This window comes from Diadema setosum, chromosome 17 (genome assembly GCF_964275005.1).
Source record: "Diadema setosum chromosome 17, eeDiaSeto1, whole genome shotgun sequence".
Taxonomy (NCBI): domain Eukaryota; kingdom Metazoa; phylum Echinodermata; class Echinoidea; order Diadematoida; family Diadematidae; genus Diadema; species Diadema setosum.
In genome coordinates, this window is record NC_092701.1 from 26,350,190 (window position 1) to 26,494,368 (window position 144,179).

At 39.0% G+C, this 144,179-nt stretch overlaps 6 protein-coding genes and 1 pseudogene across 8 annotated transcripts; 4 read left to right on the forward strand and 3 right to left on the reverse strand.

Annotated features, from left to right (window-relative positions):
* The first annotated feature begins 2,507 nt into the window (after nt 1–2,507).
* Nucleotides 2,508–35,439, forward strand: LOC140241038 (PR domain zinc finger protein 12-like). The gene is made up of 6 exons (XM_072320807.1): nt 2,508–2,652; nt 24,479–24,651; nt 24,948–25,103; nt 25,731–25,842; nt 27,869–28,084; nt 35,234–35,439. The coding sequence occupies exons 1-6, from the start codon at nt 2,508–2,510 to the stop codon at nt 35,437–35,439; spliced, it is 1,008 nt and encodes a 335-aa protein (XP_072176908.1).
* A 9,954-nt stretch (nt 35,440–45,393) lies between these two features.
* LOC140240880 (2-aminoadipate transaminase-like) lies at nt 45,394–62,978 on the reverse strand. Of its 3 annotated transcripts, none has more exons than XM_072320658.1 (9): nt 62,716–62,978; nt 56,266–56,384; nt 55,602–55,756; nt 54,644–54,799; nt 52,995–53,268; nt 51,703–51,817; nt 49,036–49,107; nt 47,153–47,256; nt 45,394–45,766 (listed from the first exon to the last, which is right to left on the reverse strand). In XM_072320658.1, the coding sequence occupies exons 1-9, from the start codon at nt 62,914–62,916 to the stop codon at nt 45,631–45,633; spliced, it is 1,332 nt and encodes a 443-aa protein (XP_072176759.1). In that variant the 5' UTR covers nt 62,917–62,978; the 3' UTR covers nt 45,394–45,630. The 3 variants fall into 3 exon arrangements, with proteins under 3 accessions (XP_072176759.1, XP_072176760.1, XP_072176758.1); XM_072320659.1 differs by lacking the exon at nt 62,716–62,978 and adding an exon at nt 61,614–61,720; XM_072320657.1 differs by lacking the exon at nt 62,716–62,978 and adding an exon at nt 58,910–59,187.
* Nucleotides 62,979–72,820: 9,842 nt separating this feature from the next.
* LOC140240795 (uncharacterized) lies at nt 72,821–76,599 on the forward strand. The gene has a single exon (XM_072320569.1). It carries the CDS (start codon nt 72,839–72,841, stop codon nt 74,399–74,401), a length of 1,563 nt encoding a protein of 520 aa, XP_072176670.1. The 5' UTR covers nt 72,821–72,838; the 3' UTR covers nt 74,402–76,599.
* An 8,224-nt stretch (nt 76,600–84,823) lies between these two features.
* LOC140240748 (WD repeat-containing protein 31-like) lies at nt 84,824–91,036 on the reverse strand. Its single transcript, XM_072320513.1, has 9 exons — nt 90,904–91,036; nt 90,245–90,365; nt 89,548–89,622; nt 88,760–88,913; nt 88,232–88,406; nt 87,316–87,457; nt 86,579–86,732; nt 85,908–85,977; nt 84,824–85,162 (listed from the first exon to the last, which is right to left on the reverse strand). The coding sequence occupies exons 1-9, from the start codon at nt 90,987–90,989 to the stop codon at nt 85,066–85,068; spliced, it is 1,074 nt and encodes a 357-aa protein (XP_072176614.1). The 5' UTR covers nt 90,990–91,036; the 3' UTR covers nt 84,824–85,065.
* Nucleotides 91,037–96,157: 5,121 nt separating this feature from the next.
* On the forward strand, nt 96,158–105,979 carry LOC140240749 (deoxyhypusine synthase-like). Its single transcript, XM_072320515.1, has 10 exons — nt 96,158–96,194; nt 98,043–98,250; nt 98,957–99,124; nt 100,478–100,696; nt 101,622–101,708; nt 102,770–102,875; nt 103,857–103,960; nt 104,448–104,573; nt 105,556–105,701; nt 105,892–105,979. The coding sequence occupies exons 2-9, from the start codon at nt 98,059–98,061 to the stop codon at nt 105,679–105,681; spliced, it is 1,128 nt and encodes a 375-aa protein (XP_072176616.1). The 5' UTR covers nt 96,158–96,194; nt 98,043–98,058; the 3' UTR covers nt 105,682–105,701; nt 105,892–105,979.
* Nucleotides 105,980–123,963: 17,984 nt separating this feature from the next.
* LOC140240568 (uncharacterized) lies at nt 123,964–124,891 on the forward strand (annotated as a pseudogene).
* A 2,501-nt stretch (nt 124,892–127,392) lies between these two features.
* On the reverse strand, nt 127,393–138,994 carry LOC140241044 (MFS-type efflux pump MSMEG_3705-like). The gene is made up of 9 exons (XM_072320813.1): nt 138,759–138,994; nt 136,098–136,216; nt 135,386–135,533; nt 133,584–133,746; nt 132,068–132,293; nt 131,660–131,853; nt 130,523–130,607; nt 129,286–129,484; nt 127,393–127,902 (listed from the first exon to the last, which is right to left on the reverse strand). The coding sequence occupies exons 1-9, from the start codon at nt 138,992–138,994 to the stop codon at nt 127,788–127,790; spliced, it is 1,485 nt and encodes a 494-aa protein (XP_072176914.1). The 3' UTR covers nt 127,393–127,787.
* Between the last annotated feature and the right edge of the window lie 5,185 nt (nt 138,995–144,179).

The window sequence follows — 144,179 nt, forward strand, 5'->3', positions numbered from 1 at the left end:
GTCGGTTTGAATGCATCAAAAGGGAGATATTCCAAACTTGCTTGCTTCGCGACAGATGTTATCTTCGTTTTCAAATGCTAATTCATATCTCTGTTGGAAACCTTTGTGGCTTATGAAAGTCGGTGATTTGTCATACTTTTGCTGACCGACTGTCAGTGGCTGGCCACTATGAATCCTCTTATTGATGAACCCAAGACAAACAAACAAACAAACAATGATGACATTTAGCTTAAGAGCTCTGAAACGTCCGTGGCAAAGTTCATTATTTGGGACTGCGCCATTTTCAATGATGTGCGAAGAAAAGGGCCCTTTGGGGCAGAGCGAATAGAACAGTTATAATACAAACAAATTGTATCCATTGCATTATTTTGATGTTCATTCCTTACGTATGATAAAATGATGACAACGTCGTCGAACAAAGAATTTATGTATATTAAACAGATTGACTCTTGAGCACAGACAGGCTAATTGATCGAATCTGATGGGATATATACATATATATAGCGGTGCTCAAGAAATGCAATGCACAGTGTTAAGCTTGTTGAAAGTGTTCTACAAGGTATTATCTCTTCACAATCTTACGCTGTACGTAACGATGTGCTTTTTATTTCTGTTTTGTTGTTGTTGTTATTTTGTCCTTTTTTATTAATAAATTGCAAACGTGATACACATAATCTTATCAAAACATGTTAGTCCATTGGACATTAGGAGTGTCTGAATCAGAACATCGTAATCAAGAATAATTTTCTTTTTAATTTACGACAGGAAAGATCACTGTTCCCCCGAAAAGTTATAAAGTATTGTTTGAAAAGTAACACGTGTTTTGAAATACACCAATCTGAATAATCCCTTTTTGAGATGAATAGAACTTTGTTCCACAAGGATAGGACCTGTAACAAAGATTGCGTGATATAACAATTCCACCTGTTGAGCGCAGTTCGCTTATCACGCAAGGTGCAGAGGACGCGTTGCCCCGACCAGGCCTGGTGCGGATCGATCGCAGAGATCTTTATTACGCCTCGCGTCTGGGTTTGCCGTCCGACGCCGCGCGATCTTTGCAACCACAATCTCTTTGTTCCCGAAAAACATTCCAAGTCTTAATTGAAATATAGAAGTGGCCCAAGTCTCCCTGTTACCCTTCTATCACCCGCTATAAGCTCTAAACAGCGTCCGAGTCATAATGTTTGCCCTAAAAGCCTGTAATTTTGCCTTGCAATTGTGTATTCTAAGGAGAAAGTTGTGCCGATTTTGTCGGCCATTGTGTGCGAAAGCAGCGTCATGGGTGTGCCGACGGGAGTCCTGTCATTTCGACACCCCACCGTCCGTGCAAGACCCACGGGATGGGTCCCCCCACCTTTGATTGAACACTGTTTTTTGATCATCTCGCCAGGTGGGAGCGATGCTAGATTTGCCTAATTTTATTTGGTTTTCCTCTGAACCGGGCACGGTTTTGGGCCTCGTAGCGAGGTTTTCAAGCCACGCCCGGTTGTTGTGATTCGAGGCGAGGGGGGAAAAGGGAGTGCCCGGCTGCTGGTTAGTTAAAACTCATCGCTGAAATCTTGGTGTTTCAATTTATGCTTGATGAAGAATGAATTGGTAACGAACAAAAGAGGCGTCAGAGTCGTCCTCGTCGATCTGCTCGCCTGGCTGACTGGATGGTCTCGGTTGGTCGCCAAATCTGCGCCGACAATAAGCCAAATGGCAGGCCTTGCCGTCTCCCATGAGCCGTACACAACCCGGGCCCTGTCGTGACGCTCCGACGCTACCAGAGCGCGAGGAAAACCCAAAAGGCAGAAAGTCTCTTGGGTCCACATGTGCGATTTTCGGGTGTTTTGTGGCATTGTTTGGGCCACCAGCCGGGCGGCCGCTTCCTAGCGGCATTAGAGTGTAGAGCAACCAAACCAGGCTTCGGCCGTGATGCCGTTTTCTGCAAACAGCGTCTGGATGGACCAACCACTCATACAGTCACTAACTGGTGGCTAATGCCACAGCCGCGCAAGCGACACACGCCCCCAAAAACATTTATCGTTTTGTTATTTATTTATATTAATTGAGCTATTAGAACAAGCAGTGGCAGGCAGCCGACGATCCATCATGTTCCCCGCTTCACCATTGAAATCAGAACACACGATCGACTTTTGTCCAGGGCGGGCGTCCGGCTAGAAGCGCACGGTTGGCCGCGAGCAGCAGCTGCGGTTCGCCCGTCAAGAGTACGGCGAGCAGCCAGAGAGCTCGCTAAAAAGGTCTGCCAGTTGATATGCCACATAATAATCATCGGAGACACTTATTATATTCAATTGGGGGGAAACAGAGTTCTTTGTTCGACGCTGCACCGTAGTTTTGGGCTTATTACGAGCATATTTGCCGCTCATTACGCCGTGGTGTGACTGAACGGCGAAAAGGCACAGGTTTTATTGAAAGCCAGATATATAAACAAGTGCTCGACGCAGACTGACTCACAACTGAGCTGCCTTCACCTGGCTTTTGCAGGTCCCACTACAGCTGCAATGGACAGACGTCTAGCCTCCCCCGATTACATCAGCCAAGAGATGCTTCGAAACGCTCTCTACGGCAAGTGGTGCGACTTGAACGGCCGAAGTTTACCGGCCGACAGCAACACCCTGGCTCGCCAGCTACTAGAAAAGAAGAAAGGTAAGTCCTAAACTTTTTTTCTCGTCACACATTTTAGTACCTTTACCCCGTTATCAGAGGAAACCGTCTTTTAAGCAAAAATGACTGACACATGATAGCCTAAATTTCTCAAAACCACTACTTTTTATTCCAAAAAGAAAATATTCTTTGATAAAGTCTAATGAAATTTGTCAAGCGCGATTTCCTACGATTTTGGGCAAATTTTTATAGCTTTTGACGAGTCAATGGCATATCGACACCCCATAGTTACAGAAAAAAAGAAGCATATAATCAGTCCAAAATGGCACTTACCTCACTGTTTTTTAACCTACGGGAAAGTAAAAACAGCCGTAAATACGAATCTAACTATTTTCCCCACCTGTTGCCGCAAATTAAAAAAAGTTTCCTTGTGCCGAAATTTCGCCACCCAAGGTTGTCGAAAATCGTCAACCAGCAGACAATGGTGATAATAGTCGTCGTTTTGTCTAAGTAACTTTTTAAAAGTCCATAAGTATATCCATTTCATGTATTACCGTGTTTTCTGGACAGCCTGAGTGTGAGTTTCTTCTTTAGTATCCACAGCATGCATGGTAGCAGCGTTCCTTAAATGAAATAAATGATCTACAAAAAGTCATTATAAATTGTTAATATTGTACTTTGGTACACCATTCGCAACGAAAACAAGACCATGCCTCTAACAGGGGGCAAAGAGGCTGACATTAGTAAAATATGTCCTGTTTGCAGACTGGGGATCTACCTATACTCCGAAATGAAAATTAAGGTAGCGCATGAATAAACCAGGCAGAAAGAGCATACATTTTTATGTTTGGTAGAGTTTTGCAGGCAAAAAAAAAAAGAAAAAGAAAAAGAAAAGAAAAGGAGAGATAGTTTCTATCCGAGATCGTTTGTGTTTCTCTTCTCTTGGACGCGCATGCAGTCGCGCACACTTTCGATGTGACCCCTCCCACCCGGTACGTGCATTGAATAAAAGCTTTGAGATCAAGTGATGCGAACAGCGAACAAATCAACGCGTCCAAATCGGCTTCAAAGTATATTTGAGAAAGCTCCCTGCTTTTTTGTTCCTGGTCGTCGGGACGAATAATTGTTTCTGAAAATGAAGTCAATGTAGCGGCTCCAAAGCAGATATATTATTCATGTCAAGGAATAACACGCCTCAGGCGTCCAAAGCGACGTAGTCATATCTTATGGTCGTTTAAGCAAACTTATTGTAACTGATATGGTCTGGTCTTTTTCACCTGTAATAATGTCCGCCTCGATCCACCTGCTGCCCAGGCGCAACGTGCCATTCCCTATTTTTGCGGGCATGACCAAAAACCTGTATTTATATTGTAATGCCGGCATTGCAGCGATCAGATGTGAGTGGGGAAAGGGGAGCGTCTTAAGAGATGTAATCTACGATTACGCTCGTTCTTCTCGCAATGTGAATTAAATTAGCGGGAGTAGCGTATCCTGGAGCAAGTTTGCAGGGTGTTTGTCGTACAACCGTTATCTCCCGACCAGTTCAGTTCCATAAGTCTTTGTCTGACAAATCCGAACATCAAACTCAGCATATTCCGGAGACGAGGGTGGAAAGGGCAGCCAGCCTTACTAAGCCTCTTGTGGTGGCGGTCCGAGTTACATGCCTGCACCTCCGCCCTACCCAACTCCGTTGAACAAGTTGTGGGCAGACACAGCGCTACTGTGATAACAATTTCCAGCCATATAAAGTTTTACGACGGCAATGTGATTCATCGCCCGTCCTTCTTGGCTAAGATTTTCGCAGGCAGAAATTCGGGGCGTGGGAGTACAACGACAATGCCGCGCCAAAGCAGAGGGGCGGGGAAGCCGGCATTGGATTCGGTGGTAAAACAATATCGTTTTCATTGCCATTACTTCAAAACAAAGGAAAAATGTTCATGGACACTGGGAGCATATGGTATCTAACTTTAAGCTGTTGAATGCAAATTGACTCCGCAGCCATGAGTAAAGCCAAATGTACCCCAGCGATCACTGGAGGCCATGTGACTCTGACCCACACCACTTGTTACATTACAACACGTTTGTTCGCTATAGATGCGCAACAGTGGTGGTCGCCACAGATGCTGAACTGAAATAATTTAAATCGTGATTCGTATCATGCTGGTGATACGTTCCTCGCTGTTAAATCCTGAGCAATTCTTGATTACTGACAACTACTAAATATCTAGTAGTATATATTTTGCTCTCATAAATACGAATATTTTAACCTACAAAATGATGTGCGTTTTGTTGTTATTGTTGTAGTTGCTATTGTTGTAGATTAAATTCAGATTGGTGTTTATATGGACTTGATGATATTTCACAAATTATTGCACTGTTTGTTCAGGGATTTGTTTCTTTTTTTAACGGTAAATACGAAAAACAATTTCTTCAGAGAAGACGTATCGGAGATATCTCTTTCTTTTTCTTTAGATATGTACTTTATTGGGATGATGGCTAGCACCATCCGGGTGTTTCGGAAGCTCGTCGATAGTTTCACTAACTTTCTGTTCTGTTGTTTTAAAAGCTGTAACGAAATTAAAAAAAAAAGATAATGAAGAATATATGAATAAATGATATATATGATATATATCAAGAATATATATATATATAACGATTTTATGAATTAATCCGTTAATGACTACTGCTCATGAATTCATCCGTGTTGGCCCATTCTTAATGATTCATATGCCATCTTATCATTTGTCATGCCCCTTTCCACGGGAATGGTTATTTCAGTGTTTCAAAAGAAAAAACAGTCTTTTCAACATTTTTAAATCAGCTAGCATTACATACTTTGAAGTTTGGGTTTTTTCGCGAAGCGCAGTCTCAAAGCATGTCTATCCAAAGCCTATCGTTTTCATATAATTAGCTGAAGCGCTGACGCCCACTGAACATGACGTCATCAATCTCTGCGATCAGACCCCATAGCACTTAGGAGGCAGTCATCACTGTAGAATAGTATTTCAATATCTTTCCAGTGTAGGTCCTTTTAGGAATGAGGACCGACGGAGCGAGTTTGCAGAAAATAAGGATGCTGAGCGAGGCGGCAATAGATATAGAAGCATCTTAACAGATGAAGGCTACCAAGACTTATTTTTTTATATTAGTTACCTATGTTACGTAATTACAATGACGTCACGCGTGTTCTTACCACTTCAAAGCAATTTGTGTCGTGTGGTTTCGGAATCATCCTTTCAAATTTCGAAATCATATTGGAGGTGAGGTTTTTCGTGAGTGATGGTCTTCAAAATCTTTTGGTGCGAACTTTTGTTAATTGGCTGCAGCACATTTCTTCATATGACAGAACAAGATGACGTCACCCTACATGTTACGTAATAAGATTTATAGGTATGACCATAATTGTTTTTTATTTTTGTACATGAAGGTTGACCACAGGTGAAGAAAAGAAGACATCTTGATCGAGCGGTTCTTTTCTACTTTTTCGGAATTAAATAATTAAATACATGACGAACGCATTTTCTCATGGTCTGACACTTGCTTGTTTCCACACGAGATTAGAGTTGGCAAGAGGAATGACGTCACCACTATGGTTACGTAATACTGTATGGTCGAATTGACAGGTATTACTCAAAGAAATGTTAGAAAGATCAATTTACAGATGTGATCAAGGAAATTGAGCAGCAAAGTTGACCAAAACATTAGTCTCTGGCGCTTTTAGAATTAACAATTTTCCCGATAGCATGGTTCGCTGTGAAGTTCTCGAATAGTCCAACTAACTGTTATTACGTCACCATAGTTGTTACGTAACACCGTGTCATTTGTCACACTCAATATAAGCCTGAATCTACAACGCAATACCCTTTCTACGTGTAAAAGCGATTTTAAGACCCAACACAACTCTGAAATATATTTTTACGGTTTCTTTTTCCACAAATATCATGGAAAAAAGCGAGCTTCGACCAGTAATTGATTCTGAAGTAAGTGAAGGCACATGTCATGACGTCACCCCAGTTGTTACGTAATCTCCTACCCGCATAACCCCTCCAAAAGTATATGAATGCGTGAATTTGAGTTTTTACGACATGTTTATTGTACGAATGGTTATGTATCATCGTTTTCTTGTCAATTTCTTTCCATTTCTAAAATCTCTTCTTATTCCTTGGTTTTGTCACCATTTTCCATAGTTTGCATATTAGAGGCACGGTACCTGTGACGTCACCGTCATTGTTACGTAATAAAGCATCACAGAAACCACATCAAAGGAACGTGGTTGAAATTATAGATTATTGTCGTAAGTGTAGACCACTGGACGTGATCTGAATCTTTCTCCATCTTTTTTTTTTTAGATTACATTTCTTATATGTTGAAATTCCCCGCTCTACCCCATTTCTGCAATATTGCAATATCAGTGCCATGATACTTGTGACGTCACCATCATTATTACGTAACATAAGGTCAAGTAGCCTATGTCAAGTTGGTACAGATTTAAACCTGACGTATTGACGTAGGCGTAATGGACCTTCAATCACTTGTTTTATTTCTCATTTGTTTTTTAAGTCGCAAGATTTTTTTTTTTTACCTTACGCTGCTGCTCTATCCACTCTACAGTGAGTAGGATTTCAGAGCTATGCGAATAATGACGTCACCACTATGGTTACGTAATTCTAGGTGAAACAAAGTCAATCAAAACCCTATGGGATTAAATGTATTACAGTGACGTACGCGTAGGATACTCACATTCCTGACTATCAATCACTGCTCATTCTTAAATCAAAGTTTATCATTGGCAACATTGACTCGTGTACATATGCTCTATAAGCAAAAAGAAGATTTAAGCTTTTGACGAGGTAACAGTGACGTCACAAAAGGTAGTTTGCTGTTTTTGAATACGTAATATGTGTTAATACAAAGCTATGCGCAATGAATTTCAAGTGATATCTATATCACATGAAATCAATCTATTTATCAGTGATTTTTCCTGGTATCATCTAAAGGATTTCTTTGAGTTTTTGAATGTTTGAAAGAGATAAAAAGTCAAATCTAAGTCTTCATAGAGATGAGCCTTGACTAATTCAAAATTAATTATTCAAATTAGACATGCTATGATGTGGTGTAACCAGTATTTGCCTTTGCATAATAAACAAGGCTGTGTTTTCCGTTTTTTTGAAAGGAACTGAATGTGATGTTTCAATACTATGCTCAAGAATAAAAAATGCAACATTTAGAATGAAAAGATTTCTAAAAGTGGTCAGTTCGACAACCATTTTTCATCACATTTTCATGCCATTTTACAAACTATGTCTTATGTAATTTACTTGATTACGTAATACGTGTGAGCCACTAAGGAACAAGTCAGTGTGATCCAACTTGCAAACTGTATTTTCATCATCCCATCGAAAGTATTTCAACTTTATCCCAATTCTACTTGATGTGAGCCGCTCATCTGTTAAGCTGTCTTTACAATGAAGACATGATTTCGTCACCCTCACAAGCAAAGGTCAGAAATGAAACAAGCATCTGAGTTATTCACCCTCATTGATTACGTAACACATAATAGATAGAAGCAGAAATATTTTAAGAAGTTGATTGGTTTGTAAGTGTCACGATACTCTTCTAATATTTTCCACTTCAGGCGATTTGTGTTGTAACTCTCGTAGTAACGAGCTGATTAAAATTGCATTTTAGAATAGAGGAACTGCAGTGTATAGTGACGTCGTTGAGAAGTCGTGATCACCTGTTTGTTTTACACATCAACACAACAGCTTGTGTTGTGAGTGTTACATCACATCAACCTCCCACCTCAACTCACGCTGTTTGAAGTCTAATAGAACGAAGATTATATCTATCCTTTATAATTCTTCTTCCCTTTCGACATACCAAATTCTTGAGTTTGGATCTATTCAACATTCGTGGAATTTGTAAGTAATATTGTATAGGAGTAAAATTCTTCAACCCTGCTAATTTGAAAAGTTACGAGTTGAGCGTCATCTCATATGATCATTCAATTCTCTTAAAATCTATATTTAAATTTATATTTATATTTTTTATATTTATTATAATAGCACATGATTGGAGTTTTGATCTTCGTAATGAATGATTTTACACCTCCGACCAACTTACTTTGAACGTTGCATTTCTTGAAATTCATTCTTCTTTTGTTTTTGTTTTTAACATTTAGCTCTCTTGCGGCTTAGAACCAACAAAACAAAGACAGTACAATTTCGATATTTTTCCTTACAATACAGCGTCGTAACAAGCAGCTTGAATGGAACATTAACAAGCTATGCTAACGGGGAGTTTGCTGCGGGCAGAAGAGGCGCGAACACGCCTTGGGTCACATTATCATAATTAATTCCATAAAAAAGTGCGATATCGTCCGGATCATTACATTTGTAACGTCCATGAAATAATAGCTCATGAATCGCGACGATAAACAGATGAAGACTGTATAAAATAAATCGCGCAAAGTGAAAATCGCATTTGATGACATGTGGACGAGAATCTCTCTGATTATCCTAAAAAGTTTTTTTTTTTTTTTTTAGCACATTAATATTTTTTCCTTCTTCTTCTCTGGATGAGTAGATGGTACGTGACTTGTCGGGGGAGTAAACAGATACGAAGTCCCAACCCCCATCTGGACTGTAAAAAGAGCGCCAAACAAAAAAAGGCAAAAAAAAAAAAATCCCCAGTCTCCATATGCCGTCTGCTGGTGCCGGAGTTTCCCGAAACAGATGGTTGAAGCAGTCGCTACAGTGACACTGCCGATTCTCTCTTCTGCTCTCTCTTCCTCTCTCTCCTCCTCTTTTTCTCTCACTCTCCCACTCTCTCCCTTTCTATCTATAAGTCTCTCTCTCTTTATCTATCTCTCCCTTTTCTCCTTTTTCTTTTTTCTTCCTCCCTCTCTCACTTTCTATTCTCCCTCTGTATCTCTTTACTCCCCTCCCACTTCGTCTCTCTCTCATTTTATCAAACTCCCTTGCCCCATGTGCCCTTCCTCTCTATGACGATCCATTTTGTCCCCCTGCTTTTGCTTCTTTCCTAATTACTTTGGGGTTGTGTGGGTTTTTTTTTTCAGTCTTACACATTTGCTGCCCCAAATTCCCTCCCAATCTCCGTCTTGCACTTTTTGAGATTTCCAAGATTCCTTTCCTCTTTCCTATGAGAGTGATTGCAAGTGTCTATCACTTTAATCCCGTGTATCGAGAGAGAATAAGAGAAAAAAGAGGGAGAGAGGAAGAGACCTTTGGCTCTTTCCGAAGCATCAGTGACCACAGATAACGACCATGTACTGATTTCATCACTCAGAATACACCGGTGGTGAATTTGTTCCGTGCACAGAGGCTTTATATCCGACGTTCGTTTTCGATCGAACAGATTTTGCATAAAGGATGTACAGTCCTTTGCTGTTTAGGTTGATTCCTTCTTTAATTTCATTACCATCTCAAAAGAGTGCGTATTGCGCGCTAACGACCAATAAGATGAGAGATGTAATCAGAGGCGCGCGGCAGTAGCAGCAAACAATCGCAAATCACCGCACCGGCGCGGATGAGACGTGTGGGGAAGAGCCGTTACAAGTGCACCGTACTCCCTTCGTCAATTTGATGTAATAAATGCTTATTACTTGCAAATATTCTGTGCTATGGAGAGAGTAGCAGACAGGGAAAATAGAGAAGAGAGGGTGACACGGTAAAAGTGATAGAAAGGGAGAGGGAAAAGGGGAGAGACAGAGGAATAGGGAGGAAGACAAGCGAAAAGAAAAAGGAAAAGGAAACGTATGCGATCGCATGGGGTGCTTGACAATAACGCATCATATTAGTGAAGCGGGCTGAAACACGAAGATGATTTCTTTTGTTGCTCCAAACGGTCGAGTTAATGATGCGAGACTTATCACAAAACAAGGCGTTGCTGCCGTTCAGTGCTTACAAGTCTTGCCAAAGAGACACACTACACAGATCGCCTCAAAACCAACGACTTTTTTGTTTTACGTTTAAATTACCGGGTCCTTTTACATTTTTTTTTCTTCTGCTTTTGTCGCTGATCGAAGTGATTTTTCACTTCGCCAGTGTGTGTGTGTGTGTGCGTGTGTGTGTGAGAGCAACTTGACCGCGCGTGTTCATGTGCGTGCGAGGCATTGAGCGCACGCGCGCTCTATTACTAAAGCAAATCGACTTGTACCCTTCCTCCTTTCGTTTGGTGATAGGAACTGTGAGGAAAAGACATTCTGTTATCTTGTTCTTATCATTATTTTTTTTTTCTCTCTCTGTGTGTACGTGAGTGTGGGTGACCGCCGCGCCGGGCCTTCGGTTCTGCATCGGCCACACGCAAAACTGCTCCTCTACCAATCGCTTTCTAACTTACTCCACCCACCTGCTAAACAACACCACACATCAACTCGCTGCGGTCAGCATCGGATATCCATAAACTCATAATTTCTCCCTCATGCCACTCCCTGAGCCCCCCCCCCCCCCATCTCCTCCTCCTCCTCCTCCTTCCCGGTCCAGCATGACCCATCAACATCGATTGTTTGCTCCCACACACCTCTATCGACAAACCCCCATCACTGACAGAGCGGCTATCTATCAGAGAGTGTTACCCTTATTCATTGTTTCGACGGACGCGTTTTGCCAACGTCACGTACGAACATTAGCACTACATGTTTGCTCTATCAGTGGCAATTGGAAAGGGGTGTGCCTTGGTTGAATAAATACGACAAACCTAATTCAGTTCTGAGCTCCTGCTGAAGCCAGAATTCGGATAGTAATGGTGAGAAGACAGATATACGAGAGAGTGTGTCAGTAAGAAAAAAAAAATGAAACTAGGTCTCTCTGGTCAGTATAGGTGGTATTGCCATAAAAAGTTACTCGTGGACGAAAATGAGGTTGATGAGAAATAAAGAGGGACGCAATCTCGAGCAACCGGCCAGTGCATGTATCTAAAAGGAGAAGAAAAAAAACCAAACACGAACCTCTCGTGAATGCCCTCTATGTGCACACATGTGCGTTTACGTTTAGCTCCCTCAACGACAATTACTCAGCAACAGAAACTTGTGATGTTTCCTGATAAATGCGTTGTGAATAACAGTTTATGAGTGTGACGATGCTAGAAATTACGACGTTGCCCTAATTCCGAGCCTAGACAATGCGTATTCGTGTTCCGTGTAAAAAGCATTGGTTAGTTCTACCAGAATTTTTTTATTGCTGCTCTTCGCTCGAATACTACTGTGTGTTCTGTATCTTTTTTCATGAATGTCTTGGTATCTTTTGGTGGGAAATTAGCATTGTTATTGATGTTCGACATCATAGTCACTAAACCTAACTACTACTACAACAGAGTTGGTGGAAGACACGAAAATGCTCGTATTTGTAGTTAATCCATCTTATAAACACACTGAGACAGGATCGTATTGTACTGTGTCCGATGATGTGAATTGTTCTGCTAAGCATTTTCTAATTTTTCGTTTCACAGGCTACATTACAATATCACTAAACCCCACGTTCGACTTACGTCGCTAGTTATGCCTAGCGTTGGAAATTGGGTACATGGACATTATTTCCCCCTACGTCACCTATGACTTGTACTCTTTGCTCTATATAGCTACGTGCACGCAATCAAGACGAAAAATGGGAACAAAAGAGTCGTCGACTCTCACCGCTTGGTGTGCAAATTTGCGTTTATGTGTAAAAGGGTGTTTTGATTTTATACCAAAGATGCCATTATTGTCAGGGAATGTGTTGCGGGCAGCGTTTAAATGACTGATTCGTAAACACTTTGCTCTTTCCAGATGATCGTTGTTGTGTTTTTTTTTTTCTTCATGCGAATATATAAGCAATAACCCTTTGACAGGACTTCGGGAGTTACGAGATTTTGTTTTGATTTTGATCGACAATTGCGGAGGAAATTTATGAGCTGACACAAGTCTTATCATAACGCAGGTCGTTTTGGCCGAAGATGGCGCTCTCGTCATTGGCCAATTAGTTCAATTAAAATCTTATCGTCTCGAAATATCACTTATCCTACGGTGCGACAACAATTCTTAACAGATGGCGAGTCCTTTCCTAATCAGTTTTCACCCTGCAAGGAAGATGGAGATCAATAAAGTGCCCGTGTGAAGGAATCAAGGGTTGCACAAGTCACCACTTCTAAAAACAATACGAGGTATTGTCCACGTGGCCGGGCCGCCAGCGAATCCATCGGGGAGAGCCTATCCGCACGGCAAAGTTTCGGGACGTTCTACCGTCTCGACACCGTAAACAATCACACGTGCTCGTCCACTTGCAAAAAGAAAAGTCTTGGACCGTGGTGTTATGACAAGTACCCGCCTGATTGTGATTTCATGACGCTTAGCTGACCAAGTATACGTAATGGTGCTCGTCTGATGGACAAAACAAACTCCCTTCACGCTCAGCGGACCGTGGTATGGACACAGGAGAAAATCGCTGACAGCATATCCATCTACAAAGCAGCGTTCTCAAAGAGGGGTTTGAGAAAGGGAGGAAAATGCATGATCTTTTAAGAAACGGAAAAGACAAACAAGACTCTACAAGAGGCAATAGATGGTATCTCAGTAGGTAGTCGTGACATACTGTGAATAATCCAGTACAAACTTGCCCGAAAAATATAATCATGCATATAAAGGAAGAGAAAATCATAAGAAGCCAAAGAAACACAAGCAAAAGGCGAAAATGTGCGTTTCATGACCCTCCCCCGTGCATAACTCAACAAAGAGGGCGGGCTAGCACAGCTGAGTCCCAAACAAAAGACTCGTCGAATCACAACGTGATACGTGGGAAGAGATTTTGGCGAGGTGAGACACATGAGATGTCACAGGACTTCATGATGCGCTGTCATGGTAACCAAACCCCACACCTTCTGTTTGGAGTCATACACTCTTGGGTGCGTGTATTTTTTTTTTTAATCACCATTCCAGGTAAAACCTATCGTGTCGTCCGGACAATATTCAATTTAGCACTGATTGTGATCGCGGAATATAACTGGTTCAGACGCAGGACTTCACGTACTCACGTGTCCACTGGAAATGTTGTTAAGATGTCGGCTGATCATGTGCGAAATGTCTGAAGTTTGAGAATAATAAAAACATGTTTATAAAGGTCATCTAAAGAAGATAATAATCACAGTCGTCTTTTATGGGGATGGGGTGTTTGAAATATGCCCATTAACATTTGAAAAACTCTGAGAGGAAATCTAATGAGGGATGGTTATACTGATCAGTTTGTCCCGATGGTCAGGTGGTTGCTGTGGGAGGTTTTCCTGCATCTTTATATAATTCAAATTGTTGTTCTCGTGGAAGTGATTTCTCATGATTACCACAAAGTTTAGCTCAGCTTCTCTTTCTAGTGTTACTTTTCGCGCTTCTGTCTTAAAATTTTCATTGCAAATTCATCTTGTTAAACTGACAATCTAAAGACCCCTACAAAATGTCGCGCTACCTGCTCAGTGCGAAGGTCGGTACGGACGCTGACGTGCAAGTTTATTGAACTTCGTTGCGCTGCCTTCTCCACGGGGAGTCCACTTGACCGTGGAAATACTCGTGGCATAACGCAACAACTTGTAGTGAGGTGTGCGTAGGGTAGAGCCGCACGCAACGTGTGCATTCTTATTAAAAGCTGCTTTTGTTAAAAAAAAATGCTCCACGGTATCGTGTCGGAATATTTACATTTTGATCTTAAGGCGTGTTTTTGGTCATTGCCGAGTGTAAATCGTCATCAAAAAAAGAAAATCATGATCATGTACATAGCTTACTGTAGGAGATTAATAATATGCACGTGAGCCTCCAGCAAACAAACAAACAAAAAAAAAGCTTTTTCTTTGCCTGGACAAGGAGACTAACAATTCTTATGAATGTAAAAACAGGAAATGTGTACATAGACGGCTCGCAAACAATTACAACGTTTGAACCATTAGCGACAGCAGCTGCATATTTGTGTGTGTCAGTGTGACCAACGCCAATTATTCTACTTGTTTCGCTTGCAGAAGAAAAAGATATTAAGTTATTGCCATCATTAACAACGAGAGCAGCAAAAACATGAATATGCAAATTCCATCGCCTTTATTATTTTCCTCCAGTCGTTCGTTTAAATTTCCTTCCTGAGTCACGTTCGCGATCGTTATCGTATCCAATCTCGCTCAGCAATCTCTCACGTCTTTGTGTTGCGTCAATTGTACGAATTGGCAATAAGGGTATAGGACACAGAAAGTAACATGGTACATACAGTATAACCAAACTAGACCAGTTAACAAGTAGTCTTTGTTACCAGACTCTATTTTGTACCAACTCGTCGTAAAAACCACTGCATCATTGTCTCTGAAGACCGGTTAGACGCGAACTACGAAATTCATCATTCGAGAACAGGATATTGAACCGGATAATTGGAAAGTCGAGTGGTAGTCATTGTCAAATTACACTTTGTAGAGATTTCATCCTTGCTTTATAAATGTAAGTGACATGAACAATGCCAGACTACAAGCTTGCATACATCTGGAATAGATGCGTTTCCCCCCACGCTTGCCGCCATTGGCGATGTTGTGGGCACTTCCTGTCGAGTTGTTACACTCCTACTTGTACACTCACTTTTGAGCGTACCACCGACGCGTCTCATTGAGAATTGCGTAATTAATATCAATCATATCACAATGATAATCATATATAACAAAGGCTTATTATGGCCTATGTGTACATGTAAAATGATTAATTCACATAGTTCATTCCTTCCACTTTCTCTTTAAAGGGGATGGCTAGTAACTGATCAGTGGGAATCATGGGAATGCTGGGGGATGATTGTTCCAATCCTTGTGGGATTCATTTTAAGAGTACATTATATATCTTTTGTTGTGTGAAAATTATTTGCTTCAGAATGGTCTAATATTCAAGTAATGTGCAGTTGAATGTTTCCAGGTTAGCATGCCTGTACAGTGACGGGGCATTAAACTGCACATTACTTGAATATGAGACCATTCTGAAGCAAATAATTTTCACACAACAATAGATATATATTGTACTCTTAAATAAATCCAACAAGAATTGGAGCAACCATCCCCCAGCATCCCCACTTATTCCCACTGTTCAGTTACTAGCCATCCCCTTTAATGGCCGATGACCTCACAGAAATTCAAACAAACAAGGAGAAGTAGTATTATGGTGGATTTGAGTCTCAGTAATGTTGTTTCATCATCCTCAAAGTTCAATCTATTTGTATTTTTCAAGTCAAAATTAAGATTCATATCGATCTTGGTTATATCACAAAAATGGGAGCCGCAGTCATGTGCATTTTGTACTGACAGGTAATTTCGGATTTTTTTTTTTCTACAGCTACCTGTTTTACGCAATATGTCGTATGTCCAGAATAACATTCGCCACATAAATTCACCTGTTTTTGTTTTTTGTTTTTTAAATCGAAGGTGATATCACAGGTATGTTGAGCCAGTACAGGAAAAGGGCTTCTGTCTTTGGTGTCCAACAATTTTCAGACATATCAGTTTTATAAGAATGAAGGGGTTGTTTTTCCCCAACAGCCTAAAAAAACAACAACACAACAACAAACAAACAAACAAACATAGTTGTCATGTCTAAGTTGCACCGAATACCAAGACGGCGGAGAGGTGCTCGAGCAAGAAAGTTGATAATAATCTCATATTCTGGTTTCGCACTTTTTTTCCCTAGAATACGTTGAATACATTTGGCTTCCTTGAGTTTACTTGCCACAGACGTAAAATTATGCTAGCAGCGATTACCATAGCAACAGCGATTCGGCGTTCATAAATCCTCTTTACGCTGAAGGTTGCTGTCATTGTTGTGCGCTACTATAAGGGGATTCGATCGGACATAAGGCGGGGATCTATTGTCGTTTGTTCAATTCGAAATGAAGAGTACCTTCCAGCGGACATAACAAATACACGAGTAAGACGATTGATTTGATTAGCTCACATTCGAAAATTCATAACCGTCATTCATTTTACATGCTTTCTCTGTATTTCACTCCTATTGTTCTCCCTCCCTCCCTCCCCCACCCCCTCGTCTAATTGTGGCAGCGGACCTGTAGCGTAACTACATTGCTTAAACCGGGAAATTAAGTTCTACATATTTTATGCAGCATTTACTTTCACTTTCGACGCGTTAGCCGTGCGGGAGAAGGACGCCTGGCGGAGCGGTAATTATGGACCACTGGGGGTCAAGTGTACTTCGCCAAGGTCATGGAAGAAACGACACGTAGTCTTTACGCCACATTCATTCAGACCTCGCGTTGCTCCTATAGAGATGGGCCGAGTGGGGCCCGCGATCTGTTGTGCGCGTGTCATGTCCATTTAGTGTCGTTCGCACGTATTACAGATGACATACTAGTAGGTTATGTGTTCTTCGCTACCCAATCACGTTTGACTTCAACGAGCCTTCTCTGCTTCACACTTTTCACTCCCCTCACCCCCCCCCCCAAAAAAAAGGGGAGATATAAGTTCATACCCATCCCACCCTTACTGTACTTCGCATATCTTGGCAAATGCCTCGTGTATAGAGCAGCCTTGCTTTCAGCAACTTCTGCATGTTGTGAGAGATAAGTAATCCTTTAATTTATGTTTTAGTTTACTTTACTCTAAAGTAAAAGCTCAACGTTTTTGCATACATTCGTAAGTAAAAAGTTGTTCATGACAACTAGAAAAAATAGAAATAGTACGCAACTATATGATCATAGATCCAAGATGAATCTTAAGAACTTGCATATAGGCATATTAATAGGCAAAGTATTAAAGGGATCGTACAGTTATGGTTGAGACCTAATTTCAGGTTTCTAACATTTTTGGTGAGATAATGAGAAACCTCTTATGACATATGAAAGAGCATGTGATTCTATGAGGAATTCAACGTTACTTTATTTGATGAAAATTGGTTTTGAAATGGCTGAGATATCAAAAAAAAAAGAGCGATTCTAATAAAGTGTGGGACCCACACTTTATTACGATCGCTTTGTTTTACTTTGTTTTTGGATGTTTCAGTCATTCCAAACCCGATTTTCATCAAATAAACTTTGAATTCCTCTTAAAATGGTATGCTCTGTACTATATCATAAGTGTTTTCTTGGTATCTCGCAAAAAGTTAAAAGCCCAATTCTCATCTCCACCAATACTGTATCATCCCATTAAATTCGTGATGGTGGCGATACCAATGGCAAGCAACTCCCTTTATGCCCTATTGCTGTCGAAATTCGACAGCACCGTCGAAGTTGCGCAACCATGTATGTAATGCGTGTGTGTGCGTTTTTATGTACGTCTGTGTTTGTGCGCACGAGTGCAACCGGAAAGAGTGTAAAATGAAACAAGTCAAAACAGACAAACATACTCATCTGAAAGACATACTGAAAACAGTCATGTCATCGATATGATCGATCGTTATTTGAATATCTGCCATAACTATAATGCTTACCATGACCTGATGGTGGTTTTTTTTTTTTTTCTGTGAACTGTTGAGCTTTTCTGGATGTTGCCGGAGGGTGTTCATCAACAACGCACATCTCAATGACGTATGCACTACGTCATGAATCTGCTCGGAAGAAGGTTTGGTTCATAGTGTGCTGTATTCACAATTATGATAGCCTTTTGCAAAGGCGGCTCGCAATGAAGTCGCATATTTCGGGCGGTGGACTCGCGCGCACACAACGTTCGCTACCATACCCTCGCAGCTCGCCGGTCGCGAGCTGTGTGTGCGTGTGCTGAAATTATAGCGAGCTGCCTTTGCAAAAGGCTACAATTATGACTGCTTCATTGGCAAATATAGTGAACATAAATAATGGCTCAGTCACAGAGAGCATCAGATTCGATTCTTTCGTATTTTCTTTCTTTGTCTGAACAGCTTTAAGGCAGCCCGTCCCTTATTCTTTATTTAGTGAGGTCCTCCCCTTTCTCTTCCTATCAAAAATACCAAAACAGACAAATATAATAATCATCTATCGATGTTGCTGTTAAGAGCGAAACCCTGCGTGGGATTCCAGTGGATTAAATGTGTGAAGTCGATCGATCTTTCCCTCTACCGCCTTCCCTCTGTCTGTCTGTCTGTCTGTCTCTCCCTCTCTCTCTCTCTCTTTCTCTTGCAAAACAAAATACACAAAACAAAATAAAACATATACAAAATAATACGAATAAGGAATACACTATTCAATGTTTGAGCACTACCCTCAACGCCAACAATTACTGCGATCGCTCCTTGCGCCTTTGAATTTTTCGGCAGTCGCGAAACGGAACGCAGCCGCCTTGTTCATCGGACTACGTATTTCCATGTCGTCGCAGTCGATTGAACTTTTCCACTCCACTTAACTATTTTCATATCGGGAACGAATCATTCATAATTTTCTCTCTCGAACAGTCCCTTGCTTTCAAAAAGAAAGAAAGAAAGAAAGAAAGAAAGAAAGAAAGAAAGAAATCATGTAATATGGTAGACCCGGCTGGCAGACGCGTCGCCCAGATGCTCTCGCTGTCTTTCGTTCGCCACGAGCTTCAACGAATGACGTCATGATTAGACATTGTACTATTATAGTGCAGTGCATCCCTCTCTCAGTGTGAACTCAGCCCTATATTATGACAAACTTAGAATTTGTGTGCCCTGCTCCTACCTCCTATCTCAAGAAATGATATAAAGGAGAGAGGAAGACCAACTTTAAGATAGTATTGGAAGCATCTTCCCCACGTTTATCCGTTAGACGAATAACCAGGTCTGTTAAAGACGTGATGCTTCAAATTCTGTTTACAGTCAGAAGGACTCACCCACGTGTCACCAATAGGAATTCTGAAGGTAGACAAGCTGTAGAACGTGTTCCCTTCAAAGTCAGCTGTGACACAAATGATAATAACGCGCCAGAAATAAAATGCTCAAAATCTTATCGTCATAATAAGAGCAGCAGAAGCAGCAGCAGCAACAACAACAACAACAAAGAGGACAACACATTGCATTTTAACAAGCCCCTGAACAAAAGCGTGAAATTATGATAGACCTGAAAAATGGAGGATCGGCACTAAATGTATGACGGAGCAAGAAAACCGACAAAAGAAGAAGACTAGAGCGCAATGATATCGAATATCATAACTCGCCCCCACGTAACATGAGTAAGGAGTCCGACCGAATTATCGTTCCGAGATTCAATAAATATTTACCATCCTCCTGCGGCGAGTTAACCGATACCGCGAAATTTTGTCGTGGTACAGACAGCGACCCGGGAAAAAAAAAAATGATAGCAGGGTTGTTTAAATGGCCGAAGCAAATTGACAATGACACCTTATTGGTTTGTGTCACACAGGAGAAGACAATTCGGACAAAGACAACAAATGAGCTTAAGAAGAAGAAGAACAACAACAACAGCAAAAAAGAATAGGAAGAAGAACAAGTATAAGAACAAGAAGATCAAGATAAGGAAAAAAGAAAAAATAAGGAAAACGGGAACATGATTAAAAAAAAAACAATAATACATACGGATTGACAGAAAGGAGAGAAAAAAATGTAGAAGGGAAGAAGTAATGATATTATTTTCATTCGTGTAAGTCTGTTCGTGAGAAGGGAAACTACAAAGTACTACCAAAAAAAAATAATTGCTTCAATATCAAAAATTAATAACAAAATCCACACGATAACATTCTCATATACAACACATTCATGTAACTTCAATGATGTACAATTATGCCTTATTCGTCACAATATGAGCAACATGGACTGTACACTCTTGAGCAATTTCATCTTAACCTTAAGACCTTAAAAAGAAAAAAGGAAAAAGGAAAACCGAAGAGACTGGAAACTAAAACTTCCTTTAATTTCTTTCGAAATGCGCCCAACCAGCATGTCTGTCCCTTGTTATTGTGCCGCGGCATTATCCCCGTACGTGAAGTTTACAGCACGAGATATCCCCTTATGTGATCGGACCAATCATGTTCTTTTGTTAGAATGTCATTATCACCTCGAATATCGCTGACGCTGTACGAAGCCTTTGTTCGAAATGACGTATTTAAATGTTCCTCTCCTCGTAAATGTTGCATTTTTTCTTTCTCTCTCGCTTGTTTCAATGATTAGTATATAGACCTAAGGAGCAGCGCTTCACACAGAGGAAAAACAGTAGTTTCTGTGCAAAGATGATGTCTATGATATTCATATGCCATCATAGGTAGCAACGTGTACTAGTTCATCGGTTTCTGTTCATAATAATGACACCCAAACTGTTCTTCAAAATACGTTCTTGTAAACGGCCTCTGATATGATCGAGAGAATATTGATGACTTTTGAGAGAGTGGTTGAATCATAATCATTAGTGTTCATCACGGGGTAAGTGAGATTATAATTCATTGCGCTCTGGTAGTTAAGGCTGGAATAACCGCGATAACTACACCCTCTTTCACTCTCTACTGTAGTCGCACAATGTGTAGAAAATCTAATACCCTACAAGTTCTCCTTAAATGTGATAAAAAAAAACCCTGAATGATATTTTCAACGATTAAATTCAGATGATTTAAGAAGCCAAGTTAATAGAGGAAATAATTGGCACCCTTTCAACACATATTTGGCATGTAAAACTGTTTACTTGCTCCCTTAAAGGTCGTATATCCCTTTTGGGAAAAGTCACGAACTTTTTCTCTTTTTTTTTTCCTTTGAAGAATGATGTCTCCCAAGATCGTGTATGAAATCTTACAGTAAAATTGTTTACTTGCTCTCTTAAAGGTCGCATATTCCTTTTGGGAAAAGTCACGAACTTTTTCTCTTTTTTTTTTTCCTTTGAAGAATGATGTCTCCCAAGATCGTGTATGAAATCTTACAGTAATACGCCCACAGTTTAAAAAAAAAAGAAGGAAAAACTAGCTCAATGTCATCCGAAAATACTCTCCATTTTTATACCGGTAATAACTGTTGGAGTTTTCTTCGGGGTCCGAATAAATTCACCGGAATTCTGTGATATTGCTTTCCCAGCCATTATAGAAGTTTTGATAGTTTTATTACTCTAAGGAAAGATCTTAATTTGCTTACCTCTAGTGTATACCAGCTTATGAAAGGAACCAAAATGTTATAGGATTGCAAAAGGGACGAACTTGAAGGATGACAAACTCATAAACAATGTTAACTCTTCCATGCTTCGTAATCATACTGCTGCGATGCCTCAACAACGTAGATTTCAAGTCATGTGCAGTAGGATCTTGAACAGCGTCTTTAACAGATATTTCATGATATGAATTCACTATTTCTTCACTTAGAATACAACAATCAATAAGTGTAATGGTTACTATCATTTATAGCTTAAAACAACACAGTGGAATGGTTACTTAAAAATAATTGGCATTGCTTGTTTGTTTGTTTGTTTTTATTGTCATGATGATTACAATTGATCCACAAAGTTGAAAAGTGGAAATTCCATTAAGTGGAAGAGAGTATTTATACGTACTAAGTTTTACGTGCACTCATAACTACACACACAAACACACAAATGAATACAGCAATATTCATGAAGTTCAATCTATCTTTCTATCTATCTTTCTTTCTATCTGTCTGTCTGTCTCTCTCTCTCTCTCTCTCCATATAGATAGATAGAAAGGTAGATAGATAGATAGATAGATAGATAGATAGATAGATAGATAGATAGATAGATAGATAGAAAAATAGATAGATAGACAGCCAGATAGATGAATAGATAGAGATGGATACGTATCGTATTACACAAAAGACAGAAATATTTGACTCTCTGACCTCACGAAAAGTAGGTCATATGCTAGCATGTGGTGGGTTCCCACCAGACTTCCCAATCTCCCTGTAGGTAGAGACCCTATCAGCTTGAAGTGTTCACACTATTCATCAATCTAATTGGACTGCCGGGATTTACTCCGTGAAAAGTTATCTCCATATAAAATATTTGAGAGTGACGAGTTTACACGAGGCCGTAAAATACATGTATAACAGCGGTTACTCTGACTCTATTGTGCACAAAGTGAGCTCTGTCTTCTCTTTTTTTTTTTATTCCTCTTGTTAGATGGAAGGGTAATTCGTCTTAAGCTGTTTGATGCCTTTTTAGTGTCCTTTCTTTCTTCTGCTTTCATAGGACATTTTCCGCACTAAACTATATTTTATTTTTTCGTGACTTAAAGGGAACGCAAACCCAAAGAGCAATGTGGATTGAGTGAAAGCAGCAACATTAGTAGAGCACATCAGTGAAAGTTTGAAGAAAATCGGACAATCGATGCAAAAGTTATGAATTTTTATAAGTTTTGGTGTTAGAACCGCTGGATGAGGAGACTACTAGAGGTTATGACGTATTCTGAGTGGACAACAAAACAAAGAAAATGTAAAGAAAATTCCACAAAAAAATTCATTTTTCATGAAAATTACAAATTCCATCAACTTGATACTGACATATGTTGAGGTTGGCAATTATTCCCCCTGCTTTCTGAAAGCGGCAAGTCAAGTGCTCTTTCATAATGCTAGAAAAGTGAATTTTTGTTGATTTTCCTTTATATTTTCTTTGTATTGTTGTCCACTCATACATCATAACCTCTAATAGTCTCCTCATCCAGCGGTTCCAACACCAAAACTTTAAAAATTCATAAGTTTTGCATCGATTGTCCGATTTTCCCCAAACCTTCACTGATGTGTTCTACTAATGTTGCTGCTTTCACTCAATCCACATTGCTCTTTGGGTTTGCGTTCCCTTTAAAGAGTCTTTCCTAGATTTGACTTATTCACTTCCAGTTAGTGTTGGTCACTAGTTGGAGCTCATAAATTGCCTAATTTTGGTATTACATGTAGTATCATTTATGGGTTTTGTCAAGAATTGAAGAATCTCGCTAATGTTCAGTGTACTCCATGTTTTTATACTTTGACCAAAACCGCACAAATAACCGCAGTGGTTCTTTGCTTCGTATTATTCATTGCTCGTACTCCATTGGATTCATCTTTGTTTCTGATCTGATAATTCGCGACAGGCTGACCATACATGGCGCCATATCCAGAGTTATAATTTTCAGGCCTTATTTAATAGACACCCCCTCTCCCCTCGTCTTGTCCCCTATCCCTCCATCCCTCGCCGGGCTGCCAACCTGCTATGTTTGCATTGAACGACGGCGTTACGGGAATATTGTGGCCGTCGCTGTGCGCCCTTCGCGGGACAACCGAACGTCGATGTTTACACCCCTCGGGAATCGCGGGAGCAAACAAACTCCCCCGGACGTGCCACCGACGTGCCGCACCGGTGGCCGAAGCTCCAGCGTCAAGCCGATGTTCGCGGCTGTCCCTTCCCACACGCGAACCTTAATCCCCCTCTTAATGTGACTGATGGCCTCCCGGATTCGTGACTTTTCCTTCGGAATAATGCATCAAAAGTATCTTTATTGGCCCCGGTAGAAATTGAGATCATTCCGAAGCGCATGCCACCTTCCTATTAACTTGAAGGGAATTGTCCTTATATTAAACACACAATGTAGGGAGGAGCTATATCATGTGTACATTTTTTTTTTCAATACAAGGGGTGTATATCTTCCTTTATCAAAACAAAAGCTAATTGTCCTTCGCTCCTTTTCTTTATCATATGCGTCTCATGTACGTTACATCTAAACAAGCATCAATATTAAATTTTGTCTATCCAAATATCCACTGTCCACTTCTTGATCCGTCTATTCGGATGTGCGGAAACAAGCACGGCTCTATCATTTACTCTGATGTATGAATGATGCATTCATCAATCCCTACAACCACACTGAACTCCCCTCCTCCCTCTCTCTATACCTGTTCTCTGGTATTGTTCTTTCTTCCACTTAGTGTTCCAATATATCTATCTATCCATCATCCAATGATTCTATCAATCAAATTCCATCATCGTGATTCATTCTTTATTATCCCATCCAGGTCTCCCAATGCCGCCGCAAGTCACGCTCTGTCCCTCTTCCCTGCCGGGTGTCATCCTAGGTGTCTTCTCCACAGACTGGATCAAGGAAGGGACCGAAATGGGTCCCTACTCGGGCCGCATCGTCAGACCGCAGGACATCCCGACAGACCGCGACAACAGGTTCATGTGGGAGGTAATGTGATGTGATGGCAGAGAAGATCAGAGAAATACGCTTCGCTTTGAACATGTTTCGTGCATGTGATATTTTTTGTTCGCTTGTATTGCTTTATTGATTTTCTTTTCTTGCCCTGCGGTAACATCGCTGTCACTTAACAAACAAGTAGCGGTCATTTTTCGATACACCTTATAGTTGCAGGACCGATTAATATGATTATGCATCAACATGTTTATTACTGGATCACGTCTATTTTTTTTTTCTCTTCCTCCCTCTCTCATTCTCCCCTTCGCTAATGACTGCGTCGTTGACAGGTCTTCGACGATGAGGGAAGACTGGTCCATTTCGTGGATGCATCGGACGAGGCTACACAGACGTGGATGTCGCACGTGAACTGCGCGCGGAACGAGCAGGAGCAGAACTTAGAGGTCTTTCAGATGGGATCGGAAATCTACTACCGAGCCACAAAGGTGATGCACCTGCCCTCTTCCTGCCCCTCTCTCCCCCCCCCCCCCCACACACACACACACACCCAAGCTTTCCCTTCCTGGTTCGAATTTCGAGACGCACTCCAAAGTTAAAATTGAGATTAAATTTTGATTTATTAAAGTAATGATGACTCTGGTAAGATCATAATAATGATGATAATAATCATTAATATCAATAATAATGATGATGATGATGATGATGATAATAATAATAATAATAATAATAATAATAATAATAATAGTAATAGTAATAATAATAATAATAATAATAATAATAATAATAATAATAATAATAATGATAATAATAACAATAATAATAATAATAATAATAATAATAATAATAATAATAATAATAATAATAATAATAATAATAATAATAATAATAATAAATTATGGTGATGCGAGAACAGATGAGATGTCTTTGGGAGAAAAGTAGCGCCCAAGTGTGTGGAAGCGAAATTTGTCCTCATTTCATTTTTGAATACCATGAGGTTTATGGAGATCTTATAATATCATAATAGTTTTCTACTTCTGAGCTTCAGCGTTGCGCAACTTCCCTTCAACTTCAACTTCAACGTGTTCTTTTCCCTTTGATTCTTGTCCATGCAGACTATTCCACCAGACCAAGAGCTGCTGGTGTACTACGGGTCATCGTTCGACCTGTTTCTGGGTATCCCCTGCGGGCCGCTGGTTCAGGAGCAGCGCACAAAGCCAGCAACAGGTATACGGTGCCGATTGTCACTTGCCGGGTAGGAAAGGGGGGGAAAGAGGACACGAGAGACTCGGTTGATGGATGACTTCACTACGGGGAGGTGAAGGGGTGGGGCTAGGCGAGGCTGAGAGGGTGCGGTGGACGGACCATTGAAATCGAGAGTGGCAGCGCCTTGCTGCCACCAGAGGATTTGAGGGCGCGACGTATCATTTTAACATTGATTTGATTTTAATCATGATGAATAGAAGGACTCTATTAAAGGGCTACTGTGAAGGGATTTTAGACGTGGATATGATATAAATTGGATCGCATGATTGCCGATTTCTATGTCTATTGATATTCCAAATATACTGTAAGTTGCTTGTATTTCTTCACAAATTTTTTTCATTCAAATTCATTCTGCTAATTATCTTGCAGTGTCCTATATAGCTCTGTGGACTGTTTGTTAATGTTTTTTTTTTTCAATTCTACATTTTTCATCAACATTCGAGATGAGCAAAATCAAATCGCCAAAACAAACAAATCCACAATAATGGATGAAAACAAAAGCTGGAGGCAAACAGAAAATCTACGATGCAATACTAGGTTGCTTGATGCCTGATTAATTATCATGATCAACTTTCTTATCTTGCTAGACGACAGATTGCGTTTACGATATCTGCGAGTGGTAGGAATTCTCTCACTCTAGACGTAAAAAGACAAGATGGATGGAGGAAACAAAAACATATATATTAAGGAAATTCTACGAAACCAAGTAAAGAAAAGATACACAAACAGATGCAGTGGTATACAAATTAATATATGTTTAGATAGATAAATAGATAGATAGATAGATAGATAGATAGATAGATAGATAGATGGATAGATAGATAGATAGATAGATGGATAGATAGATAGATAGATAGATAGATAGATAGGCAGATATATGTATATATATATATATATATATATAGACAGAGACAGATATAAATAGATATAAATAAATAGATAGATAGATAGATAGGTAGACATAAATAGATATGAATAAATAGATACACAGATAGATAGACAGATAGATAGATATATAGATAGATAGATAGATAGATAGATAGATAGATAGATAAAAAAGAGAGATAAGGTGAGATGAATACGAAGACAGAGAGAGAGAGAGAGAGCGAGGAAACGGGAAAGACATTAAGTGGGAAATATAATAGATTTTCATGATACTGAACAGAATCCCATAATTTATTGACCTTCCATCTGTATTATATACAGTTTTAGCTCATATATCTTTTTTTCCCTTTCCTTTTCTCCATCTCTCTGTTGCTGGCAGAAGATATTCTATTTGTTCTCCATTGATAACCGGCGACCCTTTGTACCCCGCCAGACAATGCCCCTTGCATTCATAAAATATTGACTTTTGATGACATATCCCCATTCTGGCGGCTCGGCGTTTGTTTGTTTTGGGTTTTTCATTTCTCACCATAACCAATGACATACAGTGATATGATATGAGAGCATATTTGCTTTTGCTGCTATAACAAAGCTTGATACTTTCCCCCATCTTGCGGATGTAGTGTGGGTAAATCATGCATACAGCGAAGGGAAGACTGATAGATTTCGCCATTTGTCAATTCTTCGCAATAAATGTAATTCATCTCAGCTAGCCCGCAGTCGACGGGTTTATTCAGTTACACTGTATATGCCATGCACGCGGTCAAACCCATTACCAGGTGCCAAGAGTTTCGTTTGTTTTCACACCTACTTCAAAAGCACACACATGTGATATAGATAGATAGATAGATAGATAGATAGATAGATAGATAGATAGATAGATAGATAGAGATGCATACACTTCAAACATTCATAAATACACAGGTGTCCTACATACACGCTTATACACAATCTTTGCTGTTTTTCTTGTCTATCTCGCGTTACTACATACTACTTGTCATCTCCTCTCTGTAGTTATTCTTTCCCTCTCCCTCCTTCGCCCCCCCCCCCTTTCTCATCACGTGACTAAAAGTATTTCAATCTTTTTATTTGCGTCCAGCAGAAGAGACGATGAGCGAGCACCCTCCTCCCCCGGCCACGACCGGCAGTAACCCGAACCGGCTGCACTGCGTGGTGTGTAGGCGCGGCTTCAACTCGCGTAGCAACCTCCGCTCGCACATGCGCATTCACACGCTGGAGAAGCCGTTCATGTGCAAGTTCTGCCACCGTCGCTTCAGCCAGTCATCCACGCTAAGAAACCACACGAGACTACACACAGGTCAGTTTCAAGCTTAGCCCGGCTAATTCCACCCTTCACAAATATTACTTTATCCGTAGCAGCAGTGGTAGTAGTAGTAGTAGTAGTAGTAGTAGTAGTAGTAGTAGTAGTAGTAGTAGTAGTAGTAGTAGTAGTAGTAGTAGTAGTAGTAGTAGTAGTAGTGGTAGTAGTAGTAGAAGTAGCAGTAGCAGAATTACTAGTAATAGTAATAGTAATAGCAATAGTTATAGTAATAGTAATAGTATAGTATAGTAATAGAAATAGTAATAGTGATAGTGATACTTATACTCATACTCATATTCATACTAATACTAATACCAATAATACTATACTAATGCTAATACTAATACTTATACTAATACTAAATGCCAACAGATAGTAGTAGTAATACACTGTAGTAGTAATAGCAATAGTGATAGTAGTAGTAGTAGAAGCTACAGCAGTAATACAACACTAGCAACAGAAGCAGTGATATAGTTATCATCATGATGATTATCAGTTCGTTTTTCTTGTCATGTACCAACAGTAGCAGTCGTAGGATGAAAAAAAAAAGTTTCCGTATCCACTGAGATGGAGATTGTTGTGTAATGTTGATGTAAATCACAATCGTCAGTATCATCATCATCATCATCATCATCATCATCATCATCATCATCATCATCATCATCATCATTATCATCATCGTCGTCGTCGTCGTCGTATATACTTATATATCATAATCTTGGCTTTAAATAATTTCTTAACCATGACCTACTTATCTCGAACCTCGGGTGACATCTATACAGATAACGAAACAAAACAAAACAAAAACGATTAGAATCCATTGATGGTCATCCAATGAGATTGCAAGTGTAACAAGTGGATGTATTGCGGGGGGGGGGGGGGGGGGAGTCCCGTGAAGATTTCAGTAATGTAGTGTTCCTCTTTGCGACTTCATAACTAAGTCTGGACATAGGGTGGAAAGGGTACCACCCTGCTCCGTATGTCTTCCCTTTCTCCAATCATTCCTCATGAACCTTTGGTAACTTACAATTTGCGTACATGTTAATAGCTTTGGAATTACTCTTTTAGTGCAGATTACCTCTAAATTGAATCCTGAGTATGTGTGTATGTAAGTGTGCGTGTGTATCGGTGTATGGGTGTGTGGGTGTCGTTGCTGGAGATCGCATCATCGTCCGCCCGACGGCAGTAGATTTCAATCGGGATTACGAAGCGCACACAGCTGCGGCAAAAAGAAGCCTTTCCATCGGAGGAGCGAACCGATGGCTCCCCGGTGATGGAGTCCGGTAAATCCCTTCCAGCTACCCCTCTCGGAGCTTTCATTCCTATCGTTTATCTTGGACAGGTGTCATATTATTAACACGTTTCAATCCATTTAAAGCCCAATTTCTTACCCCTCTTGATAAATTGATTAATCCGCAATGCTCCCGGGGCTGTTAGCATGACCTCTCGCACTGGCGAGTGCTTCTGATCTTTCCCTCCACCCCACTAATTATCAGTGGTCAAGTGGTGCACAGTTGGGATTTTGCAGCTCTGAGTGATCGGCGAAAGACATCACGTTTTTTTCGGCGTGAAAACCGCATGTCTTAAGCGGGTCACCGCCAAATCTTTACCAGCATCTGTGGCTTTTATCTTAGTTCTCATTGTGTGGCGTGGGGCTGGGGTAGGGCCACTGACTGAGTCACGCTATTTTTACTCAATTAACAGATCTTAACATAGTAGCACTTAATGTTATAGCTCATAAATCAGGACAGTTTAATAAACGTACCATAGAATTTTCCAGCTCGAAAATATCAAAATGATGCTCACTGTGCCACATTACTTGAAATTGAGGTACAGTCTAAATATATCAATACTTAATGAACTTTTTTTTTCTTTTTAAAGTTATCTAATATGACCGTTTACTTGCGTCTTTACGCGGCCGTATATAGCATTTGTTCTGTACGTGTCCTCTCGGCCAAGCTGTTGTGTAATCCTTCCTTTACGAAACTCTTAGATTAACTTTTTTTTTAGACTTAAAAACAAGGAAATGTTTTGTAAATGACGTCACAATTCGGAGTCAAAGTGGCTGTGGTGATTGACCAATAGAGGACGTCACTTTGGACTGTCTGCTAGCATTTAAACGGTCACAAACTTGTTTGGGATGTGTCATCCATTTGCTTCGGTACAAACCAATATCTTGCTTTTATATACTCAGTGCATTTGCCATGGGAAATTGTACGAAATTTGGGTAAAATCATCAACAGGTTGGACGCATTTTGGGAAGCCGGGGGGGGGGGGGGGGGGGTGAGGGCTGTTTGGACTCTTGTGACGTTCCTATCGGCAACTCGTTGGTCCAAAATCAATGCTGTTTTGAGATGGTGGTTCCAAGACTGTTAAGCTCTCTTGTTTCTGCTCTGACGGGAGTTTAATACGACGGTGATTTTCTGACCACTTCGTCACCCTCTTTTGAAAGGAGGTCAAAGGGCTGAACGTAGAGGGACGAGCGTTCGCCGCTGTCGGCCAAGAGACCATAATAACATAGTAACAAAGGCCGAAACAAAACAGGCGCAAACTCGAGCTGGACAGAAGCTAGGACACGCATTGATGAAGGGGAGGGGTTGAAAATAGTTAGCGCTAACAGAAAAACAAAGCACGACAAAACAAAACAAGAGAGGGAGAAGGAGAGGAAGAAGAAGAAAATTGAAGGAAAGACAAGTTAGTATTAACCCTCTGTGGGATTAAAAAACAGGCTGCCACCAGCTCTAAAACCACTCTAATCCGAAAGGACACGGGTTTTCTTACGGCACGCGACGACCTAGCCCCGCGGCTCTGCTGGCGAGTCGCTCGTGACTGTTCGCTGGTCGAATGTACACCAAAGCTAATGAGCCGTGCTCTTGGAATAGTATTTATCCAAAAATTGTGCGTACCCTCAACCCACCACAGAAAAAAAAGTACTGTAAGAATATATAGACAGGTTTCCATCCCCTTAATAAATGTACATTTCTGGTGAGCAATTTGAGCGCAGGGAGTTTGACTGTTTCAATTTTTGTGGTCAGTAACCATGTCCAAGTAGTCGCCCAAAACTATCCGTGCCTGTTTCGGTCATTGTGGCAAATATTCTTGACAGGTGCCACGTACAGATATGAAAGACACAAAAAAAAAATCCACCGTCCCACGCTTTTTGCTTTTTCGTCGTCTTATCCGTAGACTCAATGCATTTTTTACTCTTTCTTCTTCTTCTTCTTCTTGTTATTATTATTATCATTATTATTATTATTATTATTATTATTATTATTATTATTATTATTATTATTACTATTATTATTATTATTATTATTATTATTATTATTGTTATTATTATCATCATTATTAATAGTACTACTACTACTACTACTACTACTACTACTACTACTACTACTACTACTATTACCATCATCATCATCACCATCATCATTTTACCTTCCTGTTTCTTTCTTTCTTTTTCTTCATTTTTTTCATGCCCTGCATAGATACGAAACGTATCAGTACAAGTAACAAACTCGTTAGTGTTTTGTTGGTACTCACACAATTGCCTTTGTTGTAACTTAGTACGAATTTGATTACGCAAAAATTGCAGTATGTTATGTCCTGGGTTATAATTTAGCTTGCTCTTTTTTTCTTTTTTTTTTCAACCCTTATAACATGGTAAAATGAATGAAGCTTTCAGCGACTCGCTGAGCTCTTGGCTGCCACAATCATGGCATGAAATCCCGATTTAAAGTCAAAATAGTGGGCCAAACATTTCAAAATATAGATATATCACTCGCTTTGGTGCTTTTGAACGGATATAATCATATATATATATATATATATATATATATATATATATATATATATATATATATATATATATATATAAATCTTGACACAGGTTGAATAGGATGCTGGGAGAGACCGCTTTTAGCCGTTTCCGGTCAACTCGGAAGGCATTTCGCTGGACCACAACTTCTCTATACAAACCAGGAATGACAATTAATAACCATGCACTGATGATGAGTGATGATAATGCCCCTGCCTACACCTCAAGTAAAGTCAACTTCTTGTTCAAGTTGAGCTAAAAAGGTATTAGAGTCTCCAAATATACATAACCATGATAAAAGTATATGCTTCAGTACAGCTGGACTACGGGAATCATAAAAGTTCTGCAAGTCTTCTAATATATTTCTCTCCTATTTTCTCTCATGTCATCACGGAACAGTCATAATAATGATAATTTATGCAAATCAGATGAGAAGACGACGTCATCCCCTCATAACTATCGAATATTTGTTTATATCTTTATATGTTTATCTAACTTAATTTGGAGGGGAGTTCGAGTTGAAGTCTTTCATCTTCGTTAATGTCATCTCCATGGCTGCTGTTCCTGAAGACGACTTCAGCCCCCGTCCCTCTCCCACATATAGGCCTTTTTTTTTTTTGATACTCTGCTAAAACCCTGTCGTGAAAGTTTATTCTCTTGCTCTATATACTCTTCATTGATAGTTCATCTCTCCTCTCCCTTCCCTCCTCCTGTATCTCCCCCCCCCCCCTTCATCTGCTTTGTTGTCGTCCCGTCATCAATAACTGACCACTGATGCGACCTGACAGGCGCCCACTCTTTCCCGCCCTGAATCTGGTGCATCCCACTTGACCTCCTGACCCCATCCTTCCATCGTTTCTCCACCTCCCTCTCCTCTTCTATCTCTCTGTTTCCCTTTCTATCTGTCAATCCATGCAGATAGTGATATATGAATACATACATAATATATTCATATCTTTATTTGACTTTATCTTTTTCACAAATTCATCTTCTTCATTTTCATTATCCTTCCACTTCTTCCGTGTATCTGGAAAATGTTTCACTTGATTATCTAGCAGCGGAAGACTTCAGTTTTGTTCTGATCAACTTTGCATCAACATATAAAGCAATGATCTATTGTGGTCTATAGGCATAAGAATATAATGTTTGAGCCATTCATGAAATGACCCATAACCCTTCGAACTGGAACAGAATCGATATCATAGCAAAAGAATTTGGCGGTCAGCTGAAATGTCGTCCACGCGCCTTTCTTTTGTCTGGTGCTGACCTGAGGTCGATAGAAGTGACCGAACAGACAGTCCCGATTGAAGACGGGGAAACAATAGCATGGTCAACGCCCACGTGTCGGTCGGAACACTAACCTACTCCAGTGTACTCCCTGCGTGGAGAACGCTTTCAAGTTGTGCCCCGATGCCGACCGACAAATGCCCGACCGCCGAGCCTGGACAATAGTAGCCACCGCCCCTCTGGCCAGTAGATCACCCACCGGCTTCATTTGGCGGCAGCGGACAAATGATGATACGTTATCGCGAGAGAGGAAATATCAATTCAACTCGCAGAAATCCAGTTTGGATTTCAGGTCTTTCATATAAGAGTACACGTTCCTTCAACAACAACAACAACAAAACAAAGTGACAGCGAGAAGAAATTAAAAGCGGAAAGAGACATAAGAGAATAATGTTTGGGAGGGGAAAACACGATCTTGTCAGGCGTTTTGGAGGAGACCAAACCGAGAGTCTCCTGCCGGAGGACACGGCCAGACAAACGAAATTAGAACAAGTAGGACAGCATGCTCGGGGGAAATAGTATACAATTATGTTTCCATACGTGCGATGCACTGGTTTTTGGAGGAAGAGGAGGAGGAAGAGGAAGAGGAGGGGATGGGGAGGTGGTGGGAAGGGGGAGAGGGAGGGAGATATAGAATACTGCCATTTGTTGAACGTCAAGATCGCGCACGGAGCTGGTGGCAGATTGATGGCTGTCCCGGCGAGAAATCGATCCGGCGAACTTGGAAGAAGAGAGAAAGAGAGCGGAGAAAGAGATAGGGAGGGAGTGAGACGAGAGAAGAGAAGAGAAGAGACGAAAAGAGACAAGTAGGGAAGAGAAGAGAAAAGAATAGAAAAGGGGTGAAAAATACACGGATATCATTTCCTCGGGAAAATAAAGTCACAAAACATGCCGGCAGCTCTTCCGTCACTCCGGTACCTGTGTGTGCGTGTGTGTTTTTGGATTTGTTTGTTGACGCGGACAGTTGTCCATTATGAGAGGCGGGGGGAAAGCCATGCGAAGGTCTGGTGTCTTTTTGTATCAGGTCAGATTTTCCTTCCAGCCATCCTCCTTTTTCTTACTGGAATCAGAAATCACTGATTAACCTGCTTTCTTGAGGGATAGCGCAAACGACTGCTCAAATTAATTACAGTTCCCGAGTTATTATTATCAAATCAACCAATCGTGGCAGATCGAAACATTATCGCACTTCAAAAGTTACCCTCCATTTAATCCAAGTCTTTTGTAACATTAACGGTTTGACAGCGATCTTCAGGTCCGCCCCTCCCAAATAAAAATAGAATATTAAACAGTGTTAAAGAGAAACGCAGCGAAGAAAGAGCCCCGGAAAACAAAGTAATTATCTGATTACCGCAAATTCGTTTAAACCAGTTCTCAGATGCAGTAATGGGAGCAGACAACTCTGAAGAATAACAAGAATTCTTTTAATGTCTAAATGTGATTCGGAGAACACCAGAAGGTAGAGACGTTGCGTAGGCTCGTACTCCTTAATTTATTGTGTCATACTAAGAACACTGCGCAAATTGAAAAGGCACAAAACCATGTTTTCTTTGCTTTTAACTGACAGTCATGAAATTACATGAAGTGAATCCAATGAAAGTTTTCTCCTCGGTGGAAAGTTATCAAGTATATTTGTAACTGCTCGATGACGTGTTCACTATCCCTGCACCGTAACTATAATAGCTGATTGTCGAAAGAAAAGATGATATAACTATCTTCTTTTACTTGACAATAATAGCTGTTGGGAAAAAAAAAATCCATTTGTGTTTTGCATTATTTCAGAATGAAAGACTTCTCGCCTAACAAAGACAGAGAGCGGGAAAATCGAATCCGTCAAAGCATTAATGTCAATGAAACCTGAAAGGACCTTTCAAACAGAATTAATGAAATATGAAGTGTCTCAGTGATTTGCGGTTCGCCACCCACCGCAAACCTCCCACCACGATACGTTCAGAAAACATGAAATGAAGAGACTTTGTAATCACTCTAATCGTCACTGTTATCATGTCGGGGTTTTCTTTCTGATTTTATTTCTTCCACAGGCGAAAAACCGTATCGATGCAATGTCTGTCACAGTGCGTATTCGCAGCTTGCCGGTCTTCGCGCCCACCAGAAGAGCGCTCGTCATCGACCACCGGTCTCGAGCTCGACGATCACCTCGATTCCGGTTTCCATCCAGCGGCCGCCCCTCCAACCCGTGCCCCACACCGTCCCCGCTTACAAACCGACCGAGGCGGGCAAGCTATGAGCAGTCGGTTCTCTAACAAACCTGCGGTGGAACGTACGCGCCACTCGGCTCAACTCCCGAGGAACTCAACGTTTCGACGGTTCAACCAGGGAGGTGAGACAACCTCCCTGGTTCAACGGAAGATGCATGAACTATCTATCTAGGCGGTCGCAATACATGTACGTGCGAAATGTCAAAACTTACGACGAACTGTTGGACCAGCGGGGAAATTTTTGTATAATAAAAGCTACAAAGCCGATAGTGACAACATACAGCGAGCGTGTCTGATGAGAGAAGTCAAGGATTCCATTCAGGTCTTTTCCCCCTTCCTTCCGTTAAATGCACGTGTGAATTGCCCGTGTCGTCACTCAAGCGTCCGCCGTGGTTACCACTTCGCGCTCGGTTGGGTGGGCGAACATTGTGGTGGAAAGAAAGAAAAAAGGTGGACAGTTTTCCGCTCTGATTGAAGGCATGAAAAGAAAGCAAGAACGGATTTGGTGTCGCGCCAGTTGGGCAGATATGCTTTTTCTCACACCTATGATATTTTCATTTTTGGCGAAGAGAAACCTTCGGTGCGTGCCTGATGTATAGATTTTCGCAGTGAACATTGCGTCAAAGTTTGCATCCCCAGTAAGAAAGAGAGAGCAGGTGTGTATAGTTTATTGAATGACTCCTTGCAGCCACCTTTCTACGCTCATATTAGTGTTCTATGTTGCTACATGCACTGAACTGTAACAAAGGGGACTTTGATATTGTTTTTCTTTCTTTTTTTTTCCTGCGAAGACGGAACACAACTGTCAATTGCCGGTATTATATTTGACCGTTGTGTATTACCATGTATATAGTCATGTTGGATGTAATTTATTTTCATACTGTATACTGAGAGAACTTAAAGTGCAAGATTCCAAGATGAAATGGTAAAGTTGGAGATCATTTTTTTTTTCATTTCCATGATGTATGTGTAATGTATTTATTTGCCCCGATATGAGACATTCCAGCGACTCTATTTATTTCTTTCGTTTAGTTTCGTTTTGAGCTCTGCACCGAGCTTCGACTCATGCGTTATGACTGCAATCAAGTATAGAATAAGCAAGCATTATATTATATATGAGAAAGTGAAGCATTCTTTTTCTTTTATCTTGTTATCTCGGTATATTTTTATATCATTTGTCTGTATTTTGTTGGCAACGGGTCGACATGTAGATACACAGGATTTCATATCTTTCTACATAAACTCCCCAATCATGTTGTCTGGTGAACACATTTTTGTGCCAAGAGGCATGCTACTTAAAAATAGCACTCCTCTATAATCAAACACCTGTAGATCCAGATGACGGTTTCGTGGAGTTTTGTTATCATTTAATCATTAATATTATCATTATTATCATCATCATCACCACCTTCATAACCCATACCACCACCATCATCATCACCACCACCATCATCATCTTTTTCATCATCATCATCATCATCATCATCATCACCACCACTATCATCATTATTTTTATCATCATTATCACCACCACCACCACCACCACCACCATCATCATCATCATCATCATCATCATCATCAGCATCATCAGCATCATCATCATCATCATCATCATCATCATCATCATCATCATCATCATCATCATCATTTACGCCTATGGAACAATCCCTGGCCAAAATCGTCACTTGGTACACTTTGTATACGGCATGCGAATTATGTTTGTAATGTAGCATGGTAAAAATGTATTTTTTTATTTTGTGTTTATTCGATGAATGAGTTGACTAATGATAATTTATTAACCGACACCAATTTTGCCAAGGGTATTCTGCATGTCAACGATTAGTGACGCTGATATTTAGTGAGCATCGCTGATATTTAGTGAGCATCTTCATAGTCGAGTTACTGTGTGATTTATCACAATGATACAGATGTATGTCATTTATTGTAATTTATTACAGCCACTAAACTGAAATTTTGTATAGAATACTCTTTTGAACACGTACTGAAATGCATATTTAGATAAACATTCCAGGTTTCTAGTAATTTATTACGTCAGGTATAATCAACGACATAATTATTATTAACATATTGCTTCGTTTAATCACGTGCTCAAAATAATGTGAAGTTTTTATACAAATTATGTCGATACTGTGTGAAGTTTATGATGTGCTTGGCGATTGACGATAAATTGACGATAATACGAACTCCAGTCTTTTCTAAAGAAACTCGCTTATGGCTAATTTTAGGCTGAATTGGAACATTCCTTGTGATAGAAGCACGCACTTCAGGGTCCTCACGCAAATGCATCATGTGTAATAGTCAGCTGCAACGACTTCGCTAAGCTATGCATTGTTGTAAGCAAAAAAAAAAACCAAATAAACAAAGAAACAAAAACAAGTTTTGCTATTAAAGCAAGAGAACATTAATCACATGGGTGAGGGTTGAGGTGTGAATTTTCTTCAATTTGTCTACCTCTACACATGAAATTTGTAAGATCGCTACCCGGAAAGCAGTAGATGACATGGTTCGAGTCCCGTGGTTCCTCCCCCCCCCCCCCCCACGTGTTTGTTAAATATTATAGATCCGCAGTTACTATCTTAAAAATGTCATTTGTAGATGGGGACAAATTGAAAGAAATCCACACCTCAAGTTTTGCTATCTTTACAGAGACTCCAACCCAAAGTACCTTCTGATCTGGAGATTCTCCCGCCTGAAACCCCGAGCAAACGGGAGACTCAAAGTTGATGTGTGCGAAGCGCAAAATTCCCAGGGTTCTAGATGCTCTCTGGTGCTATCTAAGGCTTATTATTTCAACATACGATAGAAATATGTAAGAAATCCTCTCCAACGGGAGACAAAGAGCCAGGGCGGGAGAAATTAAATCCCAAACGGGAGAACGGGAGATTTTGCAAAAATGGGTTTTCGGCGGGAGATCTCCCGTCGAAAACGGGAGAGTTGGAGTCTCTGTCTTTATAGCAGCAGTCAACTTCGCGTCAATGTAACCATGGAGCTCAATGGTATATTGAAACGCAGGGTTTGTTCGTCAGCTGTTGTTTGCAGATAATACACATCATGATCATACCGATACGATACGGTAAAAATGTGCATTGTCACGTGACTATTTTTACTGGTCTATCTTACATGTGGTATGACAGATCATGTCTGATACGTCATAATCTACTTCCTCAGACATAAGTTTATATCCTCCAAGTAAGTCCGAATCCTGTAAAGCTCGTGTGTCCCTATTGCAACCCTGATAATTAGATACCTTTCATGTAAGCTGGTATATGTAGGGGTAGGTAAATAAGACCTTTCCTCAGAATAATAATAATAATAATAATAATAATAATAATAATAATAATAATAATAACAATAATGATAATAATAATAATAATAATAATAATAATAATAATAATAATAATAATAATAATAATAATGATAATAATAATAATAATAATAATAATAATAATAATAATAATAATAATAATAATAATAACAATAATAATAACTATGTAGAAACCTTTTTTATGACGGAAAGGGAATGGATACTACAGAATTCAAGTGAATTTCTTCGGAAGCCCAAACATTTCCAAAAAAAAAAAAAAGGGGGAGCATATTTCGAGTGACGCGTGCCTAGTTTTTCACTCCTGTTTTGTTTTTGTGGGTTGTTTTTTTTTACTCTGAGGTGTATTACCGTAAGATTTCAAACACAATGTTGAGAGACATTATTTCTTAAGCATTTAAAATTTAGATTTTAAATTTCGTGACGTTTGGAAAAGGGGTGTACGACCTTTAAAGCTGATGAAGAACTTTATCATTTACCCTAGAGCTGTGAATTCTTTTTAGCTCGACCGGACAGACAGGATAGACAGTGGCGAAATAGGACTACATAATACAGTTGTACGTGTATTTGCTGTTAACTGACCCTGTGTGCTCTTCCATACAGCTATAGCTTTCGTTTAGTATTCAAGAATTTCTAATGTTGAAGGCGTGTTGTATTCTTAGAGGTAGGTCACGTAAGAAGATAACAGTTAAATATATTGACAAGGCGACCGAACTGTTAACCCTTTCTCTGCAAAGGACTTTGAAAAGTGTGTACAAAGAGTTAAAGAAAGTGTGTGGGTTTTTTTTTTTTCCTGCGAGTCTAGGGCGCATACACCTTTTTTTTCTTTTGAATTATCACTACCATTTTCCCTTGTGGAATTGGGTTGGGATATCAGCTTCAGAATTCTAGTAATTAACCATCACGAAAGAAAATGGGAGGGGGGCTCCATACATATTGTAGGCCTACATCTCTTAGGAAAATAGCTTTGCATCGGAGCTTTATCAGGGTTTGTTAAAAGAGTTTTACACTTTATCCAACTAAAATATGTGTATTCAAGAAAATTACTCTATGAGAGAAAGAAAAATACTGGTTGTTTGAACCATGGATCAAATACACAGGTTCATTAATACATGTACATCTTTTCCGTATCCTTTATTTGAATTCCGTTCAATGATACACAAACTATATACTCGCACTAAATCAGTATGTAAGTTAACGCACAAAGCAATGGGAGGTTTAGAATGTACACATACACACACGCTTTGATCTCATCTTTGGACTGACCTCAAAGTATAACAATGACCCCACCGCCACGGTGCCACCACCACCACCATTCTTGCACTCACACACACAGACAGACACACACACAATCAGATGCGTACTCCATGAAATGAACAAAACCGAAACTACGAGTAGTCGCTTGGCATTAATTGCAATACCGCCATCTCTTGTCAGATACTTTATAATTTTTGTTCAGTTTTCATACCAATTCATTTCGTACACATTCCCGGATTGGGAATATCCTGCAATAAATGATTTGTATTCTTGCTTCAGAAACATCTTGCCTTGGCTCTTTTACTTCGTTTTATTTCGTTTTCCATTCTTATGAATACCAATGTGAAGAATACTTTCCTCATTACATGTACAACAAAAACAGTAAGAAAAAAATTGTCTTTTACGTGGGTCCCTCTTAGAACAATTAGTTCTATAATACATGTATGACATTATGCATATTCTTTCATTGTAATGCATTGAACATTTTCTTTTCTTCAAATCTGTAGCGATGACAAACATGTGTTATTGGAAGTAGAATTCAATTTGAATTGAACTGAATTGAACAAGGCACACCACTACAAGACAAAATATGCTGAATTTTATTTATCTGCATTTTCGATTACTATCTTTCAAATCAAAACATAGCAATATTAGTATAAAGGATTCTTGGGACAAGAATGTGAGTTGTTACATTCGTAGCAAAAACAAAAAGAAAAGAAAAGAAAAAATATGTGTATATAAATATCTACATATTTTCTTTTTTTTTCAAAATCGGAAGTACAGCAAAAAAAAGTAAATAATTTCACAAATTGTGTTAAAGGGATGATATAGTATTAGTGGAGATGAGAATTCGGCTTTTAACTTTTTGAGAGATATCAAGAAACCACTAATGAAATAGTACAGCATTCTATGAGGAATTCAAAGTTTATTTGATGAAAATTGGTTTGGGAATGGCTGAAACATCCAAAACAAAGTAAAACAAAGTGATTGTAAGAAAAGGTGGGTCCCACCTTTTATTTGGATCGCTCTGTTTTGGATATCTCAGCCATTTCAAAATGAATTTTCATCAAATAATCATTGAATTCCTCTTGGAATTACATGTTCTTTCATATTTCATAAAAGGTTTCTCATTATCACCCAAAAAATGTTAGAAACCTGAAATTAGGTCTCGGCCAAAACTATAGGGCCTTACGGTCACTTTAACCCTATTCTAACTGGGCTATTTGAGACCAAGTTTTTACTGGGGGGGGGGGGTCAATTTGACCCCCCCCCCCCCCTTCAGATCTCGGCCGCCGATCGCGCGATCGCCGCAAAATTTTGCCTGAATATAGAGCCGGATGTCAACTACAAGATTACATGGTCACACAATAGAAAAATGTTGATTTCATATTTTTCAATAAATCAATTATGCAATTAACGCATGAAATCATATTTTCACCTATAACTCCATCAAAAAGACTGAAGGATTGCTAAATTTTTGTGTCAGAGTTCCTCAAGACACATCAAACAAATTTCTTGTAAAAAAATAGCGCAATCAAAATCAGATTCTTTTGTTTTTTATTGTTTTGTTAATTTTTTATGTATTTTATTGTTTTTTCGATCTTTTGTTTTCTATTGTTTTTTTGCCAAAATTTGTTGGAGGCACTTTTTCAAGCTTATCTTTATTAGAATTGATTTATTTCAATGGTTAAAATGAAATAATCTAATTTGTATCAATTAAACAAAAAAATACAGTTTGCATTGGATTTGCACACAAAATGAATTTGAGCAGTTTTCGGGTCGACATGCATATGCAAAACATTCCGTAATGTCAGAACGGTGTATCCGGACGTCGCAAATTTGGTGTCAAAATATGTGGGAGACTTCAATGAAAAAAGTCATGAAACGACGCGGCAAAATTTTAGCGCGTTGCGGAATCGTGGTGCGAAACGTCGAGGGGGGGGGGTCAATTTGACCCCCCGAGTTAGAATAGGGTTAAACACATAATCAGACCTCTCCGTTTCCATTGTATTAATGTTAACAAGCTTGGTGAGCAGCATATGCTTCTGCTGCAAAGGTTAGGACAAATATTTCATGACAAAACTATTTTTGTCTCGTAAGCTCCCCCCCCCCCCTCCCCCATCATTCCAATAACACATTTCATCCTCTACAGATAAATGTTATTTGATTTGATCTCATTTGATTCCAACATTTCTTTTTCATACAAGGATCTAACATGATGTCAATTGAACAAAGTTGTTGGGTAATATCTGATTTATACAATGAACATACTTGCAAACTGGTAGGCCTACTGTAAAAGTGAAAATTTTCGAGGTGTGGAAATTTTTGTGCATTTTGCGAAAACCAGCCTGAAAATAAAAACATGTGAATATTTTTGCATGTCATATGTTCCACTAATGAATGTCTTGATTCCAAAGAATTAAAAACATGCGAAATTCATCTTATCTGACCGAGTGCAAAAAAATTACTCATGTAAAAATATCCACTTTTACAGTGAATGATTGACTCATACACAAGAAACCCTGTACAAAATTTACTGGAACTAGAATATTGTATTTGTTACAAAAGATGCTGAAGGAAAAAAAAAAGACACTTCAAAAAATGGGATTAAAAGAATATGCTAATTTGGAGTGACTTTCATCAAGGTAATGACACCACTGCTTTCCAGGAGGTATTAGAATCTCTAGGAAAAGTTGAGATTTAGTCAAATATGTCTGTAGCAGATCTGTGCACAATCCAGAACATAGTCTAAACCTGTTTATAGCGGCCACCCAAGAGAGACAAAGAAAGTGGGCTCCCCAGACAGGTGGCCACTATAGACAAGGTCTCTAATATTTCGTGTGCATCACACAAATGTACTACATGTATTATCGTTGTATACTTGCACAAGTATTTACACTAACACCCCACCTCTGACAATAACAGCATTGGCAGCATGGTATTAAGTTGGCACTTCTAACGAACATATTTCTATCAATCTTTCTCCTTCCATTGATTACTTCTCACATTATAATAATACTAATAAGGTCTTATTAATACCCAGGGTAGCCTCTTCAGTGTTGCCACTGCTCTACCAGAGGGCCGTGCTATAGTCAAAAGGGACACAGTGAGTAAAAACATCTTGTCAAAGGAGGCAAGCACTGGGCGGGATTCAAACTCGGGTCCTCCGATCGGGAGTCACGAGTCTTATCCACTATGCCACAGTGCCCCCACAGTTTCTGATCATCATCACAATCTCATCAGCAACAGCAAGACGGGCATTTCTCCAATTGCTGGCTGGATACATTTGCACTGTTTACATGATATACATACAACACTTAACGCTAAAATATTATGTACTTCTCAGAAGGGCTCAAATTTCATCTTCCATCATTTGGAATTTGCTTGCAAAATATTGAAAGGTTCTACACTTCTAAGAAACTTATCTGGTCAGGAGACCGATTTGTTTTGGAGCATTTTGAGATCAAAAGAGTTCAATAGTTTCAATAGTGGTGCTCGAATATTATTCTTGAAATCCCCCCCCCCCCCCATTAATTAGTGGGTAGGTATAGAATGTTACTGGTATGTGATGATGGAATATTGTGCCCTAGCAATAGTACTGAATTGTATGCAGCTAACTACTTACGTTTACTTACTTAGTGCTTAATACTGATGTTTCTAAGTTATGTTTTTCCCTTCATGCTACCAGACTAGATTCGAAGTAATGAAATGCATTCACTAGTCCATCCAAACTGAAGAATAGTAAAGTTACTCGAGTGTTTTAAAATACTGATCAATAATGACCAACTCTCACAGAATTACAAATCATGCTGTTTAGAGACTCAGCATAGGGTCTTTGAAAGGCATGCATGCATTGCACAAAATTACAACAAAACTTCAGTAAAGAGTTTTAAAGCAAGTCACATTTCAAACAAATCTTATCCTAATCAACACCTAACATCTTTTATCTTGATCAACACCTAATTCTTGTATGGAAGCCATATTGCATTCATGAAGGAAACAAGATATCCACTATCTAGAAGAGACATTGTTCTAACATCGTACTACTGTCAAATACTGGTAATATTATTATGTAGATTTGTTTGTCATACTGGTAAGCTCTTGTCCTGATTAATGCACACTTTTTCATTAACGTCACAATAACAAATATAACTATGACAATGGCACTGGCCAGATAGCTAAATGACCAAGTGGCCAACAGATTACCAGCAATCTGACAGATCACCAGCAATCTGACAGGTCACCATATGAAAACATTCTGGGTTGTTTTCTGTAATGACCAGTGCAAAGTCGCAGTCACAATAACTACTTTGATTGGACTCTCAGGTATGGCCAATCAATAAAGTCTAGATATACATACATATGAACTGAATAATATATAAACATATTTTTGGCAACATATTATGGGACACGAATACACACACACACACACACACACACACACACACACACACACCAACTCTTGGCCTATTTGAGCAAGCCCAACAGATGAGGCTGAAGTCAATAATATATAGTGAGATACCACGTGTCTGGTTTTACAGAGTAGTCAGATAAGTCTGCTGCAGCTAAAATTGAGCAAGAAACCAAATGTACACAAACTGATGAAGGCCAAGTTGAAAATAAAACAAAAGTGAAGGTACTCTCAGAAACTGTCGAATACAACATGCATCTTCTAGTACCCTGGCTGTCTCTTATATGTCTCAATCTAACGGAAGAATAAAGTGTCTTCTTTTATATGCCATGCGTGTGGTCAAAAACAAAACAAACCAAAACAAAACAAAACACCATGGCAGAGGTGTCTTTTACATTTCCTCGTTCTGCAGGATGCTCAATGATTGAATAACATTTCTAACAAGACAAGAGAATAACAAAAGAATATGACAGCCTTGCTAAATTGGAAGTCACTGTTGCCTACTGAAATGCACGTGACACGCTGGTATCTCTGTGATCGGCTTGGAACCGCCACGACTCTGTTGTGTGACTGTTTTTGGCAGCCATGCTGCGGACCCTGTTTTCAATGCCTCATCAAAGAGGGAATGATATATACAAATACTGTAAAACGATAAATGTTCGCGTGCATTCTAATTTCGTGAATTTCCGCGAGCGCCAAGATTCGTGAAATTAAAATGTACATGAAAGTTGTTGTCTACACTATATGTATTGAATGCCAGTGGCAGTTCGCGAAAATTTCATGCCGCCAAAAAGGCCGTAGGCTCCAATTCGCGAAAATGTAATGGGCAAATATATAATGTTTTACGGTGTTGAGTACAGTGCACACCTGTTATAATGAACTTGGTTATAACAAAATTCCGATTACAACGAAGTAAACATTTGGGCCACAACATCAGCTCAATGTTTTTTTATTGTTTATTTGTTTGGTTATACTGAAATTTTGATATAACAAAAGAGAACTAACAGTCCCGAGGACTTCGTTATAATGGGAGTCCACTGTATTAACAGTCATGACCTGAGAACGTACAAGAATACACTCACATGGAGTTCTACCATGCAGCCAAAAGGGGGCTGAGCATCTTGCCAAGAACCACAGAAAATGGGGGCTGGTTCTGCAACCCTACCACTCTGAAACGGAACAAAGGCATGAGCTATCGACAGATGTTTCTCAGGCAGAGGATGTGGTCGACATCATCTCCTTGACGGCTTGGCAGAGCTTCCTGGTGCCGTCGGCCAGCTGGTCCGGCGCGTAGTGGGAGAAGGCGATGCGGATGCAGTGGTTGAAGAAAGGGTTGACGGAGAAGCTGTGAGGGGGTGGATCCAGGTGGAAAAGCAGAAACTGATTATTAACCCATCGAGGATGGACTGATTTTGCTTCAACACACATTTCCCACAGACACCTGCCTGAGTATACTCAGGACTCATCCTCAACGGGTTAAAGGAGACCTCTGGATGATTTTCAAACTTTTACATTTGAACAACTATGAATTTGTTATACAAGTACAGAGTTTCAGAATTTATAGTGATTGGGATGACAAATAAGAAATGTTTTCAAAATGAATAACAAATTGCAATGGACAAGGATGATGACATGGCAGCCTCATCATAAGAATGCATGAGTTGGGGCTCAAGGGAGCAGAACAAAAGAAGATGACATGCATAGATTCTACACAGGGGAACTTGTTTAGCAAGTGGTATTGTAATGGAATGACACTGCTACATTTTTGTACAATATGTGAGCCTCCTATGTCATCAACACTGTTCAGTGTAATTTGTTGAAGAGTATTCATAGTATTTGTTTCTCTACTCAAGGACCTCAATAAATTCCACAAATCCATATTTGGAGCTGTCGATTTGTGTACTACATGATGTGAAATTATGAAAGTCGTCTGGAATGCCCCTTTAATGTGCCAGCTCTGTATGGTAGTCACCTGAAATGCACACCCAAATCCATTTTGCAATGGGTATTGAGTATCAAAGCTACAACTTCACAACAGAAGGGTAGTGCCAAGTTAATGATATCAAGATATGGATACAGATGTATCAATACAAGGAAATTGATATCTGAAATGGATACTTGGGGATAACTATCAAGTTATGGTTATAAAATCAAGATGTGAAAACTTTAAGATGGGTTTATGGAGACCCTGACTGTCTAACGATGGATATCTAAAATGGACATTGGAAGGCTATCATTATTGGGCAACTGGAGATAACTATCTGGAGAAGGCCATCTGAAGATGGATATCCAGTAATGGATATCTAAAGATAGATATCTAGGATAACTATCTAGGGACAAACATTTTTGGATGGATATCTAGATATGGATAGCTGGGTATGGATATCTAAAGATAGATATCTAGGATAACTATCTAGGGACAAACATTTTTGGATGGATATCTAGATATGGATAGCTGGGTATGGATATCCTGAAATGGATACTCAGAGGCAATATCTGGAAATGGACACCTTTGGATAGATATCAAGAAGTGGATATCTCGAGGCTGATATTTAGAAATTTATATCTAGTGATGATATCTGGAAATGGATACCTTCACACAGATATCAAGTGATGGATATTTAGAGATAATATCTGGGCATGGATACCTTAAAATGGATATCCAGAGATGTATCTGGATATAGATACTCTCAAATTGGTATCTACTGGTGGAAATGGATGAGGAGCTTACTTCTTTCCTTGGGCAAAGTTGATTTTGTATTTCTCCTGACACAGCTGATACAGCTTTGGGACATCAACAGATTTGGGGAGCTCCATCCAGAAGAAATAGCCACCCTGATGAAGACAGTGCAGAAGAAATACAACTGCAGTAAGTCTAAATCTACTGTAATATAACAGATTGGACACCAGCTGCTTTAAAGGGATAACATAGTATTGGTCGAGGTCAGAATTTAGCTTTTAACTTTTTGCGAGATACTTAGAATCCACATTATGAATTGTTAAAGAGCATACAATTCTAAAAGGAATTCAAAGTTTATTTGATGAAAATCAGTTTTGAATGGCTGACACATCCAAAAACAAAGTAAAACAAAGCAATCCTAACAAAAGGTGGGTTCCACCTTTTATTTGGATCACTTTGTTTTGGATATATCAGCCATTTTAGAATCAATTTTCATTAAACAAAACTTGAATTCCTCCTAGAATTATATACTCTTCCATATTTAATAAGAGGTATCTCATTATGTCAAAAAGTCACCATCAAAACACATTTGGAAACCTGAAGCCTCATTTTGACCAAAACTGTCCTATCCCTTTAAGGAGGGTGAATGAAATGTGGTGGCTCCCATTAAAAAAAAAAAAATGAAAAAAAACAGCAGAAAAAAAATAAAGCAAAACCAAAAAAGAACAACAATAGCAAACACATCTGATGGAAACAAAAAAAAAAAAAAATTTTGACTGGTTTAAAACAGATCCTTATTCAAGGTTCCAATGGCAGGCCATGCGATAAATTATCACAGTGAAACTCATTGGCCCAAATTCACAAAGGTGGTACAATTGAAACCATGGTTTAAACCATGGACAAAGACCGTAGTTTTTTTATGGGGTGCCAAGTGTCGCATGGCCTATTTCGTTACGATATCAGTCATTTTGTCGATTTCGTCGACGAAATGTTAACATTACAAATGACTAATTTCGTAATAATAAAATAGGCCACGCGACACTTGGCGCCTCATACAAAACTACGGTCTTTGTCCATGGTTTAAACCATGGTTTCAATTGTACCACCTACGTGAATTCGGGCCATTATCTTTGGCAATTTATTAAGTATTACTGCACTTGTTGTGTAAGGATAACAGGATGCCTCATGCATTCACCAAATTGAAACGAAAATTTTCAAATATTTTCATTTTCTAACTGCTATAACCTTTGATTATTTTGAGCTGAAATGTTACACACAGTATCCCGAGTTTAAAAATAGCTGTAAGATCTATAAAATCTGTAAGAAACAATGATCCTACTGTTATTTTATACAAATTTTGAAAACTTTGCAGGTGTTTGTCACAACATGGAAAGGTTGGTATTCCATATTTGTGAAACACCAAAGCGCATCTCAAATAAATAGGTGTGAATTCATAAAGGTACTTCGAATAAAATCCATGGTTTAGGAATTAGCCTGTGGACTATAACAAACTTGGAATGGGCATTCCCAGCCAAGTATCATACATGCTTATGCAATCAAAATTAACATAATTCATGTATATAAATGGCGTAAACTATGTATCAGAAGAGTCTGGCAAAGAGGCACAGAGCAGCTAATATTGATTACCAATCGGGCCATGAATTAAATGTTGAATTCATGGTCGCATCTTGACGATTGCACAATAAATCCTACACATGCATATCAAAACTAAGTGAAAGATATGTCAAGCAGTCAATAACGAAAAGATATCTGAGAAAGAAAAGTCCAAATTTGGCACTCACCACTACAAGGCTAATTTAAAAACCACTGACAAAGAAAAAAATGAAAAAACCCCCTTGGAGGATTGAGTGAAAATATTGCAGACAAACACTTTCATCTCAATGAATGATAATTTCTATTTTGTAGTCTCTCACCTGAGGCACTCTGTATTTCACTTCTGTTGGCATCTCGTCTTTCAACACTGCAGCAATGGCATTTACAGATGTCTGCCAGCGAGAGAGAAATATAAACTCTGGGATGAACATATGATAATATAACAAGAGACCCACGGGTCACGCGCTCACCTGAGTATCGCAAGTTCACCTTCCATGCATTCTTGCAGACTCTCAACTAAGAACATTGGAAACTTATGGTGGGAGTAACTTTGAGAGTGGGGGCATGGTGTCATTTACATATTCCATCACACTGGTAAAAATACCTACCAAGTACACTGTACTTTATAGAATGTTGGATTATGCAGCTTGGGGAAAAAAGACTAGAGAAAATATTACTGAATATTCATTAATTTAGGAGGTTTGGACCCCCTGGGGCCCCCAAGGAAAGCATGGTCCCCATTCAAACACTTTGAAATCTTATCCCCATGGGAATGCTACCGTTAGTACTTGCCAAGTTTGGTGAAAATCCATTATGTTGTTTTCAGCAAGAAGATCAAAATTTAGGCCCGCACTTGGACCCCCCCCCCCCCCCATCCCATCGCTTCCTTGGGTCCCAAGGGGGTGGGGGGGAGGGCACCCCTGATTTTCCCATGAACAAACTTGAAACAACAGTCATCAATATACTGACTCACTGTATCAACTTAGCTCAATCACTTCTGGTTCCAGAGAAATTCTGTCAAGATTCCGTTCTATCCCCCTAGGGATGCTACCTGCCAAGTTTGATGAAAATTCGTGATAGGGTTTTCAAGAAAAAGACAAAAATTTACAATTTTGGTCCAAATTTAGGCCCCCTGGGGCCCCTCAGAAGGGACATGGTGCCCATTTGATGGGAATGAGATTCTTTCCTCCTAGAGATGCTACCTGCCAACTTTGGTGAAAATTCATAATGGCATTTTCAAGAAAAAGATGAAAATGTACAATTCGGGCCCCATTAGGACCCCTCCCAACCCCCCTCCCCTGGGTCCAAAGGGGGGCACCCCTGATTCCGCCATGAACAAACTTAAAACTACAGTCATCAATGTACTAATTCATAGTATTGACTTAGCTCTATCACTTCTGGTTCTAGAGAAGAAGATTTTTTAAGATTCCTTAATTTTGAGGGGTTTGGGGGGCCCCCAGGTGGGGTAAGGTGCCCACTTGAACAAATTGAGATCCTATCCCCCTAGGGATGCTACCTGCCAAGTTTGGTGAAAATCGGTCAAGGGGTTCTCAAGAAGAAGATGAAAATGTAAAAAGTTTACGCACAACGGACAACAGACGACAGACGACGGACGACGCACGACGGAAGCCGGACGAAGAGCGATCGCAATAGCTCACTTGAGCCTTCAGCTCAGGTGAGCTAAAAATGTAGGTTTTTTCTTTTTCTTTTTAAATCTGATAAAATTTTAATTGCTGCGCTTGTAAATTTTTTGTCTCTTTCCCTTTTAGACTCAAGTCATTTCTGTTCCAGAATTGTCTGTTAAAGCTAATGCCACATTCCTGTCATAGTGTCATACTGCAAAACCAGAACTTTTCGTGTGCAAGAAACTTTCGTGAATTCTGTGAGAAGCCAAGATTTGCAAAAGTAAAATGCATGCACAAGTTTTTGTCTACATAATGCAGTGAAGGCTATTACATGTTGTATACTTGTAATATCTTCATGAACATGAATTTGCAAAAGTTTCATGCCACGAAAATGGCTGTCAGCTCTACTTCACCAAAGTTTCATACCGCAAATGATTCTGATTTTGCAGTATGTTATAGCTTCTGTCTAGTGGCTCAAAGGTACCAACCACAAGAAATTTGCAATCCTTCTTCTCATTCTTAACAGCTTACCTTCAACTTTAACTGCTTTTTATGACAAAACACATCTCAACTGGAAGGATTTTTCTACTGCTGATATGACTTACACATACAAGTATCAAACAAACATCTTATCAGGATGTCACACTAACTGATATGTTATTCTTGTGTTACAAGGGATTTTGCACTATCTTTCTTTTCCTTTCATGAATTATTCTTCATATTCTAAAACGCCTCCAAGGAGCACTTTATGAGAGCATGTTCTCATTGTGATCATTTTACTTCTTCATTTGCCTATTCACATACCTACAAAAATCTGCCAGCAGCGAAGAAAACCTAAATCTTATATTTACCCCCATCATTTCAAGTACTTTTAAAACTTAATGTATCTCTCCCCCCCCCCCCAAAAAAAAAAAAAAAAATTCAGAAGCTATGAATAAAGCAAGCACAGAATGGCTCCCATGCATATCGATTCATATGTGTTTGTTCTCTTCTATTAATTGTAAAGTGCTTAGAAACATTTTCCTCTTAAGTATCGTATAGATTTTGCATATTATTGTTGTTGTTGTTGTTATTATTATAATTTTCTTTATCATTATGATTATGATTATGATTATGATGATGATGATGATGATGATGATGATGATTATTATCATTATTATTATCATTATTATTATTATTATTATTATTATTATTATCATTATTATTATTATCATTATTATTATTATTATTATTATTATTATCATTATTATTATTATCATTATTATTATTATTATTATTATTATTATTATTATCATTATTATTATCATCATATCAGTGAAATAGAAAATTAAAGTTCTAAACTAACAGGTAAACATGACCAACCTTAAACATGTCGATGACGTCGTCCAAATGGTTATCGAGAAGACCACTCTTCAGCAAGGTACCCACAATGCCACTGGTGAAATGGTTGAACGAGCCCCCACTGTCAAGTAGCTGGCTGCAGAGGTTGAGAAGCATCCAATGAGATATTTTAAGGTGAGTCACATTTGATAGGAAAAAATCTCCACATTTTTTAATACTGTTGACACAGCGAAACACAGAGTGTCACAAAATTTTGAAGACATGTACACATGTGTACATTGCTGTCTATTCAAAATTTTGATCATCATGTAGTACAAAAATGTTTTCTTCATCCTGGTAGTAATCTCTCTTGGTATTAAGCGCTGTTCTTCTATCGACTTTGCCAATGATGTCACGCCGGTATATTACTAGGCCCCGATTTTGTACATTCCCGGACCATGAGGGACTCACTGAGGAAAGAATCTTGTCCAGGGATGCACCCACTGCATGGGATTTGAACCTAGGATCTGTATCTTTAGGATGCAGCACCTTGTCCACTGTGGAACTGTGACAGTTCTTCTTTATGATATTGCTGTACATTTGATCATTAGTTTGTGGGTTCTTTTGTTTTGTTTTTGCATTCTAGTTAAAAGACGCTAGATATTGCAGCGGTACATTCAATAATGAATGTTGTCACTAAGTACTACACTGACAAGGGTAAAGGGACTATCTATCTCACTTGAGGAGACATTGCCACAACTTGTGCATCTTGAAAAAACAAAAAACAAAAATGGCTTGTGCTGTCACCAAGAAGGCAACTCCAGGGCAATATCCGAGACATCCTTAAATAAGGTGACAACTGATTTGCCCAGAAGTCGCCACGACATCTCCGACATGTCTTCTCTGCCACTATAGGATGGTACGGGGCTCACTGCATGGTCACAGAGATGTTTCAGAGACGTTGCGGACAAAATTAGTTTCTGCAACTTGGATACAACTACGGAGACGCCGCAGAGATGTTTCCAAAACCAGCTGGAGACTGGATAAAGTCTTTAAAAAAAACTGAACATGTTCGATTCTCTTGCGACTCCCTGGAGACCTGGCTAGTCTCCAGGAGATACTGTGGAGGTATCATCGCAACCAGTGAGACTCAAGTCGCCATCAGGTTGCCATCTAGTCTCCAAGCCAATGAGATACCCGCTTTAGAACAGAAATTTATTGATGGCAATAAGTATGACAGGTCATTCAATCTACAATTTAAACAAATAATTTGACATTTCAACACCAAATTTCAGAGTGATTTTCTATCCATTATATTTTAAGCATCTTCTTACTTCTTTAAGAGCATTTTCACAATCCTGTCTGAAGCTTCAATCCAGCCTAGTCTCATTCCAGGCCCCATGAACTTTGACACACTGCCGTTGGACACCACATGACCCTTGAAGTCTGCATCCTCGGGATTGTCGTAAGTGAGGAGTCTCGGCGGGGACTGGTACTGCTGCCCGCTGCCTTCGTCAGCGGGTTGCCACGACAAAAGGTTGTAGACATCATCACAGATGACCAGTACGTTGTATCTCCTTGCAATCTCAATGATTTTGCGGGCTCTCTCTGCAAAGGTGAATGGCATTGGAAGATACGCTTCCATGTTACCAAAGTAAAATCAGCTAAGAGAAAGCATGCAAGCAAACTTAAGGCACACTTTATCTTAGCGCTCATGATGGACAAAAGAAATAACTAGATATATCGCTACGGCGACTGATATGCCTCCGCCATAATGCATGGTTCTCCTAATAGGTCTATAGTACAATGTCTTGACAATGTGTGATGACAGTTTCACACAATTGGCAAAATATTAAAATGACAGGTTTGCCACAAATGTGCTGAATGTTCACTTTCCTAGAACTAGGTTCAATTGGATGAATGATTAAAATGTCAGAGTGCAGGTATTTGGGGAACTGATGATTTTTACTTGACTTTTGACCCTTTTATAAGTTTATGCATTGAGTAATTTTCAAGGTATTGAGAAAAAGTATAATTTCAGTATCAAATGGGAAAATAGCATTATCTAAACCTGGCCTTTGACCTTTGACCTCACAGTTCCAAAGAGAATCACTGTTAGGTAGAACATGCATAAATATGTAAGTTTCACGATGATACCTTGAGTTACTTTTGAGATATGGAGGAAAAAGTGCAATTCAGCACTTTCACTTGACCTTTGACCTTTTGACCTTTGATCTTTTGGCAAGAAACTTCCCACAAAATATATATTGGGTAATACATGCATACATCAAGTTAAAACAAAAACCTTCAGGCATATTGCATTTTAAGGAAAGTAGTGATATTTTGAGGAGTTGACCTTGACCTTTGACCCCCTGACCTTTGACCCATGACCCCAACTTCCCTAGATATTCACTGCCCATCGGTACAAGCATATATACTAAGTTCCATGAAGATATCTTGAACCATTTGCGAGATATGGAGAAAAACATGAAATTTCAATTTTTTTTTTCACAAAATAACCTGTGACCTTTGACCATTGACCCTGTGACCCTAAAATCCACACAAAGTATTATCCCCCAAGAATATACCCTCATACCAAGTTTGATGTAAAACCACCACACGGTTCTTGAGATATCGACAAAAACAAAACGGGACGGACGGACGTACGGACGGACAACCCGAAAACATAATGCCTCCGGCCACTTCGTTGCGGAGGCATAAAAACACTGATTTTGTTCCCTGTTTTCTGAAACTGTACTTTCTTCTCTCATTGCTCCATAAAAGAAACTCCTAACATCACACCCAGGAAATATGGTGACACCATACAATTTGTTATTACAATTCCAATGAGCGGCTAAGTCAAAGTAAACAGAGCAAAAGTGAACTGCAAATTGGGGATGCCTACACGGTTTGAAATAGCATACAAAATCGAAGTGAAATTTGAGGTTGTATGGTGTACAGTCAGGCTGGCTGATTACCTCACCTGGTGATGTGCACGTCGAGGTAGGATTGTGGAAGGTAGAGACTAGATAGAGCATACAGCTGAATGGCCTGCCCTCTTGTGGTGACCCATCACCAATGACCTCCCTCAGCTTCTTCTCCAGCTCCGCTGTATCGATGCCATCTTCATCCTTGGGGACTGTGGGCAGGGGAAAGGAGGATGAAATGATAATATAATCCTACTAATTCCAAATGAATGCCCGCCTAATAGCCTATGTATTCCATGAACATCAAGACATTTGGCTCAGTTTTGTAATTGTGACATCATCAAAATAATACTCAGATTATTTGTATGCACAAAGTGTTGTCTTTAAAATCACATTTCCAACAACAACAACAAAAAATACACACACACATCATCATCATCTGCTTTCTACTTCAGACATCTTTATAGCATGGATATGAAAACATCATGCAATATGAGAAAGGGAGTTTATTTCTACGTATGAAATACAGACATTATCAGTCCGAATGCACAGAGATAGTTTTTATCACACCCAAAAAGTCCACGCACTATGCAACAAGCAAGAAATATGCGTACCTTTCACAAGTGCATGTTAGTGCACCTTCATAATAGGATGTCCGTTGGCATATACTATCTGTCATGCACATTTACATAGGTGAAATGTGCACAATCTACAGACTAAATTTAAAACTACCTTGGTGAGTTAAATTCTTTGTTTCTTCTGTATATTGCATATTACACAGCCTTTCTGTATGTGACGCATGTAAAGATGTCCATGCTGTGACATCAAGGTCATGTGACCAAAACTGCCATTTAAAGTAAGGGTCCCAAAAAAGGGCAACATACTAGTACATAGTAGATGAGATTATCTACCAAAATCTAAACCACTGCACCATTTGGAGTCCCATCACCAAATTCCTTCCGCCCAACTTTCTCCTTTGGAAAAATTTTCTCTCGAGTTTGGGTGAACACTCACCTGGAACCACTTTCAACTGCTGATCCATGCGGAATGAGGCGAGAGCTAGGAAGTACGTGGGGTCTTCTACAAAGACCACGTCCCCCTTATTGAAGAAGTGTGAGGAGACAAAACCCAGACCTTGGCTGGCTCCAGCTGTGCAGAGTAAGTTATCACTGGAAAGAAACAAATTCCTCTCTCTTAGCTTACATATGTATTAAAAAGGTGGTAGTTTCAGTTGAGATGGGAGATTCAGATTTTAACCTTTTTGTGAAAAAAAAAAAATAGAACCTACTCATGAAATATTGAAGAGCATACAATTGTAAGAGGGATTCAAAGTTTATTTGATGAAGATCGGTTTTGAAATGGCTGAGATATCCAAAAACAAATTTAAAAAAATTGGTCCTTATAAAAGGTGGATCCCATCTTTTATCAGGACCTTTTTGCTTTTGGATATGGCCATGTCACTGACAATGCATCTCTTCAATTCACACCAAAAAAAAAAAAAAAAAATGTTAAGAAGAAAACAATGTCAATAGATACTATATACACATATATCTAAATCTCACCTTTTTTTGTGGAAAAAAAAAACCTAAACAAAAATTTAAATACAATTGATAAAACAAATTGAACATCTCATTCCATAGAATGACATGTCTGAGAGAGGCAACATGCATCGACTAACCTGTGGACTGGAGTGCCATATCTCCGTGTCAGAAACTTGGCAAGCTGGATGCGAAAGGTCGGTTCTCCCTGGAGTGCTCCATACTGCAGAAGGTCACAATCTGCAGCAAGTTCCTCAGCCTCAAACATGCAAACAAACAAACATAGCAAAACTTAAATGATGTCATAGTTTCAAGATCATATGACTCTTGTTTCTAAAAAGGTATTTCATGTGTTTGAAAGAGTTCTTCATTTAGATTAAAGGGATGGTCCGGTATTGGTGGAGATGAGAATTGGGCTTTTAACCTTTTGCAAGATGCCAAGAAAACACTTATGAAATAGTACAGAGCATGCCATTTTAAGAGGAATTCAATGTTTACTCGATGAAAATCGGGTTTGGAATGACTGAAACATCCAAAAACAAAGTAAAACAAAGCAATCGTAATAAAATGTGGGTCACACACTTTACTAGATTCCCTCTGTTTTGGATATCTCAGCCATTTCAAAACCAATTTTCATCAAATAAATGTTGAATTCCTCATGGAATTACATGCTCTTTCATATTTCATAATAGGTTTCTCATTATCTCACAAAAAAAATATTCTTTCTGGTCAGTTTTTTCTGTCTTTATTTGTTACAAACTCAAAAAGCTGCATCACTTCGGTGATCCCTCGCATTTATCCCCAAGTTGAATTATCCTTCGGGTTTATGCCAGGTTCAAGTGTGTGCGTGTGTGTCACACACAAACACACTGCTATAGCTTCTGACCACCCGAGCATTGAGAATTAAGGGTTTCTGGGACGAACACTGCACTAGGGCTTTCTATAGCTCAGTCGGTAGAGCACCGGTCTAGCAATCCGGAGGTCTCGGGTTCGAATCCCGATGGAATCCCTTTTTCTTTGCTCACTTTTCCACTAATAAAAAAAAAATGTTAGAAACCTGAAATTAGGTCTCAACCAAAACTATACAATCCCTTTAAGACAGTGGAGAGATAAGGATAATCCAGCAGTACACCAGGTGACAGCCTAAAATCAGCCCCCTCAGCTAAGATTACAGGGCTGCAAAACTCAAGATGAAAATGTTAACTGCTGCACACTGAAAAAAAGGAAAGAAATTTTTAACAAACAAAGCAAACATACAAGTACCTTTAGGACTAAAAACAGGTCTTAAAGAGCATGGTATATGGAATATGGTACAAAATGTGCATATTGAATATACAAAATCACATTATTTCTTAATACCAACATGATTATTTCATGTCAAAAACTTGTTTCTTATTATAGATAAAAAATATACAAATATCATGAAAAAAAAATCTTTTTGACAGCTTTGCTGGTGGCAGTGAATTCATTAGCCAAAGGACCCATGCTGAGTTTGAGGAAAGCTAAAGATCAGCCCAGCAGTGTATCACCACGTATAGGCATTGCATTGAATGGAAGGAGTACAGAAAAAAAAAAAAATGTCACTTGTATTATCTCTCTGTGTATTAAAAAAAAGGTATATATACCTTGAATATATTTGCAAGGAAATACTGGAGTTTGTAGTTATTGTTCAAGGATGATACATTGCATCCACGGGAAATGGTGAATGCTCACAATACATAAATGTAAACATATCCATCAGCCATGGGAGAGAATAAAGACTTAAATTGTATACCATGCATAATATGCTGTTGGTGGGCCGGTGCCATCACATAATGCAAGTCATTTGTGTGTGTGTTGTGTGTGTTTGTTGGGGGGGGGGGGGGGGGTCACACAAAACTCTTCTTACCCGGCCAAGCGAGAAAAATTAGCCGTGCGAAAAATATCCACTTTTACAGTATATGAATCCATTATGAAAAGGGATGAGGGCTTTCTTCCTGTACAGCACTACAGTATACTTAGCAAAAAAACAAATTATGATTGAGTGAATGAGTTTTGAGCATTGATTTAAAATTGTCTACACTTCAAGTGTTTTGAGCATGAGAGGGGCGTTTGTTCCGGAGAAAAGGAGCAATAACAGAAAATGCCCTATCACCATAACGGGTACAAGTGCAAGGACCATCACTTTCAATTGCAGAGCAGATGAAGAATGGAGAGATTGGGTTGAAGTATAGAAGCGGAGAGAAATCAAGTCTTTGAGATAAGATGGGACAACATTGTACCAGGGGTCCCTGGTTGTACATAAAATATCTAAAACCACAAGAAATTTAGAGGTGATACCTTGATGTACAAAGAGCCAGTGAAGGGATCAGAGAATTGGAGTAAAATGGCCTGATCTTTTTTTGTAAGGGTCACAAGCCCAGCAGCTGCATTTTGAATTTTTTACAGCAGTGCAATATTTGAGGCAGGGAGGCCAGCAAGAAGGGGATGACAGTCCATCAAGATGAAAAGACACTTTTGTAAAATGCAAATGGCTATCCCACCAGAAAATGTCATTTTAGAGTTTTGATTGGCAAATGCAGAATTCCAATGGTTTAGTGGTTGAATTCTCCCTAGAAAGAAAAAGGTCCTTCCACCAACCAAACGTTCAGCAGGTTTGATTGCACACACACTCAATTTCAGCTTCCCATTATTTAAAAAAATAGAAGAAGTAAGAACAGTAAGAAACTGCATAGGATGTGGCATTTAGTACAATGAGCAAATCAGCATCACATCAAAGCAGGTGGATAATGGCCTTGAAATTACCATCCGCATCTGCACCGCTTTCTGCAGCAGCCCAGCCGCGCTTCTGAGAATGGCTTTCCCCGGTGCCCCGGCAAACATGGCGGTCATGTCGTCCGACATGATGCCATGGTGACGAAATTCGTGCACGAAATAGCCACACTTTTCTCTCTCCTCCTTGCTCATCACCTCCAGTGCCTCGAGCGGCACACGCCCACAGGAACTCATGGTGTCTTGTTAATGTTGGTCCTTGCCTTGAGGGTGGCGTTTGCAGAAGATGTAGGACTCTTGTCTCGTCTGCTTGGTTTATCGAGCTGCTCACAAAGTAAGGAGACTCAGCTCACACACATTTATCAATATTATTATCTCCTCAAAAATGCTGGTACATATCTGGAGATCATCAATAGTTGTTCAAGGCCTCACCAATTCATGAAACTACAAAGCACGCCTTATCCCCCCCCCCCAAAAAAAAAAAAAAAGAAGAAAATGCTGGTACATAACTGGAGATCATCAATGGTAGTTCAAGGCCTCAATAGTTCATAAAACTACAATGCACACCAGCTCTAAATAATTCCAGTACCATTTACCAGAAACTTGCATTATACTCTGTTATAAAATGCTGAAAGATTAACCCAACACATCACATACAATGTATGCTTTGTATACATACATACAAATACAGTTCAGCCCCCAATATTGTAACATTCTGGTTTACACATCATTAGCATACATGTAGATGTTGGCTTCAAACATTGTGAACTTTGTTCGCTCACAGATTGAGTCAAGAGTTTAGTCTTGTCATGTGAGGAATCAAACGGTCAGGATAGAGATTTTAAAAAAAGTAGAAATGGTGAGAATGAGCCTTATGAAGGTTACCTCACATACAATATGATTTACGAAAATATGTAACGCATACTCAAACTTGTACAGTGGTGTGTTTGCTTCATATTATAAACACATTTATCACCAATGACTTTTGGCTTTCTGCCCTTGTCATATAATAATTCCCCCATCCATTCCCACCCCCTCAAAAAAACAAAAAAAAAAATATAGAAAGAGGCATCAAGCAAGAAAAGAACGTACATTGTAAGTTATATACTGTGTCATGAGGGTTCCTCATTTCTATAAGAAATAGTTTTGTATGGTACTAGTGATCACTCTCTCACAGCAAAACATTGCATGATCAATACTCTAGTATGACTAATTATGTTTATCAGGTACAAGTACAGCATCGTTCATTGCCCTTTAAATTTGCCCATTAATGAGTCTTGCTGGCTTAAATTGCATAATGTGCTATAAAATACAGAGCAGTTATTTCACTGGTTCAAATACCTGCTTACTCTTGAAAGCATTGGAGGATAGGATTGGAGGATATGACACTAGTTAGAAACTCTGCAGGCAAATTGACGTACAATCTAGCACTCCTGATACTGAATGCCAAACGTCATGATTGCTCACAGCACAGATCTTTTTCTTTATCCATGTCTAAACATGTGTTTTCAAGATTGACCTAGTTGTAGCGGCGCAACAACTTCCACCCCCATGGTCAGCGGAAGTCGTATTCAGCTGAAATATCACTTAAACCTGAAGTATCGCTGATCTCTACTCTAGTACTAGGTAGTTTTCTACGTACTGTAGGTGGCAATTAACCTATGCAGTTATGGAGCGTGCAATATCTCCATCTGGTACAGCAAGCCTGAAATCAGGAAAGCGGACAGTCTTGTCTAAGCATGAACCTACTACATACACATGGACATTCATCATTTCATTAATCAATGCATGTCTCTGTCTATGGCAACAGTGTCACAGAAGCATTTAAACGGATCATATAGTTTTGGCTGCGACCTGTCTTCATGTTTCTAACAGTTTTTGGTGAGATATTGAGAAACCTCGTATGAAATATAAAAGAGCATGTAATTCAAAGAGGGATTCAAAGTTTATTTTGATGAAAATTGGTTTTGAAATGGCTGAGATATCCAAGACAGACTAATCCCAATAAAAGGCGGGACCCACCTTTTATCAGGATCGCTTTGTTTTACTTTGTTTTTGGATGTCTCAGCCATTCCAAAACCAATTTTATAACAAACTTTGAATTCCTGTCAGAACGGTATGCTCTGTATTATTTCATACCAGTAGGTGGTTTTTGGTATCTCGCAAAAAAGTTATAAGCCCAATCCTCATCTCCACCAACAATATACCATATCCCTTTACATTCGTCTCTGCTTTGATCGGAGCAAAATACAGTTTTGAAAGATCTATAGATGTGTAGAAGATAATATCTGTCTTAAATCAAGGAAAATGCATGGGCAGTTGTGGTATGTCACCAATGGTATATCACCGCTCAGACATTTTCATTTGCAAAATGCCGGAGAAAGCTAAGTTTTAAGCGAATTGATTATATTGATAATCTCATTTTCCACCTTTTCTGCATATTTTTCCACAGTAAAAACAGATAGTAAGGGGAGAGATGTCCGTCTTACTATTAGGCAAGGTCATATGTGTGAGCGCTAGCGAGCGAATCGGTAATTTTCAACCCAATGACACAAAATTAGTCATGTTCTGAGGTCGGCTGTTTCTCATCATTGCCGTTTATTCAAAGACATTTCAGTCTGAAAAGGTGCATCAGCCAAATAACACTGGAATTTGGGAAACAATTCTTTTTGTCAGTGACAATGCACAATTATGCAATCATCATTTTTTAAACATCTGTATTGGTACAGGTACTTACAAATTTTTGTATTAAAATGATAATCAGGTGGCTATGGATCTCGTACTTCAACATGGTTGTTCTCGTTGATGAAGGTCCATTCATTAGTAGGTCCATGGTCCACATAAACATCTTCAGTCACTGGCAATGTCCCACTAGCCCCATGCCCCATAAACAACTTGAACAAGCAAGCAGGGTAAAATGGATGACTACCGGTATATGAAGAACTTTAAAGAACAGCTTGAAAGGTAAAATCTATATAAATGCCCTCATAGTCTTTGAAGTGATTTGACCAAGAAACAATACAGTAAATAGAAATATAATAAATTCTACATTACTGATGTCATCAGTACAAATACAATAAATACACAAATAATAAGCATTTTTCTCATAAGAATGACACAGGACAATGAACAATGTGAAGTGTAAAATAAAGGAAAATGTTACAGGGCGGGAGGGGGTGTTTCACGATGTCGAACTTAATCTAAGATTGACTAAAAATTATGGTATGCCACTGGTTTCCCTGTGCAATTTCATGTTGCCATGTCAATGACAATGCAATTATCCGTAGGGTTTTATGTACACCTGTACATAAAACCCTACCGGTAATTGCATTGTCATTGACAATGGCAACATGAAAAATCTTCATTTTCATTACAAAGCTGAGCAACATTGAAGACACACACAGCATACCATCATTTTTAGTCAATCTTGAATTTAAAGTTCGATTTGAATTCTTCTTGAAACATATACCCCTGACCCTGAGCTAGACTAATCTAACCGTCTGGAATAGGAAGGCTTCCCACCTCCATGCTCGGAAGCATACCAGTGATTACCAGCCCAAACACGATGTAGCATACATAGCAATGCGGGTTAACATTCCGAAATACAATCATGATAAAAACATGGCAAAGCCATCAAAGATACATTGTATAAGATTAATAATAATATGCCAAATACTGCAGTCTGTACTCATATGATCCCAAACTGCTCTCCGATCGCACGAACGTCCCGTCAAAAGGGAGCCTACTCACGATATCCTACCACTGACCTCTAGACTAGTGGTATCCTACGATACACAGCATGCAGCCAGCCCTAGCCCCTATCGCTACTCGCTACTCACCAGTCGCCGTGAAATAGCCTCCTGCAAGCCCTTGGTAACACTATGCAAGATTTTAGACCCTGGACGGCCAGAAGCAAACGCAGTGATATTGCCTTTGTGGTATTCCATCTCTTTCTGCTGACTGAAAAAGTAGCCATGCTGTGCTAATTCTGATGCCGGCATTTTTTCAAGAACTTCTAAACTAACGCAAGACTGCTCCATTTTGTACGAGTTTCTGTCTTCCCAAACAACTTTATACGATTACTAGTGACTAACCATTGCTAACGACGTACTTAATCAACCGTACTGGTCATTCCCATGCAGGGGGTCAGAGGGCTGGGGCGTAGGGGTGCATCGGTGCTATGCAGAAAGGTGATCGGTGCAATACTAGTAACCCGTCCCCGCAGGTCCAGGTGGTCCAGGCTAGTGTGGCGCCACCAAGAGTGATCACAATACTCGTACTCAATCCCTGTCACCCTGTTGCAGCTTCGGAGGTGTTGCATGCTTGGGAACGCACTGCATACACCCATGAGGGGATATGTGGAGGTGAGGGGGAGCTTAATACACCCCTGTGAAAAATGATTGAGGTAGCAACCCTGATGTAAATGTGTATATTGGGTCCGCGTATACTAAGTATTACATGCATTACATAAATGTCATTCCGGTGAAAATCTGAAAGTATGTTGCACCCCCCCCCCCCCGAAATAAAAAAACAAAAACAAAACACATTTATATTTGGATACCGTTATGAATAGGAATTCATACCGGGGTAATAATTTCATTAGCGAGCAATGACGCAACAATAAAGAATTACTCAGTAGTTTGTAGGCCCTATTCTATTTTTATTTCCTGCATTGTGTGCTAAGTAGTGGATCTACATTTCCTTTATCCTATGGTGTGAGAAAGCACATAGTATTTGACTCGCCCATATCTGTCACCCTTCCTCCATTACTATCCTTTGTTTTGAAACTGAGGTAAGCTATAAAGAATATCTAACTCAATGGACTCAGTATACACACCAAGGATGCACACGCAGAACAAGAGGTAACAGAGATATAGGCCTACATTTTATAAATTCAATTCAATTACAATGCATGGTTGGGCGTCACGGGGGTGAGGGGATGTGCATTGGTGCGAACGCACCCCCCCCCCCCTTTCAGAACCGTAAAAAAAAAAAGTTTTACTTATCATGTATGCACGCACATGGTCTCGGAGGTGGGGCACCCTCTATCCAGACCGTTTCGCTTCTTTCTCTCCCTCTCTCTCTCTCTCACTCTCTCTCTCTCTCTCTCTCTCTCTCTCTCTTTTCTTGTCAGCTGAAGAAACCGGGTAAGTGCAATTAATATAAAGTTGCGCTGAGGGCCTTTTTTATCATTCTTTTTTTTTTATTTTACTTGCTAGCTGATGTAACCCGGAAGTGGAACCATCAATAAACGCACCCCCCCCCTAAAAAAAAAGCTTGTGGCGCCCCTGGAATGTCAGTTTATTTAGAATTTTCTGCATTGAATATAATGTATAAAGGAACACACAAACAAACACAATATACACCTACTTATTGACTAACTGAAATATTTTTTTGATTGATTGAGGCCAATTTATAGGCCACTTATTCGGCAAAATAAAACACAAAAAACATGTAATAATTGCGTTTACAGTGAGAGCCATGCAGCCTTGAAAGCATCTTGTGCTTGTGTTAGATTGCCTACACATGAAAATAAAACTTTGCAATAGCAACATACAACTGGTTCTGTGTGAAATCAAGTAAATAAAAAAAAATAATCACATTAATACATACACTATATACGAGGGTTAAGTGCATTACCATATGCTATACTTCGTATAGCATATGGTAATGGGCACTTAACCCTCGTATAGCATATGGTAATGCACTTAACCCTCATTTGTTGTGAACAAACAAACATAGTATACACTCACACACACACACACACACACATGCAGTATACATACTACTCTACAACTCAGTCATGGCTAACTGTTCAAAAAAAGAACGCTTCGGTAAGCACTTAAATCTAGAAAGAGTTGTACTGCGTTTCAAAGCAGTACTTATTGAATTCCATTCACTTACACATGTGAACCTAATAGAGTGGGATCGTACAGTCAAACGAGTAAAGGGATACCGTAAATTACTTCGGAAACGAGTGGAATACGTATGAAAATAAGAATTTGTTAGAAACATGTTATCAAATACAGAAGGGAGCATACCTCTATGATATTTAAACATAAAGATAAGGATATTCAATCTGACAAGTTCATGCAGTGGCAAAATCTGTCATTTAATAAACAATGGCAGACTGGGGCTATGGGGCATTACTTATCAAACGTATTGTTCGTTTTTGAAGAAGAACAAGCTTATTAATATGTACAGTATATGTTTTTCCCAAAATTTCATTACAATAATTTAAGTGTGGCAATAGAGTTATAAATAATAATCAATATTTTTCTTGGTAAAAAATGTTTGAGTTTTGATAAAATCCCAACGGTCCGTGAGATTTTTGAAGAAATATTGGATATATGAAGTTTCCAACTGAGGGATTCATTGATAAGTATACCTAGAAAAGATATTGATTCAGTTCTTTCAATAACATTATTATCTATCATTAAAGTATCACTATTTAACGATACTTTTTTATTCACAGAATGAAAAATAACATATTTTGTTTTGTTATAATTCAAAAATAACTTGTTACTCTTGAACCATTCATTGAAGTTGTGTATTCACTGTCCTTATCAATAAAGCAATATTCTTGTGTGAAAACATAACCACTGTATCATCAGCAAAAAGTGAAAACTTAAAAACACGAGAACAATATCATTAACATAAATAAGAAAAAGCAGAGGACCCAAAACAGAACCTTGTGGTACACCAATATTTACAGAGAGATAAGAGGATATGACACCATCGACCATCACATACTGTTTTCTATTGGACAAATAATTTTCAAACCATTGTAACTGTACACCTCTCACTCCACATAAATACAATTTCTTAAGTAGAATCTTGTGGTCGATGGTGTCAAATGCTTTTGACAAATCCATGAAGACTCCGCAACAATAATTACCATCATCAATTTTCTGCAAAATATAATCTGTGAAGGATATCGCTAGAACATGTAGAGAAATATTTTCGAAATCCAAATTGTTCTGGTATCAATATATTATTTTTGGTTAAAAAATTAGAAAGACGATTGTACAGTAGTCTTTCCAAAACTTTAGCAAATATAGAAAGAATAGCAACCGGCCTATAATTTTCAACATATTCTGGATTATCCTTCTTAAATAACGGAACAATTCTTGCTATTTTGAGATTATCAGGGACAACACCAGACTGCAAAGATAAATTATAAATATAACAAAGAGGTTCAACAAAACAATAGATGCATTCTTTTATAATTCTTGGCGCGATATCATCAGGACCGCTTGCCTTTGAACTTTGAATAGATAAAGATATATCTGCTATTTCATGAGTAGATACTGGTGTACAGCAAAAAAGAGTTACTGTTTTGATATGAAAAATAATCAGTAAAATCACGCGAAGTGTTCGATACTGATGATGAGAGTTTTGCCCCAACATTAACAAAATAAGAATTTAACTGATGCACAATATCCTGTCTAGATGAAAGCTTCACATCATTATGATACATACATTAAGGTAGTGAGTCATCTTTCTTCCTTCCAAGTACATCATTTATACATTGCCATATTTTCTTCATATCACATTTTAAAGAAGTAAAATTATCATTATAATATCTATATTTTGAATATCGTATAATGTTTGTAAGTCTATTTCTGTATTTCTTGTAATTCTCAAAATATATAACACTTGGATTCTTCAAACTCAATTTATACAACTTATTCTTTTCATTTATAGATTTCAATATACCTTTTGTAATCCAAGGCTTTCTACAACGTGAGCTATAGTATTTAAAGGAATAGACCGCAGTGGAAAACAACTATTATATACAGAGGAAAACATTTCAAAAAAGATATCATAACTTTCATTTACCCCATTCTGGTTACAAACATTTAACCAATCAATTAACATCAATTTTTGTTTAAATAATGATATATTTTCATTTGTTATGCATCTTTTCCTAGTATATTTCTTTCCTTTATCAACCACAGCCATACATTTTGTTTTAAGTATAAAAGACTGGAAAATGATCGGAAAGATCGTCATAGATGATACCAGTCTGTATGGAACTGATAATTCAACAAAACATTTGTATAAACATTATCAATCAAAGAAGCATGGTTGGTATACACACGAGTTATACAGTCGTATAACCTGTGATTTTTATTCATAAAAGGTATCTCCCCTCTCTTCTCCGTATATCAATAAAATTTATGGTATATGGCAGCCTTCCAATCTTGTGTGTCATCGTCAGGATGAGCCATGTGACGTGAGCCTATAAACATTTAAGGTCACTCAAAGGGAAAAGAAAAAAAACCCACATTTTATTCGACTTTCGAAAAAAAAAGTCCATTTTCGGATTAACGAACCCTTTTCATTTTAGATTATGGAACAATATTTCATTTTCGGATTAACGAACCTTCGAAATAGTGGTATACCTTCGGAGTAAAGAACTCTTTTTCATATTCGGATTAGCGAACCTTCGAAATAAACCTCCGGAGAAAAGAAGTCTATTTTATTTTCGTATTAACAAACCTTTGTATTAACGAACCTTATTCTATTATCCGATTTAAAAGGAACCGTAGTTCGTTTTCGTAACGAACATTTTTATTTGGGAATACGAACCTTATTTCATATCGGATTTAGAACAAACCATTCGTTTCGTAACGAGCCTTCGGAATAACGAACATCACCCGGGAAGGATTTGTGAAATGGAGTGACCAGGGAGGGGTCCATCTCCCTGGAGTGTCAACTCTTCATAATCCACGCAAACATAATAGGAACATATACAGCATGTTTGGATTCGACAGCATTGACAATGGGATATCTAACATTTTCTTTTCGCTTTGAAGTCTTGCTCGGAGTCATCCTCTGCGCCGCTCTTTAGCCCCAAGATGAAATTCGGAGACAAAGAAAATGTTTAATGGCATTTCGTTGAACAAACTGCATGACAAAATACAAAGATCGTTATTGATAAAAGTTTAGGAAAAGATATGTTTTTGTGTTTCTGTATACTTCCCGTATATAAACGAAATATGCGCAAATCGAAATGAAATGACAACCATGACATGATTATAGGTCCTCTTAAAAGATGAGTCCATGATGCGCACATTTTGCGCAATACAATAATAATTTTCTATCCTTTAATCTGGCATACTATTAAGAAAAAAAAGAAGAACTCCACTAAAGCGTATTTTCTACTTTTTGCCATATAAACCCAGATTCTTATACGCCACAATATTATAAAATGGTAAAAGCGCCCTATAACTTCGATGGTAGCTGCACCCGTATCAGGGTCGCAAGAGTATAACAACTTCAGTTGGGGTGACGTGGATGTATTTTGTAATATTCATAATAACGGGCTTGCCTATAATATAGATGATAATTTTGTTACGTGGATTAATTGTTGTTGTTGCTATTCTAATTTTCAAGGCGCATGTCATTCAGTTGTAAATATTCACTCCTATATAAACTGTAACATACTAAAAATTTATGTCTATACACCAACATTTATTTATTTTATTCATTTATTTATTTATTTCCAGCAATAGGGTGGATATCCCTTTCAGCACCCACTCAATGTATATACTGTATGTTAAAATTTACACAAAGCAACAACAATGATAAATACACAATAAAAACTTGCACATTATGGGTATAATATACAAAAAGTGACTTACAGTCCAATGTCGATATATTCTTTTGCTAGTTTTCATTTAAAGAAAACAGATTCAAATCAATAATGGAGAAAGAAAAAATGATACTTTGCATTATTGCCGCAATTTGGAAGATTCTGAACAGACTGCATGTCATCACCTGTCATGCATGGACCGCTTTAAAATTTTACGTATTTTCTGGCTAGCCCGGTTCGGGTGAGTTTGCAGGCACAATACATGTGCTTGTATAGTTTTGGCGCACACCATAACAAGTGTTTGTGCCTGCAAACTAATACCAGAAAATTGTTGTGGTGAGGTGTAACAGTTTGGCGTTGAGACTCTTACATTGAAAACTGAGTACATACAAAATAAAGCATACAAATATATCGAAATCGGGGGACTTTCATGAAAAGTTTTTTTAACCCACAAAGTCCTGTGTGATTTTTTCCTGCTTTAAAAATCAATATTAAAGATTATTACGCCCAACTATACACGGGCTTTTTTTAAATGAGGTATTGGACAGCCGGGGGGGGGGGGGGGGGTGGGGGGCTTATCTGATCCCCCAAGATCTCGGTCGTCTATCGCGCGATGATTGTGAAAATCGGCACGCACGTTGCCAACTATGAAAAATATCCAAGAATAAGTTATTCGTTTTCCCCAAAACATAGTAGTTTTCTCTATAGATTGTGCTAATTCATGCATAAAATATGTGCGTGTGCATCATATTTTAAAGCAATTGGTTGAGAAGGTGATTCATGTTTTAACTTTTTGTAAGATGACGTGAAACCAGGAAGGTGTATAAAAACACTGAAGAGCATACAAAGGTCAAGTTCACCTTCTTAGACACGTGGATTGAATGAATGCAGCAATATTGATAGAACACATCAGCAAGAGTTTGAGGAAAATCAGACAATCCGTTTAAAAGTTATGAATCTTTGAAGTTTTTGCGCAGTCACTGCTGGATATAAGAAGACTACTACAGCCTGTGATGTCACATGACGAATTGTGTACAACGATATAAAAAGAAAATATAAAGAAAATTCAACATAAAAACATTTCACTTTTCTCGAATAAGAGAAAAACACTTGACTTCCCTCTTTCAGAAGGCAAGGGGGAATAATACTACCCTTTACATACGTCAGTGACGAGTCGAGGAATGTGCACTTTTTTCAAAAAGTAAAATTTTGTGAAAATTCTCTTTATTTTCCTTACAGGGTTGTACGCCTGTGACATCATACACTCTAGTAGTCTTCTCATCCAGGAGTGACTGTGCAGATATTTTAAAAATTCATAACTAACTAGTGAACGGATTGTCCGAATCCCCCAAAACTTTCACTAATGTGTTATACTAATATTGTTGCATTCACTCATTCCACATAGAGTATTGTATATGAAGGTGGACTTGTCCTTTAAGAGAAGTTTATTTGATGAAAATTGGTTTTGAAATGGCTGAGATAGCCAGAAGCAAAGAGGTCCTAATAAAAGTTGGGTTTCAGCCTTTTTTAGGACAACTTTGTTTTACTTTGTTTTTGAACTTCTCAGCCATTTCAAAACTTATTTTTATCAAATAAACTTTTAATTCCTCTTAGAATCATATGCCCTTTAATGTTTCACGATTGTAAGAGATTTCTAATCATCTCGCAAAAGTTAAAGCCTGCATCCGAGTCATCTCAACCAACGAACCTTGTTATAATCATGATCCATTTAAGCTCTAAATTAAGCTTTAAAAAGAAAAGATTATCAACGAATCCACTTGAAAAATACTGTATAAAAATGAATTTCTGTTGTTTTTATATTCCTTATGTATTTCTTTGTTTTATATACGTTGGTTTTTAGTTGATGATAACAAAAAAAAAAAGATGTTATTTGAGGAAAAAGGGGAAACATTGATCTATATACACTTCTCGCAAAACCCATTTGTACGCACAAAAGTCAATGGAAACTGCCATTTTGGTGATATCTGTCACGGAAAAATAATGTGCCGGGCAAGCGTAGGCCTATATCCGCCCGCCCCTCCCCCTCCCCCGATGTTCGCGAAAAAAAAAAGAGAAGAAAACAAACATTATTTCGCGTTGTAAAATCATCGCAGAACTAAATGTCGAGGAGGGGGAGGCTTCTTTAGCCCCCCCCCCCCCCCCCCCAAACCCGGCTACATAATGTTAATGCACATATTGGAGACTCTTCATAGAAATTTATTTGGTGGCCTGCGTAGATAATAACTCATGGAAAACAAAATGCAATAAGTTGTCACTTTCGAGGAGTAATTTCTCTCCAAATGTACAAATTTATAGTCATACATGATTGTAGACATATAATACTAAACGCATTTGTTTCAATGCTGAACAGTACATACACATTTACCTTGTTCATATTTCTTCATTGATTGTATGTTGTTGTTGTTGTTTTGGTTTTAATGGGGTGTATCACTCAAGATTGACAATTTACGCCAAATTGTATGCAATATTCAAAAAGGGCAGTAAACTCCTATCAAGTACATTGTGTCCTGATAAGAGACTAAGCAGTCGGGTAATTCCCCTTTCAAGTGGGCGAGCTTGTCGAGACTTGTGTGATAGCGTCATGACGCTTCTCAGGGACGCGATATTTGGCTGTTACGTAGCCAGGGCGTGCTGTGCTGTACAGTGTATGGACGGTCACGTACGTGGTGCCACGATTTCCGCGTGTCCAGCCACATGTTCTTAGTGTGTGTCTACACACCTACGGCGCTGAAAACAAGTCTGATCTGGTAGGATTCGTGTAGATATATCCCATGAAATGACGGATTTTACGCATTGTCATTATTGGCTGACGATGTGGGAAGGTAGCTCTTTAATCTTCACAACCATTATCCATGCTAATGACACGTTTTCAATGTATGAAACGGATAGATTCGTGAAGCGGAGACACATGCTCTTTCATCTGCTGCGCCCACTGTGAGCTCCTCTCAGGCAATCCACCGACGAGCGAGCCGAGGAGGCCCCATAAGGCCCTAGGCAGTTTCTCCCGACTCCGGCTCGTCATCCGATGACATCGTCCACGTATGATCATGAATGTCGCAGATGGCAAAAGAAACTAGCATACGGCGGAGATTGCACAACCCTGATCCGATGAGCTTGTAATGTAATAGTAAGTAAATAACTGAATAAATAAGCTGCTAAATAGTACGGCTCATGCGAATTTTGATGCTATGAAATTCTGCACCAATGATTTACAACTTAACTTTAACTTAAGGAGAAAACCTGCTGACTGTAAAATTATTCATGTATTTTTACATCACAAACTGCATGTGCCCTACAAAGTGTTCTCTCACTGTTTATGTGTTTAAGACTGTTAAAACTCTCCCCACCTCTCTGATGAATTTGAAGTGTCACTATAGGCCTACTAGCTGTCAGGTGAGGTGATGGGTGTTTCTCAGACAGCTAGAGGAGCAACCAAAACTTAAAGATCAGTTATGGTCTTCTTTGGAGTCTTTACATTGAGGCACAAAATTCATTAGAAAGATCCGTCTGTCCGGAGGAGTCTTTTATTTTATTTTTTTGACGTTATCGCTCTCCTCCGTAGACTGGTGTCTATGGCTGATGGGAGGGGATCAGTGAAGCCAGACGCAGTATCTGCGGAACATATCCCCGACGATCAGATACAGACCGATCTTTTGCCTGTTTTGGTCAAAAAAACATTGCATGCAATCAGTCACTGACTTGACACAAGACAAAATGTCAGGGCTACTTCTATCTATATTGACTCTCATTGTGGATGACTTTGACAGTTACGGACAAAGAAAATGTTTGCAATGCTGTTATAACATATAATGCCAGTTTGGAATTCCAGGTTCGAGCCAGACTACACCAAGACCTTCTGTTCGTGTTAAAAAACAACATTAAAAAAATTCGGAATGAAATTGAAAAGATGAAAATTGAAAGACTGAAAAAATGATGCTAGAACTATTGTTCAATTCTATGGAGTGAAGTTGGAATTCCTCAGTGGCCTTGTATTTTTATCATTCCATGTCAAGCCCAGAGGTAATTTACCACAAGGGGATGACATTTTGATCAGTGAAATGCCTTGGGCTTACAATAGTAGCTCTCTTTAAAAACGTAAACAGATCATACCAAAAACAAAAATAATACATTGACTGATTACCTCGTGGCAGCAAAACACTCAAAAGAAAAGGTATGGAACTTGCAATGCATTTCCAACGTTAAAGCAGTCAGTCAGTCTTCCTTTAACACTTGGTATTTTGTACTCGAATGTCTGCAACAGAACTCATTTTATCCTTTCTCTCCCTCAATCTTTCGCCTGCTACAGACTGCCCATGTTGACTGATGATTGTGGTGTGAAAATGGCTGTGACAGGTACCTCTGGAGAGAATCATTTTGCCACGGGCCAAGAGTTGCCTGCTGACTGTGCCGCAGACTCTGGGTGTAGAGTCAAGAGCTTTGTGTTCCTGGACCTCGAAACCACCCACCTCCATAGTTCGGATCAGCCTACCATCATGGAAATCAGCCTGATAGCAGTGCATCGGCTGGCACTTGTCCACCCGGATGTGCTGACGTCGGTTCAGCATGCCTGGAAGGATGATGGCACCTTGGACATCTCAAAGATCAGGATGCCGCGAGTGGCCGACAAGTTGACCCTCTGCTTGGATCCTCGCAAGCACACTAGCCCGATGTCCTTCGCACTCACAAAGCTGGACAATCTGAACTTGATCGAGAGCAAGAAGATGCCCTTCGATGATGGTGTAATCTCGATGCTGAAGCTTTTCCTGGCAAGGCAGGAAGCGCCCGTGGGTCTAGTGGCCCACAACGGCAACGGGTTCGACTTTCCCCTGCTCAAGACAGAATTGGCAAGGCTCACTCTTGAACAGCCCCTGGATGATATCTTGTGCATTGACTCCCTGGATGCTTTTCGCTCAGACTTTGTCACAAATCCTGTTACATTGGGTTTGAGAGACAATGCATGTACACCTTCCTCCTCCCTCAAGAGGAAGGCAATCTTCAGTGAAGAAATGGATTCTGTTATACCCGACAAAAGGGAGATGCGTCAAACTGACACAGCTGAAAACTGTAACCTTCAGAAATGTAATCATGATGATTCTGCTGCTCTTTCTAATGTATCAAGAGATGACCAAAATTCAATGAAACATGGAGTAGATGTTAGCACTGCTCATTCGGAGTATGATAATTCAAACACAGTTCAGCAAAAAATGGATAGTGGTATTGAGATTTCTTCGAAACTTGAAATGGGAGAATCGCTTGTGCTGCACGAGTCGGATGGAAGGGAAGCCCCTTCTACCACCTCAAAACCAATCGCAGCCCCACATCGCCGTGTGTCGAGTCTGCCCACGTCGTCTTCCTCGTTGTTACCCCAACCTGATGTTTCTACCAATTCCTCATCTGGCCCCTCCACTTGCGCACCAGCAGCAGCTTCAATGACGCTGCCATGTTCATCATTTACCCCGCCCTCTGAGGGTGCTATCCTAACCAGAAGCATACCTCAGCAAAATTCCATGGATGCGGCATCGCATGGTCTGCTCTCCTCAACCAGCACATCCATGCCAACAGATTCAAGCCAATGCTTAGTAACATCATCTACACCTGACTCAGAGTCTAGGCGTTCACCTCCTCCTCCCCCAGTTAAATCCAAAAACATGCACCCAATTTCTCACTCACAGGAAGGCAAGGCAGCAAGGGTTTCTTTCTCCTTAGTCAACATCTTCAAGAGGACTTTTGGGATGCCACCTCCGAATTCTCACGCTGCTGAGGATGACATCATTGCTCTCATGCAAATCATCTTGCCCAGAGCAGAAGAGTTTGCTGCTTGGGCAGATGAAAAGGCAACAGAGTTCAAGAATGTCGGACTGTACTACAAGCCACTGAATCCAAGACGCAAGCTAGAATTCTGAGTTGTCATGTGTGTACACGTACGTCTTTCTCAGCTGTAAGGGATGCATATTTTTCTTTGGTAGTAATTAATTATGTTTACAATGAATATGAACTCAAGACTATAATGAAGAATTTTTCGAATGAGCAAGCTTGATGTTACCCGTAGCACATTCTGATGCAGAAAAAAGGTTATTTTTGTGATAGCACTAGCAGGCATTCCTCTTGGTTTTTAAGTTCACTGATACAATAAGCATCTGTGATGACATGATGATTTGTATAATCCGTTTTATAAAATAGCAATATGATTTCAAGCATGGTAATTGGTCAAAATGCGTCGCATGGCATCCAACTTTTTTCACACACTGCATGGGAGTGCATATGTCTCAAAAAAAAAGTGATATACCATGCTCATGATATCGCATTGAGTTTGTCTATCATTCATCGTGTAGACCACTATTTGATCTAACGTAACCGAACATTTGCAATGCTACACCTGTACATGCCATCATATCGCAAGAATCGCAGTGTGAGACGGCCTTTATACTGCCATTGCTGGCGTTATCGCGTTGAAATTTGTCTATCGTTCATCATGTATAATGCCGTTTCTAATTCTATTTTCTTTTCTTTTTTGATGTGAACATGAATTCCATGATTTGTTCCGTTAGGCATGCTTACTGCTACGCATTATATTGCTTTGAAAAATGAATGAAGTGCCTTAAGTACCAAATATTAACTGGCTTATTGGAATGAAGCTAGAAAATTAGACTATTTTGTTGGTGACTATTATTTTGTGAATTTCCTTGTATCACAGAGATTTATATCATGGATATCAGAATTGTGTATTTGGCCCTCATCCTACTGTATTCAATGCATAAATCACTGTGATTTGGTAAAAGCTCTTGTTTTTAAATGCAGTATGCCCTATAATATCAGCAACATTTTGCTGATGTGAAGTACTTGTTTCCCTCAAATCATGTGGACTTCAGAGGTGAGGGGAAAAAATTATATGGTTTACCAGAGATACTTTCTGATTACAATACAGATTGAACTGGACACACTCATTACAAGAATAAGTATATGGGGAAAAGGTATGTTGCATGTACAGTGTGCTCTCATTGTGGAATAATTTTTGGTGTGGTAATTTTTGTGGATTTCACACTTGACTGAAGTATGGGGAATCTGATAATGTGCCTCAAAAAAAAAAAAAAATCTATGAAAAGATTATTCTGTGTTTATTTCTTTGTTTTGCTTTCATCATTAAAGAATTTTGCAAATACATGTACATGTAGATGTTTTAAGAAAATACGATCACATCAGTGGGTGGCAAGTTTGCCCTGTTCTGTAAATCATGTAATCTTTCCATTGATGCACTCATTTCAAAGGCATATTTTAGATTTAGTTAATATAAATCATGAATTCAGCGGACAATTGTTACAATGTGTGTACTATTGAGTTGAATGTGTCCTACCAGAACCATAAATTGACATTTTGTATTTTGTGTAGATGGAGTCGTGTCGTAGTGTATTGAATTTTTTCCTGTATTCACAAGTGCTCTTTTTTAAATAGAGGCTAGTTTGTGTTGCTAGGTGTTCTCTTGCCTTTAGGTGCAATGTAAAAAGATACACACTGAAATAATTTTATTTACTGTATGTAAAGAATGTATAGGCTCATTAATCTTAGATATTGAACATGGTACAGTAGATCTTGATTAGAAAGAGGTTGGTATACATCGTATAACAAAACCCTCATATATGTATAACAAGATGATTATGTAGGTCCAAAGTGTTTGTTCTTTTTTGTATTTGTACCCATATATAGTGAGAAACCTGATATAACAAGGTAAATGTCATGATTTTTAGGTCCTTGTTATAACAAGCCGAAGGTTCCCCATAACTCTGGGGCGCTCCATTGTACAGTTGTACAGTATACTTTGCATTTGGGCTGGTCGCAGTGAGGTTCCCCAGTACCACTGGTACACTTGTACGTGTACACTGTATGTCAGCAGAATCTCAGGTCCCAGTTTTCCTGTGTACACTCTGTAGGTACCTACTGACAAACTTGACTAACTGGAAATGTTTTACAAACTCTTGCTGAAGGTAAAATTTCGTCATATCATGAAGAAATTACAAATTTGACAGTGATTGAGAGGAAGATACTTGCAGTGTGCATGTACTTGCCTCTTTCCCATAGAATATCAGTAAGTGGCTACCAGGAAATGGTCAATAGCACAATCAGGGTATGCAATTGTGTAACAGGGCAAAAATGAAAAAACTTGGTGAAAATGCTTTTTTTGTTGTTTGTTGTAGCTGAGTGCTCAAATTTTCATTTCATGTAAAGAAAGAGTCAAAATTTTGCATTAAACTGCGCATAAATTAGCATTTAAATTAGGGGTGTCGAATTACATTGAAATAACTAATATATTGGAAAAATTCATTAAAAAAAAGGAGAATGTTTTTTTCATCTGATATTGCTGTTAGATATTCCTGATAAATATCCCTTTCATTCACCACCAGCACATAGCCATGACATATCACAAAATATGAATGAATTTCATATTTTCACTTCTCAAAATGGATGATCAATTTTGTAGGCATTAGTTTTAATTCAAATAAAACCACTTTTACATATTTTATCATATTTCACTTTTGCCAAAGAGTGAAGAGGCGAAACTTTCAGGAATAGGTAACAGACATATAGTGGCCATTATTACAAATTTTTATGAAATTAGGGCTGGTACTTTGGAAGATATTATATTTTTCATCTAAAAAATTATCTGTACAGTTTGACCTTGAATGTGCGCACAGTGTTTGGATCAATTCTCATATTTGTAAACACAGATAGAAGAATGAATGTGAGATTTATGATGACTTGAGTTGATATCCAAGCTGTGACACTCAAACAATGACATATTAAGACAAAATACTATGCTTTTGCTTATGATATCTTTAGAAATTGAACAAGCATTGAAATATGAACACGGAACACTTATCATATGACCTTCATGCAGTATTACATGGGCGTGTATCGGTCTTATTTATGCTCAGCAATTTGTAAAAATATAAAAAAATAAGTTCCTATTGCTCAAATTTGCTAAAATTTTCACACAATAGATTTCTACATATGTACAATTCATGGTTAAAAAAACAAGGATATTCAATAAGGGGAAAAGATTCTTTAAAGTAGTCAAATCAGGATATACCTAACTGAAAGTACTGAAAAACGGCTGCACTTATTTTATTCAGCATTTGAAAATGGCTCAAAACTCAAAACTGGCTGAACATTTATTGGCAAACAGCACACCATATTGTAGTGTGTCTTCAGTACTTTCAGGAAAAGCGAAAAAATAAGCTGTTTCTCCATGTATAGCTGTACAGCATGGGTTAAAAGGTCACAATGTCACAAAAATAAGCCAGCATTACACTCCTACCAGGATGGGACTTCAGACCTTATAACTTTCTCCAGCTGAAAGAACCACTGTTTTTTATTGCATGCAAGCAATGCCAGGAAAAAATCCATTAATTTGATACCAAACACATAGGGGTAGACTTAAAATATGGACCTCAAATCTTGATTTTACGTAAGTTGTAAAACGCTTTTTTTGACGCATTACGTGGGTTTTGGGGGACTTTTTGGTAATTAATCTTTAATAATTAACAGTAAATGAGAAGAAATTAGCTATTGTCTTACCACATGTGATTACTGATGTCTTGGCATGCTGCATGTGAATTTTTAAGTCAGTTGGCGCATTCTTTTAGAAGTTACAATTTTTTAAAGTGAGAAAGTCATGATTGCATACCCTGATTGTGCTTATCACCAAATGCAAAAGTAAAGGTGGTGTGTATTGTTTCTGCCCTTTAATCATTTTTACATGAGATTCTTTCTTACTAGGAAAAAAAAAAAGTTTAAAAGAATTGTGAAATCCAGAACACACTTTGACTTATGGACATTTCATATCAGATTTTTTTATTATATATATATTTTTTTTTTTCACGCCATGATTGATGAATTAGTACCGGTACTTCAGTTTGAAGTCATAAAAGGAAATTTTATATTATTATACACTCTGAGAACTGCAGAGGCAACATAGTTCGGACAATGCAAGACTACTGGAGTTCCTTTTGAAGTCTGAAGTACAGGTACAACTGTACATGTACTGCACCGGATTTTGTGTATGATGCTCTCAACCAATGCATTATGTAATTCTGCACCCCTGCTTGAAAATATTCATTCACAATGTATGCATAATGTCACACAAGCCCCCAGAGTTTTGGATTGCAAAGTCTGAGGTGCAGCTTTCTTCTGGTGTATAAAAATTTCTTCTTTCATGCTAGCAGTCTCTTGGAAGTGTGATGCAGCAGTATTGTAATTTGCATAACTTGGAGCCAATTATTCTGTACTCCTACACCGTATACACACATGTACAAATTGCACTGTACACTGGACAATATTGCACTCCCGTTATAACGAACACAGTTATAAAATTCTGGTTACAACAAAATAAAAATTCAGGCCTTAACGTTATCCACTCTATGTTTTTATTGTTAATTTGTTCGGTTATTACAAGATTTTGATATAATGAAAGAAAATAGCTGGTCCCGAGGACTTCGTTATAATAGGAGTCCACTGTACACAAAGAATGCATGATCATGAGGATTGTTTTCACTGTCAAAATATTGATGCTTGAAGTTCTGTCTGTGTTTTGCAAGGCTGATGAAAACTTTTTTTTTTCATACTGTAATTAATAATCTAATACATGTATTTATAGCACTGCATATTCTAACTTGAAATTTGAAATCAAGTTGGTTGCAATAGTTTGATGAACCTATGTATTTAGTGAAACCAGTTCATACAGTTATTAGAATTTTGTACATCGTTTCCAGGCAAAGAAAGTTCGGATTAAGACTTCAATTCATTTCTTGTTAATTATTTTTATTTTTTTTTATCATTACCTCACATGTGAAATGGGGCTTTTGCTGCAGTTATCATATCCATCAATGACCAATCTGTACAACAGTCCTTGGTGTCATGAATGTCATGAAAATTAATATTTCTTCCTCTAAAGAGAGAGTTGCATTCAAGCTATTCATCAGAAAATGTTCAAGTATCATGCATGACAAATTTCAACAGGAAATTATTTGATGTAGTGCACACATATGTATAAAGCATGAGCAATGAGAAAGATTCTTTGGGTATTTTTCTTTGTTGTTTGCGTGTTTATTGTTGTTGTTGCTTTCTTCTTCTTTTTTTTTGGGGGGGGGGGATGGGGGGGAATGGGTAAGATCCCTCTCCCCTCCCAAAGTGAACTTTGATGCTGATATGATGGATGTATGATGTCATAAAATGAAGAAAAAAAAAGAAGCACACATTTTCATGTTTTCATCTGATGCATAAATTGTACATATTAATAGTTCATGCTGTATTCACCAACAGTTTATTTCGGCACACAAATTTTCGAGCGATTTGCTCTACACACACACACACACACATGGTATAGGGTCTTATTGCATTCATTCAGAGTAAGCTTTTGCTTGTGTCATGCAGGTATGTGGTAGTTGTTTTTTCTATATATTAAAAAAAAAAAAAAAACTGCGTCAGGGGTAAAGCCATTATTAAAACCAATCTTACATTGTATCCCCGTAATTGTGGTGAGAGTTTAGAAGTGAAGTAAATCTCGCCCATAGGAGCAATTGTTGCAGGAGCAAATGTTATGGAACCGGATAATAAGCTTTGACACAACTTTAAATGCACATAGACAAGAGATTGAGTTTGATTTTCAAGCTGCAAGAACACAATCATGTACATCAAATCAGCAGGTGATAATACAAGTAGGAAGGCGAAGACTACCAACCACCAAATAATACACCAAAAGAGATGAGACAGGAAATGTGACATTGTGATAAAGCAAGTGTTAATGCAGCATAACCAAGAGCAAGCTGCTTGTAACATGGAAACATGACATGCACTTTTCATGTGAATGCTTACATTTCATTTTTTTTTTTCAAACAGTACTGACTACAATTCACAGTCCTCTACACCAGAGTGTGTAGTGTCACCACATTTAAGCCAGTGATTTTGCTGCCTAACTGGTCATACAACTGTACCATTCATTGGTTGTATGAACAAATCGTACTGATCATGAACATCTCTCACCAGTATGAGTTTCTTAAAACCACTGAATTCATGGCAAACTCATTGGAAAGAAATAACGATAAATTTACATCCACAATTCATACGTGTACAGAGAAAATGTCACGAGCTCATTTACCCAATAACTGAACATACTGGACTATCCTTGTGCTTTCATATATCCCACTTCCCCAAAGGTATAAAAACTGCACACATTGATATCCACATACGGGACTATTAAAGCATCTAGACAGAATGCACTCTCAAACCAAATTACTGATTTATTCCTTCTTGAAGATACAAAAAAAAATCTACATAGCACCACTGCATTTAACATGGGCATCCATCAGAGAGTACCGCTACTGTAGTTCAAATCATTCTGTGATAGTGCTAAAAATATCAAATGTGCAGGCAGCGGATAGTTTTACTGCACAGATCAAGGAGTATTCTCTCATACCTCCTTGCACAGATTAACATCAACAATCCTCCCACTGAGTCACCTCGAGGCTAGAGAGTTCCGTCATCACCTGGCTTACGGTACCCATACTGCGAATCTTATTAAATTAGAGAGTCTGCGATTTCGTGGTGATTCAGTCAAGTGCACAGTTTGAATGTGGCAAACAGTGATATTAACTGAATGGATCCAGGGAATGTTACATTGTATTAATTGGGGTTTGGTCTTAGTTTGCAGGCACAAACCCTTGTTGGTCGTATAGGAGTCTGCATGCGCCAAGACTAATACACGCACCACTACACTGCAGCCTCTCCTTGTTGGGAGAAGCTTCAACACAGGGCCTATGGGACAGGGGTACATGGGCAGTGCCAAAGTGGTGCATGTAGTAGTCTTGGCGCAGACTCCTTTACGACCAACAAGGGTTTGTGCCTGCAAACTAGTTTGGTCTTTACATATGAAGCACAGTCAGCATGGTACATATTCGTATAATTCTTGGATTGGCAAGTTAACACAAATCTTGGGTTCAGGGCAAGCCAGCTGACTTCACAATGCTAACAGTTTCAGAAGTGATATTACAGTACATCACATTGACTGACAACAAGTGATTGATTCACATCAATCTTATTTAACTGTCAAAAATATCTGAACGATATTGGTATCAGAAGCATTTTCAAAAGTTTTGCTTCAAAGCTGGACGCAAGATGACTATAATATACACTTGCGTCTGTATCTTTTACAGTCGTGAAAATCATGTGTAGTGGATGTGTTTAATTTTGTTTGAAAGCATCAACATTTACTCAAACACACCAGTAATCCTGTCCCAGCATCTCTGAAAGTTTCACAGATGCGCTGGGAATGCATGAATATTTAAATATTTCCTCAATAAAGAAACTCACAGAATATGTGAGTACTTAAGTTCATGCCCTTTATTAATAGACTTTATTGGAAAAGGTACCATGGGATAAGATTGGAACTACTGAACATGAAGTCTCCTCCAAAAACCAGTGCATAATTTCTAAAACTTCAATTTTACAGATACAGTTGAACCTCTATTATCCGGCCTCCCTTTATCCGGATCTCTCTATTATCCGGACGCAATCTCGCCGTGATTTTTTTTCATAATTACGGGAAGAAAGGGGGATTCCCAACTCCTTGAGAACTCCTACCCAAACACACATGAATTACATATTACTTCCAATATGATTAACATACATTGCATCAAATTTCCTTCCAAATTGCTTACCTTCAGACATTTCAACATCCCGAAACATCCCCAAATGTAACAATGAAAAGGCTGCAGTATACACATTACTACATGTGGTACTACAATGGGCTACATCAGTACATGTGTATGTATATGTACATGTATAAAGCATTGAGTCTCCCGTATCCGGCCAAATCCCTTATCCGGATGAGCCCCGGTCCCGACTTGTCCGGATACGAGAGGTTCAACTGTACATTGTACATGTAGTTTAAGATTGTTTCAGTCAGGCAGAAAAAGAACAAGCCAAATGTAAATTAAATCAAATCAAGTCACATCAAATTGTATCAATTCTTGAATTGTGTATTGCACTGGCAAATGATTTTTTTTCAAGGTGAAGAACATGGAATACATTGAAATACGTGTACATGAATAAAACTACACGGGTATGCAACTGCATCGACTTGGTCAATATCATCTACATGTAAGTTCCCCTACAGCTACTATACAGCACACAGACTAACACGTTTTGATCAATACTAATCATGCTATCACCTTGATTATGTCAAATAGTCAAGCATTCGTTTTTTAAACATTGATCTTTAGTCCCAGCTACATCAACTCATTGGTAGATATACAGTAATGATCAAGTAAACAAAAATTACGTTTGCATTTCACATCATGCAAATACCAGAATGTGTTTTTTTTTTTTTTTTTAATGAGACAAGGAATTGACTCAAGCTTATGTGCTATAAATCATGCATGCTAAAAAGTACTTACAAAAGCATGTAAGCTGGAACCCATCATTAAAATACATCTTCAGTAGTTATGGATAAACTGAATGGCTTGTTAAGTACAATGTATGCTTTCTGAGGAAATACAATGTTTATCCATAGATTTTAAGTCTTTAAATAGGACATCCATCACATCCACAAACTTAACAAAATCTCATAGAAATGGCTTATTCCAAATGACATTTGGAATTACAATTCCCAACAATTACCAAAGGAAAATGAGTCAAAAGAATTTTGAAAATGTGACCTGCACAAAACCAAACTAGGCAAACTAGTGTAGAAACTTTTTGACAGTCAAGGTGTTGTGAATATATCACATATTGAACATGATAATTGAAATACTTGGTACAGTATCTCAAGGAAAATAAAAAGACGAATTACAAAACATACTCAAGCAAATGGAGATTGTTGTTCTCTTTTCTTTTATCTACATCTCTGTAGCTAATTAGAGGATTTATAATGCCCCATTTCTTTCCATCGGCAACGTTCACTATAAACTTTGCCTTGTATCTCAATCTATTATTTCTTTTGAGTGCTATAACGATGAGTCCTAGTTCATTCACAAGACAAAAAAAAAAAAAAAAAAAAGAATTTTGCATTGCTGCTGTTGCTACTACTGTTTGTTGTTTGAATGATAAACCAACCCAAAACTCAACCCATCATCTTTTTATTGTCAGTGGCATGAGGTACAGGTAAGATTGCACAATGCATCTTATCAAAACTAACATGACAAACATGAAACAATCGACAAGTCATCTCTGCACGGGTCAAGTCTACTGAGACTGCAGGATAAGTTTAAAACTATGGCGATATTTAACTGATATTATGTAATTGACACATATTCTGGTTTGAAATGTTATTTGGACTCCAGTAGAATTTCAACATGTGATGGAATTTTGGCTTGTGCAAAGTTTACTGCATGCCAACATGGTTTTCAGCTGCTGTGATACTCATTATATAACCACAAATTGTATGTAGATATGTTATTAGGCTGTAGAGACTTCCCACATACATTTTACTTTGTTCCCGATGCTGCACTGAGCTGGAATGTCTCTTTAACCCGTTGAGGATGGACTGGTGTTGCTATATTTCCAATAGACACCTGCCCGAGTATTCTCGGGAATCATCTTTATGTCTTAAGGTCATAATATCTCCAGTACATCCTTCCCTCCAACATGCACCACACCACTGTCATACTCAAGATGGTACCCTACTGCAAAAGTGGTTTCTTTCGCGGTGGTTTTACGTTCGCGTTTTCCGCGCTTTAAGGTTGAACCGCGAATTTAACATCATGCGAAAATGTTTTGAAAAGCCGAGCGAAATTAACCACGCAAGGAAATGTTTTGAACTCGCTGCTTGTTACAACGCTATTGCGCACATGCACACATGAAGATTCCGCGCATTGAGTGTATTGATGGTCAACACACACACAGCGATACCGCGCAATGTAGGTACCAGCATGTTATAAAGTACTTGAGAGACAGGATTTCAGGTAAGCCTGGGTTTTCATGTGCAAAATAAAACAGTTTTTGCCAACTGTGAATTCACAGATTTTGCCGACCGCGAATCAAAACACACGCGAAAAAGTCTGCACCGATGGAAACCACGAAAGTATCTGTATGCGAAAGAAACCACTTTTACAGTACGTGCAACATCCCAGCAATGCCAACGACAAAAAGTTGCAATGCTGTGGCTATTCTGAAGGAACATCCTGAACAATCCATTTTCCTCCCACAAAAAGTAAGGACATGGATAACCTTTATTCTGGATGAAGTATAACTCAGCCAGTCAAAGCCTCAATGATCCAGGCAGTGTATTAAAGCAAATCCAAATCCAGTTGTGCCCTGGTGTTTGAAGTTGTCCCTCCATCACAGCCACTGCATACATCACACATTATCCAAAAGTCTTTTAATAGCACTATAAGAGAGAGGACGGTGTAAAGGCAGACAGTCTCTCCTACAGATGATACATTACTGTTCTTAATCACACTTGTGATATTCCATTCCTGGGTCAAAGGTCACAAGGTCAAATTCAAGGTGAGAAAAGGGTCTTCTTGCCCGAAGACACCAAGGCGGCATAACTGACACTCTTCAGATGACTGGTGGCCTGCTAGAATTGACACACAGCACTGAGGTCGTGTGTTCCACTGCCAGATTCCTGCCGTGTCACTACGTGGACGCCAGTCTCAAAACTCCCAACGCAGATACTGGTTAATGAAGAGAGCAGTGCAAGAATTACAGAAAAGTTCTCAGTAAAAGGGAAAATGTCACAAATTGTGAAGTGAGAGATTTTTTTTTTTTTTTTTTTTTTTGTTGGATACATGGTTTGTGTGTAGGATCACCTCCCTGCTGTAAGCCAACAAGTATAGTGGCCTGTAGTGCACAAACAAGTCCTTATTGATTAAACAACTATCATAATCAGTAATATGCCTGTGAGGGATGTGCACTGTGAATGCTGAATAGGCTAAAGAGGGGAATGTATTCTTTAAATACACAAACAACTAATTCCAAATCGTCGGCTGAGAATGGGCGTTAAGTTGCCACTAAACCCATAGTGTTCACGACCACTTAACGCCCTTCTCATTCTCAAGAGACGAAATGTTCAATTGAACTCAAAAGTACATTAATTCAGTGATGAAGTGAAAATCATCTCCCAAATATTTTGACTAAAGCTAATGCATTGTAGCAAAAAACTGATTAATTTTTAATATCAACATACAAAGAAGGGGGAAAGTTGAAAACAACCAGTTGAGGACGAGCTGATTTCACTATAACATTCATTTCCTGTAGACACCTGTCAAAGTATACTCGGGACTAGTTTTCAATGGGTTAAAAGCCAAGGTAAATCTCTGAATGCCAGGACATGCAAGTATGCATGATTAGAATACTGCCCTCTATAGGGTGCTTGAAAAGAACTTAAGAGGAAATGAATGACTGGAGGATAGTGCTTACCTGCCGTCTCTTTGTGCTGCTATCGACGTCAGCTGTTTGGAACCAGGTAGGGTCAGTGTAGACAAACATGCTGCGAAGAAATAAGCATTGAAACAATTTGAAATTCTCAGTTCATGGTACTTCAGCAGTGGGGCATTCAACAACAAACATCAGTACTATGGGAATTACACGTCAAATACTGTATACTACAAAGCAAGATATTTTCACGGCATGAAATTTTTGTGAATTGTCATTGGCATTAAATGGACATACAGTGTAGACAAGAACTTTTGGGTTCATGAATCTTGGCTTTCGCGATATCCACGAAATTACAATGCACTCAAATATTTCTGATTTTACAGAATGCCATATATCAAGCGAACTGGGACTTGTAAGACAATTTTGTGAGTGGTTGAATATGTGATCAAGAACCACATTTGCGGAATGAGATAGAATTATTACACCTTTTCAAGAAAAAAGTTAGCCATTTCCCACTTCGAGACAATTTGCAATGCATTGTATTATGTTCAGCAACAAGTTTTTAACTTGTGCCATTTACAAAAATAAAAACACTGCAATGCATACCACATATACAATTCAGTACTATGAAATAAGCAGGTATAATTAAGAGGAAGGTTTTTAAATAATTACCAAAATTGTGAACACATAATATGAAGCTAAAGGCTGCCTACCTCCTGTGTTTTGATTCCAGAGCCTGATTGTCTGATCATGTGAACATGTGACAAACATTTGGGGGGAACTGGGAAGAAAGCAACAACCGCTGACCGTCTGAGAGTGACCTTTGAACTCTAGCACAGGATTTTTAAAGTTTCTCACATCCCAGATCTGGTGCATAGAAGAGAGAGAGAGAAAAAAAAAAATGATGATGCAGGAGGAAAAAGATAGACGAGTTGATTACAACCAAATTCAAATATCAGGGAGAAAATGAAATGTGTTATCACAATTGTGATTGCAAATGCTTTCACAAAATAGATACATAGACATTATTTGGTCTGCGACACTACACTCTGCACAAAGGGAGATGGAGAAATAGCACCGATGTCATTTGAAATCGATTCAGCTAAATTGTTGATTAACTAAGGGAAAAGCATAGCAAACCCCAAACATCTGTCTGTGCATCACAACTTTAAGAATCCGCGGGGCTGGAAACAATGAGACAAACACTTTAGGTATTCTACCTGCATTGCTACTGTCTGCCTGAATCTGACAGGTTCCTTGGTTCTCAAGAGGCTGCAGCCCTAATCAAACGTAATTCTATCAATTGAGTATACTGAATTATAGACAACACGTTGCTCCGTGGCTGTTACTCTTGTGGACACTTCAGGCGAGTATTTCATATCAAAAACTGCAGAACTTTGTGGGAAGTGATCGTCAGCTTTATAGATCTTGGGATGCACGACAGACTCACCGTGGCTTCGCAGCCCTGTCCACTGAAGCCATTGCTGCAGGAGAGGCAGTAGATCCCGTCCGGAGACACGTCACAACACGTCTGGATGTAGCTCTTCTTGTTGGACACACCCTCCTCTTCCAGTGTTCTGGTGTCCCACAGCCTTTGAGGCAGAGTAGTGGAGCAGAAGCCAAAATTACACATCCATGACATTTGATGGTTGCACCTTGCCAAGCTCTTACATCTAGGCAATAGCTTAGATCAACCTGGGGTTCAGACAACCCCAAAACCTGGTCATAGTCTCCAAACATACCAACTTACCGGGCAACACTACAATTATGTTAGCAGTTGTGTTTCTATACAGACTGGGATAATCATATCAATATTCATTAAAGGAAACCAAAGCCTACATATAAATGTGGGTTGACTGAGAGCAGAATCATTAGTACAATACATCACTGCAAGTTTGAGCAAATTGGGCAATTGATTTAAAAGTTAAAAGAATTTTTAAAGTTTTGGTGCTATTATCACTGGATAAGGAGACTACTACATTTCATGACATCATTATGGACAGGAATATAGAGCAAATATACAAAAAAAAAAAATCAAGATATTTTCATTTTTAACAGCAAAGTGAAAGAGCACTTGACCTACCTCTTTCAGAAAGCAGGGGAAATGATATTACCCTCATATGTCAGTAATAAATCGATGGAATGTGTACATTTCATGAAAAATTAGATATTGTAAAATTCTCCTTTACACCACCAATTTTGAAGTTTAACCCGTTAAGGACGAGTCCCGAGCCTTTGGGCAAGTGTGAATGGGAAATGCGTGTTGTAGCAAAATCAGCCTGTCCTCAACGGGTTAAATGATATAAAAGGAAATCAAATCTGACATGATAGAAAATGAAGGTCCTTCGGTGGCTTTACCACCTCACCTCATTGACTTGTCCTCACTGGCTTGTATCACTGTCTCTGTGCTAGGTATCGTCACCATGTGTGTCACCAGATTGCGGGAGGTCGTGACCTCTCTGATGCATTCCCCAGTCCCGGTGTCCCACAGCCTGACAGAGTTGTCGCGTCCACCCGTGCACAGTCGTCTCGACACGTCAACTGATCAGGGCATTGGTAAAGATCATGGTGAAACCATAAACACTACATCTGCAAAGCAGTTAAGTCAACATCACCTACTACAAGTACATTTTTCCTAACCACATTCCACCTCCCCCACAACATTGTACTGCACTTTGTCTTTCATGTATATATTCAAGAAGGTAGCATACAACACTCATGTATACATACATAATGACACACATATATAAAAAACAGCGGAGATTTATAACAACAAATGCATTATAATCATCATCATCATCATCACTCCCACCATCTTAATCATAATCAAATCTATACTCATAATCATAATTTCTACTACTTTGTGATACTCAAAACACTGTACAAAGCATTACCTGGAGCTACCCCAGTGACTACAAGATTGTGGCCAGTGAACGTTAGGTGGGCATCATTGACCGATGAGCCCTCTGTCCCACTTCTCTTCCAGAGTCTGGCTGTTTTGTCACGTGATCCACTGCACACACAGTCCATGGATGGACTGTACACAACCTTGTGGTAAAAGACAAACATACCAACAACTGCAACTGATTGACAAATTGCTCTACATCGTCGTAAATAAGTACTGAGTTGATCAGTGTTTTAGTTGTAGCCATGATAAAAGAAATCATGGGCGTACATACTTGAGCATGATTTGAACCTACGACCTGCTCCTGATCTCTAGACAGGTGTCATCTCCACTAGACCACCGATCTTCAGCCTGACAGCAAGTGCTGGTTCTAATCCTTATAGCAAGCAGTGGGTACTGCGTAATTTCATGAATTTGAATACCAACAACTTAACATTTATATGTCCCTTACTATACTTTGTTTGATAATTGGTACAGATGTCTTTGAAATGCATCACTTCAGTGATCTCTCGCATCTATCCCCAAGTTGATTTCTATCCTTTAGGTTTATGTTAGGTTAATAATAGCTTCTTGACAACAAAAGCAATGAAAACAACAGGGTTTCAGGGATGAATACCTTACTATGTCTTTCCACAGCTCAGTTGACAAGAGCATTGGTCTAGAAATCCAGAGGTTTCACATTAAAATCGTGAAAGAATCACATTTTCTTTGCTCATTTTGAGTCATATTTCATGAACATTTTTGGTCAGTTTCCTTGCACATTTAAATTCATCTTACCTTTGTTACATCCCTGCTGTGTCCAAGCCACTTCTGCAACACTTTGCCCTCTCGCCACTTGTACGAGACTATAACCTGTGAAAACAAAGACAACAGTTTGAAGTTGAATGTCGAGACGAGATTCACCATGGCATCATCTAGAACAAAGCATTTATAAGATAAAACATTGCACAGTGTTGTGCCACAGGATTTCTTTGGGTTCCTAGAGGTTTAGAAAGAGAAGACTTAATCATGACAAACTGGAAAAGAATGGTTGGCTAATATGTGGCATCAAGAACTGAACTGGCATTTCATCTGAGAAGAGTAAAGGGGGACACTGATGGATTGGGGAAAAGAAGGATTCTAAGACAATGCATAATCTTTGTTCCTACGCAACAAAGTACCACTAGTTTACAGCTTGTGCAATGCAAGAGTCCTTCAGGCTTTGCGATGTCATTTCATTTCATGTCTGCAGCTCAGGGATGCAATGCTGCCTGACCAGAATAGCAGTATATAATTCATTTTTCATTTTTCTCCTATGTAAACATGTTCAAGTCACACATTTGGTAATTGTCATGATCACATTCTAAACAGCCCCTGAAATATTTGTTCCCAAATACTCTCATGGTCTTTGTATTTAAGATTTCTTTCAGTGGGCAAAGGAGGTGCACCTTTTTATAATTTTTGGCAATGAAAATATATTGTATAATGTGTCTACCTTGTCAGCCCCGGCTGAAAGGAAGCCATCATCTCCTATAATGCCGACTGTCAAAACAGCGTCGCCATGAATTGGGCTATGCCGGACTACCCCATCTGGTCTTTCCACTGGTGTAGACGTGCTGCACAAAATGACAACAAAAAAACAAAAAAACAAACAAACCATGGAGATATTACAAGAATTAGGAGAGACGTGCATCATACTGTGCCAGTGACCCTTATCGCTTTGTGTGATTACATATAGATGAACCTCAGGTTTACATGGATGTCTTGCTTCAAAGCCATGTAAATATTTTCAAGGTCATTTACAGTTGATGAACTTCATCCCGATGTACACACTAATGCAAACAAGTTCACCAGTTATCAAGGAGCTTCTCTGAAAGTGCATGGACATACAAATAACTTGATAAAATTATAAATTCTACTTTGAGGAGCATACAATGTGTAGCTTGTCATTAAGCCTTCTTATATTACACTAACTGCCACCAGCCCGAACATAAAGTGCTCCCAAAGCTAACAACCGTACAATGGAGCGCCCCGGGAATACTGATGCACATGAACTTGGAATATTAAAGATGTGTAGCGCAGATGATACTCAATATCATCACCTTAGGCAAACAATACAGACCCAATGGTGCAATCAATGTGAGTTGTACTTACGCGTATGCATTTGACCTGGCATTGCTGGTCTTTGATTTACTGTGACGTAGACCCATGACATTTGCTATCTCCAGGCAACCAAACATTCCCTCATGAGTTGATGCAGTGTTCTATACTCTCTTGGTCAATGTTGACAGATCTTATCTGGAAAGCAAACAGGCATACTTGTCAGCTGTCAAAAATGCCTAGAACGAATATATCTCACAGGGAAATTATTCACAGGAAAGTTTGCATAGATAAGGTGATAATAATAATGAATGATGATAAATAACATTACATAACACTTAATACACCTAATAACGGCCCGTTAATGATCACCCTGTCACTGTACAAGCATGCTAACCTGGAAACATTGAACTGCACATTACTTGAATATGAGACCATTCTGAAGCAAATAATTTTCACACAACAATAGATATATAATGTACTCTTAAAGGTAGGGAATCCCATTTGCATGCCTTAAATGAAGAGTTGTATAAATACAGTTGTATGTTGAAGAGAGTACTTATCATTTCAGAAACTCCCATAAAGTATTGAAAGTGGAAGGCAACATTTAGTACATTTTTATTGACCGTTAGATTTTGAATTGAATTTTTTTCGGGGCTCACCGTAAATTCCAGTACATTACTAGGCTACCTTTGCAGACCCATATGCACTGCATGTGTGTCCATCATGTATATTTTGTGAAGAAAGTTCATAAAAACTTACAAACATTTCTATATACATTCTTGCCACACACTCTATATGTTATTACATCAGCTCTTATACTTTTAGATTTGTGTTTATAGATAAAAAAATACAGAAGACTGCAACAAAAAGGCTTAAGTGTGGCTGACACACAGAACTACTGAGTAGTTGAGTTTTGTGCATTATTCAAATTGTAGATAACTGTTGACTTCCAAATTTCTCAGCAGTGGCCTAAACAAGTTCCCTGAGGTTCATATTTAATGTTTTGCTGCATTTTGGGAGGTCTGTAAAAGGTATCCCCTACCTTTAAATGAATCCCACAAGGATTGGAACAATCATCCCCCAGCATTCCCACTGACCAGTTACTAGCCATCCCCTTTAATCGAAAAAAAAAACCAGAGTTCATTTAACAGATTATATCACATTTTGTCTTAATTGATCAGCTGAAAATGGCTATCTTGCCACTCATTATACTGTAAGTGTATTGTTGAGCAGCCCAGGATTCCAGCAAACTGATTCTAACAATGCTGCCCCATGCATGGTCTAGCAATTGAATAGTTAAAGGACAAGTTCACCTTCATGTACATGTGGAATGAGTGAATGCAGCAATTTTATTAGAACAACAGTGAAAATTTGGGGAAAATCAGACAATCCTCTCACAAGTTATGAATTTTTAAAATGTCTGCTCAGTCACTGCTGGACAAGAAGACTACTACAGTGTATGATGTCACATGCATACAAAAATTTAAGGAAAACATAAAGAGAATAAAATTGCACATATTTTCATTTTTTGAAAAAAAGTGCACATTTCCTTGACTTGTCACTGGCGTTCTTTTATTATGCTAAAAAAGTGAAAATATATTGAATTTTCTTTGTTCTCTTTATATCGTTGTACACATGTGACATCACAAGCTGTAGTAGTCTTCTCATCCAGCAGTGACTGAGCAGAAACTATAACTTTTGAATGGGTTGTCCAATTTTTCTCAAACTCTCAATGATGTGTTCTACTAATATTGCTGCATTCACTCAATCAACATGTCTATGAAGGTGGACTTGTCCTTTAAGTTTGGCAGCTGTGTTCTTTCACTTGGAAGTGGACTTTGGAAGGGTTTGTTAAAGTGAAATTTAATAACTGACAACACATACATTGTATGTGGCACAATGAAATTTGTTGATATTTCATTTTCAGATGATTACACTGAACATTTCACTATCCCTTCTCAAAAAGGGAAATCGGTTCTTGGGTAATGAACCCATAGAGGAAGGGAAAGAATAAAAGGACAAGACAAGTTCACCTTCATGAACATAAGGATTGAGAGAATGCAGCAATATTAGTAGAACACATCAGTGAAAGTTTGAGGAAAAATTGGACAATCGATGCAAAAGTTATGAATTTTTAAAATTTTTGTGTTGGAACCGCTGGATGAAGAGATTACTAAGGCTCATGATGTCATATGAGTACAACAGTATAAAGAAAATGTAAAATTCAACATATTTTCACTTTTTTTCGCATAATAAAAGAGCACTTGACTTGCCTCTTTCTAAGGAAATAATAATTCTAATGGAAATAACATTTCCCATAACATATGTCAGTAACAAGTCAAAGGAATGTGTACTTTTTTCAAAAGATGAAATTTTGTGAAATTCTCTTTTTATTTTCCTTATATTGTTGTACACATGTGACATCATACACTGCAGTAGTCTTCTCATCCAGCAGTGACTGCACAAAAACTTCAAAAATTCATAACTTTTGAATGGATTGTCCGATTTTCCTAACACTTTCAATGATGTGTTCTACAAGCTATATTGCTACATTCTCTCAATCCTTATGTTAATGAAGGTGAACTTGTCCTTTAAGTCGCCATGGTTTTCATCATCACTTTATCATAGAAAGAGGCACCACCTTCTCCCTTCTGTATCATCTACGAGGACATAGAACACTATTTTTATACACTTCGCCCTACAAAAATGGAAAGATAAACAAAAACAAAAGTCAAAAGAACAAAGAAAGATGAACGAAACGTAATCAAGGCCCAGCATCCACTAGAATCCAGGTGACAGGTGCATCCATCGTTGCACCATCCCGAGTACTGTGCAATGAACAATGTATTTCGCATACGAAGAGAATGCGAGAGCAATCTAACGTTTAGACCGTGAGCGTTGCGTTGCTATGAACGCTGTTGCGGAGCTCTTTATACACCACTGCCTGCCGCCAAACCTCCGCGTCGCCCGCCGCCGAAGACACGCACCGCACCGCTGCTTGCTTAGCCTCCACCTCACTCTGTGTAATATACAACGGCATACTGATGAGCCTCGCCGCAACTAGCGTATAGCGATCGATGTCAATGAAATGAGGAAGGAAAGACAAAAACATTACATTTCAACATGTCTAGATCTATTCTACAGACCACACAGTCAATATCTGTACTAGACTGATCATAAATATAAATGTTGAGGAGAGATTCTAATGCTCTTTTTTCGGATGTTCTCGTAAACTCTTGAAAATTGAGGATGACGGGAGGCCTCGCCTAAATGACGACATACCTTTCTAGTTGTTCAGGCAAGTTGATGATGTCCTCGTCTTGGAAGATTGGACGAGTGGTCGTATTCACACCTACTCGGATAAGATCGTCATATTTAGGGAATCTCGCTCTTTCGAGGCATTTCCGCTGAAAAAAACAACAATATTCAAAGAGGCTTTTAAGCTGTGTTGCTCACAGGAGGCTGCCTACACGGCACTTAGTAGATAGATCTAGATCGATATGAAAAAAATACTTTGCTGCCCTCAATGTTTGTCAATACTACAGTCGGTTTCGCGTACAAACCTCGCGGACAATTTCGCGAGATGTTGTTTTCGGGAGTTTGACTGAGGCTATCATAAGTGCACTAATGCCTGTCAATTCGAGATATTTTCGCGTGTTGTTAAATTCGCGATCCTACAGTGATTCGCGAAAATAATATATTGCTTGTTGTATTGTAAAATGGTGTCATTTCCCCGTGTACTTCACGATGATTCTTCTTCATCTTCATCTTCATCATACCAGCATCATCATCATCACCACCACCATCATCATCATCACGACATTCGACAGTCATGTTTACCATAAATAGAAACAACATAGTGAAGATGATGATGAAAATTATAACAACATTATATAAAGTAATGAACATATAAAATCTCTTATTGATAAAAATGTGTAAAGTAGCCATCTAAATCACTGTAACTTTTCTTTCGTTGTTTTTTTTTTATTTGCACCTTATGTAAATTGGGAACTGAGCACTTCACTTCCTTTTCGACACACACTCACTTTCATCTGCAAGGGTTTTCAGGAGTGGAGGAGGAAGAGGAAGAAAAAGAAGAAGAAAAAGAAAAAGAGCAAGAATATTAAAGATATTGTGTGTCTCTTACTCTCCCCCTTTATCTCTCTCTCTCTCTCTCTCTCTCTCATTATTATCATCATTATTATTATGTGTCCCGCTGAAAAAAAAAAATATTCTTAGTGATGATAAACTCGCAAATTCAGAAAATGATTTTGTGTGGAGGCCGCATGCAGGCCCTTGGTATTAGCATCTACTAGGCCTACCCTTGTGAAGCAGTGACAAGATTCAGACCACTAACTTTCATTCATTCATTCACTAACTTTACAGGGATCGTGTAGTTTTGGTTGAGACCTAACTTCTTGTTTTAGCTTCTTTTTTTTTTCTTTTTTTTTTGGGTGAGATAATGAGAAACCTTTTATGAAATCTGAAAGAACATGTAACTTTGTTTTAGATGTCTCAGCCATTCCCAAACAGATTTTCATCAAATAAAGTTTGAATTCCTCTTAGAATAGTATTCTTTGTACTATCACACTGTGTTTCACAAGTGGTTTCTTGGTATCTCACAAAAAGTTAAAAGCCCAATCTTCATCTCTACCAATACTATTCCATCCCTTTAACATATTCCAATTCTATGCTTCAAAAATCTTGCCAGAAGAAATGCCCGACAGAGCAATACTCGTGATATGTCAAGGTCCTATACCTTGAACCACATAAATTCCAGATACAGAAACAAATTCATCAGAAACTTGGGGAGGTTGGGGAGGGGGAAGGTACACCTCAAAAAAAAAATGTAAATCGAAATACATCAGCAAAGCGAAGTGTGATTGCATAGGCCTAGTCAAGCTGATGGAACTGATGACGGCATGCAGGTATTTTTTTTTTTTGGGGGGGGGGTGTGATTTGATGAAACTCCCGACGATCTGTTTTGTAGATTTTGCTGGTTTTTATCATGGTGAACCTGAACAAGATTCAACATCAAGATGTGATACGTGTGTGGCTCATGGTGAAGATAAAGAGATTTTCATCTTCGTGAGATGGGCCTGTTATTCTCTCAGTTCCCCCGCCCGAGGGAGGCTTTCTGGGGGTTTTCCTCTCACCTCCAGACTGAGGGCAGAGAATTCCCCCATCACACGTAGGCCTACCCGTGTACTGGCCGCAGTTTTTAGAGCGGACCGGTCCGCAGTATAAGTAAGCGCGAGCCGAGCCTAAACACGTGCATGCCACACACGTACGTACAGGCTCAGGGGCTCAACAGTGCTGAACTAGACACACTTGTTGTTGGGGTAAGGATTGCAAATTTCTCGAGTTTGTTAAAGAGATTGTGGCTTGCTGTTTGAGCATTGTAATTTCCATTTGACATCGAATCAGTGAATGACTCAAAGTGCTGATCTGCGGAGCAGTTTAGACAGGATATTTTTCTCATCACTTTCGAAGCTTGACGACGGAGAGCAAAGTTCAGTCCCATATATCTTATTTTGTGTTGGGCTTTTTTTTTTTCGTTGTAAATTATTCATGAATCAAAACTCGACTCACTGCGACCAGCCCGCGAACGCGAAACAGAAGCGTGCGTTTATAACTGTGTTTATATTAAACTCGTATGAATGATATGAAAGTGGATGTCAAGAACTATCGCCTGTGAAAACTTTTGTCTTTATTTCATGTATCGATGGTGCATCTAGTCAGTGATGAAATCAATTGTATTGGAAGTATAAATATCATTAAATTGTCCTGGTTAAACCCAACATATTCCAGTCTTCCACGTACCCACAAGTGCCAACTTCCACTTTTAGTAAGTGTTTGATTTTCATGTAATTTACAAACTTTGATATTTTTTATTGCACTTTAAAAGAGCAATGAAGAAGAAGAATTAAATATGGTCTACAATTGTAGATCTGTAGATGATCTTTGGTGTAATTAGAATCTGTAAATTGATAGTGTTTGCAATTAATGCTGTCTTCATGATATTGAAATATAACAAGGTCAAGGAGATGGCTAGTAACTGATCAGTGGGAATGCTGGGGGATGATTGTTCCAATCCTTCTGGGATTCATTTAAGAGTACATTATATATCTATTGTTGTGTGAAAATTATTTGCTTCAGAATGGTCTCATAGCTTTAGTCAAGTATTGTGCAGCTTAATGTTTCCAGGTTAGCATGCCTGTACAGTGATGAGGCGATCGTTAACGGCCCGTTAACGATCGGCCATTAAATTAATTTGACCATTAACGCCGTCCAAAATTCAGCCATCGGTTTAATACATGTATTAAAACCTATGTACCGGTATGCTTTTTGTGTGTGGTCGAGTTTTGGCTTGGGAGGTCGAACCTTCCTTCAGGTTTTTCATACTTGTATCCATACTCTAACAAGACTTGATGTAAAAAAAAAATTTGGTTTTTTTTTTTGTTTTGTTTTTTACCTAAGAAGTTGTTTTATCTTAAATATGATTAATTTAATGTTATTTTAATTATCATTTGAAAGATGGGTGCTAATTAAACTATCGTATCCATGTAGATATCTCAAATTCCACAAAGCAAAAGTTTCAGAGGATCCACATTGTTTACACTTCACAACAGAGGAGCTTCATATGGACTCTATGTCCTAACATATGTGTTTCTGTGCATAGCAATGGATGCCCAGGAGAAATCTTGTGACTCTGAAAGCAAGCCAACTCCAAGAAAGAGAACGAGGTGAATGTAACATTTTGAATGTTTTTCTGACATTGAAATTGGTAAAGCACATGACACTCTTTGCCCTAAACTATTGGAATACAGCACAGGCATGCATTTCATTCTCAAGAGTGCAAGTAATCTAGTATGTCATATCCATATTATACACAGTAAAAAGTCACTAAGAAGTGTGCAGCCCCAGTGCTTTTAACACTAAACTGAGAATCCTTCAAAGAACTGAGCTCTATGCACACAATACACATATTTCTATTCTTCCACCTTCCACGTAAGAATACTTGGTGTAATATCACATAGTCATTCCTGCATGGATTATATAAGTCAATTTGTGCATTTAGTATGAAATATGAAAGTCATGTATGAAAGTCATTTTCAATTGTGTGGCTGACATATGTTATATGAATTAGGTTTAACCTCATATATGTCATCCAAAATTCAAATTTTCAGGCAACTAGATGAAGAAATGGCCGAACCACCAAATGTAGCCACCTCTGCTGTCTTGGTCCAGAGCGCAGAAATGCCGGTGGATGCAGTGAAGGTCAAAGGTTATGACTTCAATGAAGGCATCAACTACCACAAGCTGATGCAATCATATGGCACCAGTGGCTTCCAGGCTACAAATCTCTGGAAGGCGATAGAAGAGATAAACAAAATGGTTTGTAAACATGCTTTTGTGTTTTGAGGTACCAGAATGATATGAGGTAGTAGAATGTGTGTGTGAATGATGTCCATAAAAAACATTGAGTCCTTCTACACAATACCTGTAGAACGTTAATCATTATTTGTTTCACTCTAATTTGACTTTGTCTTTCTGAGGATATGAAGTCACAGACATAGATTTGTGAACACAGCCTTAACGAAATATCTGGAACATTTTCAGCTCGGTACAATGACTTTTGAAGTGAAATAGTCCAGACATATGAAAAATAGGGAGGATATCTATTATAGTTGAATGAAATATGGCTCTTGTACATAAACTCTCTCCTTCTCTCTGTCAGTGATGTATTTACATGTATGTACAGTCGTCTCAAGCCTGGTATATTACTGGTACGCTGTTTTGATTTGTTTTGTTTTTTGTTTTTTGTTTAGTTCATAACGTATACCTGGTGCTTTATAGTGACATTTGTATGTCCATGTTACTGTTTTATCTATTCATATCATTGCCATTGGTGACCTGCTTCTCTATTGTATTATTTCATGATAACATTTGCTATTTGCAACCTGCTTGTATCAAAATTCAATACCATTTGAGATTGTGGGCCCTTATAGGGTTAATATATGAACATATTCTCATACTACTTGAAGCCCTTCAAACTAGTCTTCAGGGCAGGAGATGTTTTCCCTATGTTGTTGTGCGATAGATTGCCAAGAAGAAGGAACCATTGGACGAGGAGGAAGTGGCCAAGGGTACAGAATTGAACCCTTGCGGACGGGTCAAGACCAACTGCACCATATTTCTGGGCTTCACATCCAACCTGATATCTTCCGGCCTACGGGAGGTTCTCAGGTTTCTCGCAGAACACAACTTGGTGAGTTACTGTCTGGGCAGTTTATTCTGAATTACAGCCTTCTAAAGGTCCAGTTTACCTTTGGGAGTAGAGATTTCAAAAATTTTCAAGACATCACATTTGATGCATATGTGTAGGTCTGTTGTGTCATAAAACATCCTACCATATAAAATTTTTGCAATAAAGCCTAAAATACGAGGAGATATCAGTGTTTTTCTTAATAAACCGTAACTGTAGACGATTTAATCCAGAAACATTTTTATTATAACTATTGTTCACATTTTGTGTTTTTAACAACACTTAACATTGATTATACAGATTCAGATTTTTACAGTGGTTGTTTCTAGCCCTAACTCACATTTTAGAACTATTTTGAAGCACTAATGTTTGTTTTTTGTTTCATCTGCAAATGGTAAATTATGCCTTTAAGACCCTGATTGGTCATGAATTTCGTGACTGTAAGTAAAGGAAGACATGAACAAAGTTTTAGTGTGTTTGCTTAATTCAAACAATATGAAATTAATTTCAATGCAGTGCTTTGTGTGAAACATTTTAATCACATTACTTCCAGACATAACATGAAAATAGAATGCTCCTCCATCCCACCAATCATTTTATCGTTTAGCAACTTCTGGTCTGTGAGAGTTAAGAGTTTAATCAGATTTTAGGTTATTTTACTCTGCCCAAAAACCACTTTTCAGACTTTTTGGCAATTCAAATTCATTGAAATGTTCACAGTTTAATTCACTTCAGACATTTTTTTCCACATGTTTCAGATTTTTTCTGTTTTTTTTATATTGATATGAAAATAATAGAGAATGGGGTTCTCAGATGTTTGTTTATTGATTACCTTGGCATTTCCAACATCCTGTTTAAGCCTAGTGATTGTGCTGTTGCTTAGCATGTAGTTGGTGACAATCTGGATTTTTTTGGGTTTTTTTTTTGTTTTTTTTTCTGGAATGAAGTTTAAATCTTGATAGATTTCACAGATCAAGCATCCACTTTTTATTACATGGTAAGCACAGCAAAATCTTCCAGTATTTTGGACTATGATCCCCCCCCCCCCACAAAAAAGAAAAAAATCCTTAATGTACACATTATTTAAGTGTTCTTACAGGAAGTTTGTAGTAATAACTAGGGCTGCACACTAACTCATTTTTTTCTACTCGTCCGACCTTTCTGTCGGACCAGGGTTAGGTATACAGTTTGTCCATTTTGTGCTGGTCCATTCCTTAAAAATGTACTGGTCCGACAGTGATTTTTACTGGTCAGGGACTGTCGGACCAGTGCCAGTGTGCAGCGTTGTAATAATGTAGATTGTAGGTCAAGACATGAGGTCTGAATGTGAGAGAACCTTTCCAATTTGATCCCCAGGTGGACTGTATCGTCTCCTCGGCCGGCGGCATCGAGGAGGACTTCATCAAGTGCCTCGGCAGCACCTACCTCGGGGATTTCTCCCTCAGGGGTCGCGACCTCCGCCAGAAGGGCATCAATCGGATCGGCAACCTGCTGGTCCCCAACGACAACTACTGCAAGTTTGAGGACTGGCTCATGCCCATTCTGGACCAGATGCTGATAGAGCAGAACACCCAGGTAGGAGTCTTGTTGAAACCAACCTTATCGCATGGTGCTTTAACTCACAGACTATAACCCATTTCTGAGACGCGAAATGTAGTCGGGGGGCAAAGGCCATTGTCACCATATCCAACAGTGAGAAACTGATTTGGAGTTATCACTTTGCATTGTGATTTGCTTTGAAATGTGGCTACTGAGGAAAAAATCTAGTCTATGGTCTTGTCCTCTGAGCTGCAACAACTCAGGGGGGTATTTCATGAAGCAATTTGTCAGATATATATATATATATTTTTTTTCTGCAACTTATCATAAGCTACTGAAATCCTTGCATCTGATTGGCAGAGAGCAAATTTTTCAAAAAAAAAAAGTATCCAACAAAACGCTTCATGAAAAGCCCCACAGAACTACTCTTTGGGATTTCTGTAGAAGTTGTCAGAAGGGAGTCTTTGGATGTGGTTGAGACCAAGACTTACACTTCATGTACAGACTGTACAGCAATAAGCATTCTATCTTTCTTCACCTCTTTTAAGCTTCTAAAGTGGACTTTTTATCAGTGCGTGATGGGGTATCATTTAGCATTTATGGTCCACTGTTTATAAAATGACAGAGCTGACATTTGGCCCCTAGATATGCACTGCCTGCAGGAAACCAACACATACTTCTGGTATGATGATAAAGATATGAAATTGTCACCAAGATTGTAAGTCTCTCAATTTCCTTTTTGTTCTTTTTGATATCAACATAATTATTCTGGGCCCATGCACAACTGTCATATATTGTTTTTCATTTTGATTGTTTTCCAGTTTTTCACTATTTAGCTGTTAACTTTAAGTGACTACGTTAATGGTAGCTACTCCTGTGTATTTTATTGGTTATTCATTCCTTCATAGGCTTGAGGGTTGGAATAAAAAAGACATTAACATCTTTGCTCCTTCCTTTGCAGGACATCAACTGGACTCCATCCAAGATGATTGCAAGACTGGGAAAAGAGATCAATGACCCCAGCTCTGTGTATTACTGGGCATACAAGGTACGATGACAAAAGGTTGTAAGTGCCTATTGCAGGTTGCGCAAAGTATGAGGACAAAATGTGTGTTTGTTTGTTTCATTTTTCCATCGAGAAGATGGCTGGATAGCCCATATTCAGCTGCACTAGCTTGTCTTACTTGGATTCCAGTTGGATGTGAGGTGGAATGTGAGGTGGGACCACTTCACCAGGTTATGCACCCTGCTCTTTGCGATGAATGAATGAAGCGGAACCTTTTACATGCAGGAGTTGTGACTCTCTCACACATGGAACCTCCATTTTATGTGCTGTCCAAGGGACAGACTGTTTTTTGCCTCTTACTAGAGGGGACATATGATTATACACAACATTGCTCAGTGAGACTTTGGAATTGAACCTGGGTTCTTTGGATCTAGAGGTAGAGGTGTTCACCGCCCTTTGTTACAGTATACAGTGGACTCCTGTTATAACGAAGCCCTCGGAACCGGCAGGTTTCTTTTGTTATATCGAAATTTCGTTATAACCAATCAAATAAACAACAAAAATACTTAGTGTGGACAACCTGAATTTTTACTTCGTTGTAACCGAAATTTCATCATAACCCTGTTAGTTATTACGGGAGTGCACTGTATGCAGTATCCATAACGGGTGCTGTCATTGATGGAAAAGTTAGCACGCAGCTTTATGCTGCCATCTATTGTGATAGAAGGTATTATCTCTAACAAAAAAAAATTCACCAAGGCCGTACCGTAAAATGCCATGTTTGTGTCCTATTTTCTATGTTATGTCATGCACTTTCCTTTTTTAAGTTGGTCATTGCACAGAATGTTTGTTTTAGTTGCTGTACAATCGTCTTCTTTGCTCAGAATGTGGTTTTGCACAAAAACAAATATAAATACTTTGATGTGAACCTGCTCTATTCAATGATCCAGCAACTGACATAGGAAAGTAATATCATCCATGCCTCACATTCAAATTTAGTATACTGCATACTCTTTTCTTGTCTTACTCTTTTTTATTATTATAATTTGTCAAATTGCCCACTTTATTCTTTCTGTTTTTGTTCTTCTTCTCCTTATCCTTAGAATAACATTCCTGTGTTTAGCCCAGCCCTCACAGATGGATCTTTGGGGGACATCTTGTACTTCCATTCCTACAAAAACCCGGGCCTCAAATTGGACATTATTGAGGGTTAGTTTTCCATGTTAGTGTATAAGCTATAATTTTTGTGTGCAGATATTTTCGCGAATGAGCAGGTCACAAACACTTTCGCGAGATGTTGTTTTCACGAATTGACACCGAGGCTATTGTAAGAGAACTATTAGCCTAGTGCATGGCGACATTCTTGCGTGTTGTTAAATTCACGCGGTTCAATAGTGATTCGCAAAAATTTGTGAAAAATAAACCCTGGCAAAAATAACAGCTTATACAGTATTTTCTCCTTGCTGGCTGTTAGGAAATTCCCCACAATATTCACCTTACTCCTGGTATTTTTTACTCACAACCTTTCATCTAAAACGTGCATAAATTTTGCCATAAACCTTACCTTCATTTTTCCTATCCTTTCCTCGTCATCCTTCCTAAGTCTGTGGACCCCAGAGTAGTTACTGCTGATTACACAATACAGGTCATGTGCCTTGTACACGTGCTTGCCTGATCTGTTACCAGCACCGCTGGGCTCTGTAGAGAGAGCGCAGTCAGTTTTATTAGTAGGGAAATTCCATCCTGATATCTTGTTACTTTGTATGAAAAAAAAAAAAAAAAGTATATTTGTGAAAATTTTTGGAAAAAACATGGACACTGAAAAAAAAAGTTAAGAATTGTGGAAGCTAAGAGAGAAAGACAAATTGTCAACTCAGTAAAGTAGGTGTTAAGCAGCTCTTAAATTGTGTTGTGCACAAAATTGTATTTTAAATTTTTCTCATATATGTGGGCACAGACAAAATTTTTTGCTGAGGAGGACAATCAAAAATATATGACTCTTATTAGAACAGGTTTAAAGAACAGGCCTGAAGAAAATGTTTCTCCGGAGCAAAGTAAAAATTGGTAAACTTGTGTGTACAAACCAATAGGTCAGTTGACACATATGCCGCACAGAGTTGCCAATTTGTCTGACTCTCCAAACATTTACAGTTCTACGTTTCTGTTCTGTTGCTCATATTCGCCTCCCAGATGTACGGAGGATGAACAGTCAGGCGGTGTTTGCAGCACACACTGGTATGATCATACTAGGAGGAGGCCTAATCAAACACCATATATGTAATGCCAACCTGATGGTGAGTGTTTCTCCTCTTCTTCGAACAGTACAGCAGTTTGGTTTCCAAATCATTGCTCTTTCATTGGAAAACTTACTCCCCTCCCATATTGCCAGACAGCATTTGAAATTTGTGAGTTTTTCTAGTAAAAACAAATAACACTTTTTCATTGACTTTGCACCGATGCGACCAGAATCAAAGTTTCAGCAAAATGAATCAGTGGCACTAATCAAAAAAATTTGCTGTCTTGTGAATGATTTCTTGCCTTTTCTTATATTTTTATTGTTGTTGACTGAATCATTTCTTTCATGCACAAGAACCTTCTGACTATGCGACTTCAGTTCACAAATTAGCGTGGACTTGAGATGCAATATGAATGTAAACAAATATGTATTGGAACATTTGGTTCTACTCCTGAAAGGCTTTAACTGTGAATAAGATGTATGGAGTTTTGACGCTTCTGTTGTAACACATACACATGAATCAATCACTGTGGTTCATTCTACAGAGAAATGGTGCAGACTTCAGCGTCTTTCTCAACACGGGACAAGAGTTTGATGGCTGCGACTCGGGGGCCAGACCCGATGAGGCGATCTCTTGGGGCAAGATCAAGATGACGGCGAGCCCAGTCAAGGTAAGAATTTGAGGTGGAACACCAGTCTATAGGAACATACATCTATAGAAACTATGCATAATGCTTACCCAATAATCATGGACAGCTTTAGTGTGAAGATAAGGCATGAATATGCATGATATCTTTCTTACCATGACTTTTGTCCTGTCTAAAAAAAAAAAAAAAAAAAAAAAAAAAATGCAAGGAGTTCAATATACAGCCCATGTACAGATCTGATTTGGCAAGTGCTCAGTTTTTGCATGTTTTTGTTTTGTTTGTTTCGTTTTTTTCAAGAAATGTGGCCTCATAAAAGGAGGTCTTTGTGATATTTCTGTGTTTGTTGTATGATGTATGCTAATAAAGGCTGTGTGAGCAATTTTATGGAAATAAGGATATATACAGGCATCTCCTGTTATAGGGAAGTCCTTTGGACTGGCAGTTTTCTTTTTGTTATATCGAAATATTATTATAACTTAAGGTAATTTTACACCATAGACATTAGTGATAATAATTTTACAATCTGAATTTTTGCTTTGTTTTGACAAAGTTTTGTTAAAACCATGTTCATCATAATGGGTGCGCCTTGTATTTCTTAATATTCTACTATCTGGCATTGATAATAGCTTCATCTAATTTAGGCATATTTTCTTTAATAATGATAAAAAGCTTGCGTTGATTCTTCTTACTTCTTGTTCTTATTCAAGACAGAGAGCAACTGTTTTTCAATCAAACATAATAATGATAGTGATGACAATGATTATAGAAATACTAATGGTGATGATTGTAACAGCAATGGTAATGATGATGATAATAATGAAATAATGACAATATCAACAATAATGACAATTACCAATAGTAAAAACAACAATAACTTGGTGTTTTTGTTCCCCTTCCAACTTTGTGATTGGCCTCGCTATCTGAACAATTCCTACATGACAAGACCAGCATCATAGGTTTTTCACAGAGCATCCTCTCTCTACATGTCTTTCTCTTCATAACTAAGGTGTACGGGGAGGCCACTCTGCTGTTTCCACTGATCGTCGCGGAGACGTTTGCTCGCAGTGTTCACCCAGTGAAGGAGGAGGAGAAAGAGGACGCACATCAGCGGATTTCAAAGGAGAGCAGTTGATAATGCAGAGATGCCAACTAGTATGTCCTCACAATATGATATTTTCTTTATCAAAGTTAAGAAAGAATCCTTGTGACATGAAATATAATTTTAACATGCTTAATATGTGCAAGTTCCACAATTTTAAGGCAAAATCAATTCCCCCCCCCCCCTTTCAAATACATACTGTCATATATCTTTTGCTATGCATCCATGTTTTGTGATTCACAGAGGTTGGCAATCCTGCTTGTAATGCGACGTTTCAGGCAAGGGATCTGAGAAAAGATTGCAACATCAGAGAAACCCTCATCTTTTGAGCGTCATGATCTCCAAGAAGGCTAGCAGCTGTAGTGATCACACTTTGCAGTCAGACTGGAGGTGAAGCTGATGCGGAGAAGTTGTGAATCATCTTGCATTAATGCCCCCTTGATGGTCTACCCAGATCATGCTGCTACAAATGGCATCATGAACACGACACGCTGGACATATTCTCAACCTTCCGGAATGGTGCTTTTACGTATCGTATGTGTATCATGATCAGTTTGCACTTAATTTATAATGGATGGTGAATATTTCCCTCAAATGTCTTTGAGTGACCCGATACGTACCATTTTGGATGCGTCTCTGGATGAGCTTGTATATACAATAGCACAGCAAGGCATGATGTGCTTGTGATTCAGCAGAGTAGGAGTGTCATATGCCAGCATTCCGTGCAAAAGTTTCTTGTCATGTCATTTGTCTTGACAGCAAATTAGGTATAATGAAGAGAAATGCGAAAAGGGAAACATTTTTCTCATATTCTGGACATTTTTTGCCCATAGAATAGCCAATGTGAAAAGAATCTGACTGATTGCACTCATTTTGTGGCAAGATGTGAGCCATCTGTAACAAGAAAACAGACAAATCAAAACAAAATCTGCTGTTAGAAGTGACAGTAAGCTGACCTTTTTCTCTTCATGGGAATTGCAAATATTTTCACCTAACACATATAAGATAAACAAAAACCCACATCTTAGGAATAGGGGCAGAATATATCATCCAACATGTATTTGTATTGATACTGAGTGTCATTTTGTTTTGTCACTCCAAATGCATTTTACTTATTTTACACTGCTGTGCAATATATAGAACACACAGCCATTTGCATAATAGTATATGCAGTGACACATACATTGTATATTGATGATTTAATTCTAATCATGGGTATTATATATCATTGCACTCAATCCCAAAATATGGTAAATAATTTTTTTTTCTCGTTTTATATATTGAAAAATGTTTATAATGAAGTCCTCTGGAATGGCAGATTTCTTTCTTTATACCAATATTTTGCTATAGCTGAAAAAAATTATAGAAATATATATCTAGACAATAATTTTGGAACCTGAATTTTTACTTTGTTGTAATGAGATTTCTGTTTTAACTGTGTTCATTTTAATAGGAGTGCACTGTACCACAAACATTTATCTTATTTATGGCACATTGAGTCTTCTGTCTTATTTTAACCGCCAGCATCATTGTGTTATGACTTTCATGTCTACAATGTTCAAGTCAATTTGACAACATATTTTTCAGAGCTACCAAACATCCCATATATTCTGCAGGAGGCTCCCTAATCAAAACCTAGGGTATCATCATAAATGACTTTCTTGCATGATCCCGCATGTGTTATGTCATTTGGAATAAATTAGCTCTAATACTCTGTTCTTGTCAATATGGATTCCTTCCAGGTAATATGGGTGCTCTCTTTATGCCTCTGTCTTGAAGGCATTCTGTTTTCAGGTTATGCGTCCATCCTTCCATCTGTAATTAATTTTGTGGATGATTAACATCAGCACTGTGTGAGATGTCCAACCAAAACTTGGCATATGCATGTATGGGTGGACAAAGTTGTGCCTATCAACTTTTGGGCACACACACTCAAAGTCAAAGGTCAAGGTTGAATGTAACTGCGACCAGCAGCCCCAACGCGTAGCGTAATGGGGCTGCGCACTGTAGCATTCAGGATCATGACAGGGGTAGTATCGCGGATAAATGTCAACTTAAAATCAAACAATTTCTTCAATTTGAAGACTTACAGGTGAAGTTGAAGTGTTGACAACAGGTAACGTGTAACGTTTGGTTCTGCCGATAGTCCCTTTCTGTTCGAATTGATGACTTAATGTTACTCGGTAGAGAGGAACCTGGGAGAACTACACTGAATTGACGGCCAGCGCATGCACACACAGACATCTTATCCGGTCAATGGATTTGAAATTTGTGCGCATGTGATGTCATGTTACATAACAAACATGTAAGTGATTACTTCTCATAAACAAAACAAAAGCAAAAACAAAAGCATCCTGCCTATCAAAGTACATTTATAAAAAAATTTAACTTCTGGAAATGCAAAATACCTTTTTAGTGTCTATAAATGTATGTGGAATATCCTTATTTGTTTTACCATCGCAATTGCTTTAAATGGAATGTTTGAACTTCAATCATCTATACTGACCATCCTTTGAGTTCAACAGAAAAACTTCCTTCCTCGTTACTCCCATTACTGTGTACAGTAATGAGCATTTCATTTAATGACACTATCAAACAAAGGCTGATGCTTCAGCTTTCAATCTCCACGTTTATTTCCGTTTACATCTGTACATAATTAAGAAGCATAAAACAATTACATTAAATAACATACAACATCTTAAGAAAGATATCTGTACAAGAAGCATCGTAAGGTCTTTGGCAAATCTTTCCATACTATTAAGTATCAAAACCTCAGCTTTTGGCACGAGAATAATTGTCCTCATTTATGAAGGAGCAGCTTACATGTACAACAAACTGTCTTCACACAATACCGACCCATATTTGCTGTTATAAAAAAAAAATACCACTATAAACATGTTGATCACAAAAGTACAAATACGATTACATTGTTTACTTTCAAATAAGTGGAATGGATCAAAAAGGGATAGTTTCACAGAGAAATAGAAATAGTTCAGAATAGTACAATAGATAGCGACAGGTATAGGAGGAAGACAGATTAATTATTAGATAGAGATAGTTGGAAATGGAAATAAAGAAGGGGAAAGTACTTAGATATGGATAGAGGAGAGGGAAACGGAACTGACCAGTGTAAAACGTTAATGTAACACATATAATAAAGCATGTTATATCCAAGTTTGCACTCACTGAACTGCAATTTAGGTCAAGCCGAGCATTAGCAGTGAAATCTATAATGTCTTTCTTTTTCTTTTTCTTTTTACACACATGTTGCCACTGTTACACTTATCGACAACAACAAAAATCATGCTAGGTTTTTGTTCACAAAACCTCATCGGCTCAGCATTTACACAGCAAATTACTTCTTTCTAATTATCTTTTAGCAAACCTTCATTGCAGTTCACTGAGTTGTTCCAGTTAGATGGGACGACCTTAGTGTATGTCTCAATGTGGTCAGTTTGCCTGACTAGTCAACCACCGATAAAATAACGGGTGGTAGTCTTCTCTACCACGGACGCGATAGTTGTTTGAGACTGCTGTGTTCCCACTGGTGTGCTGTCAGAATTTTTCCCGTTGTTGAGAGCAGGGGTGTCCACTTGGTTGGTTGAGTCTGCTTCACTGCCTGAGTCAGATTCCATGTTGCGAAGTTGCTCCATCATTGACCGCAGTTTCCCACTGGATGGGGTCCTAGGGGCTGACGGGGCTGATGACGTTGACACACAGATAGGGGATGTCGCACGAATCGATGGGGCAGGCCCAGGGGAGTCGTCGATGGTGTCGATGTGTGGTGGGGCATTTATGTCGGCTTTCTGGATGGATTTGGTCGGTGGCGGTGCTGGGACGTTCGGTGGCTGCGGGGTTGGAGGGTGTTGTTTCCTTGTTGGTTGAGGCTGAGAGTAGAGGGGAGACCATGAGCGGGAACAAGAACGGGAACGGTAGTGGGGATGGTTGGAGGAAGCGCCTGGGTGGTTAGACTTTATGTGACGGTGCAGATTACCTGACTTAGACGCTTCATAGGGGCACAGTCTGCATTTGTACGATGACCCCCTCTGGATTCCATGATTCCGACGAAGATGAAAATTCAGACTTCATCGCTCAGTATATGAGTTTCCACATCGCCTGCAGACATGTCTCCTTCTGTCTCTCGCAGCATGAACGATGCGGTGACTTTCCATCCTGTTTACAAAATTAGGAGTAAACATGTACGGTAATATGGAATATTCAAGGCTTTCCATAATATTGTGGAGATCTATGTTGCTGCATTGGGTAACGCTTTTCTTGTGAGTTATGTGCCTCCAAGTCACTAGTTTGCTTTACATCGCGACTGCCTTTCCTAGCGATCTTGGTATTTACATTTTCTGCCTCAGTGTTTCGTGTAGGGCTACTTTGTGACGGTGCTGGATGGACAGGGGTGTTTGCATTCGATTGAACGACTTCAGGGGCATTGTCATGATGAGATGGGGCTGGTGGTAGAGAGATATCCTCTTCTGGTATGACAGTTGGCTGTTTGTAGTTCCATGCTTTTCAATCATCTCCACAATACGGCTTCAGTCGATCACAATGAGTGACAATTGGTTTTGCCCTTTCTGATGCTTGCACTCTGAAGGTTACGTCGGACAGCTGTGTCACGATGAGGTACGGACCCTTCCATCTGAGCTGTAGTTTTGGAGAGACGCCCTTTTTCTTGGAATGATCGTACAGCCACACAAACATTCCTTCCTTCAGTTCCGGGCTGGCTGTCTGCCGGTCATATTGTTTTTTCTGTCTGACTGCACTTTTCCCAGAAGTTTTGGCTGCAGCTGGGTACGCCTTTTGGAGGCGAGCCCTCAGATTTTCTGCAAAGTCACAGATGACTTCACCACTTTCTTCTAGTGCAGAGAGCATTGTCAAGTCTATGGGGATGTGAACTTCCCTGCCTAACATGAGCATATTTGGAGTCTCATGCGTAGATTCTTGAATAGTGCTTCGATATGCACTCATAGCGTAAGGCAGTTTCTCATCCTATTCTTTGCTGTGTTTGTCCTCCTCCAACATCAATGCAACAACATTTACCAAAGTTCGGTTGAACCTATCGACAAGGCGGTCTGATTTTGGATTATGGGCTGTTGTTCTTGATTTCTTGTTTCCAAGAAGTTGACAAGACTGTGCAAATACCTGTAACTCAAAATTGGACCCCTGGTCCGAATGCAGCTCATGGGGGACTCCAAACCGACAAATGAAATCCTCCACGAGTTTCCTGGCCATGGTTTTGGCTCTGGCGTTGGGGAGGGCATATGCTGCCATCCACTTCGTGTGGTACTCCCCAGCACTAAGTAAAAAAAATCAATTTGCATTCAGTTTGTACACACACAATGTTACGTAACTTCTGAACAGCGCCCCCGGCCATCACAAATTTGTTGTCAATCTGGGGGAATGTCTCCCGCATCCATTTTGTCGCCTGCATGTGCCTGTCGGAAATCAGAGTGCTAATGTTAACATTTCTGCTGTGCAGCAACCCCCTTTCCAATCCCTCCTTTTCCATGGTGTTGCTGTTCTTTACCCTGGCACTCTGGACAAGGGTAAAGTCATTAAAAAAACTAGACATGTCGCATGTCCATAGGATACGGATGCCCCTGCTGGATGTGATTAGTACGCACTTCTTAGTGACCTTTGACCTTGAATTCCAATCTAACCTGTATTTTAGTGTGTTGTACCTACACACCACAAATCATTAAAATGTCTCCAATGTCCATTCCATGCAAAGTGGTCCTGAGTCATAAAAATTAAATGTTATATTTCTTCACTAGAATGGATATTTTCTTGAAGTATGATATTCAGGGTACCAAGAAACAATAAAAACATTTTATTCATAAATGTATAATAAAATAGGGTTATTACCTGCGTCTCCAAAGAGGTACCTGCTGTCTCGCAAACATGGCATCACAAGGGAGCCCAGCTCCCTGGTTAGCCCACCAGTGTCAATGCCGGGCTCCCCCAGGAAGCTGACACTGATGCCAGCATTGGGTTGTATCAGTGCTGATGAAAAAGCCTTTACACAGTCGTGGAGGAGATGTGACCTCCTGACCCTAACTGGGTTTTTCCTTTCACTAGAAATGGTCTCCAGATAACAGTTGAAACTTTCAACCATTATGATGTCATCTCTGTATAACAAAGAAACCACATTCATTATTTGGTATTGCCTCTGTGATTTAACCATAACTAAGCCAGGGTATCAGTCCCTCTCATAAGCATACATGAACCAAGTTTGAAGTTGATCTGTCAAATGGTTGTTGAGTTAGTGAGAGAATGAACCATTTCTATGTACATAATGACCTCTATAACCTTTGAACTTTGACCTTGTGACCTTGTGACCCCAAATCTCATCAGTCCCTCCCATATGCATATGAGTCGACTCTAAAGCTGATCCAGCAAACAGAAAATTTATCACAAGATGAACAAGATGAATCCTTGACCGCGCGCGGTCGAAATTTATGCCTCCGTCATTGCCAGATCTGGGCCCCATTTCATAAAAAGTTGCTCTGATAACAACTCTTGCTGGAATGTCAACTTTCATTAGAGATTTCCTTGTGAGCGCTCTACCAGCTGCGTTTCTTTTCCGATCATCTTCAAATTTGGCATGAAGGTGTATTATGGTTAGACGAAGACGCCTATTGTTTTTGGTGATGGCGCCCTCGCTTGTTCCGTCTGTATACATGAAAAGGTAAATCCAATAGGGTCTGTTTGTGAGCGTTCTACTGGCTGCAGTTCTTCTTCGATCATCTGCAAACTTGGCATGAAGGTGTATTATGGTTAGACGAAGACACCTATTGTTTTTGGTGATGGCGCCCTCGCTTGTTCCGTCTTTATACATGAAAAGGTAAATAAAATAGGGTCTGCTTGTGAGCGCTCTACTGGCTGCAGTTCTTCTTCGATCATCTTCAAACTTGGCATGAAGGTGTATTATGGTTAGACAAAGACGCCTGTCGTTTTTGGTGATGGCGCCCTCGCTTGTTCCGTCTTTATACATGAAAAGGTAAATCCAATAGGGTCTGCTTGTGAGCGCTCTACTGGCTGCAGTTCTTCTTCGATCATCTTCAAACTTGGCATGAAGGTGTATTATGGTTAGACGAAGACGCCTATTGTTTTTTGGGTGATGGCACCCTCGCTTGTTCCGTCTTTATACATGAAAAGGTAAATCCAATAGGGTCTGTTTGTGAGCGCTCTACTGGCTGCAGTTCTTCTTCGATCATCTTCAAACTTGGCATGAAGGCGTATTATGATAAGACAAAGATGCCTATGGTTTTTGGTGATGGCGCCCTCGCTTGTTCCATTTTTATACATGAAAAGGTATATCCAATAGGGTCTGCTTGTGAGCGCTCTACTGGCTGCAGTTCTTCTTCGATCATTTTTTCGATCATTTTCAAACTTGGCATGAAGGTCTATTATGGTAAGACGAAGAGGCCTATTGTTTGTGGTGATGGCGCCCTCACTTGTTCCGTCTTTATACATGAAAAGGTAAAATCAATAGGGTCTGCTTGTGAGCACTTTACTGGCTGCAGTTCTTCGATCATCTTCAAACTTGGCATGAAGGTGTATTACGATAAGACGAAGAGGCCTATTTTTGGTGATGGCGCCCTCGCTTGTTCCGTCTTTATACATGAAAAGGTAAAATCAATAGGGTCTGCTTGTGAGCACTTTACTGGCTGCAGTTCTTCGATCATCTTCAAACTTGGCATGAAGGTGTATTACGATAAGACGAAGAGGCCTATTTTTGGTGATGGCGCCCTCGCTTGTTCCGTCTTTATACATGAAAAGGTAAAATCAATAGGGTCTGCTTGTGAGCACTTTACTGGCTGCAGTTCTTCGATCATCTTCAAACTTGGCATGAAGGTGTATTACGATAAGACGAAGAGGCCTATTTTTGGTGATGGCGCCCTCGCTTGTTCTGTCTCTATACATGAAAAGGTAAATTCAATAGGGTCTGTTTGTGAGCGCTCTACTGGCTGCAGTTCTTCAATCTTCAAATTTGGCATGAAGGTGTATTATGATAAGACGAAGAGGCCTATTTTTGGTGATGGCGCCCTCGCTTGTTCTGTCTCTATACATGAAAAGGTAAATTCAATAGGGTCTGTTTGTGAGCGCTCTACTGGCTGCAGTTCTTCAATCTTCAAATTTGGCATGAAGGTGTATTATGATAAGACAAAGATGCCTATGGTTTTTGGTGATGGCGCCCTCACTTGTTCCATCTTTATACATGAAAGGTAAATCCAGTAGGGTCTGCTTCTTGATGCTGTGGGTTCGGGGGATACATGTGCTCGGCTACGCGACCCGCCGAGCACAAAATTTCTAGTTTTCATGTATACCATGACATACTTGACCTTCACCGTTGACCTTGTGACTACCAAATCAAATTAGACTATTGTCCCTGCCATATAATACATGAGCCAAGCTCAAAGTTGAACCGTCACGGGGTTCTTAATATACGGCAGGAAAGAACCATTTTCATGTTTATAATAACCTCTATGACCTTTGACCATGAGATCCCAAAATATATTCAGATTATTGTCCTTCCCATATGAATACATGTATGTGCCAAGTTTGAAGTTGATCCGTTAAATGGTTATTGAGTGATCGTGAGAATGAACCATTTCTATGTATATAATGACCTCTATGCCCTTTGACCTTTGATCCTGAGACTCCAAATCTACTCAGGTCATTGTCCCTTCCATATGCATGAGTCAAATTTGAATTTGATCGGTCACATGGTTCTAAAGTTATCACGAGAATTGGCCATTTTCATGTATTTTTTTGAAGTCGGTGACCATGACCTTCAACCTCATGACCTCCAAATCTACTCACATCATTTTCCCTCCCATATGCATACATGAGCCAAGTTTGAAGTTGATCCATCAAACAGTTCTTACAGTTATCGCAAAAACGAAGACAGGACGGAAGGACAGACGGATGGCCCGAAAACATGATGCCTCTGGCACCCACCTTCATTGGGCGGAGGAATAAGAATAGGATGAATAGATGGATGTACAGACTGACAACCGAAAACATAATACTTCTGGCAACTGACTGCTTTGTAGTCCAGCGGCTAAGCCGACTAATTGTGCATTTTGGGTTAATGGAACCAAATTTCGGACACATGTAGATATATGTACATGTAATACAAACAAATTCAGAGGAGGGGGCATCTCAAAATCTGCCCATGGGGGCCGTGGGAGCCACTTTTTAAAAAAGTCACTTAGGGGCACTTTTTCTCTATACACCATCGAAAATGCACTGTACAAAGTAAATTTCTGTTGATATGACCTTAGTAACCCATATTTGAGTGTGCCAGGGCATAACTATTTTGAAAACATAATTTAGAGGCTCAATTTGGTAAAAGGGGCTATTTAAAAAAAAACTAGGAGGTCATGAGGTCGCTCCGCTCCCTCGCAGTGTCTCACGCCAAACTCTCATTCAAGGTTGGCAGCCCTGCTGTATGTAGCGGCAGATCTGTGTGGCTGGCACTACTCAGAGACTCTGACTCAGCGTCCATTTCCAATTTGTCATTTGCCGAGTTTTTCCATCGATCTCCCTCACCACCAAAGTGTCCAATTTATCACTCGTCACCAAATTGTCCTTATCATCACACAAAGACTGTAATGATGTAAATGGACACAAATTTATGAAATCCAAGAGTGCATCTGGCTCTTCAGAAGCCATATTTGGAAGACGCTTGCGCACTAATGTGCACATCGCTGATGCTGATGCGTTACACTTATGCGTGTGTACACTAGTCTGAGCTTCAGACTCCATATACTACATTCTTTTTCCCTAAAAAATTTGTAGTCCTTTACCTTGATTGTGATGGCTCAAGGCACTACCCAAATCTCTGATATTTCTACAGTAAATCAAGTGACTAGCTAGATTATGGCCATTGCATTTCCCCCCAAATAATATTCAATCATTCACATACTAGACTACCTCTTGATACAGTCTGTGGTCTTGAACCTTGCATGTCCTCATTCTCATCCTACAGCATTTCTATATGGGGCAGTCCTTCCCGAGATGTCCCGTTTTCTTGGAATTGAAGCATTTCATAGCCTGTTGGGGCTGTCCAGAAGGTATGCTTCCCTTCATTTGCATGGCCCGATTTACCTCATGCAAGGTATCTCGGAGTTGACTGATTTCAGTCTGCATCGTCTTTAGCGTAGGTGAGTCCTGGTCCAGTCTTTGCCCAGGATGCCTCAACCACCTCACTTTCATAAATTTTTGTCCTATCAAGAGTATAATCAGAGTCCTGGAAGACATTCAAGACCTCATCTCGCATATCAAGGAAGCTCCTGCCCTCAAATCTTCCTCAACTCCATTTGTACCTGCCTGTTATTGGTACACCCTTAATGAATCTCTCACATTGTCCTTCAATTGCGACAAAGTAGCTTTTTAACGTCCAGTTGCCACACCCATCATCCTGTTGTGAAGGCGTAATAATGCACTGCTAAAATCAGCAAGGGAATCCCCCTCTTATTATACTCTACCATGGAGTGCTCAGAGCCTGCACAGATTCATAGACACTAAATCTGGCTTGAAGAGCTACTGCCTTGAGAGCCTTGCAGTCATCTCTCACCCTGCCATCCCTACACAGGACTTCCTCTCCAGCTGCTGCACCCAAATGAGCAACAAGGACATGAGCCTTCTCTCGGCTTTGTAACTTGTAGTAACTGCAATACTCTTCGAACTCATCAAGCCACTCACAAAGTGTCAGTTCCCCTGCCTACTGTCCAACTCCCCAAAACTTTGAAAGCTTGACAGGAGGCATCCCTCTCTGGGAAGATTAATTCTTGAATGCACTGGTGACAGCACTCACTATGTCTTTAAAACCAGTGCCTGACCCACCTGGGGCTCCCTTTCCCTCACTTCCCAGGATCATGCTGGTTTACAATATGAGTAAAAATCAGCAAATCCAGAACCTGTTGGTTCATTGTTGGAAAGAAACTCTACAACATTTGTATGATGAACATCAATACAAGAAAACTTAGTCTTAAGCCTGGTACTTGCTTAAAACCTTTCCACGCCTTTGTAGAGGTCTCCTTTTGGAGCACATCTCGTGTGATGATACTTGGCCTCAGCTTGTCACTGCCTTGCCTTGCTCGCTCAGATGCTGCAATGTTCCCTCTATGTAGAATTTATTTTGTCAAATGTGGCATGAAAAGAAGCAGGAATACTTTTTCTACCAATATTGGTCATTAAAGTTCATATACTTAACTTCAATGTGAAAATGCTATGCGCATACATGTAGGCAAGATGTGCAGGTGGCAAGAGTTTTCAATTTAGAGCCAAAGCACTGTACTTTGGCTAGACTTTCTCAATGTGCGCTTAGAAACAGCCGTATTAAGCGCCTTATAAATGTATTGTATTATTATTATTATTATTATTATTATTATTATTATTATTATTATTATTAATTTTGATCCTGTTGGACAGGCAATTTTTTCAGGTTTCAAAAAATGCCAGGAGTTGACTTTCAAACACTATAAGCTTGTCTTTGTCACCAACACATTTGCTGGTTTCAATCTGAAAAAAAGAGAGAACAGTATACCTCTGGGAAATTCCAGTGTTGCAGGCATTACAAAATAAAGTTTTTCTACTTCAGTGTTTACTTATGTATGAGATGGCAGATATTTCATTTGTGTCATATATACAAGTATGTACCAAAAATAGACTTGTAAACAGAAACCATTATGACAAGCTTCTCAGAACTGTAAACTTTCTCTTATAAACATAATCATACCACTGAATTATACAGAAGAGGAAAATGGGACTACCAAAATCATATTGTTAAAAGTAGTTCCATATTGTATAACAGGACATCAAGTTTCTTCTTTATCCATGGAAAATATATAATGGAAAGATGGGGGCATGAATCTCACAAATGCAGCAAAAGTTTGCTCAATGGGAATGTACGGTGTGACCGTACAGATGATGGTTATATTGCTCAGGTCACATGAAAGAGACATTCATAAATTAGAATGCAGTGCATTCCCATTGTAGTGAACACAGTTATATAAGAAATTCCTGTTACAACGATGTGGAAATTCAGGCTGCAACATCTGCTCTATGTTTTTTATTGTTTATTTGTTTGGTTATAACGAACTTTCAATATAACAAAAGAAAACTGCAGGTCCCGAGGACTTCGTTATCACAGAAGTCCACTGTACATTACATAATTCCATCATTGAAAGGCATTGCTAACTGGGAAAGTAAGTTTTGTCACTGAATCTAAGTCCTTGAACACACTTTTCTTTTCTTTTGTGCTGTATTGCTTTCTTAGAGTAATTCATTGCCAGTGTTTCATAGGATATAGGTGAAAATTATCTTTCACTAATGTCATATGTTGTTTATACAGCTGTAATTGTATCAGTCGCAGAGTTTTCAAAAGCCTCTGAATTGCTGAATTTAAGATTGATTATTGGCAACACATTTGAAGAGATTAGAGTATCTGTATCTCTTTCTCAAATTGGCAAATTTTTGTCAATTTCTCTTTTATTTTGTGCAGACTTGCATAAGTTCCATTCCATCTTTCTCCATTGGAAGCTGTGCAGGTAAAGGGATGGTAGGGTTATAGTATAAGCCAGTTCGGAGTTCCACTTTGCGCATGAGCAGAAACAAGGTCATTCGGACCAACATGCATGTTGGTTTTTAAATTCACTGGGATAAGCATCTGTGATGTAATGATTATTCATGTAATCCTTATAAATGCCGCTTGCCAGCACATCCACCTGACAGCAAAAGTGGTATTTGGCAATATCAATAAAAAGAGATTTGTCAATACATCCAATGCCAAATAATCAAATGGATGCTTTTACAGGTCTTAAATGATGGATCATTCTGGTCATCTGGTCGCTACGCAAGTTCATTCTTTGTTTGAACAGGATTGATGAATCCCATTAATTGTTACGTAAAACTTATGCATTATGTCGCTCTGAAAACGAGTGAAGTGCCCCTAACCAACTGAGAAAAAAGAAAGGTCATTCGTACCAATGTGCCCATAAGCTAACTCCGAACTGGCTTATTGGTTGAGGTGAGGATTCAGCCTTTAACTTTTTCCAAGATACTTAGAAACCGCTCTATGAGATGTTAAAGAGCATGCAATTTCTAAGAGGAATTCAAAGTTTATTTGATGAAAATCGGTTTTGAAACGGCCGAGATATCCAAAAACAAAGTATAACATAGTGGTTCTAGTAAAAGGTGGGTCCCACCTTTTATTAGGATTGCTTTGTTTTGGATATCTCAGCCATCTCAAAACCAATTTTCATCAAACAAACTTTGAATTCATCTCAGAATTATCTTATTTCATAAGAGGTTTCTCATCTTTTTAAAAAAAAAAAAAAAAAAAAAATCATAAAAAAAATGTTGGAAACCTCTAGCCCCATCTCAACTGAAACTGTACCATCCCTTTAAATTAAGAGTTGCCAATTTAGTGATAACAAGATGATAACTTTTGTGTCAAAATTCTGCATGGGCTTTATGGGTCAAGAGCTGTTCAGATGAACACGTGCTTGGTTTTGGAAAATATACCCAGAATGCGAGACCACTACATCCATCATACCCTATTGGGAAGTGATCCACCTCTCGGGACTAATGTGAATAAAGTGGTAGTTATCTCAAGTTACCTAGCTATGTGTTTCTTTTTGTTTTGTTTTTGTTTTGTTTTGATTACTTTGTCACTACATACATTTATTATACAGCTGCATATCCAGGGTTTATAGAAAGTTTGTATTCATGTTCATATAACTTGTAACACTTCACACGATGAACATAAAGCAGTCAGAGAGGCAAATAAGAATTACAGTATCAAGAATACCTTTATTAGTAGTTAATGATTCAACTTTCATTTGATAAATTCTCACAAAAATGGCTGCAGTCACCAATTTTAGAGTGATAAAATTCAAGTAGCATTTGAAATGCATTATAACAAGATACTCAGAACTGTAAAATTTTTCTCATATTAACACAGGAGTAAAAAAAGGAGAACATTCCACTCACTTCCATACAGGAGTGAAAGGTTAATACACTTATCCCCATTCACACTTTCTCTCCTACGACTAATCATAACTAATCATAACATAATCAGCAGTTAGTATGCTCTACTGCGTGCTACAGTAGCAAATACAATTTATCCCTTTTCACACAATCAAGAACACTGGAGAGTGAGTGTTGGGTCTCTGCTTCTTGTGTGTGATAAGTGTGCAAGGTGTGTAATTTGTTTGTGTGTGTAATGTGTACAAGATGTATGCCTGTGTGTTACTAGTAATCCTTGTAAGGTTTTTTTTCTTTTTTTTTCTTTTTTTTTTTTGGTAGTTCATCATTTTTCCCCCATTATTCCTTCAACTGCATTGAAATGAACAATGGACATATGGGAAATGCTAACTGCTTTACATATGAATTGTCTTGTACTGTACAACCCAAATCTCACATGCTCTAAAATTAGCTTGCCATATAAAGCAAGTTATGCGATACAGCTGAATGTTAGAAAATAAACAAACAAACCTATACAGGGAAAATCTTGCAAATATGAAATCTTGATGTATCTGTATAGTATAAAGATATTCTCCTGTGTACTACAAAGATACAACTCTTAGATTAAAGTATCAAGATGACTACAGAAAGACTCAATAACAAGAAACTTTGGTATAATGATTTCAATCATAAATACAACCAAAGATCTACTGAGAAGGAATCAATATCACACACTATGTAGTGGATATATTGCTTGTTTATTGTGAGAGAGACACCAAAATTAAGCACATACTGTGCACAAGTACCAAACATATATTGTAGGCTAGAAACAATGGGAAATGCATGCATTTCAAATATCAAGACACAAAGTGACATAAAAATTAACAAGTTTCGGTGTGACCTAGGTACAGTTGTATTGACATCCTGATCGGGACACATAATCAAGTCACTTCAACCAAAAACTCTCATGGGTTAGTAATCATTACAATTCATCATTACTGCCACAAGCTTTTAATGAAGAAAAAGAATTCTACAAATTTCTCCCACACTTCAGTTAGACTGTGATGCTTTTGGAACAGTCGCAAACAGCTAACCATGCCACACATGTTGTTGAGCACAGGACACACACAAACACATTTGACACGATCCCTCATATACTTCAAGGGTATCTGCACGCAACACATTGATTTTAATTGCATTAAACAATGCAATTTTTCAACTTAAGCAATGTCAACTTATGCAAGGTTTACTGCATTTTGCATAGGATTTAGGACAGATCTTTTTCAATTCAGCAGAACATGGATAGTACAGAGGTAGCTGTGAAAAAGTACAAGCAAAGAAAGACAGCAAATAAATCCATGTGAGAAAATAAACAGAAAGTACTTCCAAGCAGTTTGTGCATACATTGCTGCAAATATAAACTTAAAAACCTTACCTTACATCCTTACACTAATCAAATAATGCTTGTATATCATAAACATAGTGGCCTGAATTCTCAAAGGTGGAATAACTTTATTACACCGCTTATTACGCCTCTCATGCCAATCAGGCCCTTGTGACGTAAAGTGACGCGATTTATTCCCCGGAATCTATTCTCAAAGGTGGAATAACTAATTCCCAGGAATAACGATTCCGCGTTATAGTTATTCCAGCTTTGAGAATTTGGGCCGGTGTGAATTAGTAATTTTCACAGAATTATGCAAATGCACTACAATATCTGGAATGTTATCTAGTATTAAGTATTGCAGAGAACATGGAAAAAAAGAAACAACTACATAATATATATAAACTGATAAGGATTAAGATAGCAGGAATAGACAAGAGTCCACCTAAACCAAAGTTTGGGCCTTATCTGTTTCCATATCCCTGCCAAATGAAGTTTGAAGGGGGTATATACAGAAATCAGCATGTGTTAGTCAGCCGGGCGCTCTGATGCATATGTTGCAGATATAATGAATTCTTCCACTGTTAACAAAATTAACAAGTGATTAACAAACAAAAAAAGTAATAATAATAAATAAAATACATATTGAGCTCGATGCAAAGTTGAGCAAAACATGTTTTTTCGACCATAGCTTGGTGTGTTGCAGGTAACAACACATTATGGCTATGCTATGGGATGAAACTATTTCTTCAGTTTTTCAGAAATTTGCAAGAAATTTGACACACATGGTGCCAGTGATGCCAAGTGTGCAGGACAAATTTTTGGGAGTAGCAGAAGTGCATTGCCATAGTAACAGTGTGCTATGCTCTCTATATCAGGAAAAGGCCTTGTACAATGTAGATGGAACTTCTCCTGTTTATAAGGCATAAAAATCAAATTTGGTAAACTTATTGACTTGATGCAAATTTTAGCAGGGCAAATTTGAGAGATGAGCAGAAAATGTGTTTTCCTGTTGGCATTGCATTGTGGCCTAAAAATCAGGAAAAGCCTGCAGATTGAAATTCTCTAGTTTATGAACAGTTCCGAAGAAATTTGGCACACCTGGTAATTGTGATGGAAAGTTGTGCAAGACATAAGAAGCATTTTCCAGACAGGGATGCCAGAGTTCCAGCTATAGCCGGAATTCCGGCTTTTACATTTTTTTGACCATAAGTTCCGGCTTTCCTTTTTTTCTGTCATTTCGGCGGTAGGACACTATTCAAAACCGAAAAAAATAAAACAAAACCAAAAAAAAAACAACAACGAAATGTTACGAAAATAGACTCACCACGGTTAGACATTAATGTATACACCTCGTCATATTTTACATTGTACATTCAATGCGTATTATTATCAATTAGAGTAAAACGACTGGGTATTAAGTCTATTTCGTTAGCCTGCACACGTCTGCAAGCGTGTATTAACAGTTTACCCGCGGTGCCGAATTCGAATATGCAGTGATTGCATATGCACAGCTGTGATTGTGTGGTGATGTGATTCATGTTCGGTCGATCTTTTGTTGTGGATTAAACTTTCAAAGTACTGGATTTACTGCTGTCTGCCTGGTTATGGATGTGGAAAGAGGATCAGATATCAAGAAAATAGACGGTGGAATAAAAAAATAAGTTCCAATGGAAATGGATAGAGAGCAAAGATAACAGTGGAACATTTTTGTCGGATTATTTCCGAAAAATTGATGTGGCCGGGAAAGTGCGGTGTACTGTGTGCAACCAAACAATCAAGTATGGAAGCAGTGGAATGGAAGCCTCGATGAAACACGGGAATTCAGATGCCCATAAGAATGCGTCCAAAATTCTTACAGAAAACCAAACTCTGCCTGCAGTTTTCCAACATGTGGATGCAGTTCAATCTGGTGAAGCGGGTAAGCCAGTTTTGCTCCCAGGGAATCAAATGGGCCCGAAAAAGTGTAGCCTTCCCTACGGTGCGCCTCCTAACATTCATGAGTCATCAAACTGTTCTGGCAAAAGAGATGCACCTCTTCCCAATGTGAATTATGAAGACCGAAAATCCAATGCTGAAGCTATGGTTGTGTCCTTTATTGCTGAGAACAATTTGCCATTCACTATGACTTCAAAGGTCTTAGACCTTGCCAAAGAGTTATCCAGAGATCACAAAGTTTTGGCTGATCTTTCTTTGGACCGAACATCATGCACTTACAAGCTGAAGGAAGGATTAGCTACTGTTTGTCATAAGCGTTTGGTAGCAGAAATGAAGAAGAACCCTTTCTCAATAAACATAGATGAATGTATGGCCAAAAATAACAAAAGGGTTTTTAGTGTTCTCGTGTCGTATTTCTCAGAAGATTTGGGAATGTCTATTGTTCATCATTATGTGTCATTAAAACTGACCACTGTCAATGCAAACACTGTTTTCCATGCAGTAAAGAAAGCACTAGAGGAAGATGAGATACCTTTCATGAATGTTATATCATCCCTTAGCGATTCTGCTGCTTACATGAGGGGAAGCAAGACTGGTTTTGAAAACAGACTTCAGGATGTTGCTACAAACATGCTAGACATTGATGGTGACCTATGTCATCACATTCACAATGTTGTAAAAAAAAATATTGTCAACACTTTGACCATCAAGTAGAAAGACTATGTGATGATTTGTACAATGACTTTCATTACAGTCCTGATTTGCAGGAATACTTGGCCACAATCAGCACTGCCCTTGGTACTGCATGTAAGGTTCCACTTGAGAGAGTTGCACATCATTGGCTGTCTTCATTTGACGTCACCATAAGAAATGTGGAAATGGTAAAGGCCCTCGCTGTTTTCTATTATGCGTGGGTCGACAGTAACAAGCAAAGTGAATTCGAAGGCTTAGTAAAAGCAATAATCAATGAAGCCAAAGCCAACAAGAAGAATGTGTATGACGTTATCATGACATTGAAGATGAAACTGCTGACACCCCAGGGATTAAAACGCAAGAAAAGAATTGTTCAAAAACTCTTTGTGGAAAGGAATCTCACTCTGGCATTGATGCATCACTACACCAGCATACTGCCCATGTTCAAAAGTTTTGTTCTCACTTTTGAACAGAAGGAACCTATGATCCACAAAGCACATGACAGCATTACTGACTTGTTCAGACAATTTCTTGCATGCTTTATTAAGCATGAAGGTGTGACTGAATTAACAGCCAGGCAGCTTGCAGAATTGGACATTAGTGATAACTTGTTGAGGTGCTGCTCACAGGTCTACGTAGGAAAGGCCTGTGGGAAGGAACTGCTCAAAGGAGTGCGGAAGCTGCTCGTTCATTTCTCTCTAAAGTGAGAAGTGCTTATCAGTCTGCTGCGCAATATCTTCAAGTGAAGCTGCCCCTGAAAAATAAACTACTTTCACTCTTGTCGGCCATAGTTCCTAAGGCACAAGGGTATGCTGCAATCTGTGAATGCTTGAAAAAACTTCCTGAGGAAATGAAAGTGAATTTCTCACCATCTGAAAAGGACCAGTATGACTTGCAAGCATCTGCTCTGCAGCTAGATAAATCTTTGCCTTCAGCAGAGGAGAGAGTTGATAAATGGTGGGCAGTAGTGCTTAAGAAATATCCATCTCTAAGGCCTGACATGTCAAGAGCACCGAGTATATTCACAGGACCAAGGATTGAGCAGTCTTTTAGCATGATGAATAATGTAATAAACAAAACTACAAACAGACTCAACAAGATACCTTCAATGCTATCCAAACAGTCAAATTTGACCTTTTGTCCACAAGCCAAACATCTATCCAAAGGTACCACGGGAAGGACAAATTGACTTCTCCTGTTGATCAGTCAGTAGCTTTTCATCTACGTACTGCATACAGTTGACATAAATGTACTGTGAAAAGAAAGCAATCTGAGCAATCAAGTGCAAGCTCAGGAGCTCCAGCCACAAAGAAAAGGAATAGAGATCAAACTCCAAAGCCAACTGTTCACGAACTTCAAAAAAAAAAAAAGCCAAGGAGCATATCTATAAGCAGAGGAAAGTCATGAAACAGTCAAGTCTTCTCAAGCAGAGAAAGAAATAAGGTAACTCAAGGTACAAAAAAAAAAACCCTTCCAATTTAGTCTCATCACGTTGGGTCTTTACATGTAATTTGCATTGTTAGAATTGTTATCAAATATTATCAAAATGTTATCATTTTATCAAAATGTTATGTTAGAATTGTTATCTAATGTTATCAACTCTAGTATGTCTTCTTTGCACCTTTTGACAGCATTAGACTTGAAATCAAATGTACATCTTAATTCCCTTTTCATTATCTGGATCACACATTAATTTATCTCTAATTTATCTGGAAAGTGGCTCAATTACCCAAAATATTACCCATAAACTAGGAATAAATTTTAGGGAAAAAGGTCCCTCAAATATGCTCAGATTGCAGGAGAGAGCACCTAGAACCCCAAAGCTTCCAGGGCCCTTAAGCGGGCCCTGGACCCCGGCCGATGGGACTTCGCGCTCATGATGTGCGCTTTGCGCACATTTTGGCTCACCAAATTTTTTTCAGGCCCTAGAGCTATTTGCCACTGGCATCCCTGTCCAGAGTAGCGGACAGTGTGTTGCAATGGTGACAGCACAATATCGTCCAAAAAAAAAAAAAAAAAAGGCAGACACAATTTATCCAGTTTGGAAGTACTTTGAAAGAAATTTGTTAACAAATGTGATGTCTGTGAGGCAACATTTATACTCTCTATTCACATTACTATTTCTGATTATTCTGGCCAGTGTACCTGACCTGTACAGAAGTATTCAGAGGGTATTCACTCTCTTTCAGTATTTTTCTTATCTGCTGAAGTTGGCAGCCCTGTGCATACGAATAGAGGAAAAGTACAAACAAACAATTCCTGTTAGTGTTAAACATATCAATTCCAGCCTTTTAACACAACGGCTTTGAGCCAAACCTGACAACGACTCTCACCTTTGCCTGGGCAAAAATCACAGCTGTACAAAGAAAACTTTAGGGTCAACCATTAAAAACGATATTCACTTTCTACATTCTGAGCTATGCTATTGGACTTAAAACACAGTCTGTAATGTTAATAATTACAAGACAAGTCCTTGCTTTCCCCCCCCCCCCCGAAAAAAAAAAAAAAATGAACAAAAAGAGATTGTCATCAGGTACACTTATATGCAAAGGAACAAGAACCAGTGTAGCATGAGGGAAGTGTTAAAGAAAACACAGTGCTACAGACAAGAATCCTAACAAACGTATACACCACCATCCCACACAAGAAAGTAATCAGCACAATTCTGTACGACAAAGAAATAACAAAATATTATACATTCTTTGACGACCCAACAACAGCTTCAAATCATCTTCACCTTCAAAACTTTAGGCTCTTTGAAAGATGGGAACCTACATAGCACATAAATTCTAAGTCTGGAATGCATCATTCTAGCCATGAATAATGATAACTCTACACTAATTCAACATTCTCTTGCACTTTGAACAACTTTCTTTTGCACTCTGAGAACCACACTATTTATTGTTACAGCACAAATACTACACTATTTTGAAAATTAACTTTCTCTTTCTTCTAATGTCCTGCTTGGTTGAAACTCTTCACAAATTATACCATTTTCAGTAAACGCTGCATCTTTATGTCTTCACCAATTACAGTACACTTGTACAAAATCTGATAACATATTTCCAAGAATATCTATAAATGTGTTAGTACTTTAGTGACAGTTCAGTCAAAACATGAAATTAAAACAAATTTTCACTCTGCAACATATCTTACATTTACAATAGACTCTAATGAGATATAAAGATATATACACATATATGATATAATATAGAATAGAGATTAAATAATTCTGCAAGACACATAAATGAAATTTGCCCTCTCAACTGACAGACTGTGCTGTCTGGCCGACTTCTGGTGCATGTTTTGACGACTGTTGAGTTGCAATTGAAGAAACGAAAGTGACGCACCATTTTTCACGAAAAGACACATCTCCAACTTGTTGGCAGTATTAGCAAAGATACGATCATTGTTTCATCACTGGGTCACATGTTACTGAGATGATGTGAGAGAAATTTTGATCGGGATAGGTTCTCTGTTGATAATTTTTCTATTCTGTACAGATGAAAATGTGAGTAAAAGTTTTTAATTGCAAGACCACAAAGTCTCATAACAAATCATTAGCCATTTCTTTATTTCTTAGTGACTGTTTTTCTTTTTTGTTCACTCAACAATGCTCCACTTGCTCCTACATTTCCTTACTCTGAAGTAAAAAATACACACACAAAAAAACAACAGAAGTGATATAGGCTTAACTTACAACAAACCCTCATTTGTATAAATACCTCATTCTTGTCCCCATAGGGATTTTTACTTTTGACCATCTCCGACTACTTTTCTATTCATGAATGTCCTATTTCATGATCACAGTGGAAACTAGTAAGAATGATTGTGGCAGTGAAGCGACAAAAACACCAGTCGATATTCTTGCTTTGTGCAGTCTTCATGGAATTCCACAAAGAACTACATTTGCGTCCCAACTTCCATGATTAGATGACTTCATAAAGAAACATGGCCAAGAAGAAAGAATAAGAGATGCACTTTTGCTTTAAGCCTTTGTACTTTTCCACAGCCATGTATGCTTTCCTGCGTCTCCTCCACATTCTCACATAATAGAAGATACCTCTCCGCAAACAAAATACGACCAAAGAAGAGATGAAGGCACTGACTGCCAGAGATGTAAGGGGTTTGCCTTTCTTCAGTCCTCCTTGGTGTCATCGGCGAGGAGAGGGTTAACACTGATCCCTTCTGCCTCTTGTCGACGCTGGATGTCCCGTTTCACGACCACCATGGATATGAGGAAGATAGCCGCCCTGCAAGCGGGAATGAAACATTGTTACGAATTTAACTTCTGATCACTCTTCATATTAATAGAGAATACTGTATAAGCTGTTATTTTTGCGAGGGTTTAATTTTTGCGAATTTTGCGAATCACTGTTGGACTGTGAATTTAACAACTCGCGAAAATGTTGCCCATGCGCTGATGTAGTAGTACACACACGACAGCTTTGTGTCATTTCGCGAAAACAAAATCTTGCGAAAATGTCCATGACATCCTCATTCGCGAAAATATCTGTACGCAAAAATAACAGCTTATACATTACAACACAGCTCTCCATTTAATATCACTGACAGAGGAAAACAAAGACAACCCATATAGACAATAGACAGGAATATGACTGTCAGGTACACTGGATTTTTAAGTAGACAAAACACACATACACAGTCAAACAATGCCTCGTAGCAAAATTTTGCGTCCATTTGATAGTTTTTCAGCTTCCTAGCATGACTGAATAAAAATTCACTAACTAAGAATGATTTGGTGGCAAGTATTAAACTTAAAGTGGAATATGCAGGGTACTGAGAAAGACACATTAGTCTAACCGATGGTCACTTTTCCTTCCCTTCTCTTCGAGCACACATTTAGTCATCAACACTAAGTACATACCTAAATTGATAAATACAATGTATACGGATGAACAGACCAATAAATAAGAAGATGGACCAGGGTATGTGGGGTCTTTCTGCAGAGAATTCTCATTTTTTTCGATGAATTATGTTGTACTCTGGGCAAAATTTGTGCCTTTTGGCATCACTGAATACTGCCCCTGAGTCCTGCATATCACTTCAAGAGTCATAGCTTACTGTAGAGTCTCCAATCAATTGCAACTCAGTGGTCAGACATGTATTGAAGAAACTTGTAGTCATTTAACTCATCACGTAATCAAAGGGTAATTTTTTTTGCTGCAAAACTTTTCATCTTTTAATCATTAAACTTGCAACTGAGTTTTACTGCATTTTCAATATTTGACAGAAATTAGATGCATTTCTTCTAAATCAACACATCTGCACTAAGTATGAAAAATGCAAGAGAAACAAACTTTGTCTAAATTGTGTAGCCAACTGAGGGAGTGATATACATCTAACGATTCACATGTTTTTGACAATTTTGCAACAAAATATATTAAATGGTATATGACCAAAAACAGGGCTCCAATGAAAGAGCACTTTTTTATCTAACCGTGGGAAATACTAGCAATGGATGACAAAAATCAAACATACAAGCTACGAGCATCAAATCACAGAAAGTGATTTCTGCAACTTTATGGGTCATAGTAAAACACAACAACAAAAATAAAGCTCTCTAAGCAGGCAGACACTGGCAGGCATGCACTGCTGACAAGCACGCTACTTACGCCAGGACGTATCCCCCGGGGTAAAGGATATAGAGGGCGACGCGTAGCGACGTGCTCTGACTGATGGGCGGTACCAAGAGGGGCATGTTGCCGCCGATGTTGCTGATTATGAAGAAGTAGAAGGCGATGGCCGTTGTCCTGATGCTGGATGGCACCAGCTCCACGACAACCGCCAGGGTCACACTGACCCACATTTCACCTGCAGAGGGCGACACACATTCTTTTTTTAAACTTCCGACATCTAGTAGCATGTCCATTTATATTCATAGCAATGTTACAACACTTGATGTAGTTTGGAAATGAGCGTTCATTATGGGTACACTTATTTTACGGAAGTACGTTCTGTGCAGTTTTGGGGCTATTGATACCAATATCACTCCCTCGCATTCATAGAAAAATGATAATACAGGAACAATTGGAAACAAAAGTCACACAAGTTTGATGATAACAGCAAAGTTGATCCATACACATTCTTCAAGAGGACATGTAAGAGGTTTACAGTGGATGAATAAGTGCATGCGTTCTGTATGTTCTAGCCTGGTCCATTCACTTTCATCTAATTATTACTTTTATTCGTCTACACTACAGCAAAGATTAAAGGGACTGTACAGTACTGGTTGAGGTGGGGATTCAGGTTTACAACATTCCTAAGTGAGATAATGAGAAACCTCTTGTGAAATATGTAACGCATGTAATTTTAAGAAGTATTCAACGTTTATTTGATGAAAATTGGTTTTCAAATGGCTGAGATATCCAAAAAAGTAATAATAATAAAAGGCAACAGGCCACGCCTTTTATTAGGATCTCTTTGTTTCACCTTGTTTTTGAAAATCTCAGCCATTTCAAAACCAATTTTCATCAATGAACTTTTGAAACCCCTTAGAATTGCATGCTCTTTGACATTTCATAGAGTGGTTTCTGAATATCTCGCAAAACGTTAAAAGCTAAATCCTCACCTCAACCAGAACTGTACAGGGCCTTTAACAAAGGCAATCTTCATCAAATCCACAGTATAAATCTAGCTCATGGACTGAAACAAATGTGACACCTACAGGTATATTTTGCACATGCATATATATCATGGTGCATTCATTATTGGATGTCTGTTGGCCTACACGATTCATCACACGCATTTATGCAGTGAAAATTTACATCATCCATGGACTAGCTCAAGATTGTTTTTTCTGAATCACAGCCCAAGTCCATATAATGAAGGAATGGTCTCCCAATTCCTTACCGATAATGTAAGTTGGTATCTGCATGACGAATGCCCAGGGAGGGGACAGGAACAGTGTCGCAGCTGCAAACGGAGCTGCCAGAAGCTAAAGGAGAGGTAACCATGGCAACAAGAAAGACAAATTGATGATTTTGTTGTTTACTGCAAAACCAGACATTTTTGCATGCATTTTACCTTCATGAGTTTCGCAGGAGCAAAGATGCGCAAATCAATGAACATGCAAGAGAAAGTTCTTGTCCACACTACTGTAAATGTGGATATTGTTGCACGAGTAATTTTTCACGCTCGGCTTGGGGTAAGAAGAGCTTTGCGTGTTTTTAATTCCACGGAATCAAGACATCAACTACTGGAACATATGGCAAGCAAATATATTTGCGTGCTTTTATTTTCACGCTAGTTTCAGGTTGCGCGAAATGCGCGAAAATTTCAACACCGTGAAAATTTCCACTTTTACAGTATATGTGCTAAATGCCAGTGGCAATACATGAAAATGTCATGCCACAAAAATGGTCGTCGGCTCCAATTCCCCTAAATTTCATGCTACAAAAATATCTTGCTTTACAGTATACTGGGCTACACCCAACAAGAGACATAGTAAGGAATGTCACTTACTTTGACAAACACTCTCATATCGGGGGGGGGGGGGGGGATCTGTCTCTTTTTTCTTTTAGGATGGCATATGACTGTATTTTGTGTTTTGTACTTATGTTTTTCTCCTTTTTTTTGGGGGGGGTTGAAATCATGTTTTAGGGTAGTCTTTTGGTTTGTTCCTTTTTAAAGCACTACTTAATGTCACTTCAAAAAAGAGCCAAAGGGGGCATGATGCTCATCTGAGCTTCAAGATAGATTTTGACCACAATGCATACTCCCTGTGGCGCCCCATAACATCAACAAAGTTGTAATTTGTAACTACCTTTTCACAGGGCCATCTGAAAAATATAACCAGTCTATACTGTCTCATAACGGGGATACTTGTACTACATTGAAAGTACGACAAAGGTATGAAAATGGACGGGTTCAAAGACCCTGAGAATGTAACAGCATGGCTATGACAAAAAAAAAAAAGATTTACAGGGGTGTAAGGCTGCGAGAATGGAAAGGCTAACGAGCTAAACCCAATATGTGCATGCAACTTACCAGGCTGGCAATAAGGACCCAAATTCTTGCATAAGTCCCACTGCGCTTGACCACCCGATCTGAGATGAAGCCACCGAAGATAACGGCGAAGCTGCCCCCAACTAGTGGGATCCACGACAGCCACTGGCCGGTGCTCACAGAGGGAAAGTACTGGTTAAAGTAGGGCTGAGTGTTGTAGCCCCACACATAGCCAGCTGTGTTTGGAGAAAAATGGTGTGTGTATTGGATGGATTTAGTAAGTCTGTGCTGCCACAATAGCTATTGCATTGTGTGTGATAGGGAAAGCACCTCCCTGCCCTAACCCCCATCCCCGAACAGAAGGAGCAAATTCTTACGAAAAGATCACAAGTGTGGAAAAAAAAGGCACACCCCTCCCCACCCAAGCAAGCCAAATTTTGTCCCACTGACCTCCATTCCTGATGGACCCAGCCAAGCAGATGAGGAGGAGGGAGGGACTACAGAAGCACTTGGCCACCATCTTGAGTTTCTGCATGCCGCTCAGCTCCTCGTAGCTGTCCACCCTCTCCTGGAGGGACTCGTTGCGCCTCCTCTCTGGCTCGCGCACCGTCAGCACCATCAGGAGCGCCACGACGAAGCCCGGGATGCTGGCAATCCAGAACACCCAACGCCAGCCCTGGTTAACAAAAAAGCAAAACAAAACCACAACTCTGGTAAATAAATTACATCGTAATGGGTAAGAAAGAGTCCCAGAGTAAAAGGTACGCACTTTTACTGGCATAGCCATAGCCATGGTCACTGAAACTACGAGTAATTTCCTTCCCGGTAACTTCAAAAAGTTTGAGCATGCGTTCACATGGGGTCCGTGAAAAAGCTATGCAGTTTGAGTGATGCGAATCTACCTGTAGTTTCCGTTTCTTAAACATGGTTGTTCCATATGGGCGAAAGCCGCATGCCATCTTTAAATATAAACATGCACATGTGCAATAACAAGCAAAATAATGCACAATGTGCGTAAATAACATAAAATGGATCTAATCATGTGACAAACTTATCAAAGCTTCAGCAGGGTGCGGTCACACTAAGCAAAACTACATGTGGTTTCGCAAGAAGTGAGAAACTTCCCAAGTGCAAACAGGAAGTTCTGCGGGAAGTTTCATTGGCATAATTTCTTGAGAAGTTTGCGGTCATGCTGCCCAAACTTACCGGGCAAAATACCGGGTAGTAAAGTTATGCGTAGTTTCACACCGTGTAAACATGGCTTATGTGAAACTATGCGCAGTTTCACACCATGTAAACATGGCTTATCTAAGACTATGTGTAGTTTCACATTGTGTAAACATGGCTTATGTGAAACTACGCATAGTTTCACATAGTGTAAACATGGCTTATGTATAATGCAAGTACAAAATGCTTGATGTGACAAACCTGCCTCCACCAATCTGCCCTGATTTCATTTCACCACTTTGCATCCGTGTGATTTCTCCGTCATAAATTGCTCACATCTACCCCAAGTTCATTCTTTATGGATTCTGTGACATGATTTGAATATCAATATTTGTATCAATTTTTTATCTCTGCTCAAAAACATACACACACACACACACATACACACACAAATCCAAATATGATTCAATCACTCAATATCCAAGATGGCCTTCCATACCCCAAATTGGCATCGATGATGCTCGACAATGACCCTATGACCTTTGATCACACAATCCAGTCTTATTGCCATGAGAATACACAGGTTGCATTCAACGACCATTGAACTATAACATTAACCCAATGAAGACAGACTGATTTTGCTACATCACGCATTTCCCATAGACAAATGTCTGAGTACACTCGGGACTCGTCCTCAACGGGTTAACCATGAACCCCGCTCTTCCAAACGATCACCTAGCCAAACGTTTTAATCCAAACCCAAGTTGAATTCCAGTCATGCTACGTGTCATAGACATACCTTTCCATTTATATCTGCTGCAGTGATGAAATCTCCAAAGGCATAGGACATGCTGTATCCAGCATAGATGCCAATGTTGTACACGCCAAGCGCCACTCCCCGCACACTTGGGACGAAATAATCCGCTATGATGCTGGTGGCAAACGGAGTGCATCCTGCCTCGCTGGAAGGGAATATATTTCACCATTTTTATTCAGTTAGTTATCGACCCAGCAGCTTTTAAGAATACTTCTGACAATAGCTTCACCGTATCACGACTATTCGCCAGCTAATGATGTGTTTTTTGTTGTTTTTGTCTTTTCAGAACCACATCAGGTCTATGTCATTCTTTTTCGTATCACCATGTGAGTCGGAGACTGGGTATGATTTTGCATAGATTCATTTTTCTCAGTTTGTAAACACAATTTTTTTCCCTTACACTCTATGAATGAAACTGGAAAGACTTCATAAAAACTCTGGGTAAAAGTCACTCAGTTTCTCCAGAATCCTCTGCAAGAAATGGTGAAAGAGAAAAGAATTCCACGATGTCCAGAAATCTGACTGCTGGTTCTTATGTATTTGAGTTACCAAAATAATCCTTCACACATCTTAATTCTTTTCTTTCTTTTGAGCTCACCCCTCTTCTCTTGGTCATTAGATATCACCCACAACTACAAATGTACTAGGTGTTACAAAAAATATTTCCCACTTTTCATCCTTGATAGTTCAAAAACTATATATCAGACAACACTGACATTGATATGAGCAATAGCTGAATAGTGTACAATTTTGTTGGAGGTAATTTAAAAATGATAGCATAAATCACTTTCATTAAATTCAAGATTTATTCTTAAGTTAGGTTTCAGAATTTGCTCTGTTTTCAACCCTCTGTACAAAATTTTAATTTTGCACAGGGGTCAATTGGTGTGTATTGGGAGTGTGTGGTTAACACCCCGACAATGGTCCTGAACAATGGCCAGGATTGGAATGCTCTATTGCATAGTCATGAGAAATTCCACCATCACAGCTAGTCTTAATTCATCCTGAAATGTAGTGTATGCAAGCACATGAAAGCATGTGCTTATTTTTTCATGTGCAAATTTTAACCTTTACCATGAATTCAGACTAGCATCACCCAGGGCAATCCATCATGATTTATTAATAAAGCATTCATGTGTCTTGGAGCAAGAGTCCAGATGCCTAGTCAGCAGAGCTCTGAAAAGGTGGTATTCATGGTATTCATGTCTATTGTTCAGGGTCATTGTAAGCACACACATTCACATCATTGGTTCTTGTGTAAAGTTCAATTTTGTACAGAGGGTTCAAATTTGACCAAAATCTGGAACTTAACTTTCGACTTAATCATGGATTAAACGAAACTGATTCATGCTCTCATACTCAAACCACCTCCAACTAAATTGTACACTATTCAGCTATTACTCATATCGATGCCAGTGTTATCTGATGTGTAGTTTTTTGTAACACCTAGTACATGAAGTTTTCACACAAGGATTATCATATCCAGTTATCATATTTTCACCAGTCTATGTTGTGTGTGTCCACCCTTCCTTGACTTCACACAATGAATCAATGAATAAAGAGTGTTCTTTCAGACAAAAGCAATGGTTTGGAAATGAATTCATTTGCCATCCTAATTGCAAGTAAGACTGATTAGTCTCACATTGGTGTCTTGAGTCTTAATAAGTGAAACACACACACAAAATGCCACTACGGTTTATTTCATAATCTCCACTACATTCTTGCACTGAGACTGCAGCCCAGAGTGCCATGCATCCCCACTACCACAGCTATGGACAACCTACCCAAAGCCGAGACCGAATCGTAGGACGACCAGCTGCCAGTATTCTGTAGCAAACCCGGTCAACAGCGTCATCAAGCTCCAGAACGCTAGGCAAAATGCGAGGAGCATCTTTCGATTGGTGATGTCAGCCAGGTATCCCAGTCCGATACCTGAGAAATATCACATAATGAGCACTCAGTACTTCTGGGAGAGTAACAAGAAAATGTCCAAATCTACACTTAACCCGTTGAGGACGGACTGATTGTGCTACAACACACATTTCCCATAGACACCTGCCTGAGTATACTCGGGACTCGTCCTCAACGGTTAAAGTTTACAATATAGTTAGGGAACAAACCTTCACTATCATTTCATTTCATTTAACAGGTCCAAAAGGAGAAATAAATTTTGCTTCAAACCACCGATAGGTTTAAATAATCTAGCAATGAAGACAATGACACTAAGATAATGCTGAGTGATATTTACTATCAAAATAATACACAAAGATGATTTATACGGATTACCATATTTTTTTCTTGAGAATAAACGAATGGCAGAGCTGTGGGAAAGTGACGACACCTCGTTAAAACATGACAAACAATTTCTCCTACATGAAACTCTCCATATTTTTTGGTTTGTTGTGTTTGTTTGTTTGTGTTTTTTTTTTCAATCTTTTAAGATGAAACTTTCAGTTATACTCTTTTGATTTTGTCATAGCTTTTCATGAGACTTACCAGCAAATGTATAAATGACAATAAAGATTGGACCAGCCAGGATCTGATATTGAAGCCCCTGTCCCGTTCTTTCATAGTAGCACACCTCAGTATTATTTGGTCCTTTGTAAGTGTCACATCTGGGAAAGAAGTTGTAGAAGAATATAGGTAAATGAATAAATGACTGAATAAATAAGATACATGAATAAATGAATAAACAATCAAATGAGTATCATAATAGTGCCTGCCAAGTTTGTAGAAAATATGACCATGAATTTTCGAAAGGGAGATCAAAATGTGTAAACTGGAATCCAATGCCATCCTGTCCTCATGGGTGCCACTCCTAGATCAGCCATAAACCAACTTAAAAGTGCTGGTACATTCAATACTGAACACTGCTTTTACTCAGAGTATTTCTTGTTTATAAAAGCAATAAAAAAAAAAATCTTGGTGGCTCTGGCTCCACTGAGGGCCATCAAGTGGAGCATGGTGCCCATCAAAGATAGTAGCTAACAAGATACGAAGGCGCGCGATAAGAATGGACACAAAATGGCTTCCCTACATGACGATACAAAAGAGAGCTAAGTACAAACTCAGTACACCTAGGAACATCATTTATTTCCAAAGGTAGTGGTATCTTTATTATTTTAAAAAGATTTTAAAATTATAGTCGTAGCTTTTTATGGATTAAGGGGATTATTTTGAAGAACGACATTTTAAATCAATAAGGATTATTTCGTGGAGGTAAAAATTTGGCAACAACGTGATCTCACAATCAAAGACGCTTGATAAACAACATTTTCAAAGACAGCGCGTCTCAGGCAAAGACACACATCACCTGAGACGCGCTGTCCCTGAAACCGCTGCTGTTGTTTATGAAGTGTCAAGACAGCGCGTCTCAGGTGATGTGCGTAATACGCTTGAGGTCCGCGCGCTATCCATTTGTTTTGTACAGGATTAGCGCGCACTTTCGTGTCTTATTATAAAGCGTCTTTGGTGCCCATTTGAATAAGTGAAGATCCTATCACCCAAGTGATGCACAGTGCCGAATTTCATGAAAACTCTTGTCATGAGATTTCTAGGAAGCTGAAAATGTGATAGCCCCCCTCCCCAAGGGAGTGAGTGAATGAGTGAGTGAATGAGTGAGTGAATGAATGAGTGAATGAATGAGTGAATGAATGAGTGAAATAATATGAAAGAAAGTTTTCTTGCATTTAAAGAAATTCCTCTGAAATGTTCCTCAAAGACAATGACAAGGTACAGCAGTTTATAAAAGCAGCACCATGGACACTAAAAGAAAGATCATGGATTTGTAGAATCATCAGGCACATCAGCACATGGTAAGGTGTAGTCAAAACATCAGCCCTGGAACTCATTTACAGGGTTTCAAGTTCACCCCATGCTGGAGATTGCCGATGCACACTCAAATGTGCTCCTAGATTTCAATAGTTTATGATACATGTGATGCACTACTTATCTGCACTGCAATGTTCTACACCTTGATGTTTATGAAATCAAAGAGTGATTTCACTCATCAGTTAAGTTAAACATTAGGCTCCTGTGTCATATAACAATTCAAAATATCTTCAAGTGATACTGCCGATCACCGTTAGCATCGATACGAAGACTACCGAAGTTGAGCTGTCATCAAGAGTAAAGAGCGTAGGTGTTGCTAAGTAACGTTGCCTTCGTTGTCTTCTCTGTGCATCGCGCAGTCTGTAGTAATGCCAGGGTGCGTGCATATGTGCTTCTTACTATGACATCACAAAAGAAGTTTGCTGAAGCTGTTACAAAAATGGGCATGGCTTCGAGAAAAGTACGCCCAGACGTTGAAAATTTGATCTCAAAAGTTGCATGAGACTTGAACAAAGAAAGTCAAGAAGCCTCGCGACGAGGCCTTCTCGCGTTACAGAATTGTAGCTCGAAACATCGAGGGGGAGGCAGATTCTCCCCCCCCCCCCTTTTAGGGTTAATGAAGGACTGTATCATGGGGCTAGAAGGGCGGAAATCAATGCTTTGGGTTGCCAGATGCTGGTACACTGTACTTGTACAGCAATACGCTAGCTAGCTCCGGTTCTATGGAAAGCCTCATCAACTACATTTGTACCAGCATACCTATTTTGTCATAACCTCATCACGACCATATGGTGACTTGTTTGGCTGTGGCGACACTCACACATTTGATATATGAAAAGATGGCAACAGTAATGGGAATTAATGATCATCAGATATTACTGCATATGGGAAAAATATTTCATTACACATAAGTATTAAGAACAGGTGCTGGCAAAGGAAACACTTGCTAATTGCAGTTTCAGGTTTGTTTTCTATGTGGAGTTGTGGTCTCTTTTCTGGCGATGTCCCAGGTAATTCTAATACATTGAAGAAGTTGTGGACTTGCAAAGTAATGTGCAGTATGCAAACCATGAAGGCAAATTCTCCTGACCAAAAGCATTGAAAGTGACAAACATGGAAATGTTTGTATGGGACAAGTAATAACGAATACATCCTGGTCTGCCTTTTTTCAGAGCGGTTTCAAAGCACAAAAAACAGCAAAACTTATGATGTTTCACTTGGCGCATGATATGTCTGGCAACTGAAGTCCCTAATTTTCTGATTGAAGTAAAACATAAAGAAATTGGAATTATATACAATGAAAAAAATATGAGAAACTTGACTTACTCGTCTCTGGTTGCATTTTTTGGACAGCCATTCTTGGGCATCTCTGAATCCGAGACATTTTTGCGCTCCAGACACCCGTAATCGCCGTAGCCGATGTCTTGCGCCATGGGCTGGGTGCAAACAGCGAGGGCATACCGGTCGAGCTGGTTCAAGAGGTAGGTGACCAGGAGAATGAGCAGGACATAGGACGCATAGATGCCTGCCCTGTTGAAGTGGAATCCATTTTCTGTTGCCATGGTGATCTCAGGCCCTTTTGATGTTACAGCAATAGCATCAGGAAGAAATCATCTGCAAAGAGTAGAAGGACAGTATAAATGAATCACTGGAACTGTCTAGTTGTAAGTAATCAAAACAAATCAGTAGATGAGACAAGAATACTTGTGTGGGAAAAAAGTGATGAGATATTTTCAACAAACAAGATATTATACAGAGACTCCAACCCAAAGCACCTTCTGATCTGGAGATTCTCCCGCCTGAAACCCCTAGCACACGGGAGACTCCAAGTTGATGTGTGCGAAGCGCAAAGTTCCTAGGGTTCTAGATGCTCTCTGGTGCTATCTAAGGCTTATTTTTTTCAACATACAATAGCAATAAGTAAGAAATCCTTTCCAACGGGAGACACAGAGCCAGGGCAGGAGAAATTAAATCTCAAACGGGAGAACGGGAGATTTTGCAAAAATGGGTTTTCGGCGGGAGATCTCCCGTCGAAAACGGGAGAGTTGGAGTCTCTGATTATAAATTTGACATGAACACCTTGGGTTACAAAATGGCTGTCACTCATACTAAGTAGAAATGGCCTACAACAGACTTACATGATATCGAGTGGACTGAAGCAAATATCCTGTCGATACTCAAGTTACACCATAGGATCATTTCTATCACAGCTTAGACTCAAGCTGGCAGTATCAAATGTAAGTAACTCACCTTCTAATGCGATACTGACATAGCACTATCTTCCAATTCTTCTTTGATAACGTGCGCAAGCTCTCAGTAAAGCTATAACTTACTTTACACTATCTGTTTCATTATCAATATGAAAGAAGTCAACAGTGTCACTCTTGTGTTTTGTGCTGGGTGCTATAAAACCCAGAAGTCTGCTACAAACCCATAGTCTAGACCTACTTGCAATGAAATCTCACTGGTAGGGCATGTATCATGTATGGATGTATGCAATTGTTCAATCACTGTGTAAGACACTTGCCCATAAAGACACACATTTTAGACAACTTTTTTGTCTGTACTGTGGTCACGATGTTTATTTCTCATTTGTTCTTCTTTGATCTTCTTCTTATTCTTTTTCTTCTTCTTTGGGGTACTGTATATCTGCCTCCTTTTACTTGCATAGGGTATGTTGCTCTTCCACACACAAAACAGACAGAGTAGTTCAGTCTCCTCTAAAAATCTTAGCAATGAGGATAAATCAGACTGAAGTGGGACTGTGACTCAAACCTCATGTGCATGAAGTCAGCAGTCCTATCTTCGTGGTCTTGCCCACTTAGCCACAACATATTGTTGTCCTAATGATAATCACTGATCTGGTGCAGAGATTAACATTGATTTACGGTGCTGAAGGTTAGAAACAGGGAATTAAATGCAGGCAAGGACAAGGTATCCAATGTGTACATCAGAGATTTAACAATTAGAGCAAAAACATACAGTATTTCTCATAAGTCTTTGAGAATCCATCTTGCACCATTTCACATTTGCTTGCAATATATCAAAAGGGTCTACCAAGAAACTTAACTGGCTGATGCGTTTTGCCAGGATGAGTAGTTTTAGAGTAAATTTTGAGATAAAAAGTATAGCACAATTTCAATCGTAGTACACAACTTTTATTCCAGAAGAGCCCATCCCATTCAGCATTGTGGGATTGTAGAATGTCAAGTGCTGATCAATTGTGCCCTTGCAATCTTATTTTCCAACAAGCTGCATGCAATTCAGCACGGAAGATTGCCGTTCAGGCCCAATTTGCTGATTATGGATAATCGATTACTGTAAAAGTGGAAATTTTCGCGGTGTTAAAATTTTCGCGCATTTCGCGCAACCAGAAACTAGCGCGAAAATAAAAGCACGCAAATATTTTTGCTTGCCATATGCTCCTGTGCGTGATATCTTGATTCCGCGGAATTAAAAACACGCGAAACTCTTCTTACCCAGCGAAGCGCGAAAAATTAGTCGCGCGAAAATATCCACTTTTACAGTATGAAAAATTATCTATGTAGCAACCATGGTCGGGCAAGTTCTGATATTGTGGACTTCCAGCAAGCCCAGTTTGGTTTACTTCGCAGTTTTTTCATTACCCATCTGAAATATTGTTATTTACAGGCCAGTGTTCAATATTCCACATTTTTTAATTCATATCAATGTGTGCATTTTGGAGCAAAAATCAACACAACAGTTCTGTGCAGGCATACCAGAACTTTGACCCAAAGATCGGTCTGTATCTGGTCGTCGGGAATATGTTCCGCAGAGACTGTGTGTGGCTTCACGGATCCCCTCCAGTCTCCGCAGGAGAGCGATAACGTCAAAAAAAAATGAAAGACTCCTCCGAACAGACTGATCTTCCTGTCTCACGAGAACTATGGTTAGGCTTTCTGTTTAAGGTTAAATGCAATATAATTTACAGATTCTGATTCAGGTTTACTTTAGTGTTTTATAATCTTAAATCAAAATATGTTTACACTTGATGCTGCACTTGATCTGTTAAGTCACATAGAAGATACAACTTTCAATTCCATAGTATAAGTTTGTAAACTGACAAGAAGTGAGACAGAATGTGATTCACTTTTCTTTCTGAACAGTGTCAGTGTGGCAGGGTGGTCCACGAGGGGTTTTAACATGTCGCTGCAAACATGCTCAAATTCTTGTGCAACATCCTCAAAAGCCAGCAGCATGCTATATATATGCAACATCCTCAAGAATTTGCAACAAGCTCAAAATAAAATGTGTTCAAACATGTGAAAAACATGTGCAAAACATTAGGAACATCAAACTTCCTGTACCACTTAGATATTTGTGTGCAAAACATGAGAGAGAACACTGAATGTAAGCGGCACAAAGAGAGAGAAGCTGTGAAATACTGCATACTACAAGTACGTGCTCGTGATTTCTGCAATATTCTCAGATTCTGAGCTTGCAACATGCTCAAATTTCAAGTTGTGGACCACGCCCTGAATGTGGTATTAAAAGAGAAATAACCTGCTCGTATTCTCCACCAGGCAGCCATCCCTTAACCCTATAAAGCCCAAGCTATTTTGACCCTTCCCAGGCCCAAGGGGGGGGGGGGCACATTGTGCCCTCCCCCATATAACTTTGTTATTGTTTGATGTTTCATCGTCATATTTGGCACATAGGTAGAGCAACTCATACTCTACATGACCGCATACTTGAATTTTTTCAAGGTCACCCATAGAGGGCGCCATTCACCAAAATATAAAGAAATACATAGGAAATACGCTAAAAACATGATTTGTCCGTATAATTTCTTTATCCCCAGTATATATGTCTTATCATGGACCAATATTTTTCATATTTGTCACACATGATGTGTAAGTCAAAGCTCATTTTTTGTTATGGTTGAAATTTCTCAAGGTCACCATATGGGGGCGCTATTCATAGCAAAATAAAGAAATACATTATGAGACGTTTGATGTATTGTTTGGGAAAGATACATGCATAGTTATCATACTTCATATTCCCATAATATTGGAATTTTAAGTTTGCAGATTGATAATGTGATAAACAAATGATATTAGAGGTATAACGTGGGTGAAGGAAACAAAATGACAAAAAATAGAACGGCAATCTTTGGAAAATACTGTTATTTTCAAGTATCTCTATTATGTCTATTGTTTTATGCCGTTGTCACAGAAAAACAAAGGAAATAATAGGAAAACATTTCAGGGCCATAATTACTTCACATTTTGCTTCTTCAGCAAATTTCAGCCAAGAAAAGCCTATTTCATACATTATAATATTGGTAATTGGAATTGGAACAGAAAATACGCAAAATCTGACTGACATCCGCATGGTTGTCAGTTTATGGTTGCCATGGCAACCAGCAATATCAAATATAGCTAAATTATATATCAAAATGTTCGGAATAAGATTTTAGGAAAAGTCACCAAATTTGGTTAAGATTGGATTTTTTTTAATAAGGGCAAAGGAGTGGCGAATGAAAAATCTGGTAGGGGGGCACACTGTGCCCCCCCCCCCCCCCCCCCCTTGGCCTTGGGCTTTATAGGGTTAAATCACTTGGACTCATGTAGCAAAACACAGACGGAATTCGATAATGTTACATGAAACCAGAATATTTTGGTAATAAATTTACTAACAAAGTACACCGTTACCGGTGTCCGGCCCGCGCCGGCGAGTACCGGGCGGGATGCGGCGACACACAATCACAAATTGATACCAAAGTAGAGACTAGAGTGGTAGGTAGGTAGATCCAGATCAAGGCAAGGACGATACATGATACAAGCGACATCGACCACTAACAACTAGGCCTACTACTACTTACTAGATATCTAGTAAAACTAGATCTAAACGTATTTACAGGTAAATGCTGCTTACGTATCGTGATACAGGGCGTCAAACGACGAGGTTTGAGAGAGAACTCCAAGACTCTTGTCTAAATCACATCGAGACCCAAGAAACCATTTTTGTGAAGGCTGAAGATCTCGTCGGCGCTGAAGTTTCACGAGTTCGAGTGGTATGGTGGTGTAGAAAGCCTCATCGTACATGTACATTCACAGCAGCTAGCTGTACCCGCCCCGAGGCCACGGTATGGCCGTGTATGAGAAACAACGGCGAAAGATCTGCACGTGATCGCGCGTGCAAACATTGCGTAAATACGGGGGGGGGGGGGGGGGGGGGGGGCGTGATGTAACCTGTGTGACACGCGCCGCATTTTATATCCCATTTCTCTCGTGCATGTACTTATATTAGTAATTCAGCTGGGAAGGAGGGGGAGGGGAGTTATTGCCCCCGCCCCCCCCCCAAAAAAAAAACTTTTCAGACCCACCTTTTTCTTTGAACTCGGATGTATTATTTTGAAAACAAAAAACACAGTTACTCCATAAACCTGCCTGTATGCCTACCCCCATTATAAGGTGTAATAGACCATGTATCCTATGGAGATATAGATACAGGCAATTTAACTTTGTAGCTCCATGCATAAACTATCAAGACCCGACACATGGAACAAGACATGACAGTCCATCAATATGTAGTCTACTTGTCCTACTTGAAAGTGTGTTGATCGACATGCACAAAGCAAAAACAAAACAACAACAACAACAACAACAACAACAACAACAAACCAACAACAATAACATGTTTAATTATCGGTTCGGCTGCGGTCTGTAAACAAAATTGGTGGCCGCTATACACAGGTTTTCAACGTGGCTTTCGCGGTGAGGG

Bases quoted from the DNA above. Each gene is read 5' to 3' on its own strand.
- LOC140240795 (XM_072320569.1), top strand. From the start codon at position 72,839: ATGGCTGTGACAGGTACCTCTGGAGAGAATCATTTTGCCACGGGCCAA.
- LOC140241038 (XM_072320807.1), top strand. From the start codon at position 2,508: ATGGACAGACGTCTAGCCTCCCCCGATTACATCAGCCAAGAGATGCTT. The intron at 24,652-24,947 runs GTAATGTGATGT...CGTCGTTGACAG, and splicing joins ACAACAGGTTCATGTGGGAG to GTCTTCGACGATGAGGGAAG. The intron at 25,104-25,730 runs GTGATGCACCTG...TTGTCCATGCAG, and splicing joins TCTACTACCGAGCCACAAAG to ACTATTCCACCAGACCAAGA.
- LOC140241044 (XM_072320813.1), bottom strand. From the start codon at position 138,994: ATGGCAACAGAAAATGGATTCCACTTCAACAGGGCAGGCATCTATGCG. The intron at 130,608-131,659 runs GTAAGTTGCATG...CCTCTCCTTTAG, and splicing joins GGGTCCTTATTGCCAGCCTG to CTTCTGGCAGCTCCGTTTGC. The intron at 129,485-130,522 runs GTAAGGAATTGG...CGCCCTCTGCAG, and splicing joins GATACCAACTTACATTATCG to GTGAAATGTGGGTCAGTGTG.
- LOC140240880 (XM_072320657.1), bottom strand. From the start codon at position 59,113: ATGAGTTCCTGTGGGCGTGTGCCGCTCGAGGCACTGGAGGTGATGAGC. The intron at 49,108-51,702 runs GTTGGTCATGTT...TCTCGCTGGCAG, and splicing joins ACGTCATCGACATGTTTAAG to ACATCTGTAAATGCCATTGC. The intron at 45,767-47,152 runs GTAAGCTCCTCA...ACCCCCTCACAG, and splicing joins AACTTTGCCCAAGGAAAGAA to CTTCTCCGTCAACCCTTTCT.
- LOC140240748 (XM_072320513.1), bottom strand. From the start codon at position 90,989: ATGTTTGGTTGCCTGGAGATAGCAAATGTCATGGGTCTACGTCACAGT. The intron at 90,366-90,903 runs GTAAGTACAACT...CATTTTGTGCAG, and splicing joins GCCAGGTCAAATGCATACGC to CACGTCTACACCAGTGGAAA. The intron at 87,458-88,231 runs GTGAGGTGGTAA...TCTGCCTCAAAG, and splicing joins AGTGAGGACAAGTCAATGAG to GCTGTGGGACACCAGAACAC.
- LOC140240749 (XM_072320515.1), top strand. From the start codon at position 98,059: ATGGCCGAACCACCAAATGTAGCCACCTCTGCTGTCTTGGTCCAGAGC. The intron at 101,709-102,769 runs GTACGATGACAA...CCTTATCCTTAG, and splicing joins TGTATTACTGGGCATACAAG to AATAACATTCCTGTGTTTAG. The intron at 102,876-103,856 runs GTTAGTTTTCCA...TTCGCCTCCCAG, and splicing joins CAAATTGGACATTATTGAGG to ATGTACGGAGGATGAACAGT.